A 124,496-nucleotide genomic window follows, 5' to 3' on the forward strand; every position below is an offset into this window, starting at 1 on the left:
CCAGTGAATGAAAGACTCGCTGCAATTCGATTAAAAGCAAAATTCTTCAACATCAGCTTTATTTGCGCTCATGCTCCCACTGAAGACAAGAACGAACAGACCAAAGATATATTTTAGAAGCGCCTAGAAGAAACTTACGAGGGCAACCCTGCCCATGACATTAAAATTATACTAAGCTATTTTAATGCCAAAATTGGAAAGGAGAATATCTTTGGCCCAACAGTCGGGAAATTCAGTCTCCACAGGGAAACATCTGACAGTCGTATGATGCTGATAGATTTTGCAGCTACAAAAAACATGGTGGTTAGCAGTACCAGATTGAAGCATCTCGATATTCATAAGGCCACCTGGCTGACGCCGGATCAAAGAACAAGAAATCAAATTGATCACGTTGTGATAGATGGAAGACATGCATCGAGCTTGTTGGATGTACGATCGTTTCGAGGTGCAAACATCGACTCGAACCACTACCTTGTTTCAGGAAAGATACGTACCAGATTAAACGTTGCAAACAAAGTGCGAACAGACACAACGCGGAAGTTGGACATACATAGGTAGGCTGCAAACACAACAGATAGCCACAGCATATTCCACTCAGCTGACCCAATTGCTTAATCAAAGCACTCCTCGTTCCGATCAGTACTTGAATACCAGAGATCTCCACCAAGGAATCCATGGTATGGCCAGGAGTGTCTGCTGCTACCGAAGAGAAAAATGCGGCATATGGGCTACTTTACAATCAGTAACAACGCGCAGCGCACGAGAGATATCGGGAGAGAAGGAGAGAGGAGATACGTCTCTTCCGCACAAAAGAGAGAGAGAGATGGAAAAGCGGGAGTGTGAACAAATCGAGATGTACAGGAGACAGAATGAAGTCCGAAAATTCTACCAAAGAGTGAAACATCAAACTGATGGCTTTGGAATTGGCACCTCCTCCTGTAGAGACCAGAATGGTAATTTGGTAACTGATACAGATAGTGTGTTAAGGATATGGAAATAGCATTTTTCCAAACTGTTGGTATACAATAGTGGCGAAGTCGACGAAGATACCACAGATCCAATCCTAGAAGATGGTATTGAATGTATACCGCCCAGCCAAGGTGAGGTAATGAAAGCAATAAACCGGCTGAAGAATAATAAAGCAGCAACTGTTTAAAACCGGAGGCGACACGCTGATAAGGTGTATGCATCTGCTAGTTAGCTCCATCTGGCAGGAAGAACGCGTACCCGACGATTGGAACCTGAGCGTCCTGTGTCCCGTCCATAAGAAAGAAGATAAGACTTTATGCTCCAACTATAGGGGCATAAGTCTTCTCCCTATCGCCTACAAGATAGTGTCAGGGATGTTGTGCGAACGACTAAAGCCCATGGTCAACGAAATAATTGGACCATCCAATGCGGCTTTAGACCTGGCAAGTCCACCATTGACCAGATATTTACCCTGCGGCAAATCCTGGAGAAGACCCAAGAGATGCAGATCGACACCTACCACCTTTTTGTCGATTTTAAAGCAGCATTCGACAGCCCGCTACGCAAAGCTCATTCGGCTTTGTAAGATGACTTTAACTGATATTAGGTCCTCAGTTAAAATTAGAAAGAACCTCTCCGAACAGTTCAGTACCAAAAGAGGTTTCAGACAAGGAGACATCCTTTCGTGTGACCTATTCAACATTTTACTGGAACAGGTAGTACGAGATGCAAATGTCAAAAGAAATGGCACAATTTACACCAATAGCATGTTACTTGCTTATGCTGAGGATATAGACATCATGGGACGATCAGTAAAAGAAGTAACCGATACCTTTATGAAAGACGAATAAGAATCTGCCAAAGTGAGTCTGGCGGTAAACGGCGAGAAGACCAAGCTGATGGTGTCGAAATGCGTCCATTGAGCTCGGACCAGCTGTTGATGTTGGTTTCTATAATTTTGAGGTAGTAAAAGACTTCGTATACCTCGGCACCGCCGTAAACACAACAAACGACATCATTCGTGAAATAAAAAGAAGAATTATATGGGCTAACAGATGCTACTTTGGCTTAAGTAAGCACTTTAAAAACAAAGTCACAACTCGTCAAACAAAAATAACGCTTTACAAAACACTGATACTACCCGTGCTGATGTTGGGTTTCGAAGCCTGTGTACTTGCGCAAGCAGATAAGGCAGTGCCTGGCGTGCTTGAGAGAAAAATTCTTCTTAAGATCTACGGACCAATCTGCGTTAACGGTGAATATCAACAAACCACGAGCTGTATCAGCTATACAACCACATGAATATAGTATCGAGATGCAGCGATTGCGTTGGCAAGGCCATATAAAAAGAATGAGCGATGATGAACCCGCTAAAAAGGCGTATAAATTCGAGCCACATTGCGGTGCACGCAGAATTGGCAGGCCAAAGAACAGATGGCGCAAACAAGTGGATGAAGAGATGACAAGGCGCGGTATTCCAGAAAGCGAAGCACTAAACAGAGAGAATTGGAGATCTTTTCTTAGTTAGACAGAATTGGAGATCTTTTCTTCTTTAGACAATTGTCGGCCATTCAGATCCTCGGCACAACTTATTCACCACCTTCATTTTGATCTTTAAAGTAGTCAAGATCACCCATATACATAGGTTCTCTTCTTCATGGTTTAGCAAAGGAAAGGCTCGCTCTGAGAGACTAATGCACAAAATATGTTGAGTGTGTCGCTTATCCCAAAGTTGTAATGTGGAATAGTCAGTCCACCTGATTTCCTCGGGACAAGACCCTCCCTCCTCTTTTCTCAACCGGGCTTGGGATCGTCTTTGGTGGGGTTGCTCAAAACATATACTACTGAAGTAAAATGAACCAGGAAAGTATCCTTCAAATATCCCATTGAAGACCTTATAACTAAATTATAAAATTTACCTCATTACGGTTGTTGCATGCATAAGTACATACATACGAATGTATGTAAACATGTATGTACTTCGTACACCAATCATTGTAGCTGTTCAAAAGTGCCAGTTAATGGTGGTGGTGGTAGAATGCAGTAGTAGTCTCAAAGTTAAGATAATGATCAGTTGTAATAAATACTTTAAGTATCTCATATATCAAGTGATTTCAAGGACGTATTGCCATCGGCAATTGGCAACCACGAACAACAACAGCCGCCCCGCATATCGACTGACCTGGCCAACTAAACATTATTATTATTAGCCGCTACAGTAAGTGCAACGTAACGAAATGTTTTGCCACGCCATACTACAACGACAACAAAAAGAAATACCCTGAATCCAACTCCAGAAGACAAACGAAAAAAAAACATGGTAATCAAGGTGGGGTAAAGAGGGAAACAAGATGATCCAATAACAAGAACAACAAAACGCTAATATATTGTGTATAAAGTAGTATTACATCTTTATAGATCCTTCTTCGTTTTTTTTTTTTTTTTTTGCTTCGCCTTTACACATTTTTACAACTTAATTATTACTAAACTACAAGGTGTAACGCCAACCGAATCACGGCAATCGCTGCAGCAACTGCTGGTGATTCAGCTAAATGCATTCACAATATTAAGATTATTGTACAGCAACAATATAAACGACATGCAATCACTGGAAGGAACCCGGTTGCCCAACTTGCGGTACGAACTTCCAAACTCTACAACCAACCAACAAACGAAGTTTGCCACATTCAATACCACCGCACCACCATTGTCATACTTAGATTGTAATGTTTTGATATGATCGAGCTTAAGCTACTGAAGCTGTCGTCATCATTATTATTGACATATCTTTGTATCGACAGATGGCGCTGCTGCCACAACCGTTGCCATGGGAAAATTAGCATAAAAACGCCATTTTTGAATATTAATAGCTGTGACACTCCAAGCCAAATCACACCATAACATTTTGTAACGCTTTTCGTTTTCTTCTGTTGTTGTTGCTTGCCATAGTTATTCATGCCAACTCACTTAGGTTAGGTAACCTGCTATTTTTTTCTATAAAGTTGAGTCTTAACGACTATTGGAATTCGGCTATTCTATGCAAAAATTGTTGTAAAACCGCGATAAGATTCTATGCCATTTATATAGTGGCAGCAAATGAATAACAATTTAGAGAAAAGGAAAGAGAGACAGTGGTAGGGGTGGCTTGAAAAGCCATGAAAAAAAATGCAATGAAAAATTCCTTGTCAATGGCAAACATTTAATGAAGAACTGTTGAGCCAACTCCGCCATAGACGTTTGCAAGCCCAGTTGATAAAGGAGGGGAGATTTTGTGGCGCGTCAAGGAAATGGTCTGACTTTTCCACAGCATACCTTTGGAATAAGCGACATATATACTTTTAAGACCAAGGTGACGAAGAACTTGTGTCGAGGATCTGCATGACAGACAAGTATCTAATGAAGTGTGGTCAGTAGCATACATCCCCCTTTAACGTCAGGCACGGGTCGTGGGCACTTATTGGTAGTCTAGTCTGTGCCAAACGTAACTGCATACACTGATCCATCCCCTTGCGGAACACTCGTGGGAACAACATATTGGGGAAAAATACAATTACCACATTCAAACCCCAAAAACAAGAGCCCCTCGGTTACAGTCTGTCAAATCTTCTAAGGATGACCTATTAGCTTCTAGGCTGGAGCTGGTGAGCAAAACACCAAACAAAATTGGACATATGTGGCCGTCCCAAAAGATGAAAGACCTACGAATGGCAACAAAAAAGGAAAACTCCGTGCGATGTTCGCAAAGACCTGTTCCAAAAGGCAAGGTTCATTCTCGCCATGATCACCAAAAATGCTGACAACGGCACACAATAAGGGGATGAGACGGACAAGCTCACATATACTAACTAAAATTATTGAGGATTATGAGAAAGACGAAATATCTCAAATCGACTATAGCCCATCTACCAGCGAGAACGTTCCCGGGTAGATCATGTAAGCACGCTACGAAGAAGAAACTAAAGCACAAAACCACGGCCTCTTCAATAATAAAAAACCCTTCAAGGAAGGCGTTAAGAACAACAAGATAGTTACTGTAGCCAATATCAAGTAGAGAAAGCCGTCCCCAATCACCACTGCGGAATGGGTTAAAGTAGAAACTACTTTGTCGGAACAAGTTATGGAACATATTTTTTAAAACGAAGATTCTCATGTGTACCATTTCGACTCGTTAAAGGGTCATCAAATGTATGGGCGAGTTGTCACTGGCACTCCTGGAAAGAGCATAGCTAAGCTGAGCGAAGCTTGGCACAACATCAGCCTGAGGTTAATCCCTGTCAAAGTTCATACTCGGCAACATTGCCGTGAATGCTGGTAACGGCACAGTGTAAGAACGAAATAAACGAACAAGCTCACATATACTAAAATTCTCGAAGATTATGAGAAAACCAAAATCTCCCAAATCTATGATTGTCCATCTACCTCTAAGCGAGAACTTCCCTGGACTGAGAATATAAAGTACGCTAAAAGCAAGAAGCTAAAGCATAATACCAGGACATTTTCAACAATAGAACGACCCTTCAAAGAAACCGTTAAGGATATTCTGATGGTTGCCATGACCAACGACAAGAAATAAAATCTGTTTCCGGAATGGGGTATAGTAGAAACTTAGTCATCCGAACATGTAACCAACGAAGATTATACTGTGTCCCGTTTCGGCTTTAACGTACATTGTCATCAAATGCATGTACAAGTTCTCAAAGATACCCCAGAAAAATATAGGTGAGCTGAGCCCAGGAAAGAGCGCGGCTGTCCAATGCTGCTGCCATGACCAACGCCAAGAAATAAAACGCCATGACCAACGACAAGAAATAAAATCTGTTTCCGGAATGAGGTAAAGTAGAAACTAAGTCATCCGAACAAGTTACCAACGAAGATTATACTGTGTCCTGTTTCGGCTTTAGCGTACATTGTCATCAAATGCATGTACGAGTTCTCAAAGATACCCCAGAAAAATATAAGTGAGCTGAGCCCAGGAAAGAGCGCGGCTGTCCAATGCTGCTGAAATGTCCGACGAAAATGTTTCATTGGACAAGGGGTCCGTAAGCGCCACTGAGCCATCCAACTACAGCATGAGTTTAGATAACTGAGGCTGGAGTGGTGGCAAAGAGGAGATTGGGAAACCAGCTGTTCTTTGGCATAAGGAAGGCCAAAGTCAAAACCCTACGCCCGCCTGGCCCGAATGAGGAAGACAAGGTAGATGACGTACCCAATGATGAAAAACTGCTGCTGGACAATATGCAGCACCCCAAAAAGTATGCTTAAGGTACTTACACACTTAGCTGGACCATTACAGAACATTTGTTCCATAGGCCGAACTAAGAAAAAATCTCCAATTCTCTCTATTTGTTGCTTCGCACTCTAGAATACAGCGCCTTTTCAAATCTTTATCCACATGTTTGCGCCATCTATTCCTTGCCTGCCAATTCTGCGTGCACCGCCAAGCGGTTCGTATTTATACGCCTTTTTAGCGGGTTCATCTTCGCCCATTCTTATGATATGGCCTAGCCAATGCAATCGCTGCATCTCGATGCGTTTAACTATATTAATGTCTCGTATAGCAGATACAGCTCGTGGTTCATGCGACGACGATATTCACCGTCAACGCAGATTGGTCCGTAGATCATTCGAAGAATTTTTTTCTCAAACACACCAAGCACTGTCATGTCTGCTTGCGCAAGTAACCAGGCTTCGGAGCCATGCATCACCACGGGTAGTATCAGTGTTTTGTAAAGCTTTATTTTTGTTTGACGAGATGTGGCCTTGTTTTTAAACTGCTTACTTAAACCAAAGTAGCATCTGTTGGTCAATACAATTATTCTTTTTATTTCACAACTGATGTCGTTTGTTGTGTTTACGGCGGTGCCGAGGTAGACGAAGTCTTTTACTACCTCAAAATTATAGGAACCAACTTCCACAGCTCAATGGACGCATTGCGCGTCGACACCATCAACTTGGTCTTCTCACCGTTTACCGAAAGACCCACTTTAGCAGATTCGCCTTCGACCTTCATAAAGGTATCAGTTACTTCTTTTACTGATCGTCCCATGATGTCTATATCATCAGCATAAGCAAGTAACATGTGGCTATTGGTGTAGATTGTGCCACTTCTTTTGACGTTTGCCTCTCGAATAACCTTTTCCAGCAGGATGTTCAAGAGATCACACGAGAGGCTGTCTCCTTGTCTGAAACCTCTTTTGGTACAAAACTCTTCGGAGAGGTTCTTTTCTATTTTAACTGAGGATCTCATGTCAGTTAAATCATTTTACAAAGCCGGATGAACTTTGCGGGGAAACCAAATTCAGACATGGCTTGGAATACGGGCTGTCGAAGGCTGTTTTATAATCGACAAAAAGTTGGTAGGTGTCTTCTCCAGGATTTGCCGCAGGGTAAATATCTGGTCAATGGTGGACATGCCAGGTCTAAAGCTGTATTGGTATGGTCCAATTATCTCGTCGACTATAGGCTTTAGTCGTTCACACAATATCCCTGACACGATCTTGTAGGCAATAGGGAGTAGACTTATGCCCATATAGTTAGAGCATACAGTCTTATCTCCCTTCTTGTGGACAGGGCACAGGATACTCAGGTTCCAATCACGGGTACTCGTTCTTCCTGGATTCCTTGGTGGAGGTCTCTGGTATCCAAGTATGGATTTTGCGGCTGTCTGCATGGAGTGCACAATACTTTGCCATTGCGCTGATATGTTATCGGGATGAGTAGTGCTTTGATTAAGCAATTGGGCTAGTTGAGTGGAATATGCTGTGGCTATCTGTTGTGATTGCAGCTTACCGATGCCTAACTTTCGTGTTGTGTCTATTCGTGCTTTGTTTGCTACGTTTAACCGGTTGCGTACATTTGCTGCAACAAGGTAGTGGCCCGAGTCTATGTTTGCTCCTTGGAACGATATGCGTTCGTACGTACGGGGATTGTCTACTGTCTATCACAACATGATCAATTTGATTTCTTGTTTTCTGATCTGGAGATCCAGGTGCCCCTATGGATGTCGAGGTGTTGAAATCTGGTGCTGCTAACTACCATGTTTCTTCCGCTGCGAAGTCTATCAGCCTCATACAATTGTCAAATGTTTCACTGTGGAGACTGAATTTTCCGACTGTTGGGCCAAAGATATTTTCCTTTCCAATTTTGGCATTAAAATCGCCTAGAATAATTATAATGTCATGGGTAGGACAACGGTCATGTTTCTTCTAAGCGCTCATAAAATATATCTTTGGTCAATTCGTCCTTGTCTTCAGTGGGAGCATGAGCGCAAATAAAGCTGATGTTGAAGAATGTTGCTTATATTCGAGCAGTAACAAGTCTTTCATTCACTGGTGTGAAGGTGGAGACCAAGTGTTTTAACCTCCGACCAGCTACAAATCCGCAACCATCATGCTTTATGTCATGGCAGCTATAATACAGTGCATCAGTTTTAGGTGTTGTTGTGACACCTTTCCCATTCCAACGTATTTTCTGTATGGCAGTAATGTCGGCCTTGTACTTTTCAAGTACATCTGCCAATGCGTAAACTGCACCTTCTCAATAAGATGCGATTCGCAGATCATGGTCCTTAAAACGTTTGCGGGGGTCGTCAACTTTTGAGGGATTTTTTTTCTTTTCTTTTGTTTTTTTCATAGTAGGCTGTTTTTTCTAGGGGAGGTTACTAACCCTGCGCCCAAACCCAAGCTTTTAACGTTATTATGGGTGAACGCGCGGCACATTTTAGCTCACTACCTTTAATGGGTGTTAAAGGCAGCTACCCCAGGTGACACCACGGGGAGGTCAGTGTCCACTTGAGATGAAAGAGGGATCAATATAAATCCTGGACTTTGCCATGTTAAAGCCAGTCAGGACCGTTCCTTGGTATCTTTCATCCATTACGTCACTAAGGTAGTGTATTTCAATATGAAACACTCTAAAGTCGCTTCAGATAACCTGAGGATTTTTCAAGCTGAGGAGGATTTAGGCCTAGGCATCATACAGGAATACTACGCTTACGTAAACGAAGTAAAGGGTTTTGATAACAGAAGGTAAACAATCGTATGCATGAGGGATAACGTGGGAAAAGTGGGGCTTGAAAAGGTAAGCAGTTCATTACGGCCTCTTGTTACATTCCCACTAAAGACTGGATCCCTCTCTTGAGTGGGAATGTAACAAGACGCCGTAATGAACTGCTTAACTTTTCAAACGAGATCTGAGGTTGTATGAGGTGGATTTTTTTATTCTTAACAAAAATCCAGCCCCAAAGCGACTTTGACGGTCCTTTGGAAAAATATTCGTAAACAAATCCACGACTAAGGCGGCTCTTATGGTCGTTGGAAAAATATTCTGTAAGAAATCCACACCTAAGGCTGCTCTTATGGTTGTTGGAAAAATATTCGTAAAGAAATCCTCACCATAGGTGTTTCTGATGGTTGGTAGAAAAATATTCGTAAAGATATCCACGCCTTTGGCGGATCTGATGGTCGTTGGAAAAAAATTCTTCGACAAATCCACGCCTAAGGCGGTTCTGATGGTCGTTGGAAAAATATTCGTAAAGATATCCACGCCTTTGGCGGATTTGATTGTCGTTAGAAAAGTATTCGTACAGAAATCCACGCCCAAGGCGGCTCTGATGGCCGTTAGAAAAATATTCGAAAAAATCAACGTCTAAGCTGGCTCTGATGGTCGTTGGAAAAATATTCGTAAAGAAATCCATCCCTAGGCGGCTCTGATAGCCGTTGGAAAAATATTCATAAAGAAATCCATCCCTAGGATGCTCTGATAGCCGTTGGAAATATATTCTTTAGGGAATCCCCGCCTATGGCGCCTCGAATGGTCGTTGGAAAAATATTCGTAAAGAAATCGACGCCTAAGACGGCTCTGATGGCCGTTGGAAAAATATTCGAAAAAAAATCCACGCCTAAGGAGGCTCTGATGGCCGTTGGAAAAATATTCGAAAAAAAATCCACGCCTAAGGAGGCTCTGATGGCCGTTGGGAATATATTCTTTAGGAAATCCACGCCTAAGGCGCCTCCAATGTTCGATGGAAAAACATTCGAAAGGAAATCCAAGCCTAAGGCGCCTCCTGATGGTCGTTGGAAAACAATATTCTTTAAATTATGCAAACGAGGTAGTATGTATCTCAACCATTGTATTTTCAATCTCGAAGAACTTCAGAGGTTAGCAGGAGGTCTAGTATCCAATACATGACAAACCGAAATAGATAATTGGGCAGTATCCGGTAAGAAGTCTTTCTCAGATCACAATTTGATACCATTCAACATATCTGAAAAAAACACGCCTCTTAAATGTTTTCGCAACCCTAAACGAGGTTTTGAAAGATAAACTTGCCAATATTCCACAAGATATACCTCTACAGCGGATATATAAAGGCTGTATCCTTTCTAGAGAAATCGTTAGATGAAGATTTCAAATTATCTACCATGGAGGACGTTCGAGCTCTCAAGGCTTCAAAACCAATCACGAAAAGCTTTCAACTTCAGCTACCAAAACGAATCCAGGCAGTCCACTATGGGCCCAATAACAGGTTTTGTGAGGCAATAAGTCACTGGAAGCTACTGGACCTTTCAAATTTCGTCCTGATGTTTATAGTGAGCATAAAAATATATCTGCAAAATTTGGAAGAAATCGGTTCAGATATAGATATAGCTTTCGTATATATGTTTTAACCGATTTTATATTTAAGCCGCACTAAGGCCACAATTTGCATCCGATGGCTTTAAAATTTGATATGGTACATCCTGATCAATTAAGAATCACGTCCAGAAAATTTGGTTCTGATCGGTTCAGGTATATATATCTACATATATATAGAAAATTATTCAGGTCTGCAATGTTGTTCGAAATATAAATCCTCCGAAATGGCTGGACCGAATTTGATAAAATTTTGACTGTAGATTCTTTAGGTCTTAGAATAGATCGTAAGGTAGTTTTTATACCGAAAAATGGAGGGGGCGGGGGACCTCCCCTACAACGGGTTTTAGCCAAACGCGAAATCTCAGAGATCATTTGACGTATTGGGATACAATACAATAGTAATTGGTACCTCCCTCATTAATTGATGATTTGGAAGTAGAATACCGCGATTGCGTTCAATTTTTGAATACTTTATTTCTGCTTAAAAGATCCAAAGGCTCATAGGCGTAAATATTCATTCACAAAGTGGTTAGGACCATTGAAGAGTCCTTAAAGCCCACATTATACACCTTAGCCGCCTTCCTGGATTCCTCAGCAATAGAACATACTCTAGATAACTCAGGCGTGGAACCATTCATCATTAGCTGGATAACCACCATGCACCACCATGCTGCAGAGTAGAGTCATAGAAATTAAATAATGGTATGTTGTCAAACCACATACATCGAGGAACTTTCCTCGTGACTTCCTCGGGGTGGGGTGACCTTCCCCCAAACTTACCCACATGGCGATTAAGGTGTTTGCTTATGCGGAAGATGTGGTAATGCTATTCTCTGGTTTGTGTCAGTCCGTGCCGAGTGACATCATGGAAGGAGTCCTGTAGTGCGATTCTCTAAACCATTTTTTTGAGTTACCGACAAAAATCGGTAAAATTTAAATGCTTATCATTTTGGTAATTAACGATATTATTCGGTAAGTTGGCGACCTATAAGTAGTAGTAGTCGTAAAGTTCTATCGATAGCAACAGTATTATCAACTTTTACTTGAACTTTTCATTCATAATTTTGCGTTTTAATGTTACCGGTTTTTGTCGGTAATTCAAAAAATGAGTAAGAGAATCGCACTACTGAGATGACTGCGTACTTGGGCCCCAAGTAGTGGCGTAGTGGTGAACCCAGGAAATCCTTAGATAGTGTTATTAACTAGTATTACGAGGGTAATAAATACCCCAATCAGATCACACCAAATAACCATAATACCACTGTTCAATTTAAATCTGGTAGCTATTCAAATTCCTCTCAACAAAAACAAAAACAACCTGAGAAAAAAACCGAAGCTATATCATGACTTTGGCAATTTGCAAAAATAGCTAAAAATGCTGCAAAAGAAATGGTCTTAAGCCCCAAATACTAAATATCTCTCCACCACTAGCTTCGAAGATGAAGTGGTCGACTGAAGTTCCGTAGAAAATTTGCGGCATCGTCATCGGCATCTCCAACAGCATTAGTTATTTTTAGTGCGTGCTAACGTCATTCATTTTCGTTTCTTTCGCACTGTCCGTCTGTTTTAGTGTCTCTCTAAATGTTTGCTTGCCTGTCGTATCTATTCGTTTCGTAATGGATGAATACGTAGTCTTCTAGGAGGATGTGAATGTGTTTGAGTAACGCGCAGTGCTTTGCTAAGAGATTATTTTATAGAGCTGTTTCACAATCAGATCCTTTCACAGTGATAACACCTTTATTTGCTTCATGTAAACCCAGCATATGCTTGCAATGTTGTGATTGTGTGTGAGTTATCAAAGCCTCAGGTGATGCTGGATAGTCTACTTGTGTCGGTAATGGGGCCTTTGACGTGGCCTTGTGATGGATTATTCTATGCATAAACTTTTTTTTTAATGTTTAGAGGTGCCTTCATGTGTCTCATTTATCATTATATTAAGGTCATCTGCCGGACAAGTCAGCATTGTCCTTGCCATTCCTTTATTGTTTCTTTTCCCACTTTTGGCCACTAAACTGCTCTATATGTAAGTATTGGTCTAAATATGCTGGTGTAACACCATTTTAGGTTTGAGGCCCCAAAGGCTCCCTAACATGTTGCGACATGAGTAGTATGTAACGGTTGCTTTATGAGCACAATGTTCCATATAACGATTCCAGGGTAATTTTGAGTCTTGGATTACACCTAATATTTGGCGTGACCTACTAGGGGTATTTCTTGACTTTGTTATCGTGCTACATTGGGGATTACACATTGCCATCGTCTGCATCAGCAAACACATTAATCCTCCTATAGACAAGGAGCCAAAACAATGGCGAGATCACCCCTCCCTGTGGAGTTCTCGATTTACGTGCTTCGGCAACATGCGATTTCCCAGTGTGCCATTAATGACTCTACTCTGCAGGATGGTGATTACACAGCTACTGGTGAATGGTTCCACGCCGAAATTTTATAGAGCTTGTTCTATTGCTGAGGTGCTAACGCTGTTGAACGCGCCTTCTATACCTAGAAAGGCAGCCATGGTGTATTGTTTGGGCTCTAAGAGCTTCTCAATAGTCTTAACGACTTCATGTAGGGTTGTATCTGTCGAGTGTCCTTTAAGACCATCGTATTCAATGGAAGATATGTTGTTGGAGTTTTCAATATGATCTCTAATATGCACGATAAAAGGCTTATGGGTCTAAAGCTTTGGGTATAAATACAACTTTTACCAGTCTGGAAATCGTTGCTAGTCTAGGAAAAGACATCCACTGTAGATGTGCACTAGCTAAGGATTACTTATGCTATCCGCGCTTTGCAGCATTTTTAGTATAATGCCATGTGTCCCAGGAGGTTCGTAAGAGAAGCTGTTAATAGCCCATGTGACTTTACTAGGAGTTATTAGCCGAGTTAAAAAAATGGGAAGTTTATATTTCAAAATCCCCTTGAACTTCTCCCAGTTCGATCTATTGGAACTGTGGAAACATTTAATGAGCGTATCTTTTTTCAAATTGTGACTTGAGAAAGACTTCTTATCGAATATTGTATGTAGTTCGATGAGCTAAACTGGAGACATACGAAAGCTTTTATGGTGTTTTTAAGAATTAAACGGGTAACGTAGGGGATGGAAGATACCAAGAAACGGTCCTGACCGGCTTTAACATGGCAAAGCACAGGATTTATCTTGGTCCATCTTTCATCTCAAGTGGGCACTGACCTCCCCGTGGTGTCACCTGAGGAACTGCCTTTAACACCCGTTAAAGGTAGTGAGCTAACATGTGCCGCGCGTTCACCCATAAGAACGTTAAAAACTTGGGTTTGGGCGTTGGGTTAGTAACCCTCCCCTAGAAAAAAACATCCTACTATGAAAAAACTAAAGAAAAGAAAAACAAACCCTTCTAAAGTTGACGAACCCCGCAAACGTTTTAAGGACCATGATCTGCGAATCTGCGCCTGGAATGTTCGCACGCTTTATAGAGAAGGTGCAGTTTACGCATTGGCAGATGTACTTGAAAAGTATGACATTACTGCCATACAGGAAATACGTTGGAACGGGAAAGGCGTTACAACAACACCTAAAGGTGACGCACTGTATTATAGCTGCCATGACATAAAGCATGAGTTTGGTTGCGGATTTGTAGTTGGTCGGAGGTTAAAACATCTGGTCTCCAGCTTCACCCCAGTGAATGAAAGACTCGCTGCATTTCGATTAAAAGCAAAATTCTTCAACGTCAGCTTTATTTGCGCTCATATTCCCACTAAAGACAAGGACGAACAGACCAAAGATATATTTTATCAGCGCTTAGACAAAACATATGACCGTTGTCCTGCCCATGACATTAAAATTATTCTAGGCGATTTTTATGACAAAATTGGAAAGGAAAATATCTTTGGCCCAACAGTCGGAAAATTCAGTCTCCACAGTGAAACATCTGACAATGGTTTGAGGCTGATAGACTTCGCAGCGGCAAAAAACATGGTAGTTAGCAGCACCATTTTCGACATCTCGACATCCATAAGGGCACCTGGCTGTCTCCAGATGAGAAAACAAGAAATCAAATTGATCATGTTGTGATATATGGAAGACACTCATCGAACGTGTTGGATGTGCGCTCGTTCCGAGGAGCAAACATAGACTCGGACCACTACCTTGTAGTATCTATCTACTTCACTTCGCAGTTCAAATGGCCCACATTTTTTCTTTGAACAAACTGCGTATACTTACTATCACACGTTATATTTCATGATGTTACTCATACGTTTTGGAACTAGTACAAGGAACTAGGAACTAGATTACCCAACTCTACCTTGTAGCAGCAAAGGTACGCACCCGGTTGAACGTAGCAAACAAAGTACGAACAGACACAACACGAAAGTTAGACATCGGTAAGCTGCAATCACAACAGATACTAGCCCAATTGCTTAATCAAAGCACTCCTCATCCCGATAACATATCAGGACAATGGCAAAACAGCCCAAAAGTACTTGGATACCATAGACCTCCACCAAAGAATACATGGTATGACCAGGAGTGCCGTGCTGCTACCGAAGAAAAAAATGGGGCATATAGGGCTACTTTACAATCAGTAGCAACGCGTAGCGCACGATAGAGGTATCGGGAGAAAAGGAGAGAGGAGAAACGTCTTTTCCGCAGGAAAAAGAGAGAGATGGAAAAGAGGGAGTGTGAACAAATAGAGATGTACAAGAGACAGAATGAAGTCCGAAAATTCTACCAAAGAGTGAAACATCAAACTGATGGCTTTGGAACTGGCACACCCTCCTGTAGAGACCAGCAAGGTAATCTGGTAACTGATACATATAGTGTGCTAAGGATATGGAAAGAACATTTTTCCAAACTATTGGTATCCAATAGTTGAGAAGTCGACGAAGATACCAAAGATCCAGTCCCAGAAGATGGTATTGAATGTATACCATCCGGCCAGCAATAAACCGGCTGAAGAATAATAAGGCAGCAGGAGCTGATGGCCTACCAGCCGAGCTGTTTAAAACCGGAGGTGACTCGCTGATAAGGTGTATGCATCAGCTAGTTAGCTCCATCTGGCAGGAAGAACGCGCACCCGACGATTGGAACCTGAGCATCCTGTTTCCCGTCCATAAGAAAGAAGATAAGACTCTATGCTCCAACTATCTTCTCCCTATCGCCTACAAGATAGTGTCAGGGATATTGTGCGAACGACTAAAGCCCATGGTCTACGAAATAATTGGACCATACCAATGCGGCTTTAGACCTGGCAAGTTCACCATTGACCAGTTATTTACCCCGGCAAATCCTGGAGAAGACCCAAGAGATGCAGATCGACACCTACGTTCAAAAGTATTCCAAGCTTTGTAAAATTACTCTGACACAAGATCTTCAGTTAAAATAGGAAAGAACCTCTCCGAAGAGTTTTGTACCAAAAGAGGTTTCAGACAAGGAGACAGCCTTTCGTGTGATCTTTTCAACATCCTGCTAGAAAAGGTTATACGAGAGGCAAACGTCAAAAAAAGTGGCACAATCTACACCAATAGCCACATGTTACTTGCTAATGCTGATGATATAGACATCATGGGACGATCAGTAAAAGAAGTAACCGATACCTTTATGAAGGTCGAAGAAGAAACTGCGAAAGTGGGTCTGGCGGTAAACGACGAGAAGACCAAGCTGATGGTGTCGACGCGCAATGCGTCCATTGAGATCGGACCAACTGTTGAAGTTGGTTCCTATAATTTTGAGGTAGTAAACGACTTCGTCTACAACGGCACCACCGTAAACACAACAAACGACATCAGTTGTGAAATAAAAAGAAGAATTGTATTGGCCAACAGATGGTACTTTGGCTTAAGTAAGCACTTCAAAAACAAAGCCACAACTCGTCAAACAAAAATAACGCTTTACAAAACACTGATACTACCCGTGATGATGTATGGTTCCGAAGCCTCGGTACTTGCGCAAGCAGATAAGGCAGTGCTTGGCGTGTTTGAGAGAAAAATTCTTCTTAAGATCTACGGACCAATCTGCGTTGACGGTGAATATCGACGTCGTATGAACCACGAGCTGTATCTGCTATACAACGACATCAATATTGTTAAACGTATCGAGATGCAGCGATTGCGTTGGCTAGGCCATATCATAAGAATGAGCGATGATGAACCCGCTAAAAAGGCGTATAAATTCGAGCCACATGGCGGTGCACGCAGAATTTGCAGGCCAAAGATAGATGGCGCAAACATGTGGATGAAGAGATGCCAAGGCGCGGTATTCCAGAAAGCGAAACACTAAACAGAGAGAATTGGAGATCTTTTCTTAGTTCGGTCTATGGAACAAATGTTCTGTAATGGGCTCAGAGTCTGAGGTCCGAGACACTCGTTCTGTAGCACGACATTCTGCCTTATTTTGAACCTTTTTCTTTCTTAACTTGACTCAGACCAAACTTTCATCAAAAAATCATCGCTGGTACCTGTTGCAGGTCGTAAAATATTAAGTTATGTACTAAATTTTATTTCACTACATTTGATGACGCTCATTTTGATTAGATATACTTATAATTGAGGGTTTGTATGTATGAATCCTGGGTTTCTAAGTCTTCGTCAAACTGTTCCTACTCACTGTTCGGTTATCGTAACATTTATGCCTACTTGATGCCAGTTAATTGGTTATTAGTTTAAAGGAATATGCCTTATTGTGAATTTATTGCTTCCTTTACTTGATTTTGTAGACATATGTGCTCCCTCTCCTCGCTCACTCTCTTAAAAATTGCTGCCTGTTTTACCACTTTTTGGGGTTAAGGAACGCTTTGCAGGTTAAAAATGGTAACAAATGGTAAAAATGGTAACCTCAGGTAAGTAAAGGAACACAGCTTAAGTCATTACTGTAAACTCGAGCCAAATTTTATTTGTGCTTAATAGAGTTCTATGGGATCTATTGTTCATTTTGATTGGATATACTTATGTCGGAAGCCTGCTTCCATATGTTTTCATCAATTATGCAAGCTTGAAACAGTCTTACTCAGTGTCCGGTTATCGTAGCTTTGAGGCTAGATTCCAGTTGATTGGTTAAAATTTTAGCAATACATTCCGCGTTATTGTGATCTTATTGCTTTCTTAACTTGATTTTGTAGTCAGACCAAACTTGTCGGTCCTAAAATGATAAGTTTCGAACTAATTTTTTTCACTTCTTTTTCGGATACATTTTCTTTAAACCATTGCCGCAACCTCTAGCCAAATATTCAGTTATCAAAGCCTTAATGGCTGCAGCATTTCAATTTTAGCTTAATACCATTCTCTGGGGTGTGTTGCTCACTTAGATTAGAGATACTTTTGATTGGTGTATAGGAAACCTGCTTTTACAAGTCTTCATCAATTGTAGAGTTGTGTCGTTCCGGAACGAACTAGTTCAAAGGAACTACTCCACAAAAGGAACGACCGGTACTATGTCCGACTAGTTCCTTTTGCTCCCTCGTTCGTTTTTCTCCCATTCCTTTTGCTTTTCTCTTTCAGTTAGTTCCATTAGTTCATTTAACATCAGTTGTCTCTCTCTTTTATTATTGAATAAGAAATGCGATAGGTTTGGTTTTAGGACGCGCAGCTACCATTGTTGGCAGCTACTCCACTCGGAGACCTTGAGGTCCATTGTGATCATCCTTAAAGAAGTTGTGTGTAGTGGTTGGTGTATTGCAGATTTTGTTGATGTGATGAAATGAAGACTTGTGAGAGGTGGCTGCTGGTTATGGATGTGAGTGTGTGGTTTCTGAGGCTGTGGTAAAGAGCTGCAGTTTTTTATATTCATATGGTGGTGTGTGGTGATTAGTCCATTGGTCTATTCTGAAGTGATGTGTTATGGATATGGGTGTGTGGCTGCAGAGGTTGTGATACAAAGATGCACTTTTTATCCTCCTGTGGGGAGAAGCAGAAGAAATTAATTAGATTTGTTTGCCAAGCCATGTTAGATTTTTGGCAAATTGGTATATGTAGATGGGATCTATGTGGGAAAAGAAAGTCAGAGTATTTATCTCATATCTACCGAAGAATCGATGTCTGAGTAGCGAGGGGCACCTACATAGTAGATTTTCGACCGTCTCTGTTTCTTCTGGGTCTTGACATAGCATACAGTAGTCTACACTACTGTTGTCTCATCTAGAAGTTAGGGATCTGACCATGCTATGACCGGTAATGAGTCCTACAGTGGCCTTTATCCCTAACTTATTTACTGAAAAAAGAGAATTGGTTCTGTATTGAGAGTAGCTAGACCAGATTGCCTTGGATACCTTGCAACCATCTTTGCCCTGCCTTCTCAAGAAAGAAGCCACGAAGTTTACGGATGTAGTAGCACTACGGTGGTCTGGTAGATGACTCTACTGGTAAGTCAATCGACAGAGAGCCACCCCGTGCTAGTTCATCCGCCTCTTCGTTCCCCTCTATACCACTGTGTCCTGGAACCCAGCAAAGACCAACGGTATCACGTACTTCAAGTAGAGCGTTTTTGCAGTCAAGGATAGCTTTTGAATTTATGGTCCACGACTTGAGGGCCTTTAGGGCCGCTTGACTATCGACAAATATAGTCACAGGTCCTTTAAGGCTGCTGCCAAGTTCTCTGACCATCTCCACTGCTTTCCTGATTGCAAAAAACTCTGCCTGAAAGACGCTACAATTATCATTGACTTTGAAGGATTGTTTAATTGGTGGGTTCTCGCAGTAGACCCCGGCTCCTGTGCTATCCTCAATCTTGGAGCCGTCTATGTAGATGGCCAGACCGCCAAGAGGAGGACTGCCACTAGACCAGGCATCCCTGCTGGGAATTGCCACATTTATTGGGTTGAAGTTGAGTGAAGTAGATAAATAATCACTAATGTGATTGAGTCCACTGAACTCAAGTAGATCGGTAAAAGGAGACAGGACCTTTGCATGTCCAAATCGTGAACACTGCCACACCCCTGTCTCTCTGAGCCTGAAAGCCGTCCTCGCCGCCTGAAAATAGTAGTAGTGATATCCAGTAGAGTTGTGTCGTTCCGGAACGAACTAGTTCAAAGGAACTACTCCACAAAAGGAACAACCGGTACTATGTCCGACTATGCGGTTCAGCTAGTTCCTTTTGCTCCCTCGTTCGTTTTTCTCCCATTCCTTTTGCTCTTCTCTTTCAGTTAGTTCAATCAGTTCATTTAACATCAGTTGTCTCTCTCTCTCTCTTTTATTATTGAATAAGAAATGTCATAGTGCCAATGTCATTTCGTTTCTCATTTCTTAAAATGTATAAACAGTCAGTAAAAAGCAATTGGATTGTTTTTAATTTGCAAAACGTGCCGTTTGTAAATCCGAAAACAGTTTATTTTTCCTTTGGGGGCCAACAATAAAACTTTTGTTTTGATGAAGCAGAAACACGACGATATGAACTAAGTGAACGAGTATGAGTGTCGGTATACATAGTCCCAATTTACATTAGGCGAGTTTACTTGCGGCAATTGTCAGTTTGATGGAGAGAGAGGTGAGGTATATGGTAACCCTTTGCCTCTCAACACCCTCTCTCACCCACAAACTGACAATTGCCGCAAGTATACTCGCCTAATGTAAATTGGGACATATAAAGGTTGGTACCATGGCAGAACTACCAGGTAGTGGTATCACACCAGCTGAACGAATATAAAAAGTAAAATCCCTTTATAAAAAATATTTTTGTTGTAATTTCCCCAACAACATAAAGAAAGTTTTGACATAACATATTCAAAATTTTACGATGCCACTACCTGGGTAATTGTGCCATGGTTGGTACTAAATGGAACTATGGAACTAACTGAACGACATAGTTCCTTTTGCGAAACGGAACGGAAAAGATTGAACCGCAGAAGGAACGAAATTGACCAACTCTAATATCCAGAGGTTGGAAATCAAGTATCACATTCAAAGCGGCTTAAGGTATGCTTATGATAGCACCAGAGATGAGCAGAGATGCGGCTCTTTGAACACTGGATAATTTGGAGAGAAGTGCACTATTCCCGAGAGCATGCCACCAGACAAGCCCGCCATCGGTAAGTATGGGAAGAACCAATGTATCATACAACCAGTGTATGACCTTTGGTCTGAGGCCCCAACTTTTACCAATGGAGTTCTTGCAGGAAAGAAATGTCATAGTGTTATTGCCATTTCGTTTCACATTTCTTACTAAACTGATCTTTGCCGAATACAAAACATTTATAAACAGTCAGTACAAAGCAATTGGATTATTTTTTAACAAGGCAAATTTATATAAGGTATTTGCATGAATTACAACAACTGAAAAATTTACAAAAACAACATTATTGTTATTGAAAATTAATTGTCAAAGAAAATATTGAATAATAGGGTTGTTCCAAAAATTTTCTTAGAAAAAACATAAATACATTTTGAAAATCCTCTAAAATAGAAAAAAAATTGAATAAAAATGTAAATATAAAGCATTCAGAACTGTCGCAGGTCATTTTTATTACACGTTTAGGATGAAAAACAGTATTTTATGGTAGCAAATTTCGAAATTTCAAATTTCATGAGTAGACCCTATTACATTTTGAAAACTAAATTTACAAAAAAAGTAAGAATACAGCTGATTGTCACTTCTACCTTATATGAATATGCCTTGTTTTTTTAATTTCCAAAACGTGCAGATTTGTTTCAAATAGTTCTAATCTACATCAAAAAAGCCGAAAACAATTTAGTTTTCCTTTAGGAGGGCAACAATAAAAGTTTTTTTTTTTTTTTGATGAAGAAGAAACACGAACGATATGAACTAAGTGAAGGAGTATGAGTGTGGGTCAAGGCATATAGAGAAGGTAGCCGATTCGGCGAATTGCTACAACAAAGCAACTTTTGCCGTAACATAATATGTCAACATTTGTAAAGAAAATCAATTCGCCTTGGCTCTTAAATTTGCAGCGAATTTGCTTCGACCAATCAGAACAAGATGTTTGTTTAAATTTCACAATTATAACAATTTGTTTTGACATTTCATGTTCAGTCAGCTGGTGTAAGTCGGCTACCTTATTCAATGTGCCTTGAGTGTGGGTATACATATAAAGGTTGGTACTAAATGGAAGTATGGAACTTACTGAACGACCTAGTTCATTTTGCGGAACGGAAAATATCGGACCGCAAAAGGAACGAGATTGCTTAACTATAATCAATTGTGCAAGCTTCAAGCTGTTCTTACTCAGTGTTTGGTTATCGTAGCAATGGGTCTGCTTTCCTGTTGGTTGATTACAAACTTAAATGACCCTTCAGCAGTAGCACGACATTCTGCCTTATTGTTGTGAACTTATTGCTTCCTTAACTTGTTTTTGTAGTCAGACCAAACTTTCATCAAATGACCATCACTGATGGTCCTAAAATGTTTAATTTCGTACTAATTTTATTTCACCCTAACCTCTAGCTAAATTTGGATTTTTCTGCAAAATCTGTCAAAATGCTTCTTGGTGTTGATTTTAGTTCTAAAACTTGTACAATATAATTAAATTTCTATAAATATATTATGATTATTCATAAACACAATCTATTTTATTAAATCCGTTTTATTGGTTACATTTTATTATTTTTTAATTTGGAAATCAACTCTTCATTCAGCCTGTATTTTGAAAAATGTCTAAAGGACCCCAAATATGTTGCTGCTCAGGCCCGTTCTGCTGCGCCACTGTGTTTTATTCACTCATGCCAACTTTTCAATACAGGTGTTATTATTGCTGCTGTTGTCCTCGTCGAATATTTTCTATTACCAAAGTATTTTTTGTGCTACTTTTTTAGCTACTGACTGGCATAGCCTTCTTCTGGTTTGCTGTCGTCAGCTACTGATGAAGGCGATGATATTGCCATTTATAGTGTTTAACACGCACTACAGATGCGTTTTCATTTCTTCTTTTAGCATTTTGTTTCCCATTGAATGTTGGCGAGTTGGCTTCTATTTTTTATAGTAGGTTTTTCTCTTTTTCATTTTTGTTGCTCGCAAAAAGCATATTTACAAAGAAACAGTTAATGAAAGAAAAGATTGTGTCCAAAAGATAACCTCATTTCTTTGTCGCAATTGTTCGGGGGGCAACAATTTCAAACTGTGAAAAAGGAGCACAAGGAATTAAATTGAAAAAGAAATTTTAAAACAAGTGTCGTTTTTTGTGTTGTTGTTATGAATTACGTAACACGAGTAGTTTATTAAGAACAAAATGTTATAACTATTAGCACCTATGTATAAAGAGCTTGGTGGTATATTGCCATTTTTCAATAAGCCGTCTATGCAATATCAAATGGTTTGGATCAAGAGAATAAAAACATACACAGATCTATTATCACCATTCACAATCAACCATTCATTGAGGGAATAATAACGTAGATGTTGATGATGATGCTGAGAACAAGGAGAATGCTTTCATTTTCGTTATTATTAACAACTTAAATGAGATCCTCAAGGAATTGAAATGAAATCTTTAATAAATTTTCCACTTGGTCGCACTTGGGGCTTTTACGACTTTTACTGTCAGCACCATTATAAAATGGGTAGTATATTCAATCTTTAAAATGAGGCGAAATAGTGGTACCAGACACAGCTAGTCATTAACTGATCTTTAGATAGTTATGGTGTTAAGCATAGTACACCATGGTGGATTAATAAGGTATAAGGACAAAAACAGCTGATCTTCATACCAGTTGTCAAAATGCGTTATTGTGAATAAAATTGCATACAAAATGTAAACAAGCAATTCACAGTAATACATTATTGTGAGCAAATTTGACGTTTGATATGATTTGATGGTACACACTGACCAACAAAACTGACAGTCATTGAAGTGTATTTCATTAATTTCAAAGTCAAGTTTAATATTTTTTTCCTAATCTGAAAATAATACTTTGCACATTGTATTCCAAAGATTTATAACTGAACAACTGTTTTTATTTGCCAGACAATTGTCGTAAAAGTACGTTGACTGTCAGTTTTGAATGATGGTGTGTACTCCTCTTTACATTAGAACATTTTATGAAACAATAATCTTCGTCGTATTATAAGTCCTCATGATAAGTCTACATATTCAAACACTAATACTTTTCTCGCATTTCAGTCCTATTATTTGGAAAGCGTTGTACATTCGTTCATCCACTTGTTTCATCTGTCGATAATTAGTAAAAGAACATTTTCAAGAACTTGCCTTGACCACACACATACTGTACACAAAACCCAAATTAAATACACATTTCCCCCTAATTGTTGAAATATCAAATACATGACTGTCGGCTGTTACATGCCTTTTCTTTTTGTTTTGAGCCAAATAATGGGTATAATTAATTTCGTCGCGACTACCTATATTCATTTCATCGATTACCGACGACGACATCAACATAAAACATTACCGAAATACATAACACACCGAGAGCACACAAAGAGCGAAGAGATTAATTGATAGATTATATGTTGACTGATGCTGCTACTCTATTGATGCTGTTGTTATGTTTTGCTCATGAATGGCATGAATGTAATGATTAATGAGTTGTGCTGTACGATTTGACATCTTCTCTAATGACATCTTTGATTGTAAACTTCAGGGAATACTCATGATGTCTCATGTCATCATGAGAGAATTGAGTGTGTTCGTGTGGAGGTACATATAACACAAATGAATCAAACACTGTACTAATGTTATCATTTCACTTAACTTAATGATATTATAATTGGAAAACGTAAGGCAACATCTGTATATTGATTTTAAGAAACAAATAAACAATAACCTATTTTGGAACCATTTTAGAGTTCATGAAATGACCTAAATTTTTATGAAAGTATCAAAGTGGAACTAAGTAACTAAAATATTTTATGTACACTTTACTTACTTAGCTGGCCCATTACAGAACATTTGTTCCATAGGCCGAACTAAGAAAAGATCTCCAATTCTCTCTATCGAGTCCGGTCAAAATAGACATGCGTATAAGGGGGAAATAGCAAAAATTCCCACAAAGCTGAATTTTGGTGGAGAGCTAGAAGCAACGTCCTTTTAGGACGATCGATCCCATGAGTGCAAAACAAGTTATTTGGGGTCAAAGGTCATTTTTGGAGGCATTATTCAGCTTTTTTTTAATTTTTCTCAAAAACTGTAAGACAGCAAAAGCCGGCTAAAGTAAGAGTTGTAGATTCAATAGTTGTCTACAAGAGTGGTCTTCATGATTTTTAAAAAAGACTTACCATTTTCGAGATATCGCGATCTAAAGGTCAAATAAAGAATTAGTCGCGTAAGTACATTATGACGCGAATCGGTTAAAGTAACGACACTATCTGTTAGATACTTCCGTAAGCTTTCAAACAATATCCACTTTCAGTAATCGGTTCAGTAGAACCGGGTCTAACTCGGTTTTTAAATTTGGCCTTTCGGGTCGAATAACCGGCGAACCGGATCCGCAACCGTTGAAAATTATACATTTCCGTAATCAGCGCAACAAACCCTACCTTCGGACAAAACTTGAAAAAAATCGGAGAGTTTTCGTTGGGGTCGTTCCCGTTGGGCTTTCGATTATACATGTGGGTTAAATGGGCTATTTTTGCATAAAATGACTCTAACATTGAATAACTCTACTAAACACGCTCCGATTTTGTTGGATTTTTTTTAGAAGATAATTTCGCCCTTCAAGAAAATATATATTTTTGGGGGGACAGACCCGATTACTTCGCATATTTTAGCCGTTTTGTCTGAATATGTGCATATTTCCCTTAGAAGTGCATAAAAATCATGTGTTTTTTAGAACAGCTATATCTCAAGAATGGTTCCTCCTAGGAAAAAAATTATAAAAGTCAAACTTGTAGATAATTTTTCTGTCTACAATATTTACTTTAGCCACTTTTAATTAGATCAACCGTTTTCAAAAAATAAATCCGAAAACCTAAAAAACCCTTAAAATTTGACCTTTGACCCCGAATAATTTATTTTGCACACATGGGTTCGATGGGGACTTTTAGGACGTTGCTTCTAATGGCAAACCCTAGCTCTCCACCAAAATTCAGCTCTGTGGGAATTTTTGCTATTTCAATGTCTATTTTGACCGGACTAATTTGTTGCTTCGCACTCTGCAATACCGCGCATTTTCATCCCTTCATCCACTTGTTTGCGCCATCTATTCCTTGGCCTGCCAATTCTGCGTGCACCGCCAAGCGGTTCGTATTTATACGCCTTTTTAGCGGGTTCATCATCGCTCATTCTTATGATATGGCCTAGCCAATGCAATCGCTGCATCTCGATACGTTTAACTATATTGATGTCGTTGTATAACAGATACAGCTCGTGGTTCATGCGACGTCGATATTCACCGTCAACGCAGATTGGTCCGTAGATCATTCGAAGAATTTTTCTCTCAAACACACCAAGCACTGCCATGTCTGCTTGCGCAAGTACCCAGGCTTCGGAGCCATACATCAGCACGTGTAGTATCAGTGTTTTGTAGAGCGTTATTTTTGTTTGACGAGATGTGGTCTTGTTTTTCAACTGCTTACTTAAACCAAAGTAGCATCTGTTGGCCAATACAATTCTTCTTTTTATTTCACAACTGATGTTGTTTGTTGTGTTTACGGAGGTGCCGAGGTAGACGAAGTCTTTTACTACCTCAAAATTATAGGAACCAACTTCCACAGTTGGTCCGAGCAGCGTGACCGCTGGAAAATTTCAAAAAGTGTCACAAAAAGTATCATTTCTGAAAAAAAGTCGCACATGCCTTTCGAAAAAGTGGCACAAAAAGTAGCACACTTTTTTATAATTAAAATCTGAAAACAATAGGTGTGTCTTTTTACGTGATAATTTGTAATAATTATTACGAAATGTTACTACATGCTTTACACAAAAGTTCAGTAAAAGAGAGCGAAGTGAGAGAACAATTTTGACAGTTGTTTGCTGAGAAATTGCTAAAAGTTGCTGAAAGATTTTTTCCCAGCAACATTTAGCAAGTTCGATCAGCTGTTTTTTAATCATCTGCTAATGGTCAGTTGCTCAATGTTTATCTTATTTTTGTGGGAAAAATACTATAAATATTACGACTCGGGTTTATTATTAAAGTTGTTATCGTAGTAAAATATAGTAGCTTCTTGCATGTTCTGGAACATAGCATTTAATTACCGAAATTATAAACATTTTAATCATGGTGTAAGAAAGAAGGTGATACAATAATAGCAACCTATGTCTTCATTTGCTGTCAAAACATATTTTTAATCAAAAATAAATAACAAATATTTCGCTTCTATAAAAAATATCTGTGTACAACATCTTTGTTTAAGCTTCGCGAATAATATTTAAACGTTTTCTTCTAACTTTTGTGGATATTTCGCGCAAAAAAAATTTTACAGCAAATGAAGACTACAACCTAACGTCAACTATTGGATCACCTTGTTAAATTCGCCTTGATTTTAATTTTACCGATTTTTGTCGGTAATTCAAAAATGAGTTACAGAATTTCAATACTGTTTTGAGTAAATTTAAAGTATATAGGCTATTTTTGGGTTGATATTGCCATATTTCCACATAATATTATTTGCTCTCTTCCATAACGTTCAAAAATCTTGAAGTTTTACAATTTTTTACTCGAAAGGCGTTCCCTTATTTCAGATACCATACAATTCATATGAGAGTTGTTCACAACTTTTGCTACTTTAACCATTTTTAAAAGTAAAGGGACAAACCAAATGTTAGATGGAAGATGTAATAACAAATCCTTGGTAATGCGAACTTTGTTCCGTACTTGTCTTAAAGTAAGGGATAACAAAAAGTGGACTATAAAGATACGATATAAATGTCCTAAATGCATTATCCGTAGAAATTCTCACAAAACTCTTCTACGGAAAGTTATGGCAGTCTAATGTAGATGCGATGACATTGCAAATATCTTCGCTTGATAAGAAAAAAATGTTGTGAAAAAAAGAGTCTTGAGTGTAGCCGTTATGCGGCTCAAACTGTCTGACTACCAAACATTTGGTCTGTTCCTTTACTTCTGAAAATGGTAAAACCGGCAAAAGTAGTAAAAGTTACAACTTTTACAACTGCTCCCATATGAATTGTGTTGCGTCTGAAGTAAAGGAACGCTTTTCGAGTAAAATGTAGTAAAACTTGAAGATTCTTGAACGTAAAGGAACAGAGCTATTTTCGTTCGTTCCTACAGATGCAAATATCCCCTAAAAACAACCTAATAGGAAAACGTGCCGCATGTTACTTCAACTCCCTAATTCAAAATCGTATAGTTGGACGATTTTTCTACTGCTCGTTGTGATTTAAGTAGAGAGTTTATATTACAATGTATTTAATTTAAAAATAGTGGCACAAAGTATGAAAAAGTGGCACATTTGGTATCAAAATAAAAAAGTGTCACAAAAGTATCAACGCCGAAAAAAAGTGTCAAAATTGATACTTTAGTGGCACAACGGTCACGCTGGGTCCGAGTTCAATGGACGCATTGCGCGTCGACACCATCAACTTGGTCTTCTCACCGTTTACCGCCAGACCCACTTTAGCAGATTCTCCTTCGGCCTTCATAAAGGTATCAGTTACTTCTTTTACTGATCGTCCTTTATATCTATATCATCAGCATAAGCAAGTAACATGTGGCTATTATTGTAGATTGTGTCACTTCTTTTGACGTTTGCCTCTCGTATAACATTTTCCAGCAGGGTGTTGAAGAGATCACACGAAAGGCTGTCTCTTTGTCTGAAACCTCTTTTGGTACAAAACTCTTCGGAGAGGTTCTTTCCTATATTAACTGAGGATCTCGTGTCATTTAAAGTCATTTTACAAAGCCGGATGAGCTTTGCGGGTATACCAAATTCAGACACGGCTTGGAATACCTTTGAACGCAGCGGGCTGTCGAAGACTGCTTTATAATCGACAAAAAGGTGGTAGCTGTCGATCTGCATCTCTTGGGTATTCTCCAGGATTTGTCGCAGGGTAAATATCTGGTCAATGGTGGACTTGCCAGGTTTAAAGCCGCATTGGTATGGTCCAATTATCTCGTTGACCATAGGCTTTAGGCGTTCGCACAATATCCCTGGTACGATCTTGTAGGCAATAGGGAGTAGACTTATGCCCCTATAGTTAGAGCATACAGTCTTATCTCCTTTCTTGTGGTCGGGACACAGGATACTCGGGTTCCAATCGTTGGGTACTCGTTCTTCCTGCCAGATGGTGCTAACTAGCTGATGAATACACCTTCTCAGCGTGTCGCCTCCGGTTTTGAAAAGCTCGGCTGGTAAGCCATCGGCTCCTGCTGCCTTATTATTCTTCAGCCGACTTATTGCCGTCTTTACCTCATCTTGGCTGGGCGGTATACATTCAATACCATCTTCTGGGATTTGATCTGTGGTATCTTCGTCGTTTTCGCTGCTATTGGATATCAACAGTTTTGAAAAATATTCTTTCCATATCCTGAGCACACTATCTGTATCAGTTACCAAATTACCTTGCTGCTCTCTACAGGAGGATGTGCCTGTACCAAAGCCATCAGTTTGATGCTTTACTCTTTGGTAGAATTTTCGGACTTCATTGTGGTTCCTGTACATCTTGATTTTTTCACACTCCCGCTTTTCCATCTCCCTCTTTTTCCTGCGAAAAAGACGTTTCTCCTCTCTCCTTTTCTCCCGATATCTCGTGCGCTACGCGTTGCTACGGATTGTAAAGTAGCCCTATATGCCACATTTTTCTCTTCGATAGCAGCACGACACTCCTGATCATACTATGGATTCCTTGGCGAAGGTCTCTGGTATCCAAGTATGGATTTTGCGGCTGTTTGCATGGAGGGGGCAATACTTTGCCATTGCGCTGATATGTTATCGGGATGAGGAGTGCTTTGATTAAGCAATTGGGCTAGTTGAGTGGAATATGCTGTGGCTATCTGTTGTGATTGCAGCTTACTGATGTCTAACTTTAGTGTTGTGTCTGTTGGTACTTTGTTAGATACGTTTAACCGGGTGCGTGCCTTTGCTGCAACAAGGTAGTGGTCCGAGTCTATGTTTGCTCCTCGGAACGAACGCACATCCAACACGCTCGATGGATGTCTTCCATCTATCACAACGTGATCAATTTGATTTCTTGTTCTTTGATCTGGCGACAGCCAGGTGCCCTTATGAATATCGAGATGCTTAAATCTGGTACTGCTAACTACCATGTTTTTTGCAGCTGCAAAGTCTATCAGCCTCATACCATTGTCAGATCTTTCACTGTGGAGACTGAATTTTCCGACTGTTGGGCCGAAGATATTTTCCTTTCCAATTTTGGCATTAAAATCGCCAAGAATAATTTTAATGTCATGGGCAGGACAACGGGCATATGTTTCTTCTAAGCGCTCATAAAATATATCTTTGGTCAGTTCGTCCTTGTCTTCAGTAGGAGCATGAGCGCAAATAAAGCTGTTGTTGAAGAATTTTGCTTTTATTCGAATTGTAGCAAGTCGTTCATTCACTGGTGTGGAGCTGGAGACCAGGTGTTTTAACCCCCGACCAACTACAAATCCTCAACCAAACTCATACTTTATGTCATGGCAGCTATAATACAGTGCGTCACCTTTAGATGTTATTGTGACGTCTTTCCCATTCCATCGTATTTCCTGTATGGCAGTAATGTCGGCCTTGTACTTTTCCAGTACATCTGCCAATGCGAAAACTGCACCTTCTCTATAAAGAGTGCGAATATTCCAGGTACAGGTTCGCAGATCATATTGGCGGGGGTTGTCAACTATTGAAGGATTTGTTTTTTTCTTTTGATTTTTCATAGTAGGCTGCTTTTTCTAGGGTAGGGTTACTAACCCTGCGCCCAAACCCAAGCTTATAACTTTTTTATGGGTGAACGAGCCGCACATTTTAGCTCACTACCTTTAATGGATGTTAAAGGCAGCTACCCCAGGTGACACCACGGGGAGGTCAGTGTCCACTTGAGATGAAAGAGGGATCAAGATAAATCCTGGACTTTGCCAGATTGTCCTCACAACTGCATAAAGGAAGACGTTGCTGTAGTGGAATTCTGCAAAAAATTGTAAATAGAACATAATAAATATAAATAAATATCATTATTAATACTTTTTGTTAACAGTTTAATTCTTACACATGTTGATTACTAAAATAAAATAAAAAAGTTGATAAATTTCACTAAAAATTTTCTTACAATTAACAAAAAGGAGAACGACTCACTAGTTGTACTGCTAACTAAAGAAAAAAATTCACAACTTTTCAGTCTTTCACGGTATTTTTCGAAAAGTTGGTTCTAATATTTCGTATGACCATGGACATCAATAACAGCTTGTAAACTTCTCTGCAATTAATAAATAAGTTTGGGAATGTCATATTCCAATGGTATTTTTTGCCATTCTTCTTTAATGCATTTTATTTAGTCCCACCTGTTAGTCCCTCCCGAATATTTTTCTTCAGGTGCACCCATGAATTGTCCATGGGGTTAATATCTAGACTTTGGACTGGGGTGTCAATGACGTTGGTGCAGTTATATAACAACCAAGTCCTATATAAATAATAGGTCATTTAGATATGACATTAGCACATTATCAGGTTTTATTTACAAAATCCGGCTATAATCTACCACATTTACCATACAAAAATAAATCCTCGTATTGAGTGGATTTATTTTAAATCCGGCATAAATCCTCGTATACAACTCTGTTTTTTGCAACATGTTGCTAGAAAATACAAAAAGTTGCATGTTGGTACAAGAAACAAGGTACATAGATGCATCGGTGAAGTGCTACAACAAAAATCATTTAAAATGCCAAAATATGTAAACAAGTTGATTTTAATCAACCAAGACTAATATTTACGATGTCTAAACGAATAAATAATTCATTATTTGCTAATTAGTTAGTATTAGTAAGTAGCATAGTGTGCTACATTTTCAATATGTATGTTTTTTTGAAACGAATTCAATTCATAGCAACTTAATTTGACCCTTTTAAATCAATAAGACGGGCTGGTGCATCTACCTTGGTAATTTTACTATGAACAAAAATCAGCTGACTGTCATTTATATCCCCCAAAGGTGTATCTAAATGCAATGAGATGGATTTATTAAATCCAGTTGAGGATTTATGGCTAGTCTAAATGAGCTATAAGATTTATTCTTAGGGTCGTTGTCTTGGAAGTACTTATATTGCAATTTGAATTTTCAGGGTCAACAGACCCAAACTACAGAGGTAGTTTGTTTCCCCCAAAATCTGGATGCTACCAACGTCATTGCTTGATACACAACCTCATACCATAACTGACAGTTTTCCAAACTTTACGGTATGTATTAATTTTTTGTTTTTCATGGCTGTAAAGGGTTTTCGAAATACTTTTTGATGTCCATCGTCGCCATTTTAAAGGAGTTTTTAAAAGAGACCTTTTTTGATGAACCGCCTATGGGTTAAAATTGCCCACATCCTCCTCTGTAAAGTTGCCAAAGACACTTTATACCATAAATTCAAGGATTCCATAATTTGCCCCGCCTACTTTGGTTACTTTCCGATGCAAACTATAAAAACGCCGATACACGTGTCTCATATTTTTAGCTCTACTTTCATAATCTAAACAGGTTTTCCCATCATTTAAAAAATTAATTTTGTTGCACAGTGTTACCGGTAACTCGAAAAATGAGTTATAATACGGTTACACTAGAGTTTTTTGCCGGGTTAACCCACTTCAAGAGGATTTATTTGACGTTTGTGCTATGGAATTGACATTTGAAACCCCGTTGATTTATTAAATCCGGTTAAGTGCAAACTGGGTAAAATTTTTCACTAGTCCGTCGGCTTTATTACTACTTGGTACGATATCCTTTGTTGTCCTTTATAGCCTCTAGCCATTTGGAATATGTAGATTTAACTAGGTTGAATTTTCCCCATTCTTCTTTCAAGGCATTTTTCAGGGTTCTTCCTATGCTTAACATGTTATGACTTCTTATATTTGTCTCCAAAATACTCCATAAACTCTCTATAGGATTCAAATTCGCGGATTAGGGAGGTGTTTAAATCACTTTTGGACAATTGTATAGCATCCATTCTCAAACAATGTGTTGAGCGTGGGTAATTAAATTACATTGACATTTTGTCCCCAATCCCATTTTTTTCAGCGCTACATTTCAAATTATCCCTCAGAATGTTTAAATAACACATCTTATCCATAATTCCTTTGATATAGACAAGATTCACTACACCGGAAGCACTTATACCAGACCCGTGCTTTAAGGTCGGAATTGTGCGTTTAGGATCAAAGGCCGTATTTGCCATACGCTATACCGACCGAAACAGGTTAAATTTGATTTCATCGACAAAAATTGCAGTCTTCCAAAACTCAAAATCGGTGTCCTTGAATGAACTCCAATCCGTATGTGCCGCGGCCTTTATGCGGAAAGTTATTTACAACTTGTTGTTATTGTGGAGTAATGATTTCACAACATCCGTCGATGCAGTCCATACCGAGTTATGTAAAATTCACTCCGTTGGATACAATTTATAAGCAGTTGCTTTAGAGACCCCTACAAAAAAAGAAAAACAAAAACGATTTATCCCAACCCACACCTGGCGAATTCATTTATTCTAAAAATAAGAGAGAGTGTATAAATTTCTAAGAATTTCTTATAAAATAAAGAGATAAAAACTTAAGCTGCGAACATTTTTGAGGCAGTTCCCATCTAGTGATGGGAAGGCATTATAAAAAACCTTTAGGATGATGAAGCAAAATCAGATACGCTTGGATTAATTGGAGAACGGAGAAAGTAAACTCAAACTTTTTTAACTTTGGCCTGTTCCCGTACTTTATAAAGTGGTAAAAGTCGTAAACGATTTTCATATAAATTTTGTGTACGGGAACGCAAAATGAGTAATAGTGGTAAAAATTGTAAAAACTTTTTAATTCTGGAACAGAGCTTTTGTGTTTATATAATAAAGATCTTTGTATTACTATTTTACATAAATAATAAATGCATTTTATTTATTCTGGGATATTTCGCAATGGCTTGCATTTTTATTGCATCTTTAGACTGACCAAAAATGCAATCCGAAGAGTGCCTTTAAATTCAATCCAAACAAATACATCAAAAGCTGTGATTTGAATCGTAAACGGAGTGCATCCTAGCTGTGTGCTGTGGAAGCAAAATAGAATGTATCCTACCTGCGCGCTCTCTTGTAAAATTCCTAAGTGAATTCATAGGAAAAGATGTACTCCAACGGCAAATGTACTGTACACTTGTAGTGATTCAAATGCCTCCGCGGATGCAAACTTTTTGCTGGGTATGCTTGTAATTTCAACATAAGAATAACTAGAATAACTGTTAATAACTATAAAATTGTAAGTATTACCAGTTATATATACTGTTCACTGTGAGGTCATTACCTAATTAATTACATGTTGAAATACATGTACATATGTATTTTGTTTTTTGAACGCATAAGGTATTAATTACCCAGCAAAAAGTTTGCATCCGCTGATGCAGTGGAATCACTACAAGTGTACGGTACATTTGCCGTTGGAGTCCCATCAAAAAGTTTGCATATGCAGATGCAGTTGCATTACTACAACTGTACGGTACATTTGCCGTTGGAGTACATCTTTTCTATGGCACAGCACACAGCTAGGATGCACTCCATTTTCGATCCAAATCACGGCTTAAGATGCAGTGCTTTGGATTGAATTTATATACATTCTTCGGATTGCATTTTTAATCAGTCTAATAGTTCATTTATACCCCGGTTACACTTAACCGGATTAACCCAGTGGGTTTGGATTTAAAATGTCAATTCCATAGCGCAAACGTAATAAATCCTCTCGAAGTGGGTTAACCCGGCAAAAAACTGTAGTGTAACCGTACTATTAGACTAGCCATAAATCCTCGACTGGATTTAATAAATCCAGTACATATCTCCTCGCATTTAGATATACATTTTGGAGGATTTAAATGGCAGTCAGCTGATTTTTGTTCATAGCACTATTACCAAGGTAGAGGCATCAGACCATTTGATCGAAATTGAAACATCAAAAGAATTTTTGTAAATTGAACTCGTCTCAAAAAACATACGTCAAATTACAAATTTAAGGCGCGTTGAGCGTTGCGTTACAACAACCACATGAAAACTTTAAGCACCAACTTGGCATCATTTACACATTTTTCAAATAAAACCTGATAATGGGCTAAATCCGGCTAATGGTTATATCTAAATGGTATATAAAGATGCAACTAAAATGCAAGCCATTGCGAAATATCCGAAAACAAATAAAATGATTTTATTATTTGTGTAAAACAAGAACACAAAGAACTTTATTATATAAACACAAATAAAAAAACTTTCCATTAATTTCAATCACATTTTATGTTGCCTTCCCATTACTGGTCCAGCTTTCGAAATGGACTCCAATTCCACTCCATTAAAAATTTCCCTTTTGTCTGTTCTGTTCCGACAAGTTTTGTTTTCAGAACAATGAAAATAATGTCAAATACGAAAAATATAAAATGAATTGCCTGAGAATTGCCGGTACGAGCAATTTGTCCCAATTTACATTGGGCGAGTTTACTTGCGGCAAGTGTCATTTTGTTGGAGAGAAAGGTGAGGCATATGGTAACCCTTTGCCTCTCAGCACCCTCTCTCACCTACAAACTGACAATTGCCGCAAGTAAACTCGCCTAATGTAAATTGGGACTTTTTTTCCATTTCCATTCCCCTTGCGTGTCTATTCTACAAACTGGGACTTGCAAGTAACCGCGCCTAATGTGATTTGGGACTATCGAACGGAGTTCATTTTTCATAACTCTGTTGGAGTACATCGAAAGATGTTGTGAAATCATAACTCCAATTGCACAACTTCCAAAATTTTTTGCTGGGTAGGTAAAGACCTGAGGTACACATTTTTTAACAATCATTAACGTCAAAAAAAAGTTCTGGTGAGAACGCCGGTTTTTTATACCCTATACCACAATGTGGAAAAGGGTATTATTATACCCTATACCACAATGTGGAAAAGGGTATTATAAGTTTGTTTTGGTAAAAATTCATGTAACACCGCGAAATATTCGTCGGAGACCCCCAATGTGGTATACCAATCTTCATATCTCGACGAGATAAAGCGATTTTGAGATGTGTGTCTGTCCGTCCGTCCGTCTGTCCATTATAAATTGTAAACACTCTCCAGGCCGCAATTATGGACCTATCGAAATTTTGTATGGAGGTTGGGTTCAGATCAGAATAGATCCCTATTCTTATTGGTGATGATCGAGAAATATTAAGAGGGTGAAATGGACCAAAAACAAAATTTTTATCCGATTTTGTAGCGACTCTGTATGTCGCAATTATAGTCCGATCGCCTCGAAATTTTAAATAATGTAAGATTATATGACAAAGAAGAAGTTTGCAATTTGAGATGGTGATCGGATGATGTTTAGAGGGTTAAATGGAGCACAACTTTTGTGTGAAAATTGTGAAAATTTTTAATATACCGGTAATATTTTTATTCCTTGACCACACATTCCGCCCACATAAATAGTATTTGGAAGGACAACTCTTGCCCTTTCAATTAATGCCAATTATGTTGATTTATGTGGTCAGATAACAGAGTTACAGCCTAATATATCGAGTGTTTTGCTTGTAATGTAATCAAAAGCATACTAGAGGTCGCAATTATAGATCAATAGTTCCGAAATTTTGCACGAGGTAGGGGTTTAGGTCGAAGAAGATGCCTACAATTTTTGATGATGATGTGATATTATTTAGCGGGTGCAATGGACCATTACTTTTGTATGCTAAATAAAAACATTTTATTTTTGGTCCATATTTAAATCCCTGGAGGCCATATACCGGCAAAGTCGCCTATATATGAAAAATTAACTACCGATCTTTCCTCTGATGAAAATTGCAATAATATGTGTGCTTGGTAACGGACCTACTACCTAAGATATAATGAGTTTTGTGAAGAGAACCACATCTTCCTCCCATGCTACAAATTTTCTCTATCATGACAGACAAATTCCCAGTTCTTACAACTTGCTTTGAACCCTATCATATTACCTGTCCAATTGTTCAAAATTTAAAGATGTAGCAGAAATTGCTAAACAACGCCAATTTTTAAATTTAAGAATATTTCTTAAAATGTACTGTATATAATTCTTCCACAAACATCCCAGTAGGGACAAGCGAGCCTTCTCTCATATCAATGAGAGCACCCCGATTAATATCAGCTCAATGATATTTAGACAGCGGAATTTTATGCAACACCTATTTTTGTAAAATTTGCATATACCAAATTTTAGCCAATTCGGAGAGATATTGAGACCATAACCTTCAAAGTACAGAAAATCGGTAGGTTCTGGTTATGGGAGCTATATGAAGACGTGGACATATAACGACATATTTCAGGTGGAAAGTTTTTTTTACCTCCATTTCAGTTTGATATTGAGGCCACAACCATCAAAATACAGGGTATCGGGAGGTACGGTTCTATGGGAGCTATATGAAGACCTGGACCTATACCGATAAATTTCAGGTCGAAAATTGTGATGAACGAATACTTAATACAAACTTTCAGCCAATTCGATGCGATATTTAGGGCACAAAGTCTTGCATATGATTTAGCAAATATGTTAAAATATGCAAAAAATTAGGTCCAGACTAAATGTCCGTTCTAAAATTACTTATTGGTGCCACCATGGTACAATTGTTTGCACATCCGCCTTGCACGCTGAAGGTCGGGCGTTCGATTCCCGGCCAGCAAACATCAAATTTCCAACGATGGCAAAATACCCCTGAGTAAAGTTGGCGACATTTTCTGAGTATTTCAACCATGTACAACTTTACAGGTGGTGTTTTAAGACATGCACTTCGGACTCGGCGATAAACAGTAGACCCCATACTATTGCTGTAATATGAATCGTGGTGCACGCCCTGTCCCTTCTGTGATGTTTGTGGAACAATTATTATATTGTTATTTAAACTTAATGTGATAAGGTTGCAGACTCCAAAAATTTATTTCTTACAATGAGCTTATTTGTCCAAAAGAAACTTTGATTTGCTGAAAGCTAACTCGCAGGGTAGTGGTGTAGGGTATCGTATGGTCGGCCCTGCCCGACTATAGCCTTTGCTTACTTGTTTTTTATCTAAATTTACCAGAATATTGCTGATTTTATTTTATTAATTTTAAGTTATGACACTAATGTAAAAATATAAAAAACACAACATCATTATCTGTAGTGGTCACTGTATCTGTAGTGGTATTCTCTAACTCATTTTTTTAATCTACCGACAAAAATCGGTAAAATTAAAACGCAAAATTTTTAATGATTTTTGTCGGTAACTCAAAAAGTGTCTATCCCTCCCCAACTGGTTGGAGCCAGGTATAGTTAGTCTTCATACTCAAAACAGGAAACGCTAAAGGTGCTCGTTAGGTCGTTAGGACTACTGAGTTCTTGCAAGTATTTGCAACTACTTCTCATTTCTCTTTTACCGGACAAGTTTCTTATCGAACAGCATTTTGTAAAAGTTTGTACCATGTATCTTTTGGGTTATCGAACAGACCTATTGTTAGTACCTCAACAATAGAACAAGCTCTAGACACAAATCATAACGCGAATAACCGCTACAGCAAGCAGTTGTGATTGTACTGTATTACCATTGAAATACTGCTTTATCGATGTACCTTACATTATTATTTGCCCATAGATGGTGCTTTATAATGTTTTTAGACAATCACCGAGCTCGCTATATTTTGCTACGCTATTCGACCGCAGATGTCAGCGATGAATATATTAAATACAAAATTACAGCCACATTTACATCAGACGAAATTCAGTAGAATGCGTCAAATAAGTTGGTGATTCAACTGACAAATTCATTTTATTTCTAAGTCCCGGTCCACACTAGAGTGATTTCATTAAAAAGGTCATAAAATTATGCGTTTCTAGATCGAGTTCCATAGGAGAGTAAAATCATAAAATTGTTGTAGTGGTGAATTCGATCTATAATAATTGTTCCACAAACTTCCCATAAGGGACAAGGGAGACTTCTCTCATATCAACGAGTGCACCCTGATTCATATTAGTTCAATGATATGGGAACTACAGTTTATCGCCGAGTCCGAACGGCGTGTCTAATATGCTGTTTATATTAGAGCTTTTTGCAGGGTTAACCTTATTTATGAGGATTTGTTTGAAATATAAGCAATGGAATTGACATTTAAAACCCAGTCGGTTTGTTAAATCCGGTTATATATAAACGGGGTATAAGACACCACTTTTGCAGAGAAGTTTTACGTGACTGAAATACTCAGGAAATGTCGCCAACATTACTGAGGGGTATTTTGCCACCGTTGAAAAGGGTTCTGGTGTTGACTGGCAAGGGAATCGAATCCACGACCTTATGTGTGCAAGGCGGGTGTGCATACCATTGCACCACGGTGGAAAAACCCCAATTTCATGAAATTTTTTAATGAAATTCGCTCTAGTGTGGATCGGGATTAAATAATCTCATCTCTCAAAAATACAAAATACATGTATTTCAATTTGATAAAGAAACAAAAGAGAATTTGCGAGTACTGGGGCCTAATTATGGAATTCGATATCGAGTTGTTTCGAACCGAGTACTGAAAGTTGGAATGACAGCATTCGTTATCGAATGAAATTGTCGAGTTATTGAACATAAATTTGCTAGTATTTGCTCGCATCTACCTACATTACCTATCGCAAAAAACAAATGGCCTGTTTCCGTACTTTATAAAGTGGTAAAAGTCGTAAACGATTTTCACATAAATTTTGTGTACAAGAACGCAAAATGTGTAAATGTGGTAAAAATTGTAAAAACTTGTTAGTTCTGGAACAGAGCTAATATGCTGTTTATATTATACCCCGTTTATATATAACCGGATTTAACAAACCGACTGGGTTTCAAATGTCAAATGTCTAATATATAAAGCATATTAGAGCTTTTTGCAGGGTTAACCTTCTTTATGAGCATTTGTTTGAAATATAAGTAAAGGAATTGACATTTAAAACCCAGTCGGTTTGTTAAATCCGGTTATATATAAACGGGGTATAAATTGCTTGTTCCCGTACTTTATAAAATGGTAAAAGTTGTAAAAGTCGTAAACGATTTTCATATAAATTTTGTGTACGGGAACGCAAAATGTGTAAAAGTGGTAAAAATTGTAATTTTAGTTCTGGAACACAGATCTAATGTTATATTACGATATGGTGATATAACATTTTTTTCTTTTATACATTTTTACGTATTTAACCGAATTTATCGATCCAATTGACATAGAATTATTCTAATAGATCCTTGAATACAGATAGATCCTTGAATACATACATTTCGTTTCTGATACCATTACATGAAATGTTCCTCCTTGGTTGCGATTTTGAATTAACTGCAACCTGCTAAGGGTAATGTTTCTATACAAAGTTTCGTAAACATTTTTTTGTTGCATGCATTTTGTCTAGTCTTACTCTTATGTTACACGCTAAAACTTTCATACGAAACTTTCCCATTATTTTGGCGTTCATAGATCGAGTTCCATACAAAAGTAATTTTATGAAATTACTGTAATGGGGAACTCGACCTAAGAACGCCAAAATAATGGGAAAGTTTCGTATGAAAGTTTTAGCGTGTAACATAAGAGTTAGTTGTATTTATGTCTTTGTGTATACCATGGTACAAATACACAAGTAGCCGCATCGGCAATTGTTGGCAACATAAGATGTCAAAATTTGACATCAATTCAATGCAATTGACACATTAGCTTTTTTCCTTTACTTACCTGAGGTTACCATTTTTACCATTTGCTACCATTTTTAACCTGCAAAGCGTTCCTTAACCCCAAAAAGTGGTAAAGCTGGCAGCAATTTTTAAGAGAGTGAAAGAGGAGAGAGAGCACATATGCCTGTCTCTTCTACCACAGGCTACCAGACAAATTTCTGCAGGTAAAAATGGCAGAACTGATTTTTCGACTTTTGTTTGACGATTATTTCACAATGAAGAAAAAATGGACGAAAACAGAAGAAAAAGTCGAACGCTGACCAAGCTAAATTAAAAACTGTGAAATAAAAGACGAAAATTGATTTTTTATGTTTCTTTTTGACAAAGGAACAAAGCTATTATGTTACCATCAGCTGGCATGAAAATGCTACCTGTACTATTGTACCATGATAATAAGAAAAAAATTGTAATCAGCTGTTAGCTCTGGCCTACCTTATAATTATTCTACCATGACTTATACATGTTATGAAATCAGCTGTTTATTGTCATTCATGGACCGTTATTACATTACCCTACATACGGACCCGCTAGTGTCAGAAACATTTCACAACAATCGGTGAATTCCAATCAGAGATTTTTTTACAAATTATAAATTAATTACTAAAAAGTAAGTACTATCACGGGATCTCTAAACATTTTGCTATTATTCGTCTTGACTTTAGAATTCATTTTCATAAAATATTTGTGAAGAAAAACGAAATCAGAACTGGGCGGCGTGAACAATATTACTGTTGCAAAAAGTTAAATAACACCTCTACTACGAAAACGACGGCACAACTGGACGAAGAATGGCACATCGTTTGCTGAGCTCAGCAAGTGTAATGGAACGTGAAGTGAATTTTATACTTTACTCTACTTTGGTACTTTTAACATAAACAGTGAAGTTATAAATTCCATATGTTTTGTAAAACGGACTAATAGTACGGTTACACTACAGTTTTTTGCCGGGTTAACCCACTTCGAGAAGATTTATTTGACGTTTGCGCTATGGAATTGACATTTTAAATCCAAACCCACTGGGTTAATCCGGTTAAGTGTAACCGGGGTATAACTATGCCGATACATCTACCCATGGTAGAATAAAGTAAAGGTAGGCCACAGCTAACTGCTGATTACAATTTTTTTTTATGGCCTAATCTGTCAAAAGCCGTGTTGATATTTTGTACTGTTTTTGAAAACAAGGACAAAAAATGTGTCAGCAAAACTTACGAATGAACGTTCTGTCAAATATTGATATTAATATAAAATTGTTCCAAATGTACGGGAATGTAAAAATTATAAAAATTCTGCTGACATTTATCTGCAAATCGGATGCCAGCAATCACGATGTCAGATTAGCCAAACTTGTCAAGAAGAAAATAAGTGAATGAAATTATTCACTGTCATAAGTTTTGGGACAACTTTTGCTATTTTTGGAACACTTTTCCAACAAGAATATTCTGGAGCCTAGCTAAAGAAATTTTTTACTCTATTTGGCACTTTTAACATATAAAAAGTGAAGCTCTAAGTTCCATATGTTTCTGTAAAACGGGATAGCTATGCAGATACATCTACCATTATTATTGTACCATGCTATTTGACGTTTTAAGCCATGGCTGCAGGGTAGCATTTTTCAGTGATTGTACCATGCATCTACCTTTATTCTTGCACCATGTCATTTGACGTTTTAAGCCATGGCTGCAGGGTTGTATTTTTCAGCGATTTTCAATCCTGGCCTACCTCTTCTACCTACCTCTAGTGAAGCAGCAAAATTAAGCTAAGAGCTGACTGTGTTCTCACGTTAAATGCAATGAGATTTGTACTGGATTTATTAAACCCAGTTGGTGATTTATGGCTAGTCTAAATGAGCTATTACTTTTAAAAATGGTAAATGTAGTGAAAGGTGTGAACTGGAGCTCAATTCTGTTTCTAGAAAAATGTGAAATGAAAACTTTTATAATGGAGCTAAGGAATAATTTTTCATTTCCAAACAAGAATCCAGCCTCTGCTCTCACATCAATTGTAAGTTTACATTAGGTAAAGGAACACATTTCGAGTAAAAAGTGGTAAAACTTGAAGATTCTTGTACGTAAAGGAAGATAGCTTATAGCTCTGTTCCTTTACGTGCAAGAATCTCCAAGTTTTATAGCTTTTTACTCAAAAAGTGTTTTTTACTTCAGGCACCATACAATTGAATGCATGGCAGAATAAGAAGGTAATCTCATTTGAAAAATCCGTCCTTGAGCTGTCAAATACAACCATGCATGAAACTATATGAAAGTTGTTTTTGTTATTGTATGTGAATGACAACAATAACAAATAGTCTTTGTTTACTTTTTCAAGAAATTGATTTCTGATTTCAATTTTATTGAAGCAGAATAAAATATTCGTTATTTTGAGAAAAGGACAAGAAAAACGGCAAGTAAAAATTAAGCAGACAACGCGGTCTATGTGGATATATGGAAATTCAGTGAAAACCGCAAAATAACTGTGAAAAGGCAGAGATAAATTTTGATTGATATAACTTCAATGTTTTTTATTGTTATTCGTGTTATTGCAGAGTTTAGCCAACGCAAGACCACTGGAAAATAATGGCAAATCATGAATGATGGTCAGCAAGCAGTGTTAAGGGCACCCATTCGCCCTGATGACAAAATATCTACCAATTGAAGCGTTGTAATAAGCGTGGTACCACTAGGCCAGTAAGTCATTGGGTTGCAGCGAAAATGAATGAGTTTATATTCAGAATGTGTGCCTTTTGTTACAGGCCCGGATATATGGATGGATTCTGCAAATGTTATGCGTGTGTATTGTTGTTTGTAAATAGTATATGATTACTATTGTTTGTTTTGGATATGAGTGAGTGTGATTGTTAATAATGATGCTGTTTTGTTTTTCTTTTAGTATGAGGAAAAAGATGGTTTGATGAAATTGTTTATGGATCTAAAACAAGTTCTCAATCGCATTGAAGATTTGAGATTAATAGATCCAAATGTGTTCCTGGCACCATTTTTGGAGGTTATACGTACCGAAGAGACCACGGGAGCTGTGACCAGTTTGGCATTGTCAGCCATAAACAAATTTTTTATCTTATGGTTTGATAGGTAATCATAGAAAAATACCTCTTCTTCAAACAACTTAAATACCAATAAACATTCTTGCAGATCCCACCTGTCCAAATTTGGCTGTGAACATCGAAAATATTGCCGATGCTGTTACTCACGCCCGTTTCATTGGCAGTGACCAATCTTCAGATGTTGTTACCTTGTTTCGTGTTGAAGAAGTCTTACATACCTTAATGCGCAGCCCCGAGGGTTCCATGCTCATCAATGAGTCGGTGTGTGAAGTAATGTTGAGTTGTTTTAAAGTATACTTCGAACCTCGCCTCAATGAATTACTGCGCCGTTCCGCCGAACAGGCATTAAAAGATATGGTGCTTTTGTTGTTTATGCGTTTGCTACAGTTTGCAGATGATCGCACTGAATCGGGCATGCAACGAAAACGCTCTTCCAAGATGGCGGTTAGTCAAGAAAATTTAGTACGCAGCCAAAGTTATAAAGGATCCGATTTATCCAATATCGGTGTGGAAGAACAAAGGAAAATTTCCACACAATCAGCTCTAGGTTAACAGGTGCAGCAACAAAATTCAGCAACACCGGGCCACTTGCATCAATTGAAAGCACCACCACTGGCTACAACTCCGGCCACACCAGCTGGTAATATTGTTGATTTGCAGGGTAAAATAACACAAACCCCAACACGGCAAGTGTTGTGGATAGCGAGGTCCAGGAAACCACTCCAACAACGAACGCAGAGACAAATGCTCCTTCGATATCGGTGGAACCAGCTTCACCACCCACAAACACCACTCAAGATGAAAATCCAGACAACATACCCCAATCTCCGCTTTCTCATGGTGGTAGTAGTGAATACATTAATTCTGTGGGTGTACGTTTTACCTAACAAAATTCCGTTGACGTGTCCGAAGGTATGGCACCATTGGTACCATACGGTTTGCCCTACATTCAAGAACTGTTTCGTTTCTTGATATTGCTTTGCAATCCCTTGGACAAACAAAACACCGATACCATGACGCATATGGGTTTGAGTCTGCTAACCGTTGCCTTTCAAGTGGTAGCCGACAAATGCTGAAATATGACTCATTATTGCAATTAGTCAAGTATGATTTATGTCGCAACCTATTTGCGGTAGGTTTATAGCTTGTCAGTTACAATTTTCTTTATTAATGTGACATTTTTCTTTGCAGTTCATGAACTCGGAACGTTTGACCATATTTGCAGCTGATTTACAAGTCTATTTCCTCATGTTTGAATCAATGAGAGGCCATTTAAAATTCCAAGGAGAATTACAATGTGGAAAATATATCCAGGTTAACCGTTTAACCGAAAAAGCAATTGCAAATTCAATGCAAAAAGCTATGAGTGTTAACAAGATTAGTGTGTGGAAATTGACCCCTGGTGCCTATGATGGCGTTTCCTCATCTGGGCCGAATCTGCATTCGCCTTCTTAAATCTGAAGAAAACAGCGCGTTGCTGTGTGACCCACGCAAGAAGCTCTTCTGTCGAATCCATTGTCCAATGTTTGTCAACTCATCACGTTGAATTCTGATATTTTTGTAGCAGTGTAGGTTTGTTGGTGCGTTAGCAGCTGCTGGGCGAAACTCTTTTCTCGCTGCCGTGGGATTTGTTGATTCCTAATGCTGAGGTTCTCTGACGACGTGCTGCTGACAAGCGTACCATTGCCAAGCTATCGTCAAGAAAAACAACGTTGAATTGGGTAACCTACCAAAGCTACTGCCTATAATGCTACAAAAGGCCTTTGAAGCCAGAATGAAGAATACCACAGCTGCCCCCAGAAGATGTCAACTTTTGAAATCCTTTTAACTTTGTGAGAACATTGTGTCCTTTTACATTTATAAAATGTATGTTTTATTATAATATAAAATAATATATAAACTTAAGTTTTGCAGCCGTATCGCTTACAGTATATATATCATGGGGAAAAATACATATAAAATGTTGTAGTCATGATTGTGTAGTCCTCGTAATCATGACTATCTAATTTGGGGGAGACATTTCGACAGTTGTCCTGCCAAACAAACATTTTAGTTTGTCTCCGTTGCATTTTTTGAGATTTGGGTCATTTTGTCGGGAATCGAGGACTTGCCCATGTTTGAAAGGAATATTCCAATGTGCAAAAGTTGGACCAATGTCTCTCACTCTTTCAATTATTGTGACCACCAGCCATTTATAATGGGCACTGTAATATCTTTAAAGCTTTTGGACAAATATGTCTGGAAGCTTGCAATTGATCACGAAACACATAATTTCACGGTATAGCCCAGCTGCCAAGGAATTTAAAAACGATTCCCTAACAGTCCTTAAACGAAATTTTTGTGTGGAGGCACTCGAAGGACTGGATCTACATATGTTTGGAAAAAAAACGAATATTTTTTAGACAAAGTCAGTAACTCCTCTCGTGAGTTATCATACGCACCATTTTAGCGAAAATCTGTGAACTTTTATGGGGCAGGTATCGGAAGAAGTGGACCCCCTCTTTCTCCAAATTGATTAAATTTTTGAAAAATATGACGGGGACCAATTTTTGAACTACATCAGTTGATCCGTTCGAGAGTTATCCTTTAGACGGACAGTGCAAAATCGACTCCAAATTGTCTGAAAATTTTAAGTTTAAAAAATTTGAAATTAAATTTGTTTGGAATTGGAAATATAAATAAACCTGACATTTGTGTGTTTTAACATATACATACAAAGTTTGTCAAAATCATTTTGCCAATGAAGGGACGGCAAAGCGAATACAACTCTGTGAGCTGTGACCGTGAGGTTACCTTGTATCATTGTATCATGAATTGAATGGTAGCAGATTACAAATTTTACTACTTTCTCCATTTTCAAAATAAAGGAACAGACCGTATATGACAACATACCAATCCTTGTATAGTCCGTGTCATGGTACAATAATACAGGTAGCATTATCAAGCCAGCTGATGGTAACATAATGTGTCAATTGCATTGAATTGATGTCAAATTTTGACATCTTATGTTACCAACAATTGCCGATGCGGCTACCTGTGTATTTGTACCATGGTCCGTGTTTAGACACACGGGAAAGTAAATTCAGTTTTTAGGCAATAGGGGGTAGGAAAGAGTATTGAGGAGCTCTTTCCTCTCCGCTCTCTCCCAAAAACTCAATTTACTCTCCCGAGAAATTTGTGTGTCTAAACACAGACATATGTGTGTATACCATGGTACAATAATACAGGTAGCATTATAAAAAAATCTCTGATTGGAATTCACCGATTGTTGTGAAATGTTTCTGACACTAGCGGGTCCGTATGTAGGGTAATGTAATAACGGTCCATGAATGACAATAAACAGCTGATTTCATAACATGTATAAGTCATGGTAGAATAATTATATGGTAGGCCAGAGGTAACAGCTGATTACAATTGGTCTGTTCCTTTATAGCTATATTACATTACGTGTATTTCATGTGTATTTTTTGCATTTTTTACATCTACATGTTGTACACGTAGTGTGATCCATATAAAAAATTTCATCTATCAAAATGATGTGTGAACCCATGTGCAACTTTTTGGTTTTAGAGCCCTTCCTATTTTTGTATGTACAATAAATAGAAAACAGCTGATTTGTTTGTTTTGATGAAAGCAGAAATTTGCAAAATTTGCTGAAAAAAATAATTTCTTAAAGAAACATAAATAAATCGATTTGATAAAGGATTTGTTTATATATATATAGGTTGTCACACAAAAAAACATATACTGGTGTAATAGCAAAAATTATAAATCATATGTAAAATGTCATTTTTCGCACACGAGGACAAACAAATTCAAAACATACACATGAAATACACGTAATGTAATCATGGTAGAACAAATACAAGGTAAAGTTAATACTACAACAAATACAACTCGAACAACAACCACAAGGAATTTGTTTTTGTTTGTAAACCTTAGTGTCAACGTAAATGTAAACAAAACAAGGAAATGTCTATAAATTATTGGAATTTAAAAAACTAATATTTTTTCACATTTGATTGAATATTTTGGAAAACATGAATGAAAACTCGTTAGATTTTCAATTCGAATGTTTCCATATCATTCCACTAAATGCATAATTTCTCGCAGAAAGTAGAATACTTGCAAAAATGTTTCGGGTCGCTGGTAATTCATTGAAAAAAGAGAAGATGTTTCAATCATTTGCTTTTGAAAACAAAAAAGCACATGTTTATTAGGGCTTTATTATTTTCAAGTTTAACAAAATACCACACATATTAACAAATATTGTACCGCCTCTATAAGCGATGTTTCAGTGTGCGGCATGTCGTTCGGACCTGGAGGAGGTTACATGTCAATGATATGAAGCCGTCTTTATGGGAAATAGTTTTTTTTTTCTGATGAATAAATTTGTTCTTCAAAAATATATATCCCTAATATACATCGAACATAGAAATAAATACATAAAATGTCGAATGGAATTTGACACTAACACTACAACCCAGTTCAGTCAGCTGGGTATTGCTGCTACCTTTTCTTGTTCTACCATGTAATGTAATATAGCTATTACTTTTAAAAATGGTAACAGTGGCAAAAAATGGTAAAAGTGGTGAACTGTTCTCATATAAACTGTATGCTTTCAAAAGTAAGGGAACACTTTGCGGGTAAAATGTCGTAAAAACTGGTAACCTCAGGCACGTAAAGGAACACGACTAATTTTTTTCTTATTATCATGGTACAATATTACAGGTAGCATTATCATGCCAGCTGATGGTAACATATGGTCTGTTCCTTTACTTTTGAAAATGGTAAAACCGGCAAAAGTAGCAAAAGTTGTGAACTGCTCTCATATGAATTGTGTGGTGTCAGAAGTAAAGGAACGCTTTTCGAGTAAAAAGTGGTAAAACTTGAAGATTCTTGCACGTAAAGGAACAGGGCTATAATGTGTCAATTGCATTGAATTGATGTACAATTTTGACATCTTATGTTGCCAACAATTGCCGATGCGGCTACCTGTGTATTTGTACCATGGTATACACAAAGACATATGGCCTGTTCCCGTACTTTATAAAGTGGTAAAAGTTGTAAAAGTCGTAAACGACTTTCATATAAATTTTGTGTACGGGAACGCAAAATGTGTAAAGGTGGCAAAAATTGTAAAAACTTTTTAGTTCTGGAACAGAGCAATAAATACAACTAAGACTAGACAAAATGCATGCAACAAAAAAATGTTTACGAAACTTTGTATAGAAACATTACCCTTAACAGGTTGCAGTTAATTCAAAATCGCAACCAAGGAGGAACATTTCATGTAATGGTATCAGAAACGAAATGTATGTATTCAAGGATCTATTCAAGAATAATTCTATGACAATTGGATCGATAAATTCGGTTAAATACGTAAAAATGTATAAAAGAAAAAATGTTATATCACCATATCGTAATATAACATTATAGCTGTGTTCCAGAACTAAAAAGTTTTTACAATTTTTACGACTTTTACACATTTTACTCGAAAACCCGTTCCCGTACACAAAAAGTTGTAAAATGTTCACTTCTCTTTAAACAAAAATGGCGCTGAATGACGCTCTCTTTAAAAACTTTTTACACGACAAATTTGGGCGAGTAAAAAAATAGTAACATGGTTGCCGGCGTCTGATTGGCTGATACGCCGACTTTGACATTTGTTCCAGTTTTTTTGACGTATTTTCCATTTTTCCGTTCCCGAACTATTTCAAAAAACTTGTGTGTGAGAACAAATTTTTTGCAGTTCTCTATTTTACGAGTTTTACTATTAAAAAGTACGGGAACGAAGCTTATGTTAAATTGAAAGACCATTCACTGAAGAATGATAGCAAAAAAAATGTCTTATCTTGTTGTATTTACCCCCAGTTTTTATAACTATTTTTTGTTCGTTCGTCTATATTCGTAATAATTTAGCCATCTATAGCTGTGCCCCCAGATGATATACAGACCTAATTTTTTGTAGACGCGTTCTTTATTTAGTAAAGGATTCCTCATATAAAAATCAGGGCTCTACATTTGCGCTTAGGCGAGTAAATCGATCTACAAAATTTGACAATTCGTGTAAGAATAAATTTTTTTTTACAAAAACTGGGGGTTAAAGCCTTGTTCCTTTACTTTTTAAATGGTAAGAGTGGTAAAATTGCTCAAAATTGCTCTCTCATGAACATTTTTACCAGAAAAGTAAAGGAACGGAAAAATGGTAGGTCTGGCAGCAATGTCGAAAAGAAACATAAAAAATCAATTTTCGTCTTTTATTTCACAGTTTTTAATTTAGTTTTATCAGCGTTCGACTCTTTCTTCTGTTTTGCGTCCATTTTCTTTTTCATTGTGAAATAATCATCAAACAAAAATCAGTTCTGCCATTTTTTACGTGCATTTTTGCTCTCCCTCCCCTCTCACTCTCTTAAAAATTGCTTCAAGTTTTACCACTTTTCGGGGTTAGGGAACGCTTTGCAGGTTAAAAATGGTAACAAATGGTGAAAATGGTAACCTCAGGTAAGTAAAGGAACACAGCTTATGTCTTTGGTATACACCATGGTACAAATACACAGGTAGCCGCATCGGCAATTGTTGGCAACATAAGATGTCAAAATTTGACATAAATTCAATGCAATTGACACATTATGTTACCATCAGCTGGCATGATAATGCTACCTGTATTATTGTACCATGGTATACACCATCAAAGATGTCAATATTATAAGATAGGAAAAGTCAATTGTTAAAAATTAACTGTAGGTGGATATCTGTTGCTACGATATCATAGCAACATTCTGTTCAACGAAAACTGTTACTCATTGAAATATTGACAAGAAAAATTTTAAAACTCAAATTTTGCGGCGTTGACTTTTGTTTTTTTATTAAATAAAAAATAAGAAATAGTGAAGAAATAAATTTTAGCCACAAAACACGACGTTAATGTTTTCTGCCGCGAGAAATGGGAATCAAAAACGATAGGCATTGCTGTTATCAATTCCAGTGAGTTGTGTAGCCATCTGTAACCAAAATGTGGAACTATTAGCATATGTTTTTGGAAAATGAATTTGTTCGAGTCTTTATTGCTATACGTCTTTGACACCATGGTACAAATACACAGGTAGCCGCATCGGCAATTGTTGGCAACATAAGATGTCAAAATTTGACATCAATTCAATGCAATTGACACATTATATTACCATCAGCTGGCATGATAATGCTACCTGTAATATTGTACCATGATAATAAGAAAAAAATTAGTCGTGTTCCTTTACGTGCCTGAGGTTACCAGTTTTTACGACATTTTACCCGCAAAGTGTTCCCTTACTTTTGAAAGCATACAGTTTAGTCCCAATTTACATTGGGCGAGTTTACTTGCGGCAATTGTCATTTTGAAGGAGAGAGAGGTGGGGCATATGGTAACCCTTTGCCTCTCAGCACCCTCTCTCACCTACAAACTGACAATTGCCGCAAGTAAAATCGCCTAATGTAAATTGGGACTTATATGAGAACAGTTCACCACTTTTACCATTTTTTGCCACTGTTACCATTTTTAAAAGTAATAGCTATATTACATTACATGGTAGAACAAGAAAAGGTAGCAGCAATACCCAGCTGACTGAACTGGGTTGTAGTGTTAGTGTCAAATTCCATTCGACATTTTATGTATTTATTTCTATGTTCGATGTATATTAGGGATATATATTTTTGAAGAACAAATTTATTCATCAGAAAAAAAAAACTATTTCCCATAAAGACGGCTTCATATCATTGACATGTAACCTCCTCCAGGTCCGAACGACATGCCGCACACTGAAACATCGCTTATAGAGGCGGTACAATATTTGTTAATATGTGTGGTATTTTGTTAAACTTGAAAATAATAAAGCCCTAATAAACATGTGCTTTTTTGTTTTCAAAAGCAAATGATTGAAACATCTTCTCTTTTTTCAATGAATTACCAGCGACCCGAAACATTTTTGCAAGTATTCTACTTTCTGCGAGAAATTATGCATTTAGTGGAATGATATGGAAACATTCGAATTGAAAATCTAACGAGTTTTCATTCATGTTTTCCAAAATATTCAATCAAATGTGAAAAAATATTAGTTTTTTAAATTCCAATAATTTATAGACATTTCCTTGTTTTGTTTACATTTACGTTGACACTAAGGTTTACAAACAAAAACAAATTCCTTGTGGTTGTTGTTCGAGTTGTATTTGTTGTAGTATTAACTTTACCTTGTATTTGTTCTACCATGATTACATTACGTGTATTTCATGTGTATGTTTTGAATTTGTTTGTCCTCGTGTGCGAAAAATGACATTTTACATATGATTTATAATTTTTGCTATTACACCAGTATATGTTTTTTTGTGTGACAACCTATATACAGTGGCACAGGAAAGTATACATACACCCTACAAAAATGCAGTTTAGGCTAAATCGTTGGGTTTTTTACAGCAACAACTGCACTGTGTGGCTCCTTGGTGACAAAATAACCATAATTACAGAAATATATTTTAATCTAATACGTATATTTAATACAATTAAAGAAATTCAATTTTCACAACACAGAAAAGTATACATACACCCCAAGGAAATACGAGTATTATCGTAAAATTTATGGAATTAGTAGCAAAATTTATACATTTTTTAGTTTTGGCGAATGTCTCTGGGTGTGTGAGATATATTTTAGAGAAAAGACAATAATTTTTGGGGGTCAAATGCCGTTACTTAGGGTCAAATTTCATATATGCCTCGTTAAAGCTGACCCTTGCTTAATTTTTTGCGTTTTTAGGTATTGTACTTTATAAAAAACACAAAATTAGTTTCAGATTGCAAATCTTGAGACCCAAGAAAGCTTTGGAGTTGTTATTGAGCAAAATATTCCATCCTGGACGTCGATTAATGCACGTTTTTCCTCAAATTTCTCAGGAAGTTAATCTATTCCGCGGAATTCCTGGCACAAATTACATACAAAATGCATTGAATTGCTTTGCAATATGGTCTGATACAATCCTTGGGCATTAATTGAATCAGAAATGTGACATATTTTGTTACAAACCTGTTCCCAAAGCTTCTAAAGCAACAAAATATAAGCACTACCAAAAAACCATGAAATTTGTACTGTGAACAACGTTGTTTTCGTATTATGATCATTACCGTTACTATAGGCGCGAAACGTTTCGTATAATTGTACATTTCTGAGTCAATTGATGCCCAAGCATTGTATCCGACAATATTACAAGGCAATTCAAGGCCTTCTATATGTAATTTGCACCGAGAATTCCGCGGAATCTATTCACTTCCCGAGAAATCTGAGGGAAAACGTGCATTTATCGGCGTTCAGGAAGGTATATTATGCACAAAAACAACTTCAAAGCTTTCTAGGGTATCAATATTTGCCATCTGATACGAATTTTGTGCTTTTTATAAAGTACAATACCTAAAAACGCACAAAATTAAGCAAGGGTCAGCTTTAACGAGGTATATTAGGAAATTTGACCCTAAGTAACGGCATTTGGCCCCCAAAAATGATTGTCTTTTCTCTAAAATATATCTCAGGCACCCAGAGACATTCGCCAAAACTAAAAAATGTATTAATTTTGCTACTAATTCCATAAATTTTACGATAATACTCGTATTTCCTTGGGGTGTATGTATACTTTTCTGTGTTGTGAAAATTGAATTTCTTTAATTGTATTAAATATACGTATTAGATTAAAATAAATTTGTGTAGTTATGGTTATTTCGTCACCAAGGAGCCACACAGTGCAGTTGTTACTGTAAAAACCCCAACGATTTAGCCTAAACTGCATTTTTGTAGGGTGTATGTATACTTTCCTGTGCCACTGTATATATAAACAAATCCTTTATCAAATCGATTTATTTATGTTTCTTTAAGAAATTATTTTTTTCAGCAAATTTTGCAAATTTCTGCTTTCATCAAAACAAACAAATCAGCTGTTTTCTATTTATTGTACATACAAAAATAGGAAGGGCTCTAAAACCAAAAAGTTGCACATGGGTTCACACATCATTTTGATAGATGAAATTTTTTATATGGATCACACTACGTGTACAACATGTAGATGTAAAAAATGCAAAAAATACACATGAAATACACGTAATGTAATATAGCTATAAAGGAACAGACCAATTGTAATCAGCTGTTACCTCTGGCCTACCATATAATTATTCTACCATGACTTATACATGTTATGAAATCAGCTGTTTATTGTCATTCATGGACCGTTATTACATTACCCTACATACGGACCCGCTAGTGTCAGAAACATTTCACAACAATCGGTGAATTCCAATCAGAGATTTTTTATAATGCTACCTGTATTATTGTACCATGGTATACACACATATGTCTGTGTTTAGACACACAAATTTCTCGGGAGAGTAAATTGAGTTTTTGGGAGAGAGCGGAGAGGAAAGAGCTCCTCAATACTCTTTCCTACCCCCTATTGCCTAAAAACTGAATTTACTTTCCCGTGTGTCTAAACACGGACCATGGTACAAATACACAGGTAGCCGCATCGGCAATTGTTGGTAACATAAGATGTCAAAATTTGACATCAATTCAATGCAATTGACACATTAGCTTTTTTCCTTTACTTACCTGAGGTTACCATTTTTACCATTTGCTACCATTTTTAACCTGCAAAGCGTTCCTTAACCCCAAAAAGTGGTAAAGCTGGCAGCAATTTTTAAGAGAGTGAAAGAGGAGAGAGAGCACATATGCCTGTCTCTTCTACCACAGGCTACCAGACAAATTTCTGCAGGTAAAAATGGCAGAACTGATTTTTCGACTTTTGTTTGACGATTATTTCACAATGAAGAAAAAATGGACGAAAACAGAAGAAAAAGTCGAACGCTGACCAAGCTAAATTAAAAACTGTGAAATAAAAGACGAAAATTGATTTTTTATGTTTCTTTTTGACAAAGGAACAAAGCTATTATGTTACCATCAGCTGGCATGAAAATGCTACCTGTACTATTGTACCATGATAATAAGAAAAAAATTGTAATCAGCTGTTAGCTCTGGCCTACCTTATAATTATTCTACCATGACTTATACATGTTATGAAATCAGCTGTTTATTGTCATTCATGGACCGTTATTACATTACCCTACATACGGACCCGCTAGTGTCAGAAACATTTCACAACAATCGGTGAATTCCAATCAGAGATTTTTTTACAAATTATAAATTAATTACTAAAAAGTAAGTACTATCACGGGATCTCTAAACATTTTGCTATTATTCGTCTTGACTTTAGAATTCATTTTCATAAAATATTTGTGAAGAAAAACGAAATCAGAACTGGGCGGCGTGAACAATATTACTGTTGCAAAAAGTTAAATAACACCTCTACTACGAAAACGACGGCACAACTGGACGAAGAATGGCACACCGATTGCTGAGCTCAGCGAAGGCAATGGAACGTTGTATGCGACGTTCCTATATGAGCCATAATGCCTCACCGGCAACAGAAAAAGTAAGCTTTCGTAGTAAACTAAACATACGGGTTGGAAGTAACGATTATTAAACCCTTTCTTTATTGACAGATACAACGTGGAGCGGTGGCATTGGAACAGGTGCCTTTAATACGTTATTTAGTGGAACAAATTAGATACTTTTGCAAGAAACCACCCAAGGGCTTTGAAAAATACTTTGAAGAAGGCAAAGCAGCCAAGCCGGCGTCCAGTGAGGCTGCTGCCGCTTCGGGTAAAACAGCAAAGCCTGCAGAGCCCGCTGCAGCAGCTCCAAAGACATCTCAGCCAAAGAGTAATGAGTGGAGCTTTGGCATGTTCAACAATACCGCCAAGCCACAGTCAAGTGGTGGTGGTGGAAAGGGCGGCCAGGGCAGACCTATTGGTGATGGAGGTGATGGTAATAAAGAGAAAATGATGATCTTCGGCGCCCTTGCTGCTGTGGGTGTTATTGCCACATTGGCCTTCTTTGAAATGAGCTATAAGGAAATTTCTTGGAAGGAGTTTGTTACAAGGTAATTATTTTTCTTCCTCAACGATTACCTCGAAAATCTTTGTTGTCATAATTTCCCTCTTTTAGTTATCTTAACCGTGGTATTGTGGAAAAACTTGAAGTCGTCAACAAAAAATGGGTACGTGTCCGCTTATTACCAGGTAATGCCCAAGATGCCAGCAGTGTTTTGTGGTTCAATATTGGCAGTGTAGATTCCTTTGAACGTAACTTGGAAAATGCTCAAGTCGAACAGGGTGTGGAGCCAGTTAATTTTGTTCCTGTCATTTATCGCACTGAAGTTGAGGCTTCCAGTTTGACTGGTCTACTTCCGACTTTGTTGATTATTGGTTTTCTAGTCTACATGATGCGTCGCTCTGCCGATATGATGGGTGGTAAGGGACGTAAGGGCGGTGGCCTGTTTGGTGGTGTCATGCAATCGACAGCCAAGTTAATTAATTCTAATGAAATCGGTGTTAGATTCAAGTAAGTTGAAAGCATATATGGATATTAATTGGAATTTAATGTGATTCTCCTCCCCCTATACCAGGGATGTTGCTGGTTGTGAAGAAGCCAAAATCGAAATCATGGAATTTGTCAACTTCCTAAAGAATCCTCAAAAGTACATCGATCTTGGTGCTAAAATACCCAAAGGTGCCATGTTGACAGGTCCTCCCGGTACGGGTAAAACAATGTTGGCCAAGGCCACTGCCGGCGAAGCCAATGTGCCTTTCATCACTGTCTCTGGTTCAGAGTTTTTGGAGATGTTCGTAGGCGTAGGTCCCTCTCGTGTCCGTGACATGTTTGCCATGGCCCGTAAGAATGCTCCATGCATTCTATTTATTGATGAAATTGATGCTGTTGGTCGTAAACGTGGTGGCAAATCATTTGGTGGCCATTCGGAGCAGGAGAATACTTTGAATCAACTGCTTGTCGAAATGGATGGTTTCAACACCACCACAAATGTTGTAGTGCTGGCCGCTACAAATCGTGTTGATATTTTGGACAAGGCCCTGTTACGTCCAGGACGTTTCGATAGGCAAATATTTGTGCCAGCACCCGATATTAAGGGTAGAGCCAGTATATTCAAGGTCCATTTAGGACCACTTAAAACAGATTTGGATAAAACAGAATTGGCGCGTAAAATGGCAGCTCTAACACCAGGTTTTACTGGTGCCGATATTGCCAATGTATGTAATGAAGCCGCCTTGATTGCAGCCCGTGACTCCAACGATTCCATTGTGCAGAAACATTTTGAACAGGCCATTGAACGTGTTATTGCCGGTATGGAAAAGAAAACCAATGTTTTGGCTCCTGAGGAGAAAAACACAGTGGCCCATCATGAAGCCGGTCATGCAGTAGCTGGTTGGTTCTTAGAACATGCTGATCCCCTGCTCAAGGTGTCCATTATACCAAGAGGCAAGGGTTTGGGTTATGCCCAGTACTTACCAAAAGATCAATATTTACTCTCCAAGGAACAGCTATTTGATCGCATGTGTATGACATTAGGTGGTCGTGTGGCTGAGGAGCTATTCTTCCAACGCATCACAACTGGAGCCCAAGACGATTTGAAGAAAATCACCGATAGTGCTTATGCCCAAATTGTACGATTCGGTATGAACGAAAAAGTGGGACAAGTTAGTTTTGATGCCCAACAAGGCGAAATGAGTTTCTCCAAACCCTACTCCGAAGAAACAGCCCAGTTAATTGATCGCGAAGTCAGATCTTTAATTAAGGAGGCCCATGACCGTACAACCGCTTTGCTAACTAAACACAAAGAAGATGTACGTAAAGTAGCCCAACGTTTGCTGAAGAATGAGGTACTAAGCCGTGATGACATGATTGAACTTTTGGGCAAACGTCCATTCAAAGAGAAGTCAACCTATGAAGAATTCGTCGAAGGCACAGGTTCATTTGAAGAAGATACCACACTGCCGAAGGGCCTGCAAGATTGGAATAAAGAACAAAATCCACCATCATCGGAAACACCTTCAAAGCCAGCACCAACAGCTACATAAACCATCATGTTTGATCCCATTTCCGAGCTATAGTGTGACGATAGCTCAGTGCAACAGAAATAACTACAAAAACAATTTAACTTTGTTTATCGATGTGTTTTATTTTAGTTTTGGATTAAAATTTATTGTTTTCTTTTTTTAATTACTCATACCCCCATTATTATAAGTCTTCTTTTGTTATAGTTTGGATTTACCGAACAGATTTATAGCGTTCCGGTTAACTTAAAGTTAAAAGTGATGATGGAATTTCAGGGAGGAGCTTTTTGTCATTAACTTTCAATGTGAAAATAATATTTTTAATGCCTCCAAGTTAGTTTATTTTGAATTTTCAAATCCATCAGATAGTAAAAGAACACATGTAATAATGGCCCTTAAGCTTTGTATTATTAGCTCCATTGAACATTTTGTCTATGCAAACAAACATATTTATAAAATATTAAAACCGATTGTATGTCATAGCATTGTTATAATATGTATTTAAACTTAAGAAGTTTTCCCCTAATCGCTAAACACCACCAATCAAACATCAGTGAATTCACCTGTCATCATTTAATCGCCATCATAAATGATAAATAAAGATCGGTGAGAAGAAAATGAAATAAAGTTAATATGAAACTTATTTGGTGATATTTATAATTGTCGACTAACTTTTAGGATACCTAATGAAATTCCAAGCATATCTTTGGCAATTTCAATAAAAATAATATGCACAAATGGAAAATGCTAGTGTAAGAAATGACTTCCAAAAAATATCCAATCAATATTGTTTATGCTTTGTGAAAGTATATAAATGCTCACGATTGCAAAATCTAACTAATGCATCAGTAACTAACGTTATGGAAGTCAGTCAAAATAAAAGAAAATTTTAAGCCTGACCAGGAAGTTGTGGGGGTAAAGGGCGATAAGACCCTGGCTAAGATATGCAATTTTGGCCTTAGCAAACAGTTCAAAAAGCTACCTCTCCAAATGATGGAGATGCTTTCTGGCCGCGGGAAACCCTAAATGCCAAACTTAAGCCAATTTGTAAAAATGTATGTATGGGACCTATTGGTACGGCGCACAGTGCGTGGGTACATTTCACTTAGGCGGGTGAGGTGAATGCCAAAACTATTGGACCCGTTCTATATACATATATAGAAGTGATCGCTTACTACTCAAACAAATATATGTATGCACATTAATATAATATTTTAGTAAAACATTTTCTTTGAACATTTTGCCTTTTCAGGCGAAGATCATTTTTAGTATTAATTTTTAATTAATTGTAAAAAGTTTGAATTTCAAAGCAGAAATAAAAATTTCTCATTAAATATATTAAATGTGTTGTCGGCAACGCAACTGGATTTGGGTTGCTATCCATAGTCGACCCCTAAATATTGTTCACATATAAAAAAGGCTATTAATATTAATTTTTTAGGCGGAAAAGCTTACTTTTTATACCCTACACCACTATGTGGTAAGGAAGCGAGATAGACCCATAGTTCCTTCTAAGGATATACATAGAATCACTTTCTGAGTCGATTTATACATGTCCGTCCGTCCGTTCGCAACATACAGGTCGCATTTGTTGACCGATTTCGCTGAAAATTGGGGAATACCATTTTTTTAGCCGTCGGAAGATCAAGTTCGAAGATGGGCTATATCGGTCCAAGTTTTGGTATAGACCCCATATATATTTTCGGCCGATTTCACGTATTTTCTGTAACACACGCGCTATATATGTCCGATTTCGATGAAATTTGGAATGTGTGACTGAATTTTGTCTAAAAATAAATGTGCCAAATTATATCGAAATCGGTTCAGATTTGGATATAGCTCCCATATATACAGTATCGGCCAAAACTAAAGCACCCCCTCAGTAAATTTTTTTGAAATGATAATTTTTTTATGAAAACTAAATTATAATTTTATTTTTTATTTTTCTTTTTATTTATTTATATCTTTATAATTGGATAATACAAAAACAAGGAATTCAGAATTAAATAAACAAAAGTTAACATTAAAAAAATATTTTAGGTCGCAAATATAAGTGGACAAAACTAAAGCACCCCCCCATTTGAGGTACAGCAAAAACTATTGAAATCAATATTTCGTTGCTTATCCTCTATTCTGGATGACACATTCACATCTTTTAAGCATATAGGATACTAAATTATTAATTATTGCAGGCGAAATAATCGGTTTTCGGAAAATTTAGCTTAAACCCTCAAAATACTGAAAATCGGAAGTTACCGTTATATGGGGGCTACACCCAAACGTGAACCCAGGTCCACGATTTTTGGTGGATATGTTTTGTGACCACTAAGAACCCTAAGTACCAAATTACAGCTAATTTAGTAGGAAAATGTGGCTTAAATATCCGAAATACCGAAGATCGGAAGGTACCGCTATAAGTGGGCTATACCAAAACATTAGCCGATATTGTTGATATTCATCCAAAAATGATGCTACAGCATCCACTAGTCAAATACAATACCCTAACGTTTAAAAATTAGGAAAAGAACGAATTGCAGAAGAACGATAGACGCCGGCTTATTCAGTCGACGATCAGCAAAAAAACCCTTCATATCGACTAAGAATGAAGAAGCCAGACTGGCATTCGCCAAGACCCATTTGAACTGTTTTCCGATGAATCTATGTTTAGTTTAAATTATTCAGATGGTTGGACTAAATGGGCAACCGTTTAATCCTAAATATTGCAAAGACGCTGTAAAACATGGAGGGGGAGGTTTTTTGCTGGTCGTCGACTGAATAAGCCGGCGTCTACCGTTCTTTTGCAATTCGTTCTTTTGCTAATTTTTAAACCTAAGGGATTTAGTATTTGACCAGAGAATGCTGTAGCATCATTTTTGGATGAATATGAACAATATCGGCTAATGTTTTGGTATAGCCCCTTATAGCGATACCTTCCGATCTTCGGTATTTCGGATATTTAAGCCACATTTTCCTACTAAATTAGCTGTAATTTGGTACTTAGCGTTCTTAGTGGTCACAAAACATATCCAACAAAAATCGTGGACCTGGGTTTACGTTTGGGTGTAGCCCCCATATAACGGTAACTTCCGATTTTCAGTATTTTGAGGATTTAAGCTAAATTTTCCGAAAATCGATTATTTCGCCTGCAATAATTAATAATTTAGTATCCTTTATGCCTAAAAGATGTGATTGTGTCATCCAGAATAGAGGATAAGCAGCGAAATATTGATTTCAATAGTTTTTGCTGTACCTCAAATGGGGGGTGCTTTAGTTTTGTCCACTTATATTTGCGACCTAAAATGTTTTTTGAATTTTAAGTTTTGTTTATTAAATTCTGATCTCCTTATTTTTGTATTTTTCAATTATAAAGATATAAATAAATAAAAAGAAAAATAAAAAATAAATTTATAATTTAGTTTTCATAAAAAAATTATTATTTCAAAAAAATTTACTGAGGGGGTGCTTTAGTTTTGGCCGATACTGTATGTTCGCCCGATTTCACGTATGCGAAGTACCAATCACGTTATATACGTCCGATTTTAATGAAATTTGGAATGTTTGACTGAATTTGGTATAGAAATAAGTGTGCCAAATTATATAGAAATCGGTTCAGATTTGGATATAGCTCCCATATATATTTTCGGCCGATTTCACGTATTTTCTGTACCAAACACGCTATATATTTCCGATTTCGATGATATTTGGAACGTGTGACTGAATTCAGTCTAGAAATAAATGTGCCAAATTATATCGAAATCGGTTCAGATTTGGATATAGCACCCATATATACCGCCCAATCATGAACATCATCTCACCGTGAGTTTTCTCACTCTCGCCTCCTCCCTTATTATAAACATCATAAGGGAGAACAAAACTCACGTTCGTGAGAAAAGTAGCTATCATAAATGTCAAAAAAGTGAGAATGTGAGGCAATTTTCTCTCACCCCAGAAATCAAGGTGAGTTGAACAAAAAAATGTAACTATGGACATTTTTTATAGAAAAAATCGACAAGAAACGAATCTTTTGCAATGATAATCAATTGAATTTATTTGTGTTTTACGTTAAAGGTAACAAATAAAAAACAATTAGAAATTCTTTTGGCAATTATACATGTTCATCCGTGTATCAATGAAGCAAGGAAGACCTCAATCGAGTTTGGCGTAATTTGGAGGTGGAGTTGTAGTTGGCCAAAATTTTTCAGATATGGGAAGCGGTTCAGAATCATATGATGAAAACAGGAATGGAAGAGGACCCAATCAGGAACAACACCTTTCTACAATTTTTTTTTTGTAGGTACTTCCAAACTTTGCGGCCACTCAAGATGATAAGTGACATATCTTAAGTGCCTTTGTATTGTTCTTTGTTCGCTAAGTCCAGGTCCACACTTGAGTGGTTTCATTGAAAAAATTGCATGAAATTATGCGTCTCTAGATCGACCTCCATGGTAGAGTAAAATCATAAAATTGCTGTAGTGGGGAATTCGGATTTAAGAACGCCTAATTTCATGAAATGTTTTAATGAAATTCACGCTAGTGTGGACCGGGACTAAGGTTCCCAGCAAAATATTCGATGTCAAAGATTCTATTCAAGCATGAGTGCAAGTTATATGTCACCTTTTTACCACCTTCGCCCATTCATTTACAATACTGTGACCCCTAAAAGATCCAAATCATTTTGGATGGCATCTTCAATAACCCAGTGGAATGGTATCTTAACCACCACCTTGGCATGGCATATTCCACGAACAAGCCACAATAGGAAGGATTAAATTCATAAAAAAGGGCATGTTTATATTATAGCCTTTTGCAGGGTTAACCTTCTTGAAAATTGAGAAATTGTATTTAAAATCCATGAAATTGGTTCAAATGTTGAATAGGATCCGAATTTCACGAATTGTACTTAGCGTTCATATAATTGGTCCTATTGCTGGAGAAAAGATCGGATGTTTCACGTATTGTATTTATTTACAATTCTTGAAATTCCTTCCAAATACTGAAAATGGGATCTTTCACAACTTAATTTGAACTAATACAAAAATCCAGTGAGATATTGGCATCGCATGGAACGACTTCCACAAAATTTTGCTTGGTTTTCTTTGTATTCCTCAGCGTTTGTCGTTTCGCACATCATTCAAAATGCAATATTAAACATTTTCATTTCTTTTTGCCATGTAATGACCTTTAAACGGTTTTTGTTCACTTTTTTGCAAATTGCAGAAATTCTTCGGGCGTAAATAAACAATTTTTACATACATATGTATGTATGTATCTGTCAAAACAAAAAAAAAAACAGCTGTTACAGATGTTGCCACATATCAAACATTTAATATTTTTTATCAATTACCAAGTATTTTTAAAGTGGATTATTTAAAAAAATTTATTTTTGTTTTAGAAATATTAATTTAATTTAAAATAAAGTAATGTTTTATAAAAAAATTACGAATTTAGTTATTGCAAAATTATTTGTAAATAAAATAACGATATGGCAACGCAAATTATATTTTCAAGGGTTCACAAAATGCGGCACTATTTTCAATTTTCAAACTTGAGAACCCCTCTTCACTTTTTTCGCTCCTCCCTTGTCATTTGTGATAGGTCGAGACGTGAGAAGTGAGCTGCAACTCACCCGTGAGAAGCTCCCTACGTGAGTATTCATGATCGCTATGATATTTTCGGCCGATTTCGCGTATTTGCTGCTCCAAACACGCTATATAAGTCGGATTTCAATGATATTTGGAATGTGTGACTGAATTCGGTCTGGAAATAAATGTGCCAAATTATATCAAAATCGGCTTAGATCTGGATATAGCTGCGATTTATATTTTACATATTCAAAGTTTGAAATACGCGTTCTAAAAGATGTGATGCAAAATACCGCCGAAACAACATATAGTAAGCAGTTTAGAGTTTCGGAATGTTCTAAAGAATTGTTGAGAATTTTTTTTGGAAGATTTTTGCAAAAGGTTACTTGGTTCAACTCCCAATAGCTTAGCCGATACTGACCAAAATTTCAGCAATTATGTAAAATGTTCTATATTTTATAGATTTTGATGCCATAGGTGGAGTTTTTCTTATGTTGTTTCTTCAAAAGATAAATTCTACTAGTTTAGGGCTACAACATTGTTAACGACAGCAAGGCCAAATTTCTATTCGTTTCTGAGATAAAGGCCTGATAAATGCAAAAAAGTGTAGATTTAGCCCGGTTTAGATGAGGTCATAAAATCCGAACTGGATCTGACAGGACAAAACCCTACTAGGGTTTTTGTAGTGTAGATATGTACTTTCAAAAATTGCATACTGGAAGTTGTTTGCATTTTCAGGGTTGCATAGTGTAATTTTGCACAATTGACTTTTCCCATCTTGTTTATTTACATCTTTGTTTAAAGGAGCAGTTATGAGATATTTTTATCATGTTAAAATGATGTGGGAAAAATATTTCAGGGGTATCATGGCAAGTTAGAATATTTATTGCTGCATTTCACATCTAAACCGCCTGTGATTTATAAATAAAACACACTTCCTTTTACATTATTTTAAATATATGTATGTATTTATTATGTTTGCAACAAAAATGTTTTTTTTACTCTTCAAATGTGATTTGTTTTCTTTCTAAATAAAAACAAAAGAGGAAAAAATAAATTGCACTAGAATCTATAATCTTATATATATAAAAATATCATATTGGAATTACATATTACAAAAAAGTGAATTGTTGTGTACTTAAAGTAATTACAATGTAAATGCAGAGTATTCGAAAATAAAGAGATTCATTTTGTTCTTTATATATGTAAATATCAACAATTTCTTAGAAGAAACTTAAAAAAGAATGACTAGATTTTGTAAAACAAAGGCCTAAGAACCTTAGACAATAACAATGAAGATGTAAAGAAAAAAACTTATATCCAAGGATGACTAGGAAAATTAGGAGGCGGCGTTATTAAAAAGTCATTAAATTGGATTTGTAAATCTCAGAAAATTCTCGATGGACTGCGGCTGTTACGTGAAGGCGAACGTGAACGGGAATGTCGTGGTGAACTTTCGCGACTACAACAGCTGGAACAATAACAACTGGAGACATCTGATGGTGTTTTACGATGATATGGTATCGGTCGTTTGCGGGCACTAATGTAGGAAGAAAAAAAAATGGAAATATGAGATTATTAATTGCGCTTTAAAAAGGAATGTTCGAGATAGTGTGCTGTTCGAAAATGAAATTCGAAATAAAGGTACTGATAAAACTTACCAAATCAAAGAAACAAAATCACAAAAATAAAACTTCTAAAACATTTTTTTTATCAAATACTGAAAATAAAATAATATTAAACAAGAAAAAATCAATATTGTGGTCGGTTGTTGTTCCGACCAATTTATTATCCCTCACCCTTTTTCCGATAATATTGTATCCTATATGCAGGGTTTTGTGTGGAATTCTCGATATTTTGGCTACGATATTTTCCCGGAAAACCAAATCATATATCCCGGGAAATCGGGAAGTATGTATTTATATTTATCATAACAGATATTGAATGAATGAATAAACTAATAAGTTAAGAATCTATGATAAGGAACATATGCTCCATATGCCCGTCTCCTTTATACCATGGAATCAGAATCCGATTATGATTTTACAGAATCAGTAGATGACAAAAGATTTGGAAATATGTTAAATACACAAACGTTGTTTTTTTTTTCAACTAAATAAGATCCGCACAAAAATTTGAACTATAAAAACGAATTTTTGTCCTGCTTCATGTAAGAATATTTTTTATTTGATGCTTGTAAAGAAGTGTAGGGCACCAACACAGGAACAGACTTAAAAAGCAGACAAAAAAATCGATGTAACGCTCAGCTGCTTGCGGACATAGCCAACTATATAAGTACTGTCTAAAGACATTGGACGAGTAAAGGTCACTGTTATATATCTTCATATTACATTATAATTTAAAGCCCTTAGGAACAATATTAAAATATTTAAAGAAATCGGAAAAGGGATTTTTTCCCTGGGTGAATGGATAATAGAAATAAAAAGTAATTCAAGCTACCAAATAATATTACCAAATAATCACCGAAAAAATTATCTTTCTACATATGATATCCAGATGTATATACTGCATTTAATGTCCATTCATTTTATTTGAAGAATATGTATGAGGAGGGGAAACTGACGATTTTTTAGAATGAATGGGGGAGGGATATACAACAAATAGGAGGTAAGGTAAGCATAATGAACCGAAAAAAATTTTGAACTGAAAAAAGAAAGATTGTGGCACACAAAATTAAGTGTTTGCTTACAACTAAAATAAAAATGAAAAGATAAAAGAAAGAAAAACAAATTAAACGAAATTTAAATTAAATCAATATCTTCTGCGTTCACGATGATGTGAAGGAGGTGAAGAACGACGGCTACAAAAAAATAAAAATAAAAAATTATATTAAAACAAATAGGAATTAATAAATAAATTAAAAATGAAATAAATTTTTGGTTATCGTTGCAGAGCTGGAAATGACATTTACCTAGTTATGCGTCGACGATCTAGGAAACTAGGTGAACCTCTTCGACGTGGTATTGATGGTGAACGGGTGCCCGAACGTGATGATCCAGAGCTACTGCTGCTGCTGCAAGGTGAAAAATGGGAAATGGATGTTTAATTAAAGAATCTTCTAGGGGAATTGGTAATCAAAATAATTTTTAAGGATTTGATACTGATGAAATGTTAACGGAAAAGGAAGATGGCTAAAAATCGATAACTTGTCATATGAAGTATGGAAAATTTAATAACAAACAAGTACGAACGACTTTAAGTTCAGCCGGCCCGAACTTGTTATACCCTCCAATGGAACAATTAGTTTCCTTTTGTTTATGAAAAAGACTTAATACCTAATTTCAGCAATTTCGATAAAACAATTTTGCTAACCTTCAAAATACGGAAATTCGGGAGGTACCGTTCTATGGGGGCTATTTCAAAACGTCGATATATACCTATAAATTTCTGGCGTAAAGTTTTTAGACTCAAAGAAGACTAAATACCAAATTTACGATATTTCAGTAGGATAATGTAGTTGGATAATACCGTAAATCACGAGGTACGCTTCTATGTGGGATATAGGATGACGTGGACCTATACTGATAATTCTTTTCTGGAACATTTTATAACCCCACGAAAACTAAATAAAAATTTTCAGTTATTTCGGTGGGATATTAACGTTACATCCTTCACAATTATGAAAATCGGGAGGTATCGTTCTATGGGGGCTATATCGAATCGTGGACCTAAACCGACGAAATTCAGTCGGAAAGGGCTTTACTTCCAACGTAGAGTACCAAATCCCAGCCATTTCTGTTTGTTGTTGTGGCCACAACCCTCAAAAAACACACAACCTTCAAAATACCGGAAATCGGGAGGTACCGTCCTTTGGGGCTCACGGTGCTCTTGAATCAAATTTAAATGGAAGGTGCTTACACTTGGAAAGTTTTTGAGGATTCTGAAACTACAATGTTCATAGATGAGAAAAATCAAAAAACAAAAAAACCGCCGGAGCGCTTTTTAAATAAATCGCCATTCAAATTGAAATTTTTAGGGGTTGTTTAGGTTTTACCATTTTTGAGATATTGAAGTTCAAATTGGGACAATGCACTGACTGTATCGCCCCCTAATAAAACAATGTCATGAAGGGTGCGCCTTAACTAACTTTTAATGAAAACCGCTTACACAAGGGGAGGTTTTTATGAATTCTCAAACAGCAATGTTCATAGATGAGAAAAATCCAAAAACAAAAAAATCGCTGTAGGGATTTTTAAATAAATCGCGGTCAAAATTCACATGTTTAGGTGTTTTTTTTAGGTTTTCCCGATTTTGTTTGGAAACCGCAAGTCCAATCGAAATGGAGCTGAAGAAAATGTTGTAGCTGTGAAAATTCTGTATAGAATTAATGTTTATGATTTTTTCTCAGGCTGTACCATTTTTGAGATAAAGAAGCTCAGTTTACATTTTAAGGTTTTTTTTGTTAGGTTTTCGCGATGTTGCTTGAATCCGGCAAGTGTTATCGGCATGAGACCTGAGAAAATCTTATAGCTGTGAAAATTCTCTACGAGACTGGCTTATGTAATTTTTCCTAGGTTGTACCATTTTTTTAGATATATAAGTTTTATATTCCCAACTAAGGCTAAGTACCAAATTTCAGCCATTTCGGTGTGATAACGAAGCTAAAACCTTCAAACTACTGAAAATCGGGTAGTACTGTTCTATGGGGGCTGTATTAAGGCGTGGACATGTACGAACAAATTTCGGTGGGAAAGTTTTATTACCCGAACGAAGACTGAATACCAAATTTCAGCCACTTTGGATGAATATTGAGGTCACAACCTTCAAAATACCGAAAATCGGGAGGTACCGTTCTAAGGTGGCTATATGGAGGCGTGGACCTATACCGACAAATTTAGAGTGGAAATTTAAATATCCCTAACGAAGACTAAATACCAAATTTCAGCCATTTCAATGGATTATTGTGGCCATAATCTTCAAAATACCGAAAATCAGGTACTGTTGTTCTATGGGGGCTATCTGAAGGCGTGGACCTGTACCAACAAATGTCTGGGGGAAAGTTTCGTACCCCCTACGAAGAATAAATACCAAATTTCAGCCATTTCGGAGTAATATTGAGACCACAACCTTCAAAATACTGAAAATCGGGAGATACCGTTCTATGGGGAAATGAAATGCCTTAAGATCGGTGGCGACATACTGATAAAGAAGTATGTATCTGCGAATTAGACCAATTTGGCCAGAAGAACGCATTCCCATAGATTGTAATTTCAACTTACTATGTCCCATACATTTTATGAACGACTTAAGCAAGGAAATATTCAGATTTTATAGCTGCCAAAACCACAATAATTTGTTCTGTTCTGCTGTTACACGACATGTCTGAGTTTGGTCTTTCTTCAACAATGATATAACTATGCAGAAACAGTTTATTAAGTATGAAATGACGCATTTAATTGAGTTTCCAATTTGGCTGGAACTTTATACATCGTTCATTTTGTCTAAACGTAAAACAAGTTACCCCCTCACAAGAGCTCAAAATTTTCGCTTAAGAGCAGTTCGTGAGCTATTCGGGGAGCGTTTTCAATATTTTACCGAAGGTATTCCTATTTACTGCAATATAATGTTTATCGTAGGCAAGTCCATGTTACCTTACAAAATGGTCCATAACGTCGAAAAAAATCCTATTGTGACCAAATAAAATGGCTGACATGTTCCAATATGAACTATTTCAGTCCATTCCTTCAACTACCTTCATAAAAATGTAATACTTCTCCGCTTTAATCCAGTTTAAGACCACTTCTCGGATCGAGTGTTGAAATTGTAATATGGGTACATAAATGTGCCAATATCTCTGGTGCGTCCATGTTTTGATTATTCGAATTATTCGAGAATTTGTTTACTTTGGGACTATAGCTGTGCTCTGGCTTTCAGTCAATGCTTTTTGACCTGTGAATCTAGGGGTGTTCCAAACAACATAAGTTCAAATATCCGGGTATGTTCTGAGACACGCTTCACCTCTCACTTCACGCCTCAAGCATTTTCTTCACCCCATTTACACCTATTTTTGCGAATTTCTTGGGGCTAAGATTCAATTGGGTATTTAAAAAGGATAGCAATATTTGGAACGACCTGAATCCTATTTTCCAAATAAATAAAACATCGGTTCAGAGTATTACTATAACATAATCATACTTGTTAAAAACTATCCTTTGGACACCAAAAAAAAAAAAAAAAAAAAAAAAACAAAAATGTTAATCATCTCCTAAACTTACCTAGATGAACTCCTTGATGAACTGCGGGACGATGAACTAGAGTGAGAGGAATGAGAACGTGAGCGTGAGCTACGACGACTGTGGCTACGACTACGACTGCGACTTGACGAAGATCTACAAATACAAATAGAAAAAGAAGGAAGAAAGCAATGGATAAAATAAAAAACGGGATCTTTATAATTTAAACTAAAAGCAAACAAATCAAAGGACAACAACTTACGATGATCTTGAATGGGATGACTTTGAACGACCACGTCCACTGCCACCTGTTGTATCACGTTCTGCACGATCGGCATTACCTCCACCGTTACCATCATCCTTACGTGTACGACTGCGACTGCGTCGTGAACGACTACGACTTCGACGTGCAGCACTCTCAGCCGCTGCCACTGTGGCCGTTGACACTTTCGACACAATCGCATCTACCAACGATGAATCCGCCAGTCCAACCAAAGGCTGTGAATCATTAATTTTAAAAGGTTTTATTACAATTTTAGGTTTCGCATTTGATTGCTGTTGCAAGAGATTTAAACTGTTCGACGTCGTACTGTTCAGTCCTAAACTGTGACGTTGTGCCGCAGCTATAGAAGCGGCCATTAGAATACGATCGGTAATTTGTGAAGAACTATTATTCGAATTGCTATGATGATGATGGTGGTGGTGGTGATGATGCGGGTGGTGTTGATGCGGAAAACCATGTAGCTGATGATGATGATGCGTAGCAGCATTACTGCTATTGAGATTAGCTTTGGTTAATAACAAATTCGTATTGGAGTAGTTAGTACATGGTGTAGCACTTAGACCCAATGTTAAAGCGGTACGATGATCACGACGATTGACTAGAATACTATTCGATTGCTTACTAAGCATTTGGTTATTGAATTGGGTGGCTGTTATAAGGGGGGTGTTGTTAATACGACTAGGACGATTGAAAGAAAGATTAAGAGAGTTGTTGTTGTTATTAGAGTTAAGAGGGTGGTTAGCATTTGAGTGGTTAGCAAAGGGGGAATTCGGATTGTTATGGTGATTATTTAGGTGATGATTGTGATGGTGATGATGATGTTGACCACCAGCCGCTCCCATGCCACCCATGTTGCCATTCATACGCTGTTGTCGGTGATTGTGATTGTGTGGTGGATGCATATTGAGATTATTGGGCCGTCGTGGGCCACCTGCTCCTCCTCCACCACCACCACCATAGGCTGAAGGCGATTGCCTTTGACGACGCTCATTGAAACGATCTTTGTTCGGGTTAAGAGTGTCTCGTGGTTTAAGGTCCCTACTATCTTTGGCGTCACGCTCACGATGATAATGATATTGATCACGTTTACGTTCCCTGTCCACACCACTGCAATAAAGCGGTGGCGGTGGTCTGGTATTTACTTTTGGACTTGTGTTCGCATGACCATTTGCAGCCGTGGGAGGCTTTTTGCAATCAGCCTGCGTTTCAGTGTCCGTTCTTCGTTCCGTCGACGATGCCGTCGTCTGAACTTCTTCGCGTTCACTAACTTTGGTCTGAGTTTGGGATTTCTGTTCTTTGGTTATTTCTTCTAAGGTCTGTGGATAAATGGCTCCAGCAGGTGAGTGGGTCGTTACATTTTGTGTGGACGTCGCTACTACAGCTGGCGCTTTATTATTTGCAGCCAAAAAGTCATTTAGAGAGTTGCGTATACCTCTTTTAGAGGCAGCATACGTTTGATCACTTACATCTCCCCCAGCTGATGTGGAGGCTGTCGATGAGTTTGCCATTTTTTCAATGGTTTTTATTTTTTCCTTAGCTTTGGCTGCAATGCCCGTCTTTAGCTGTTCCAACATTTTCAAATCCTTCAATTCACGTCCACGTTTTGATTCTTGGAATTCTTCGAGAATTTTTTCGCTATTGCGCTCAGCAGCGGTGTCGCTGTTTTCATCTTCACTTTGAGACTGTAGGTGTACTCGGGGTTTTAGTGAATGATTTTTGTCACGCTTGGTGGTGGAGTCAGGACCACCATCTCTGCGTTTTTGTTCCTTGTTATCTGTCGATTCGTCATGTTGACGTTTCGAAGATGATGACGACGATTTCTTTTGATCTTTGCGCAAATCGTCTGTTTCTTTGCGTTGCTTCTCGGGTTTCTGTTTATTGGCGCTTTCTAATATATCGCGATAACGTTCAGGATTGCGTCGAGCTGGAGAATAGCTAAGTTCAGATGAATCTCTAGACGATCTTGGAGAACAGTTCTTTTTCTCCACTCTAGGTGGTGTGGTATCGCGTCGATTATTACGATTTTCAACAGAAGTTTCGCGTGTATCAGTCGCGTTTGTAGGTGATCCTCTAGCTGGTCGTGCAGGTGAACGCAAGTACTTTAACCTTTCAGGATTTCCTGATGTGGTGGCTGTGTTTGGACTAGTTGATCGGGATTTACGTTGTGATTTTTTATCATTTGTTTTATTGTTTTGCACAGATGGTTTCTTTTCCTTTTGCGGAGATCGGCTTCGAGAACGAGAACTTTCACTTGCCGATGTCGAAGAACCCGAATCTGAAGATGTAGATGAACTAGAATGTGATCGTGCATTTCTTTCAAGAACTTTGCTATTTGTGCTCTTCGAATTATCCACTTTGGAGGGCTTAGAGGAACTTGATTTTTTACTTTCCTCAGATGGATCGCGTTTGCTTCGCCTATCATTAGACGGTTCACGTTTTTTGCGCTCAGATTTATTGCGGTTTTCATCGGATCTATTACGCTTTGGGGGCTCAAATGATTCAGCCTTTGAAATGGGCGAGCGAGAACGTCGTCTACCCCTTGCAGCGAGAGGAGATTTAGATTTTTCCTTGATAATGGGATGAGACTTTGATCTACTTCGTCTCCGTCTCTCGGTAATGGGAGATTTAGATTTCTTTCTGTCTCTTGTTAAAGGCGATCTAGACCTTTTTCTGTCTCTCACCACTGAAGACTTAGATGCTGATCTATGTCTTGATTCTTTTGTGACCGGAGACTTTGATCTATGTCTTTGTCTTGGGACAGGTGACTTGGAACGACGTCTTTCACTAGCAACTGGCGATTTAGATCTGTGCCTTTCTTGTGTTAATACCGGAGACCTAGATCTACGCTTTTCCTTCAAAGCGGGCGTTTTAGATTTACCACTTTTTTGTGGCGTGTTAGATCGCCTCCTTTCCCTAGAAACTGAAGTTCTACGCCTTTCCCTTTGAACGGGTGATTTCGATGTTGATTTTTCTTTACGAGATTTTTGAACGCGTTCCAGACTTCTGCGTCGTGGTGTTCTAGAACGAGATCTTGATGTGCTAGTAGCTCTTTTTGGTGAAATATGTTTTGCTTTGGAGGATTTGTCGTCACGATGTGGTGGTGATCGCGATCTTGAATATTTCTGTCTCTTTTCAACACTGTGACTTTCACGTCGTCTTGAACGATCTTCGGAATATTTACGTTTACGTTCCTGCAAACGTTCAGGTGTGGTAACATCACGTCTAGACCTGGAAGGTGGTGGTGAACGTCGACGAGAATCTCTATTGTGATCTCGACGATCGCCATCACCACGGCTATAGCTTCGATGATCTGGTGAAGCACGTCTGTGACGTGAATCTCGACTATCATTGTTGGTACGTTTGCGATCATTCCCAGCATTTCTGTCTTGGCGACTACGGCTACGTCTATGACGTGTTTCTTGTGATGAATCATAATGACGCTTAACACTTTCTCTAGCCTTGGAATTTTGTCGTTCCTTAGATCGACTGCGGAAAGGATTTGGTTTTTTCACAACAGTGGTATTCTTTTTGGATTCTGTTGCTTTGTTGACAGGAGAACTGGAAGAAGTAAAGAAAAATTATATGATATTGATATTTTAATTTTTATAAACCAAAAAAAAGGATTAAATTGTGGGAGAATTTAGGGATTGGGGGATGTGTAAGGAGTCATTTAGATTTATATATTTAAAAGAACTTACATTGATCTAGATTTTTCCGAAGATGTTGATCTATCTCGCCGTTTCAATTTTTTCTCACGCTTTTTCTATATATGTAAAAAAAGGAATGAGATAATTTGTATTATTAAGAGCTGAAGAATAGTTTTGCTAAATATCTGTTTTATACTATAATTAGTAATTATATTTGTGTAAAACAAATAATATAGTTTTTTTATTTTCAAACAATGCATTTATTGTTGGATGCAATTTTTGTTGGGTTTTGAAAATATCACTAAATTTCATTCATTAATTTTTTTCAGACTATTTTAAATTACAATTATTTAGTTTTTTCTTCTTATGAACTCAAAATAAGAGTTTTTAACGGAAACCAAAAAATATCTATGAGAAATAAAATGAAAAAGAAACCAAGAATATAAATCTAAATGAAAGTACTTACAAAACTACTAGAGAGCCTTTCGAAAGCTATCCTATTGAATGAAGCGCCAGGGATTTGATTTTATTTAAATATATTGTAGTATATACACATTTTAAAAATTTGTTGTAAATAAAGTATTTCAATTTTTTTTTTAAGAATAAAAAAATAATTTTGTATTGCTTCGATATAAAGTTTCTAGCATTTAACACCCTTTCAGCCTGGAGATATTTTTTGTGGTCTGAAATTTATACCAAATTTTTGAAAATGTTTGCGCTTTGAAAAACTTTTTTTAAATGACGTCGTATTCGACATGCAGGTTATAAACCGATAGGTCGGTCTGTGATAAGCACAATCAATGCGAAACTGAAGTGCAGCATATAGAACGAGTTTTCAGATCTCTCCAAATTCCAACTTGAAAATGCAATAATGTTCCCTCATGGTGGTTGTTGGTTATCTATATGAGTTGACAAAGATTTTTCCCGTATGACAGCAGAACAAAGTGATTTTATTTCAGTACTTGCTTAGTTCTTACCGTTGGAGTCGTCATAACCATTGCATGCATGATAGATAGGAAGCACATACCGAAGCGTGTCAAGACGGATCTTCATGAACCAACTTTACAATATATAACCTCTGGATCAACAAGACTATCTGTCATGCAGCAATAATGACACAATAATCCATTAGTTGTGAGTATCCTTAGGGATAGAGTTGTGTAGTTCCGGAACGAACTACACCATTTTCACATGTAATTCGAAGAATTTCAGTTGTAATTTGATTATTTCATTTGAAATTCGAAACATTTCACTTGTAATTTGAGAATTCCAATTGAATTTCGAATTATTTCATTTGTAATTTGAGAATTCCAATTGAAATTCGAATTATTTCATTTGTAATTTGAGAATTCCAATTGAAATTCGAATTATTTCATTTGTAATTCGAATTTTTCCATTTGTAATTCGAATTATTCCATTTGTAATTTGAATTTTTTCATTTGAAATTCGTATTATTACATTTGAAATTCGAATTATTACATTTGTAATTTGAATTTTTCCATTTGAAATTCGAATTATTACATTTGAAAATCGAATTATTTTATTTGTAATAAAAACAAAAATACTCTCATTTCTTCTTTATACTAAGGTGAAGATAATCCAACCATAACGCTTAAATCAATAAAGGATTGTATTCATCTTAACTTAAAATTTTTTATGAAAATTATATTTTTGAGACTTTTTAAGCATTTTGTAATAAAAAGAATGTCGAAAGATTCGTTGAATTTTATCGGCCTGGGAACTATTTGGAAAGAAGGAAATGGAAAGAACGATAAAAGGGAAAGATTCGTTGAACTTTATCGCTCTCGGAACTATTTGGAACTATGGAACTATATTAAGGAACTAGTTCCTTTTGGGAAAAGGAACTAGAAAGATCGATCCGCTCCAGGAACTAGATTGCCCAATTCTACTTAGGGATAATGCAATCGTCTAAATTCAATTTGGACACGCAAGGCCGGAAAAGTACAGATGATCTGTTTGGCATGCGCTTCAAAAATATATAGTTAACCGTCTAACCCAAACTACTCAGCTAAATCCAGAATCAATATGTGGGTAACCAATTACCATTCCTGCATATTGACACACACACACACTGCAGTTAGAACAAATACACAACTAGTTCGTTACCCACTCCCGCAGCCTATGGGTATATCCTATCTCATTTACTTCCCTTGGTAAGCCACCAACAGTAAACAGGTAAATTCCAGGAACAAAGTTGATCATCAGCACAGGGTGACGACAACAGACAACATAATGGACAGTCGCTGCTGGCATGCTATCAGCCGACTCAACCTAATCATCACATTGTGATTGAAGATCCACCACCTAGATGCGTCCTTAAATACTTTAGGTGGTATAGTGAGGACATCCAAGACGTCATTCTACTTTACATCAACCGATTGTCGATAGCGAACTCTCTGAACACCGAGTGTTAACAGGCAGTATCAGTAGTGAGGTCCTGTTACCGTAGCATTCTCAATTCCTACAGAACACGCATTGTTCCCAGCCCTCACGACACCATCCAATTAGTCGAGGACTCAACTAGAAAAAGCCGGGCGATATGACAGTGTTTGTGGCGCTAGACTTATCAAAAGCCTCCAGGGTGCTTGAGGACATCGATCAGACTACCCACAGGCTCAATGAAACGTTAGATAATTATTTGTGTAGACGGCTGTCGTGAAATACGTATTCCACCTCCTACAACCGGCATTAAAATCGTTGCGTATGCGGATGATTATGCGACCTTGGCGTCGGGTACATTCCCTCATGTCATTTGCTCGATCCTACCAACCTTTTCCACGCGATGAATATGCAAATATCGGCCACCAAATCTACGGCCACTCAGTTTGCCACAAGGACTGCGGAGATGAGCAGAGAGTTAAATGTTCTGGTCGATGATAGCAGAATTTCGACTAGGAGCAACATTCGATAGCATGTTCACGTTGTCCGTGCATGCCACAACTGTCTGCGACAAGCTGAGATGTTGGTGACAAGGTACTCAGGTCCCTAGCCGGCAGCACTTTCAGTACAGAAACCCTGTTGACCACATATAACGCAATAAATCGGTTAGAGCTAAGCTATGTGGCGTCAGTGCGGACCATTTGCATGAAGAGTCGAAGATTATCCCAGTTCGACATGTATACATGTAGGTGACTATTCCAAATTTCGTCGATATCAGAAGTATATAGCGAGTCCGAACGGCGTGTCTTAAGACACCACTTTGTAGAGAAGTTTTACATGGCTGAAATACTCAGGAAATGTCCCAACATTACTGAGGGGTATTTTGCACCCTCTGAAAAATTTTTGATGTTGCCTGGCCGGGGAATCGAACCGACGACCTTCAGTGTGCAAGGCGGGCGTGCATACCATTGCACCACGGTGGCACCCAAAAAATGATATTCCCCAATATTCAGCTGAATCGGACAATAAATGCGACCCAATCCCACGGCAGCTTGACCCGAAACTACACAACATCATAGTTCCGGCCAGCGGCTGCAGCATATCCCGGGACCGATATATTTGTGCTCGGTTTGTCACATCCGCATCTTCACCCACATCCAGCCTTCGGCGGGATGCAATAGATGTCAGGAGTGGGTGCATCTAAGGGGTTGCTCGGGACTTGTCCAAGTGAGGGACTACGACAGGGACTATGTTGCTGCATGCTGTGTGAATACAGTCCCCAGTGGGTAGTCATCGGATTACGAAACTCCCTCGTCGTCTGATTATGAGACTCCCAAGCAGTCCCCTCGACAACAACCGCACATTCAGCCTTTAACACCAGCCGTTGTTGTCCCAATCCCGGAAAATGCATCCTTTTGGCAATTTAATTGCAATGGACTCCGAGATAGGATCGAAGAAATAGTAGATTTCATGAGTCGAAGGAATATTGAGGTCGCTGCGGTGCGGAGTTGTATGCTACACTCCCGAGATAGAGTTGCTGAACGTATACATCCCGCCGAGATAACGCCCTCAGATAACGTGCCTAACATTAGCCCGCTTTTGGAAGGTCATAATCGTCTGGTCCTGGGGGACTTTAATGCGCATCATCAGATGTGGCATTCGGCCCTCGGAAACGACCAGAGGTACAGCGCTGGCTGAGCAGATTGACAGCTCTACGTTTTGCACGGTCAATGAGGACGCCCATACCAGGATTAGAGGAGAGTGTCACAGCTCATCAGACGTAACCATCGTGTCACCTGGTCTGACAAATGACGTTACCTGGCAACCCTTCATTTCCCTTGGATCAGACCATCTCCCCATAATTAGCAGACCACCCGATTTCATTACCTCTGAACGCCGCACATTCGTCAATCATGAGAAAGCTGATTGGCCAAGTTTCAGAGATTCACCAATCATCGCTTCAGAGAACTGTCCAATCCTTCTAATGTTCTGGTAGCGGAAAGGACGTTCCGAAACATCATCCCTGCTGGTCGAATACCCGAAGTAAGACCAAACTTCCCAGCAGAGGCGACGGGATTAGCAAATGAGCGCGATGAGCTTCGCCGAAGCAGCCCAGAGTCAGGAAGCTGACACATTAAGTTAACAGGCTGGTCGGCGAGTTCACCGGTATAGGTGAATTGTGGGCAACGCATAAGTCACTCTCGAACCTTGGAAGAAGAAAAGATAGGACCTCAGTCACGTTTGGCGACGTTACGTTGACTGACCCGAAGAGGTGCGCAAGTTATTTCAATCGACAGTTTGTCGAGTACCCCGAGAGTGACCGGTCGAAAAGAAGAGTATTATAGATCTCTTCCTGCCGAAGAGGAACCACCACAGTTTACAATGGATGATGTTGCCAATGCCATCAGGAACGCTAAATCATCCAAAGCGTTGGGCCCTGATGGAATCTCCATGGTAATGCTGAAGCGACTGGATGAGCCGGGAGTGGAGTATCTCACTAAAGTTCTCAACTTGTCGCTATCCACCCTCATTATTCCCGAAGTCTGGAAAATAGGCTGTGTGGTCCCACTACGGAAGCCCGGCAAGGATGCCAGTAAAAGTGAATCGTACAGGCCGATTTCGCTTTTGTCGCCCGTAGCAAAACCCTTGAGGACTTAGTCCTCCCCAGTATCAGAAATAGCTATCGAGTTGCCGATCATCAGCATGGATTCTGTAAGCAGCACAGCACGACAACTGCGCTGCCATTACCACACATATTTGTCAAGGACTCAATCAGAGACGACCGTGCGATAGAACAGTGATGTGAGAGACTGAACAACTACCCAGCAAAAAGTTTGTCTCCAAAGCGGCAGTTAAATGATATGTACAAGTGATTTGGAAGTGCATCAAATTATGCATTTTCACTCATGATTTTTACAAGGGAGTGACCCCGGAAAGAGGCACTCCATTGCACCGCATTTTAACTGACCCTTTGGCATTGCATTTTAACTGAACCTTTGGCACTGCATTTTAACTGACCCTTTGGCATTGCATTTTAACTGACCCTTTGGCATTGCATTTTAACTGAACCTTTGGCACTGCATTTTAACTGACCCTTTGGCATTGCAATTTAACTGACCCTTTGGGGTCACGTGTTTTAAATAACAAAATAAAATGCATTTATTATTTGTGTAAAACAAAAATATTAATACCTTTATTAAATTAACACAAATTATGAAAATTCTCTATTGAATTCAATCGCAAACATGTGTGTTTCCTCTTCTCTTCATTTAATCCAAGCTTAAGTGCTTTTGCTTCATCTGCTAAATGGGTTTGATATTGTCTTCCCATCACCAGTTAAGATTTCGACATGTACTCCAACAGCACTCCATTGGGAAATTTTCTTCTCGTGTGTTACCGGAAAAATGTTCACAAATTAAATAATATTTAGTTTGTATTAACAAATGTTTGGAAATGTTAACACGATTATCTCTTTTTGGAAATGTACTCCGCTGTCTGTAGAGATGTACAAACTGATTTATGTACATGTAGGGATCTCTAACAACTCTTAATAAAATGTAGCGAACGGAGTGCCTTTTTCACGACTCCGTTTGCACTGCATCCGGATGCTGTTAAATTGTGAGGAATTGGAGTGCCTTTTTCACGACTCCGTTGAACTGCCTCCGGATGTTGTTAAAATGTGACAAATGGATGTGATTCTTTAGATTGCATCCAAATGCGGTTAAAATGTGAGGAATGGATTGCCTTTTTCACGACTCCTTTGAACTGCATAAAAACATGCCGTGAAAGAACTAGTCTACATTGCACTATTTCCAATTTATTTTGCTGGGTATTTAACCGATCTTACCACCTTTTTCCATTCGAGGAATATGCAGATTTCCGCAACAAAATCAACAGCCACTCTGTTCACCACATGGACAGCGCTGTTTGGAAGAAAATTGAATGTCGTAGTCGACGGTAGCAGAATTCCGACCACAAACTGCCCCAACATTTTTGGGGTCACATTCGACACTACTTTCACGTCGTGCGCGCACGCCACAGCTATCTGCGACAAACTGAAAAGTAGAAACAAGGTCCTCAAGTCCCTAGCCGGTAGCACTTAGGGTGCAGATAAACCTTGTTGACCACATATAACGCGATAGGTCGGTCTGCGGTAAGCTATGCGGCGCCAGTCTGGTCCCCGAGATATTTGGGGTCACATTCGACACTACTTTCACGTCGTGCGCGCACGCCACAGCTATCTGCGACAAACTGAAAAGTAGGAACAAGGTTCTCAAGTCCCTAGCCGGTAGCACTTAGGGAGCAGATAAACCTTGTTGACCACATATAACGCGATAGGTCGGTCTGTGGTAAGCTACGCGGCGCCAGTCTGGTCCCCGAGATTATGTGATACGAATTGGAAAAAGATTTAAACTTGCCAGAATGCCGCACTGAGAACAGCAACAGGGTGCCTTCTGAAATCTTCAGTGGACCATCTACATGAGGAGGCAAAGATTCTCCCAGTAAAGCAACACAATGAGATGCTTTCGTTGCAGTACCTGCTCGGATGTTACCGTGTGAGCCATCCCAGTCACCATCTTGTGGGTAGGCAGATCAGGAAGTATATCCATGCTCTAGAGGGAGAGGTCCAACGATACAGGAGAGAACCCCTAGATCAACAAGCATATCAAGCAGGTTTAAATAGTATTCACACGGATGCAGTTGCCAAGGCCTTAAGCAATTATAGTGTGAATAAAGTCCTCGAAATACATCCCTCATCTATTGCAGCTGAGGAGCGTTAGCTGCCACGACAAACTAGAGTAGTTTTGGCTCAACTACGCTCGGGATATTGCAGTCGCCTAAATTCTTATTTATTTATGTAATTTATCTTATATAAATATAAGATAAATTTGGAGAAAAACATTAGCAGCTTAGGCCATTAGCTATCCAAATTTAGTTACAGAGTATTTTTTGGTATAATGATTATAGTACCTATTAAATGTGTATTTTACAATAAATTCTTATTGGGACATGCATACACCGACTCGTTTCCTTTTGTATGTTACATACAAATGTACAAAGACATAATACCCCTTACCACAATGTGGTGTAGAGTATAAATATGGTTCCTTTTTTGTTTCTCTTCGAGTTGTCACTCAGACATGTTTTATGGCTGAACAGTACTTAGAGAATTTTATCAAAACAAAGTTTGATTCTTTTGACCCCAACACCTAACCCAAGTATTCTGCACCACTATTAACGTTGATAAGGGTGTTAAATGCAATTTCAACTCTTTATATGTATTTACAAAAAAAAAAATATATATTTACAAAAAAATATATCAAATAAAATGATTACCTTTGATTTAGATTTTAGAAGAAAAACAACGAGGTGTTTATATTTTGATTTAGAGATATTTTTTGTTTAGAACAAAATTGGAATAGAAATATTCATTGAAATTTGAGGAATAAAAAACAAGAAAAAGTAAAACAAACATATCAAGCAAGAAGAAGTAATGATGATCATTAAATGTTGATAAATGTTTACTTTTGAATTTTGGGTTATGATAAATGTGAATTTTGTTATTTTTGGTTTTTAATTTTTGTTATCCATTTAGTAATAGTAAGTAAGAAGGTAATAGATTTGGAAGAGATTATATTAAAAAAATGTCTTAAATAAACAAACAGTGCATGATTTTGAATATATATTTATCTCATAATTTATCAACTCTATTAAAGATATCTTCAGTATCTGCTCTGCTCTTTTTATTCATTTTACTCTCACTCACCTTATCCTTTTTGGATTTTTTGCGACTTTTCTTCACTTCACCTTCGGAATCCGAGGAATCATTTTCATCGCCTGAATCTTTGCGATTATCTCCATCGTCACTATCCGATTCACTGGATTTACGTTTACGTGATTTCTTCTTCTTCGATTTACTGCAAATAAACGGGGGATTTTATAAAATGTTATTATTGTTTGTAGAAATTATTTCTTTTTTTTTTAATTATACAAAACAAATGCAATAGCAATTTGAGAAAATTTTTAAAATTGAACCACAAAAAACATCTTGCTTTTTTAATTTACTTGTTACATATACTTTTCAAGTATATTTCTTAGATACGATGTTACGTTGTTAGTATTCAAATCTAATTAATTATTTAATACTTTTATCTTCGCTAAAATATAGAAGATTATACATTTTACAATTTTTTTTTATATTATTCACATAAAAAGTTCGTGAAACTTATTTTTTTTTGCACGTTTCCTAAAGTTTTCTAATATTGAAAGCAAATTATTTTGATTGATTTACGATAGTCTCCGGAGTGGTTATGGCCAAATATAAAAAATACAAGGCTTTTAAATAAAAAAATATATATTCCAACAACATCTTCTAAAATAAAGTACTGCAATGAAAGTGTATTCAAAAATTAAGTGGATTTCCATTTACACAATTGCATGAGTTAAGGAGGAAATGTATCGAATTTTGCAATAGGAAAATGTTGACATATAAAAAACATCTGGAAACCAACAAAAAGATTTGTTGAGTGTTGGTAAAATTGACAATATCTGGATTATGTAGGAAATACGGTCAAATCTTAGGCCATTTTGTTTCACCTAAGGCAATGCAATAAGATAGTCAGTGGCATTTTATACATATATGTATTAGCATTACACAGTTTAAAAATATTTAAAGCTGCACCTGACAGGTCATGACAAAGGCATTTTGAATTTACTATATTCTGGAATTAAGTTGTAAGAAGCAAATTCCTGCAAAGACATATAAAGAATCGTATTTTAATAGTGCTATATGTGTTCATCTCTGTTATAGAGGTTGCCTGGTCCTATGTCGACATTATTTGTAGGAGAGTTTGTCTGTTCATAGAACAACTCTAAATAGAAAATATCTATATATATATATAATAATATATTTTTTTGGAAGAGAGTTAAATATGTATATATAAAAACATTAAAATGCAAAAAATCAATGATCCAAGACAGGACATGATACAAGCGGGCTGGATTCAAGAGAAAATTTGTATATGCTTGTATGCAAAGAATTTAAAACAATAGGCCTAATTATACCGCTAAAATGTCCAACACACCAATAAAATTTTATGTCCATTATTTATCAACAAGTATAAACTTACTCGAGAGTAAAAGTATGTCTTTGTTTTCCCAGGAAAATAAAATTGAACCAATTCCTGGCGTAGTAGTACTTAAACTGCCTCTTTCGAAATAGTCCACAGAGAATTATGACAGATAGAATATGTTCTTAGTCTTTTCCTCTGATTTACATTCATATCATGAAATTTATTGTGTACTTTTGTACTCAATTCCATAGATGCATGTAAAATTACTGCATCCTTCGGGGAAGAGTAGAGATCTTGAAAAGAAAGAAATCATTGTAATCAGGACAACACGAATTACCCAGCTGTTAAAATTTTAACACGACCCGAGAAGTGGTTTAATATGGATTTAAGAACAAAAATACTGAATTTTTATGGGAGATGTACCCAAAGGATGGGACCTATATTGCCAATCTACGATCATGATCTAAGATACCATGTACAAAGATTGGACCAATGCACAATGGATCCACCCATTGGCCAAAAATAAAAAAATGAATGTCAAAATTTTGGTACAACATCTGTCAACTCTGACAGCTATGACATGGGCCATTTTAAAACAAGTAAGAACAGACTATAGTCGGACGGGGCCGACCATGTGATACCCTATACCACTAAACGCGTCTTCTTGGGATAAAGTTATAAGATGTGCATTAGAAATTTTACCAATTTTCACACAAAAGTTTTGATCAATTTAACCCGCTAAATATTATCCGATCATACCGTTGACTTGCACGCTACTTCTTCATCTCAAACCAAAACTACGTTTAAAATTTCGCGCCGATCGGACTATTATTGCGACCTACAGAGCGGCTACAAAATCGAGCAAAAATTTTGTTTTTGGTCCATTTCATCCCTTTAACATTTCACGATCATCGCCAAAAACTAATCAGTTCTATTCTGGTCCAAACCCGACCTCCATACTAAATTTCGTGACAATCGGTCCATAATTGCGGCCTCTAGCTTGATTACAATTTTTAATGGACGGACAGACGGACGGACGGACGGACACACATCGCTAAATCGCTTTATCTCGTCGAGATATGAAGTTTGGTATACCACATGAGGGGTCTACGACGAATATTTCGCGGCGTTACATGAATTTTTGGGAAAACAAACTTATTATACCCTTTTCCACATTGTGGTATAGGGTATAAATATATTAGTTTTTGTTTCATTCGAACGCGATCTTCTTAAGATTAGCTTCAAAAGTCGGAACATTTGACTAATATTTTTTGTTGTGAGTACAACCTATGTTTTAAGTGCAATTAAATATATTCAAAATATCGCCAATCTAATACGTATAGCAAAATATTATAGTGGATTTTGAAGGAGGAGGTAATAGCTTAATTTTCATTAAAAATAGTGTTTTCGCGTGTTGTGGAATTCTAGTTAGCTACATATTTTCTTAGTGTATTTTGTAATGCTAATTCGATCATATACTTAAATTTGGCCTAAGGTTTTAGTCATGATGCCCACCAGTGCCCACCTCGGGAATAATTTCCAAAGGAGGTCATGGGTTTAAGATTATTCAGTATTAAAATCAGCTGCCATCTATTGTCAGACTATAAATGGTGGGTCGCTTACTAAAGCTGCCCTAGAATAGGGTTTCTATGGATATATATGCGTATAACTCTGTTATCTGACCACGTACATTAACATAATTGGCATCAGTGGCAAGATGAAGAAATCTTCTTCCAAATTAGTCTTACGTTGGCGGTATGTGCCTTCCAGGAAGAACGCTATACGATCTATATTTAAAATTTTACCAATTTTCAGACAAAAATATTAATTTTTGTTTAATCCGCTAAATTGGTTGGATTTTATGTTGCTTTGGGGATTGTTTTGTTTCCCCAAGCCTATTTTTGCATCATAAGATAATCAGGACCTTTGTTCATGTCATTGTATTAACAGCATAAAACAATTCTTACCGTATACCCCCTCCAGAGGGGTAAAGGGGGGGGGGGGGGGGGGGGGGAGAATGTCACGCTCGTGGTTTTTAAAAACACTCTTCGCAGCAGCACAAAGCTGTAATCGTCGCATTGGCTTGATTTTTACACTCTAAATATTTTTGGCCACTTTCTCCATACAAGTGGATCCACTGTGCAATGTTAATCATTCCTTTCGATAGTTGTCGTTCGCAGTATGAATTTTTAGAGCTTTTGGTTTATAGCTAATCGATAAGCATAATCTTAGAACTTTATCTGAGATTCGCAAAAATATTAATAATGGAGCAAGGCCGTATCCGGTTCGCGAGTTGTCGTGAGTACCAGCAGCAGTTACACAGCTTTCGGTTCAGAAGGTTCGGAAGAAGTGGACGATATAGTCCATATTCGATCCTAATCTATTATGTCTGGTAGAAATAGTACGATGTGTAAAATATGGACCAAATTGGTTAAATTGTGAATGGCACATCTTCGAACATGATCTACGTTTGGACCAAATTTTGAATCGATTCGGTTGACCCGTTCGAGAATTATTGGTCCAGCGGGTCACTTTCCCGGGAAGTATGGACTTGCCCTAAAAAACTTGTAGCGTCGTAATAGTGGCCCCGAGAACAACCTGTTGCAAAAAATAAATACGATTCCAAAGCAGGTATCAAACTAAACTTCCCCGTAATGTTGCGTTAAAATGTCTCAACTCGGACAATACCTTTATATGGGAGCTATCCATAACCTGGATCTCATATTATTGGGGACTATAAGAAAATACCTAGAATCGGGAGTTACCATTAAATTGGGACAATGCCAAAACTGGTTGTATGCTGGTCATTTTTTTGCAAAGAGATATTTTCTTCACTCAGTAGCCAAAATGCCGTTAAAAAAAGAGTAAGAACGTCGTTAACCCACTTAGCGCCGAGAATTTTTTGCGAGAAAACTTCAAACTTTATATGAAAATCATATTTTTGAGACATTCTACACTTTAAAACTTATAGTCCCTTGGCTTTTGATTGAGAAAATACTCTTACTACATTCCTAACAAATCCCTGACTTTAGATGAATGTAACTTTATGATTAAATTTTGATCGCATATTTAAATATTTCCTCAAAAGTCGAAAGTTACAAAAAATAGATTTTTAATTGCCTTCGTTTGAGGCCAATTGCGTGGAAATACATAGACCACATAAAGCTTTATAAGCATTGAATGATAGATAACAGACAATACTATAACAAAATGCAAAAAAGGCCACAAAAATTTGGGAAAATGTCAGAGTTTTACGTCAAATTTTGCAACCATTTTGGGTGGCGTTTAAACAAACGGCCAGTGGCTTTATGTGGGTTAAGTTCGGCCGGGCCGAATTTGTTATACCTTCCACCACGAGTTGTATTGAAGTAAAATGGACCAACTAGTTTCCTTTCGTTTATGATGAAGACTAAATACCAACATTCACCAATTTTGGTAAAACAATGTGGTTAACCTCTAAAATACCGAAATTCGGGAGGTACCGTTCTATGGGGGCTATATGAAGGCGTGGACCAATACAGATAAAATTCTGGGTGAAAATTGTATGCCCCCAACGAAGACTAAGTACCAAATTTCAACCATTTCGGTGAGATAATGAAGCTAAAACCTTCAAAATACCGAAAATGGGAAGGTACCGTTCTATGGGGGCTATATCAAAACGTGTACCAAATGGACTATTTGCAATTCCAAACATCCTAGAAGTAATGGAAACTTCTATACCAAATCACAAAGCTCTATCTTAAAACGCTTAGACGGACATGATTATATCGACTTAGAATCTTACCCTGATCAAGTATATATATCGTCACCATAAATACCCGAAGTAGTATCTCCAAAAAAGTCAAAATTAGTTTTTTGATTGAACTAATATATAACGCTAATATACACACTCTTGTAAAATTTCAAGCATCTACGTTAAAAAATAACGATCCTATTCATGAAATGGCATTTCGGAAAAATGGGGTAACATTGCAGATTTTGTTGTAATGACGGATCATTTTATAACGTTTTGCTGCATCTCCTGTAAAATTATTATTTTGTTAGTTACGACTTTTGGCATTTATGGTGCCGACTTTTGGTATTTATGGTGACTTTATAAGGTCTCCGATGAATATTTCGATGTGTTACCAATGGAATGACAAATTTAATTATACCCTCCATATTCTGGTGTAAATTTAGGCCAATAGTTTGATAAGAAATGCTTTTGTCGCACCTTCCCATACAAGTTTTTGTCCTGTCGACAAACATATTTAACAATACAAAAATATTGTTTAAGATATCACTAGTATCAGTAAGAAACAATCCTAAATCACTCAGAGAAAAGAGGAGATCCCTTATTATTGGGCTAAAACTGCAACCATTGATTTTAGACAAAATATTTTTTATACCCTATACCACAATGTGGAAAAGGGTATTATAAGTTTGTTTTGGTAAAAATTCATGTAACACCGCGAAATATTCGTCGGAGACCCCCCATGTGGTATACCAATATTCATATCTCGACGAGATAAAGCGATTTTGAGATGTGTGTCTGTCCGTCCGTCCGTCCGTCTGTCCATTATAAATTGTAAACACGCTCCAGGCCGCAAATATGGACCGATCGTCACGAAATTTTGTATAGAGGTCAGGTTCAGATCAGAATAGATCCCTATTCTTATTGGTGATGATCGAGAAATATTAAGCGGGTGAAATGGACCAAAAACAAAATTTTTATCTGATTTTGTAGCGGCTCTGTATGTCGCAATTATAGTCAGATCGCCTCGAAATTTTAAATAATGTAAGATTATATGACAAAGAAGAAGCTTGCAATTTGAGATGGTGATCGGAAGATGTTTAGAGGGTTAAATGGACCACAACTTTTGTGTGAAAATTGTGAAAATTTTTAATATACCGGTAATATCTTTATTCCTGGACCACACATTCCGTCCACATAAATAATATTTGGAAGGGCAACTCTTGCCCTTTCAATTAATGCCAATTACGTTGATTTATGTGGTCAGATAACAGAGTTACAGCCCAATATATCGAGTGTTTTGCTTGTAATGTAATCAAAAGCATACTAGAGGTCGCAATTATAAATCAATAGTGACGAAATTTTGCACGAGGTAGGGGTTTAGGTCGAAGAAGATGCCTACAATTTTTGTTGATGATCTGATATTATTTAGCGGGTGCAATGGACCATTACTTTTGTATGCTAAATAAAAACATTTTATTTTTGGTCCATATTTGAATCCCTGGAGGCCGTATACCGGCAAAGTCGCCTATATATGAAAAATTAACTACCGATCTTTCCTCTGATGAAAATTGCAATAATATGTGTGCTTGGTAACGGACCTACTACCTAAGATATAATGAGTTTTGTGAAGAGAACCACATCTTCCTCCCATGCTACAAATTTTCTCTATCATGACAGACAAATTCCCAGTTCTTACAAATTGCGTGGCACCCTATCATATTACCTGTCCAATTGTCCAAAATTTAAAGATGTAGCAGAAATTGCTATATAATTGTTCCACAAACATCCCAGTAGGGACAAGGGCGCCTTCTCTCATATCAATGAGGGCACCCCGATTAATATCAGCTCAATAATATGTAGACAGCGGATCTTTATGCAACACCTATTTTTGTAAAATTTGCATATTTTTGGCTTCTAATTAAATTCCAATCGAAATATATCACATAAGCAAAAATATGCGAAATGTATAAATTATGCATATGCAAATATTATTTTTGCATATGGAAAATTTCTGTATTTCATATATTTTCGTATGCTACATATATTTCAATCATATCTTCTAAAATGTTTATGTGTACATTTTTCTGTTCGAAATTCACTTCAGACAAGTCAATAAAATAGAGAAATCTGTAACCAGAGCCACGATCTTCAAAATGTCGAAAATGGGTAGCTTTCGTTGTATGGGAGCTATATGAAAGCCTAGACCTATACCGACAAATTTCAGATGGAAAGTTTAATACCCCCAATGAAGACTTAGTAGCCAATTCAGATTGATATTGAGACCATAACCTTCAGAGTACAGAAAATCCGTAGGTTCTGGTTATGGGAGCTATGTATATGAAGACGTGGACATATAACGACAAATTTCAGGTGGAAAGTTTTTTTACCTCCAACGATGACTGAATACAAAATGTCAGCCACTTCAGTTTGATATTGAGGCCACAACCTTCAAAATACCGGATATCGGGAGGTACGGTTCTATGGGAGCTATATGAAGACCTGGACCTATACCGATAAATTTCAGGTCGAAAATTTTGATGAACGAATACTTAATACAAACTTTCAGTCAATTCGATGGGTAGGGCACAAAGTGTTGCATATGGTTTAGAAAATATGTCAAAATATGCAAAAAATTAGGTCCAGACTAAGTGTCCGTTCTAAAATTACCATTGTTTGCACACCCGCCTTACACGCTGAATTTCGGGTGTTCGATTCCCGGCCAGCAAACATCAAATTTCCAACGATGGCAAAATACCCCTCAGTAAAGTTGGCGACATTTTCTGAGTATTTCAACCATGTACTCAACTACAGGTGGTGTTTTAAGACATGCATTTCGGACTCGGTGATAAACAGTAGGCCCCATACTATTGCTGTAATATGAATCGTGGTACACGCCCTGTCCCTTCTGTGATGTTTGTGGAACAATTATTATATTGTTATTTTAACTTACCCCCATTATTATAAGTCTTCTTTTGTTATAGTTTGGATTTACCGAACAGATTTATCGCTTTCCAGTTAACATAAAGTTAAAAATGATGATTGAATTTCAAGGAGGAGCTTCTTGGCAATAGCTTTCAATGTAAAATTATATTTTTAATGCCTCTAAATTGGTTTATTTTGCGTTTTCAAATCCATCAGATAGTAAAAGAACACATATAATAATGGCCCTTAAAGTGATAAGGTTGCAGACTCCAAAAATTTATTTCTTACAATGAGCTTATTTATAGTAAAATGCTTGACAAACTTACATATTATAATTTGTTAGGTCAAGTTATGAGAATTCCTACCCCACAAAGGCTTCCTTTATGTTTGCCATTTAAGGCGAAGATCATATAATTTAATTTCTATTGTTTTTCTCTTTTTTCAAATGAAGGTTCACGTAGAAAGAGAAGACTAAGCGAATCATCCAATCTTAAAATGGGATGATAGTCGATTCTAAATTTGCTAAATTTGTATTATGGAAAAACGTTTTTTCTGGGCCAGTAATTAAGTGAAGTATAGCTAGAAGCATCCCAATTAAATAAGCTATGAACAATAAACAGAATGCCGGCGTTGCACAGTGGAAAAAATACCGATCTAGCGCGCCAAAAGTGAAAAAAATCACATACGCCAATTTAAAAATTATTAGTGCAGTATTGATCTAAGGTGTCCACTGAATCTAACGGAAGTTAAAATAATTTGTTTTCCATCAGTCAGAGCGGAATAACGGTTCATTTTTCGTTAAAAATTTATGAACTGGTTTTCATAATATATTTTAGTAGTAAATTGGCGATCGTCTCTTGCAGTCTTCCTACAAAGTAATTTTAAAGCTTTATTGTATGAAATATTTCTTGAAGACAGGTTTATTAAAATATATTGAATATAAGATGTTATTTATTTTAACATGGATTTTACACTTAAAAAATTTTTTTCAACTTGAGTACTTTGTTAAAGCGATAACTAGTGATTGTCGCAGGATGGCGCCTAGATTTTTTATTTTATTTTTAGGACACATAATTCTTAACAAATTTGCAAAATTTTAGCTGCAACAAACTGCAACAACTTTTTTTAAAATCATTTTTAGAAAAAATGTCAATTATGCCATTATTTTGTATATTTCGCACCATATCTCCAAAACTTACATTTTTTTTTGACTTTCCTTTAAAAATATATCCGCTTTACTGTAATTCATAACTCTTCAGAACATTCCATTCTTGTAAAATGCCTATATCACACAGTTTTTGGCACATTTTTCAAAGACAATTTGATAAATATATCAACAATGCATTGATATCCCAAATATGAAAATAAACAGCCTGTGAACATTGCTTGAAATATGTTCTGCATAAACTATGATATGAAATATGATATGAACATGAAATAAATATTTCAGAGTTTCAGAATGTTTTAAAGAATTGCTGAGCACATTATTTTAAAAAATTTTGCTAAAGGTTACTTGTTTGAAGTCCCAATAGTTTATCTGCCACTGATCATAATTTCAGAAATAAGATAAACTTTCGTATATTTTATCTATTATATTATAAAAAATGCCATTGCCATTGAACTAAAATTATCCAAATCATGGATAAACATACAATAAAATATTGATTTTTATTTTTGGCGCCCTAAATCGGTACTTTTTTTCCACTGTGCGTTGTTGTTTCGTTTGTTTGCGACTGAAGAATGTTTTCTACTAAATTGACTTGTAGTACCTTGGAAGCAATTAAAAAGTAAAAAAAGTAGCTATGAAATTTTCAGAAAAAAACTCTACGCTGTAGGTAGTATTATCAATTCGTACAAGTTCCAATTACACCACACATATTTTTTTCAGTAAATTAAAAACATTATTTGTTACTTGTTTTTCTAAACATCTTTTGTTATCCTAAAATTTTCATTTGTATTTTTATTTTTGGAAATTTTTGTAACACACGTTTTTATTTTTGTTGTTGTTGTTGATTGTTTACCTTAATGAAAATACTTCTTTACTGGTTAGTCTTTACGAAAATTAATAAAAAAGAAAGATGAGAAAATAATTGTATTGTTTTAAAATGTTCAACCAACGTTGTTGTTGAAGGGTTATAGTTATAAATTCAACTAAAGTTCTGTGTTATTGAATTTCTTATTAAAAACGTCAACAAGGCAACAAACAGACTTTGGTTTTAATTTATGTAAGAAAACATGTCTTAATCTTGAAATAGAAGAGGGGGAAGGGAAGTACAACAAATAAAAAATAAGCGCTATTTTAGTTCATAATAGTGAAGTTAACTAAAAATCAAATTGAAGTGGCAAAATGTCTAAGGAAATTAAAATATATACAATAATATTGAAGCTCGATTAGGGACATGATTTTCGATTTCTATAAATTAATATCAACATCGTCTAAAATATCTTTCATATAATCGAGTTTCAATAGGCTAATACAAATGCAATTGTATGAATGTATGCAAAGGTAGGTAGGTGTGTGTGTGTGAGAGAAACATAAAAATTATGACTTCGAAATGGAATGAAATGCAAAACAAAATGTTGATTTACTTACCCGTTGTCGTTATAGGATTTTTTGTTTTGTTTTTTAATGGTTAAAGCCGAGTAAATTTTGTTTTGGTATTTTTAAAAATTGATAAATATTGTAAAAAAAATATTTCAAAATAAAATACAATGTATATCAGATAATAAAGATAAGATGGATTAATAATTGTTTTGTTGTTGATATTTTGATTTTTTTTAAAGGGAGAGATAGAAAAGTATTAATGACGTTCTTGTGGTTGGTTGTTTGACAAATAATCACAACTTGGTTGAATTTCGTTTACGCTTTACTAATAATATTTGTTGTTTGTTGTTGGGTTTTTAAATATAGAAAATTTGTTGTTAATTGTTTTTCTTCTCATTTTGTTTTTCGTCAAGTTAAAAACTGTTTTTTTTTGTACATTAAATTTTTGTTGATTTGTTACTCTATTCGTTTTATTGTTTTAAATGGCAATTTGTCAATGCTTGTTTTTTTGGTTTTTGTATAAATATCTTATATAGAAAACAAATATATACCAGGGAAAACAAATTTATTAATCTTTTCGTTTCTTTTTTCTTTCTTTTTCATAAGAAGAATTCCTGCTTCGTATCGGTGGTGGGGTGTTATTTTTGGTTTTAAATATTTTGAATAATGGTTTTGAAAGGTTGTTATTTTATATTTGTATATTAATCAAAAAAATGCAGAGAAAGTAGAGAATAAAAAATATATGAAGCAATTGATAAAGAAGAAAGAATTCATTTAAAATTGATTTTTTTGTTGTTGGTTGGTTTTTTGAATTATTTGATAGATTTAAGTTTAAAGTTTAACTAAAAATACGATGATGTATATTTCAAAATAATTTGGAAACCAAAAAAGGAAAATCTTCTACAGAATATTGGAAAAATTAAACTAAAAAATAAACAAAAATGTTGGGTCTACAACTTAAAAAAAGATACTTAAGGTAACTAAAAAAGTTTTGAATTTCTTTACTTTTAGAAATACATGACCTAGAAAATCTAGTACACAATAATATACAACAACACAAAATATGATTTTTTTCTCATTTTAATTAATTTGTGTAAACATACCTCTCTTTTTTGTGTTTTTTAGATTTTTTCTTTTTATCTTTTTTACGTTCAGGACTATTGGAGCTGTAAATATGAAAAAATAGGGAATCATTAAAAACGTTTTATTTTTTTTTTATTTTTTATTTATTTATTCATATTTGTATAACATAAAGCCTTAAAGGCCAAATAATTTGTATACATGACAAAGACTACCTGAGTTTATATATTATATAATTCAAAACTTATATCAAACAATAAATTGTCTAAACAATTCTTTCAATTTACACGAAATACTCTCGTAATCTTGGCTCCCCAGCCAAAAAAAATTCTTAGAACAAGATAAATTTTGTCCAATGAGCTATAACTCGATTTATGTAATATAATAATAAATACAAAATTAGTTTTGAGATAGGGAATGGAAATGCCTCAAAATTTTTAAGCGGAATGCATTATTGCTGTGAGAGAAAATTCGCAGTTCTAGCGGTAAAAAATTCCAGCAACGTGCTACTCTGACGATAAATGATTTTGCAAAAATATTCTTCCAAATCATAGGAATGAATATTTGAGGATTTCTAGAAGAATGTGTAAAGACGAAGGTTCTTCTTAATGCTGGAGGTTTTTCACTTTTTATTATTTTGTAAAACGAAAAAAGGCAACGGAATTTTATGAACATATCAAAAGAACAACCAATGAAGTTTATTACGTAGGAAGAAACATGACTATCACGACTTAAATTGTATATGAAGCGCGTGATAGTATTTACGATACGCTTCAATCTAATAATATTCATGGCAGTAGACCCCGAGTAAACGTTTAAATAGGGATCTAAAGATTTAATTAAAAGTATGCAGAATAATATTTTGAGAATTCATTAAATATACTAAAAATGTTAAAAGATCTAAAATATTAATCGCAAATATTAAGCACTAAGTGATCTGAACCGATTAACAAAGTAGCAAATATTCCTGAAGGTCTTAATGAGCAAAATTAAAGCATTATGCATTGTTTATGCCTGACAAACCACACATGCATAACTGCGCCCATTAATCTTAACAGTTCCTTACATCTTCCTCTTCAATCTTACAATCCCAAAAACTTCACTACACATAAACCAAGTAAGACAAACATTAATATCCACTTCTCCATCTTTCTGGACTTCAGAGATTTTGTGGCAAAAACTTCAAAAACTTCTTTTCAAAATATATCCTACCACTACGAAATCTGAGGTACCGGATTGACCCAAAACCAACCGACTTCGAACAGGGGCCTAATTCTCGCATACGTGATCGAGTTATTTCGATCGATGTTTTCAGTATTTGGATTACGGCATCCGTTAACGAATACACTTTATAGTGGAATCTTTCAAGTTTTTGCCCGCCACACATTTGCTGTCGAAATGAATATTTTTGTGGTATAAAACGAACTTTAATGGCATATTTTGCAATAAAACTAATCAAAATCACATACTAATGACTTTTTCCAATAAAATGAGTAAAAATAGACAAAAAGAGTCAGATTATTAAAAATTAGAAATATATTTTCCAATGCCAGGATGCGATATAATTTTTTTCGGGTCACTATTACTTTTAATTTTTCACAATTTTCTATTATTTTACACAATTTTCATGTTTTAAGTTAACGAGAAACTTGCCGCACAACAACTTGTTTGTAATATTTTGTGTTTACAATTGGTCTGTTCCAGAACTGCAAGAATCTAAAATGTTATCGTAGTAAAAATAGTAGCTTCTTGTAGGATCGTATAAGGGAATCCAAAAATTTCGAACGTTGGTAATTTTTCTTCGAACAAAAATTTTGCAACTATGTACGACACTTTTACAGAAGTTTTTCATGTCATGAAAATTACTTCGAGAATAAAAGTGAAAATTAATATCACAAGTAAAAAAGTATCAGTCGGCTTTGCCGACAGAGATATACCATCAGCCTGTGTGGATTGAAACACTTTTTTTAGGGGGGTTTTCAAATGTTGATAGAATTAAAGTTGAAAAATTTGCGGGGATATCGATAGATAGAGCTTTTTTATCACAGTAGCCTACGAAAAAAATATAATATCGTTGTAAACAGGGCCACTAGAAAAACCTTTGGTAAAAATGTTCAAAGGATCCTCGAACATACCCTTAACCACACAAGGATTGGACAGATAGGGCCCAAATTTTAACATAAACTAAGTTTCGACAATATTTAGAGATCCAAAGTTTGGAACAAATCGGTTGCTACGTCTATGAGAAATCGCTCGTACCATTTTATTCAATTTATTTTCATAAATGGGAACCTAGCCCATAGGGCCAAGAGCGGTTCCAAAAGCTACAAAACATACACTACTCCAAAAGCTTAAATCTAACAATAAATTTAATTTGATAGTCTTAAAATTCATTAACAGGATGTAATTAAAGAAAATATGAAGATCTGTTTAGTAATCAGCTAAGCAATATTAGAAATAAGGAACATAAACAATCATAACAAAAATTTGTACTAGTCGAAAAATTATTAATCTTCAAAATCACTCCGATTAAAATGTTCAAATAACTTCATTTTATAACGGATTAAGGAGCCACTGAATGTCTTAAGATCTTGCGGTAAAGCATTGAACACACGGGCAACCCGTACCAAAAAGGATTTTTCCAAAAAAGGCGTCAAACGCGGTATATGAATTTTAGCGAATATTTTCGAACTTTTGTGGGGGAGGTACCGGAAGGAGAGGACCTATAAGCACCACCTTTGAATTTCATCTAATATTCGAAGAAATATTACAATATCCAAAGTGTGGACGAACACAGTATTCGGTTCGAGCTCTCCAGCCACTACATATGGTGCCATAGGGTTTTTTTTACAACTTTCGGGCTTTTTTCTCAAGAAGTATGCACTTGCCACTGAAAAAACTTTTACTGCGTTAATTGAGGAAGCGAATACCATTTGCTTAAACAAAAATCAAAGTGATTCGAGAGCAGATCTGAAAGTGAATTTATCCAAAATTTTGTATGGGAGGTACCCGAAGGAGTGGACAAATATAGTCCATATTCGAACCTGATCTATATCTGGTAGATATATTAGGATGTGTAAAGTATGGACCAAATCGATCACTCCCATCAACACACAGCGCACAATTTTTCCGAACATTTTTGAACTTTTGTGGGGGAGGTACCTGAAGGAGTAGACCGATATGGCTTATCTTCGAACTTAAACTAAGTTTGCATAAAATATCACGAAGGCCACATTTTGGACCGAATCGGCAGATCCGTTCTATAGTTATCTTGCGTTTCAAGCACTACACACGGTATCATACATAGGGGCTTTTTGTACCTTTCAGGCTATTTTCTTAGGAAGTATGAACTTGCACCTGATGAAACTTATACCGTCGTATGGGAGGCGGTGAATGCAAGTTGCTACAACAAAAATCAAAGCGATTCGAGAGCAGGACCTAAACTGAACTTTTCCGAAATATTGGGTGGGAGGTACCCCAACGAGTGGACCGATAGAGTGCATATTGGACCATCATCTATGTCTGGTAGAAATTTCACGATGTGCAAAGTATGGACCAAATCGGTTAATTACTTCAAGAGTTGTCGTGCGAACAAATTTTCCGAACATTTCCGAACTTTTGTGGGGGAGGTACCGGAAGGAGTGGACCGATATAACCCATCTTCGAACTAAAACTAAGTTTGGACAAAATATTACGAAAGCCAAATTGTGGACCGAATCTGTTGATTCGTTCGAGATTTATCATTCGCTCCAGCCAGACAGACAGACAGACGGACGGACATGCCTAAATCAACTCCAAATTGTCTAAAACACATTTCGTCGAAACATACTTGGGGTCTAAAACCATTATTTCGATGAGGCACATTTTGCCCGTATGAAAGTGTATATACCCTCGTTAGCATAAATGCTGAGGGTATAAAAATGTAACCTAAAAGTACTGGTTCTGCGATACCGGATTGACCCATCAAAAACAGCAACATTCTTTTGGTCGTAAAAGTGTCTACAGCAACCAGGATGGAACCAAAATTGGAATGGACAGTTGAGAAAGAGCATAGTAATGGTAACAGTTTGCGTAGGAATGAATTTGGAGGAGGGTGATAGGCAATCTGAAGAGGGTGTTATAGGTTCACGCTTTGTCGAGAACAGTGACGAAATCTGTTTCACTTTATTTGGAGTCGATTTAGCCACGTCCTTCCATGTCTTTCTGAAAAGTGCGCACGATAACACTCGAACGGATCATCCGATTTGTTTCAAAATATTGGCTCTCGTTATGTTTTATGCAAAGTTAGATTAAGTTCGAAGATGGGAAATATCGGTCCACTCCATCGGATACCTTCCCCACAAAAGTTACAACATTTTTAGCAAAAATAATGCGCACGATAACTCTCGGAGGGACTAACCGATTAGTTACCGACTTTGCACATCGTAATATTTCTACCAGGCATAGATCAAGTTCGAATATGGATTATTATATCGGTCCACTCTTCGGGTGCCTTCACACAAAATGTCGGAAAAATGCAGTTAAAGACAGGTAGTGCGATTCTCTAACTCATTTTCAGAGTTACCGACAATTGTCGGTAAAATTAAAATGCTTATAATTCTGGTAAATAACGATATTATTTGGTAAGTTAGCGACCAATAAAAAGTAATCGTAAAGTTCTACCGATAGCAAGAGTGTTGACAAATTTTATTTGATTCAAAAAATGTGTTGGAGAATCGCATTACTGGGGCCTAATTACGACATTCGATTCGATCGAGTATTTGCTCGTGAATGAAAAAATAGAACTATGAATACCTATTCGCGCCACCAACCGTACATTTACTAAAGGAGATGCATTAGCAATTTATTACAACAATGTCAAAAAGTTTACAAACATAAATCATTTCGTAAATTTTTCTAGCACAACTTCATTCCAAAAGTATTATTCAACGATTTCAACAAATAATTACATTTCTTCATTAATAATTTTGTTTTTTTTTTTTAGTTTTTGCTATAAAGTAAACACATTTTTGCCACCTCCTTAATGTTCTTTGAACAACACATAGGTTTTCATAGTTCAATTTTTGCATTTACCAGCAAATATTCGATCGAATCGATGGCGTAATTAGGCCCCAGCTTTTTTTTCATCAGGTTGTTACATAGGCCCCTTTTACAATTTTTTCAAGGGCATTCTCCCCGAAAAAAATGGCATGAAAGCGTAAAAACGTCCTACGGCTACCATACGTAGTGCCTGGTGCGCAGAACAACATTAGACATAGATCCATACTTCCAGAGATATGGGCCTTTGAAATTCACCTGTTTATAACTTCGTAATTCATGAACATAAAATTACAATATGGGTACGATTGTAAAGCTTACGGAATACACAGGATACTGTGTTGGTCCGAACATGGCTATCGTAATATTTCTTGCGACCAACTGAAATGACTGGACGGCGTGTTATATATATATCGAAAAGATTGTCTACCAAAATAAAATCCACTACCAAAATGGACTACGTCGGTACATGTCTTCAAGTACCTCCTCCGCAATACTTTCCAGCTTTAATCCAAATCCATATTTTTGTCGACAAGTTCGTATATCGAAAAAGGGCTACAACATTCTGGAAACTCCCCAAACACAACATTTTTGTGAAAAGGCTTTTTTGTGTAGCCGGTATTCGATCTGCCTATAGATTAAAGTTTCAATTCACACAGACTACGTTTATATCTCTGTCAGCAAAGCCGACTGTTACTTTTTTACTTATTGTATATAAGAAAGATCTCAATATTCCAACCTATATTTTTAATTTTAAAAATTGTAACAAAATAACAACTTACCTCTCGCGTGTTCTTTTCTTTTTCTTCTTTTTAATGGAATGCTCATCATTATCTCCATTTCCACCTATAATACCAACTCCATCGCCGCCACCACCAGATGATGGAACATCACGTTCTCTTGATGGTGTCCGTACTAAAGCATAACGTTTTTCTTTTTCTTTAGCTGCTGCAGCAGATGCTGCTGCGGCGGCTTGTTCACGTTGAGCGTCCAGTTCTTTTTGTAAGGCTAAACTTTTAGCTAAATCTTCTTTAGCTTTACGATCCGAATCAAAACTGGAACCTTCAACAAAATATTCCGAGATGTTGAAGGCTTCACGTAGTTTGGCGTTTTTCTCTTGTTGAGCTTCAGCAATTTGATGGGTATCACGGACACTGTAATGAAAAGGAAAAGGGAATACATTAATATGATTAATTATCCTTTGGAAAAATATTAAGAGTACGTTTATACTAAAGCTTATTATCATGAATTATTTCATTTTATACATCAAATGATATCATGACAATAAGATCTGGTGAAAATATGGGTTTAAATAGGAATTTTTAAGAAATCTTAAGAAATGAAGTTACCTTTGCCCTTTAGTCTTTTTAGTTTCTAACATTTGGGCATTATTCATGAGAGTTTCCAAAAGCAAAGTAGGTGTTGAATTTTGTAAAATACCCAACAATTTCGGCAATGTTGTGGTATCATTGAAATTAAAACAACTTAAATAATTATTATTGGAGGTGGTGGTGGTAGTATTACTGGTGGAAGAATTGGAGTTTTTCCTGCAGCATAACGAGGACTTGTGGTTTATCAAACCAGCTGTTTCTGTTACATTGCCACTGAGGCCTGCACAGGAGCACAAACAGTGCTGCTGTCCCATGGATGGCTGTAAGAGAGCATGAGCCGGTGTTTGTTGAATTTGTTTTTGTTGTTTTCTTGCCACTGCAACCACCAACCCTTGTTTATTTTGTTTTCTCTGAGAGTATAACTGCTGCTGCTTTTGCTTCTTTTGCTTTTGTAAAAATTTTGATTTTTGTTTTGCTAACCAATTTTGTTTTGTTACGGGTTTTAGGGGTTTAAACTTTTTTGCCACCTCGGCATACAGCAATTCACTCTCGCTAATATATTTGCTGAAAACACTGGCTGTTGTGTTCTGCTGCTGGTGCTGTTGGTGGTGGTGATGATGATGGTGTATGGTGGTAATGTTATTGGTATGTTCATGTGACACCAATCGATTATCATGTTGAAAATATTGTTTTGTTGTATTTTTAGTACTTTTTGTTGTATTAATTGTTTTGTGGTGTTGCATTAATTTTTGAGATTTTTTAATGTTTTTGGCACTGGAGGTCGTTGTGTTATTGTTGTTGTTGTTTATTCCAAATTGTGGCTTCTTGCGGCGTTTTCGACGTTTCTTGGCTTTTAATGTTGTTGTTGCTGCTGCGGATGCTACTGCTGCTGTTGATGTTGTGGCATTGGCGGCAAGCAATGTTTGAATTTGTGTATGATGTTGTTGTTGCATGGAAGAGGACAACATTTTGGTAGATAATGTTTAGATTTTTTTTATAAAATTTTATTATTCTTTTTTTATTTTGTAGAGAAAGGACATTTAAAAATTGCTATAAAACTATGGCTGACAATGGATTTGTTTTAATATTTTTTTTCATGTAATATACTTACAATATAATTTATTTTTGTATATTTACTTACAATATATTTTTTTGTGTAGTTTTAATAATATGTATTTGCTTTTATGACTTTAATACTCTTTTTTTCAATTTCATTTACTGTATAGGAAGACTGTGGATTTCAATTATTTTCATTTATGATATCGATATTAATGTTTTTGTGGCTTTTGGTGATAAAATAGTATTCGATTTTTATCTCCTTTTACCAAAGAAGATAGGAAGACAATGTACTTAATACTTAAAACTAATATTGATCAAAATCCTTCTAAACTTTTGTGACTTTGCTTGAAAATTTTGCCAGTTAGGACGAAGATTGTTTTAATATTAATTTTAATTAATTTCTCGTTTGAGTTCGAGTTTTAAAAAAATTATCAAGGATCCTTACACCCAAATAGGGTCTTGTCTTATCGCTTTTTGACGTTTTAACTATTAATCAATAATTTTAAATTAATCAATAATTTTACTTATTTCTCCTAATAAGGGATCTATGTCTATATTCGACAGTAAATATACTTGGATATTTTTTTAAATAGTTTTTAATCGAGTAATGCATAAGAAGATCTAAAAGTTCAACTTTTTATATATTTTTGGGTAATATTTTGTTGTATATTGGAAGACAATGGACCTTCCTTCTACGACCTTCCATCAATATTAAGAAATGTTCTAATGGTTTTTGGCGATAAAATATTATATGATTTGTATCTCTTTTTACCAAAGGAGATTGGAAGACAGTGGATTTTAAATTGTGTATTAAATAGATTCCGGTCTTAAATATTTTTTATTATTTTTTTTTTCTTTTAAATAGAAAATTGACACTACTTATTATTTCACAAAAAAATTAAGATCCGTTTTATGTTAAGATGTATCTAATATACATTATAAATCTTCCCTTTACTTGCAATGAATTGTCAAACTAAATTTGCGACACGATCCTACTTTTGCAATAGTTTTCCACAATATTTTTTTATATATTTTTTCAATTTTATAAAAAAGATTCAATCAACAGAACTCGTTATTGTAATATTTCATTCAATAATTTTTTTCTCTTTAAATTTATGTATCAAAGATTCAAAATTACTTTGACCATATTTACCTTAACCTATGGCTGACTATGGATTATTATTCTAAATACAAAGGGCTATTTTTGGAGAATAACCTGTAATTTTTGTTTGATTTTGGCTATCTTTGGTGATATATTTGCAATTAAGACGATTTATATCTCCTTTTACCAAAGAAGATGGGAAGACATTAGAGTTTTCTTCAATGAAATAATATTTGTTCATAAAATATTTTTTGTAGATTACAATTTTTTTTAATATTATATTGATTGTAATGATTATTCTTCAAATAATCGAGATTTTTATTTGATTTTCGCTATCTTTGTTCATAAGACGATTTGTATCTCCTTTTACCAAAGGAGATGGGAAGACATTAGAATTTACTTAAATGAAAAAAATATTTTTTTTAATATTTTCTTTTCTTATTAGCTATTACTAATGATTATTCTCAAAATAATGGATATTTTCTGTTTGATTGTGGCTATCTTTGGTGATTTCTTTGTAGTTAAGACGATTTATATCTCCTTTTACCAAAGAAGATAGGAAGACATCGGAGTTTCAATTATAATTAAGATGTTAATAAAAAAATATTTTTATGTTTTATATCCTTGGGATAATGGAAGACTTGGTTACTTATATAAAAATATTTGTTTATATTACATTACATTATTTAGTTGGTATTTCTGGTTTGTTTACATAAATTTTTGGTTGTTATATAATATATTTGAATCTAATTATTTACATTATCGTTTGTTTTTGTTTGATAATAAATATTTATTTATCATATATTGTATCAATAAAAGTTTACAATTCATTTTAATAATATCATAGTATGAATTATTAAAAAAATGCCAATAAAAATGTATTGTTATTTCTGCTTGTATAATTTAGTTTTTCCGATGTTGACCGTGACCAAATAATATTAATATTTATTTTTTAATTTGTATATATTGAATATTTATTATATTATGTTTTTTAATTATTTTTTAAGTATTATATAAGTTTATGTTTTTAATAATTACAATTTTATATTAACATTTCTATTTTTAATTATTTTTGTTTAATTTTTTATATAATTTCTTCATTATATTAAACGCTATTGAATTTATTTTCTGATTTATTAATTTGCTGTCTGCGATGAAGGTGGACCAATATATTTTTAAAATTTTTGTGTAATTTTTTTTTATTAAATTTTTTTAATTATTTATTAAGTATTATATAGTTTTTATATTATATTAATATTTTTATTATTATAATTTTACATTTGTATTAAATTTATTGTTATTTATGCATTTATAATTTAGTTTTTGTAATGTTGACGGTGACCAAATAATATTAATATTTATTTTTTTAATTTTTTTTTAGTATATACTGAATGATATTTATTATATTATGTTCTTTTTTAATTATTTTTTAAGTATTATTTTTATGTTATTTATTATTACAATTTTGTGTTATTTATAATTACAATTTTATTTTATATAATTTCTTCGTTATATTAAACGATATTGAATTTTATTATTATTTTCTTATTTATTTATTTGCTGTCTGTAAAGGTGACGGTGACCAATATATATTTTAAATTTTTGTGTTATTTTTTATTTATTACATATTTTTTTAAATATTATATAGTTTTTATATTATATTATTATTTTTATTATTTTAATTTTACATTTGTATTAAAATGTTTTTAAATTTGTTAATATTAAATTAAATTTTTATATTAATTGTGTTTAATTGTTTTTAATTTATTACATTAAGTTTATTGTATTATTTATTAATTATAATATTATTTTTATTATTTCTTTATTATTATTTTTACATTTATATTTATTTATATATTAATTATAATTTATTTATATTTTATTGTTAAAATTTCGTTTTGTTGCCGAATTGATTTTAGTAGTTTCATTGATTCAATATATAATTTTTTTAAAATATATTTTTCTTTATTTGTTTATTGTTGAAAAATAATTTTTGTTTAGTATATAAAAATAAATGTATATCAAACTTTAATTTTTACCCCACAAAAATTATTTAATTTTTTGAGATGGTAACGGTGATAGGTTTAATTTATTTTTTACATTATATTACTTTGTATTAAAATTTTATTGTTATACATTTTTAATTATAAAAATTATGAAATTATAATATTTAATATATTAATGTTATATAAATATTTAAATATTATTTAATTTTATTATTATAATTTTGTTTGTATTGCTACTAAATTGATTTTTAGTAGAATTTATGCATAGAATTTTAAAGGAATGATTCATTTATGATTTTTAAATAAATACATTAACAAAATTTTTTGGAATGGTTACCAAAATGTGATTTCCTTTTATTTTATAAATTTTTATTTTATAGCTTATTATGAATTTATTTTTTATTATTATAAATTTAAAATTATTGTTATGATTTTATTGTATTAATTATTACTTATTATATTATTATAATGCTATTATTTTTCATTAGCACTAAATTGATGTTTTAAGTAGTTATATTGGTTTAATAGATTTATTTATTTTTATTTATAATTTTTTATTTTTATATTATTATGTGTTTAGTTTTTTATTACTAAAAAGTTTAAATAATTTTTGTAATTGAGCTAAATATTATTTATTATATTAACAATTTTATTATTCCATAATTATATTATTATTGGTATTAAATTAATATTTAGTTGTTATATAAATTTAATATTATTTTTATTTATGAGTTAATAAATAAAATTTCATCCGAAAATATTATTAAAAATAATATTTACTATAAATTTTATTTTTTTTTTTATTTATTTGTTTTGTAATTGAAGCCAAATTATTAGTTTGTGACCAATATATTATATTATTAGTATTAATTTTGGTATAATTTAAATTTTATTATTATTATACATTTTAAATTATTATATTTATTAATAATTTATGAATAGCTGTTATTTTTTTTTATTTTGTTTATGTATGTACAATTTCATAGAGATTGAAAATTATTATATTTTAGTTTCATTTATATTTTTATTTTTTTATATAATTTTTATTAAAATGTTCACTATTTCTATATTTTTTTTTTAATTTTTATAAAACTATTAAATTAAAATATATTACATATTTATTTTTATACCCAAATATATACAATTTTTATTGGTTTTAATTCTATTATTTTGTAATTTATTTTTGCACTTTCATAAGTTATTTGTTTATTTAATTTTTTATATTTTTTTATTTTTAATTTTATATATTATTTAATTTTTTTTATATTATTTAATTTTTTTTATAATTTATGTTTTTTATTTTTAATTTTTTATATTATTTAATTTTTTTATATTTTTTAATTTTAATTTTTTATATTATTTAATTTTTTTTTTATATTTTCATCGATTTGTTTGTTAAAAATTTATTTTTTTATTTTATTATTTACGTTAAAAATGTAAATCTTATTAATATAAATTGTATATTTTTTTAAATAAATTTGTATATATTTTTGGTTTTTGATATTTTTAATAATATTTTCTGGGCAACTTTAGCTATTTGATTTCATTTTTTACATATATCGAAATTTCTCTATACCTTTGGAACAAGACGAGGTATCATCAATTAATTCGAAACAATTTTCATCACTAGTAAAGTCCCCTTAAAAGATAACATTGCATATTGGAATTGGCTATGGCATACTGATAGAAGGACTGTGTAGTTCTTTAGTTCTATGCTTAAATCCGTAATATAAGGCTTTCTTGTTGTAATATGACTTTGATCCTACAATATTGCCTTAGCGGGATGTCAGTCATTGGCTATGTATATCTCGCTTAGTTTAGGATCTTATTCGGTGGTGCCTTCTAATTGAGAGACCATGTTAAGTTATATATATACGGCTAAAATGAGATGTCAGTCCTTGTTTGTGTAAAACTCGAGAAGTATCGGAACGAGCATTTGACTGTCAAGGAAAAGTTGATCCGCTTAAGTTACCAAAGCGATTGTAAAACTTGTAGAAAAAAGTATATTCTAGAGTATTTTGAATCAATTCTAGTTTTTTGGAACTGTCTCACTTTTTACAACGGTTGGCGGTTTCGGAAAATTTGCATTTGTTAAATTCTTCTTCTTTTAAATTTCCTTGAAATTCTTCCAATTAGGCATTCATACAGTAAACTAAATAGAAATGTATGCTAAACCCTTTTTGACGGTGATTTTGATGCAATTAGATAGAATATGAATATCATTGAAATATTAATCGCAACATTGAAGTAAAGATTTTTCGTTTCAAATTCTAAAAATCCTAAGAAATTTATTTGAATAAGTTCCGCATCCACTTCTATTGGGTTTAAAAGGCGTTTTCATCAATTTTTTTCTTTTAAAATGTTGGGATACTTTGCATATTTTTTGGAAAAAGCTTTTCGATTATGAATGTTCGTTCCTCTTGTTCCAAAAACTGTCTTTTAAATTGTAAATATCCTTTCTACAGACTTTTTTTTCAAATTTTCAATACAACTTTCTATTTCCATAAACGTTTTTGAAGATTAGTATATTTTTTATTAATTTTTAACTTCCACTTTGGTTTTCAAATTTTACATTTAATGTTTTAAAACATTTGTCCGTTACAATTCCAACTAGCTTCGTTTAGCTGTTTAATCGATTTATTACTGAAGAACTTATCTTTCATTTAAATTGGCAAAGTTCGATGGTACATAAAACAAAGCCAATGGAAGACTTAATTAGCGATTTGTTGTTTACATTTAAAATGAATTAAAATTCCATTTTATTTTTCCAGTTAATGTATCAGTTTTTTTTTTTTTGTCAAGTAAGCATTACACAATTCCAACAACACAAAATAATCCACTTAACATTGCTGCCTGCCTGTCTGCCGGGTAACATCAACAATTCTCCGTCGTAGGGGGTTGGTTGGATAGATTCGTTGATTAAAAGCCAAGTTAAAACACCAAAAAGAATAGCGTGTGTATATTAAGGAACGACTGCAGCGCCATGTTGAAATAGGTGGTGAGATGAGGTGGTGGTATGAATACCAGGAAGATTTGATTAAAAACCTTTCGTTCTAAAAGACAAATTTTTGCTATTTGTCTTTAAATGTTAATTTTTTCTTCTTTAAAAATCTTTGTTTATTTTAAATTATATAATATTGCCAAATATTTCTCATATTCTCGTTTTCAAAGTGTCAACACTTCTTTCTTTGCTTCACTGAGAAAAATATTTTTTTTGTGATTTTTTCCTTTTAACTTTTCAAAGAATTTTCGATTTTTCCATTGGCAATATTTTGTCTAACTTTTGTTTTATGTTTATTGTTGTTTGCATTTTTTAAATATTTTTTAAAACTTTATATTTTTATTTGTTGTTTTGTTGTAAAACATTAGCTTTTCTGTTTAAATATTTCAGCCCATTGTATAAATATATATATTTTTAGTATATTTTATATAATTTTTTTCTTTTGTATCCTTTCGAACATCCTTTGCTTTTGGAAGACACTTGATAACTGAGTAGAATTTTCTTAAATGGCAAATTTCTCTATATATACCCTGCAGCAAAAAAAGGGATTACAAAAATTGGCTTACAGACAATTTTGCTCTCATTTTCCAACCCCAACACCACCCACAAAATGAAAAAATACAGCCACCAAGTTTGGTGGTAAAGTTTACCTCATTAGTTATGGCTACCGAATGCTGGGAGATTTCCTTGCAATTGTTACACAATTCTCTTCAGGACACAGTTTGCAATAAATCTACGTTTATACATACATCCATATTAACTGCCAGTGCTCTCTGAGAGTTTTAGAAGAGGATTGTGTGTTTTGAACACTAAGGACTTGTTTAACATTATGAAAATTTTGGGTAAGCGGACATACATATAATTTGCAAAAGGAAACTAAAAAATTATGCTTTGGGAAACTATTTAGCATATTCAAACAATAACAGTGGGGAATATTGTCCTTACACATTTTTCCTATACAAAAAATGCTTGAATTACCATGGAATGTATGAGAACAGCTTATAGTTTACATCCCGCCCATTAATAGTTGTAATCCAGGATATAAGCTCAACATTAGCCTGCTTTTGGAAGGCGCATGATTTGTATGCATTCGGTCCTCGGCAATGACCATATAGCACTGGCTGATCGGATTGATGGCTCTACGTTTTGCATGGTCGAATAACCGAAATTTCGAATACCCATAAATTTGAGCTTTGCTGAGCCAACCTAACTCTAGGAAGTTAATGACACTGGAAGTTAATAGGTTGGCCGATTTTCACAAGCGGAACAAGGGCTAGGTCATCTGAAGAGTTGCAACATTGGAGAAGGAATTAGTGAATTGCGGGCAACGCTCTAGAACCCTTTAAAGAAGGAAGATTCGAAGAGATGAAGTTATTTTAATCCACAATTTTCGAGCACCCTGGGATAGACAGGGCGAAGAGGAGAGTAGATCTAGAGGAGAGCATTAGATGCTCTGCAACAGAATGCAAATGTCATTGGGAACGTGAAATTGTCCAATGCGTTGGACCCTAATGGAATCTCCATGGCAATGCTTAACAGCTGGATGAATCTGAAGTCGAGTATCTCACGAAAAATCTTAACATGTCGCTAGCAACAACGTTTGTGGCCGAAGTTTAAATATGGGCAGGATAGTTCCGCTACTGAAGCCAAGCAAGGATGTCAGCAAAGGTGAATCGTTCAGACTGATTTTTCTTTATTTCTCCCCAAAATCAGAAATATTCACATATTGAACGAAGACTCGGCCAGAAAAACCGTTGCGATAGGATAGTGTTGGTGGCGCTAGCCTTTGATACTGTCAAACACTCCCGCTGCTTGAGGACATTGAGCAGACATTGTGATCGTTACGCATGCGGGTAATTGTATGATCTTGGCGTTAGCTTTTTAATCGATCTTACTAGATATTTCCCAATGTTCTAGTCGTTAGTAACAGAATTTCGAACACTATCTACTACAAAACCCTACTACAAACTGAGATAAGGACCTCAGGTTCCCAGCCGGTAGCACTTGGGGTGCAGACAGACAAAGAGTCGTACATTCTTCCAGTATGGCAGCACAATGGTGTTACCGTAAGAGTCATCTTAATAACCGTATCTAATCACCCCACCAAGGCATGTCAATAGGTATATTCATGATCTAGAGAGAGAGAGGTCCAACGATATAACATTGAACCCCATTGGGAAAAGTTGGGGCCTAAACCCATCGATTATACACTGGTTGTATAACACCGTGGTTAGACCCATTTTATCCTATGGTTCTCTTGTTTAGTGGCACTCACTGCGCCAAAAATCGACATCCGGTAGGCTTGACAAGGTACAAAGAGCTGCCTCGATTATCAAAACTGGAACCACCAGGAGCACACCACAGGCTGCTCTGAACGCAATGCTGAACTTAAAACCACTGAGTCTCAGCATTAAGTGTCAGGCAACTCGCAGTGCCCTACGGCTGCATGAACAGGATCTCTGACGCGGTTGTACCTATGGGCATGGTTGTATCCTGAACGAATCAGGCATAAATGTGAACCAAACTGAGCGACTATATATCACCAGTCCTGAGATTTGACGATATAGACTTCGTTATACCTAGTAGAGATGACTGGAACCGCAGTAACCCCCCTCTGGACGGTCTGGCTTTCTATACAGACGGTTCCAAGATGGAGGAAGGTACCGGGACTGGTGTCTACTGTGAAATACTATCTCTTGAGTACACCTAAAGGCTAGACAGCAACTGTAGTGTTTTCCAGGCTGAAATCTTCGCGATTTGGAAGGCAGCGGAATTGATAAAAAGTTTGGATGCAGAAATCTTTGAACCGGTGACTATCTTTGTGGATAGCCAAGCGGCTCTTAAAGCCATCAAATCCTGCAACATCAAATCCGATGTCGTCCTTAAGTGTAGATCAGCCTTGGGAACGCTAACTAACGGCTTCCGGCTATGCTGGGTACCAGGACACTGCGACTATCTGGGTAATGAAAGAGCAGACGAATTAGCTAGGCGAGGATCGCAGTCCACAGACCTAGCTATCGCTGACTCGATCAAACCACCCATTTGTCATTTCTTCAAAATATTGAAACGTTCTCTGACGAAAGAGCCAGTGAATTGTGGCATAATGAACCTAGGTGCATTGTGGCAAGATCCATATGGCCGTCTCTGTCAGTCAAAAGAACGAACTCTCTGCTGAACCTGAGTAAAGCTGAAGTTAGAGTAACGACGGGAGTCATTACTGGACACTGCTACATCAGGGCCCATACCATCAAATGGGATGAGGATGTTACTGACTACTGCAGACTCTGTGAGGACGAGGAGGAGTTAGAGACGATCGAGCACATCCAGTGTTGTTGTCCAGCAATGGCTCCTAGACGGCATAGGTTAGTAGGTGTTCACTTTCCACTGTGTCTAACTTTCTACTCAACTGCGGAACCTGCAGTGATCTACAACATAATCAAAAATCTGAAGTGGCTGGGACAGCGCAACCTGAACGCGTAAATTAATTCAACTATTTTGCCTACCATTAAAAAATAAATCTTTTCTCCTACTCTAAAACTATTACTCCACTCTTAAACTTTCTTGTAATTTATTCGTTCTTCACTTTGCTAACAACTTCCTCTTTTTATTTTTTCCCCCCTATCCTCTCTTTTTCCATCTCCTCTTTTCCTGCAGCTTTTTTCTACTGGATGATCACAATGGACCGGAAGGTCTCCGAGTGACGCAGTCACAAGTTAGTGGCTGCACATCCCCTAACCTAACCCCTAGAACAGAAAACCCATCAAGCATTCACACAGATGCATTCGAAGTTGTCATAAACAACTATCATATGAATGTGGTCCTTGGAGTACATCTCTCATCTAGCGCAGTTTAAGAACATCAGCTGCCACGACAAACCAGGAGCTAGTTTCATGGCGCAGTTCCCAACACGGACGAACTGGAATCCTACGTCGACCAACGGCCTCGGGGAACATTAGTGACTATATGTCACCACAAATGCCGTTCGAGGCAACGAAGGTGCATATATGATTGGACACTTAGCACCTCTAGACGGTATAGAGATTTATACCGACGGCTCTAAGATGGAAACAGGCACAGGAGCAGGTGTCTATAGCAATTCCCTGGATCTACGTATTTCATACAAGCTGAACGAATATTGTAGTGTCTTCCAATACGACAAGCACCACCTCTACACTGTAGCATCGTCAATCGCATCCCAGCTACATCTCACCCATATTCATCACCTCAATCCTAACAATCTTCACAACACATATCTATATCTAACCAACATCATCACTACAACTATAGTCTCAACAACCTCTTCTTGCCTTTACAGACGAGCCGCTAATTGCTTGTCATCCGCAGGCATCACCTTCACACCACATCACTACACCTATGGTCTCATCTACCACACCCATAGTTTACATCTTCAACTTCTCTCTAACCTGGAACGTTCATCTATATACACATCTAAATCGCATCCATAACCATCAGTCCATCAATAATCAGCACCACTAACTAAGATGCCGAACAGTCGCACACACACACCAGCCCAGAACCTCCAGAAGCTACATCCACAACCACATCGCCTACAATCTTCATCTATTCATAACTACCGTCACACATATGCATCTTCATCATACCATCACATCTTCAACCAGTTTCAATATCCAGGATGAACACAATGGACCTCAAGGTCTCCGAGTGGAGTGGCTGCCAATACAGCAGCTGCGCATCCTATAACCTAACGACAAACCAGAGTACAATCCCACGGCTACGAGTGTTTTTTGTGCCGGATTGACCTGAACCAAAAGGGCTTCGGCCAGCGGCTGCCAACCCATCATCAAACCTATGCTGCTACAACAACACGTGCAGGAGTCTAAATTTTTATAGGTCAAGGATTGATGACACCATCCAAAATTTCTACCCTCCATGCTGTACAGGTCCGCACAACAATCTACACCTTAATTAACTCCAGTAGCTTGTGGTAAGCTACATTCCAAAATCTGGAAGTGGGATTTACTCACAGTACTTAAATATTTCGAGAGTTCTCGATATGTAACGAACTCTTGGAAAGTCATGTCTGTGGACCCAGATTCACCATTAAATGCAAGTGAAAACAAGTAAAAAGGTATCAGTCGGCTTTGCCGACAGAGATATACCCTCAGCCTGTGTGGATTGAAATACTTTTTTTCCCAAAAAAAAAAAAAAAAAACTTATGTATTTAGGGGGGTTTTCAAAAGTATGGATAGAATTAAAACTCAAAAATTTGCGGGGATATCGATAGATAGGGCTTTTTATCACACTAGCCTGCGAAAAACATAATATAGCTATATTCGATAATATATTCGGTTCGAGCCCTCCAGCCACTACATATGGTGCTATAGGGCTGTTTTCTTAAGAAGTATGGACTTGCCCCTCAAAAAACATTTACTGCCGTAATTGAGTCAGCGAATGCAAGTCGCTTCAACAAAAATCAAAGTGATTCGAGAGCAGGTCTTAAAATGAATTTATCCAAAATTGTGTGTGGGACGTACCCGAAGGAGTGGACCGATTGAGTCCATATTGGAACCTTATCTAAGTCTGGTAGGAAGTTAACCATGTACAAAGTATGGACCAAATCGGTTGCTCCCTTTAGGAGTTATCGTGCACACAACATTCCCGAACATTTTCGAACTTTTGTGGTAGAGATACCTCAAGGAGTGGACCGATATGGCTTATCTTCGAACTTAAACTAAGTTTGCACAAAATATTACAAAGACCAAATTGTGGACCGAATCGGCAGATCGGTTCGAGAGTTATCTTGCGCTCCAACCACTACACACGGTGTCACAGGGCTTTTTTGTACCTTTCAGGCTATTTTCTCAGGAAGTATGGCCCCTGATGAAGCTTATACCGTTATATGGGGGGCAATGAATGCAATTGCTACAACAAAAATCAAAGCAATTCGTGAAAAGGTCCTAAACTGAACGAAATTTTGTGTGGGAGGTACCTCATCTAAGTCTGGCAGAAATTTCACGATGTGCAAAGTATGGACCACATCGGTTACTTCCTTCAAGACTTATCGTGCGCACAAATTTTCCGAACATTTCCGAACTTTTTTGGGGAGGTACCGGAAGGAGTGGACAAAATATTGCGAAAGCCAAATTTTGGACCAAATCGGTTCATCCGTTCGAGAGTTATCGTGCTCACCAGTCAGACAGACAGACGGACGGACATTGCTAAATCGACTCCCAATTGTCTGAAACACTTTTCTTCCAAACATACTTGGGGTCTAAAACCATTATTTCGATGAGGCACATTTTGCCCTATGAAAGTGTATATACCCTCGTTAGCATAAATGCTGAGGGTATAAATATCGGGAGAAAAGAATGAGTATGAAAAGGTAAGCGTTAGAAACTTTAGAAGGTGAAACGCCAAACGGATATTTATGTTGCAGACACACTTTACTACAAAGATGATACCGGGAACCGATGTAGATAATTTGTTATAAACGACTTAATCAAATGGACACGAAATAATAAGTTTTATGTTTGGCAAGTCCACCATACACCAGACCTTCATTTTACGCTGAATACTCAAAGACGGCTATAAGACTTCTTCGCCAGACCTTTGACATCAAATCAAGTTCAAGGCATCAACGTGCAATATGTTCAAAACCCTGATTCTTATTTTTAGCTCAACTATATGGGACTAGCTTCTAGCTAGCCGAGTCCGAAAAAATGTCCAACCTAATATGACACCAAGTTATAGAGAAGTTTGAAGGCCAAAAAAACTCATTTTTCATGATTTTTTTTTCAAAGATACTACCAATATTTTTAGTTAGATTTTTTGTACCTGGAAGAGCACATCTTGAACTACTTCTGGAATTTTTGCTGTTGAAAAACACTGCTTAGTCCTGTGGGAAATGGCTACCTGCGAAACCCTTTTTTATAAAAGCGTTTTACGGTGCCAACTCAAAACGGATGGGCCAAGCTTCGTATAATTTTATGGGCGATTTAAGAACCTAATAATCTTGTCTTTGAGCGAAACAGAGCTTTAAAAAATCGATTAAAAAATGTGAGGTGTCAAAGTCAAAATTTCTGATTATAACGAAAATTTTGACAGATTTTCGTCAAAAATTCGGGCAAAAACTTAAAAAAATCTATCTCGCTTAAAGACAAGCTTTTTATGTATATAATCAGCTCACCAAACTATATGGAGATCGGTCGATTCGTTTTCGAGCTATCGTTGGCACCGACTTCAAAAATGCCACTTAGCGAAACACGAGTTTCAAGTTTCCACGCTACATACAAACCACAATAAATTGTTCCCTTCCAATGCTCATATCTCAGGCAATTTTGCTCCGATCGTGTTGATTTTTTTGCAGCATACTCTAAACAACCTGTGCTTCAAAATAAGCCAATAATATTTTTTTTTCGATTTTTTGAAAGTGACAAGTAGAGGTAACCCTTCAATGGCTGAAATACTCAAAAACTGCAAGTCAATATTTTGCATCGCATCACGATTCACTGTTTTGAAAAAGGAGGAAGAATAATGACTCCCTGAGTTGTTTAAGAGAAAAATTCTTCGAAAGATCTATTGACCAATCTGGGTTGACAAAGAATATCCACCCACGTAGTATAAATTACGAGGTATAACACGTCAGGCCCTAGCTGGGATGTCAGTACGAAAGATCCAAGATTCCGATGGAAAAAACAAAATCAAAGAGCATATCTCAAAGCATGGTATACAGATTTGACGAGACAATGTAAAAGATCGGTATGGTTAGAAATAATTCTTAGTTGGACACTCATCTAAGTAATACGGATGTTCTAATGAATGTAATAAGATTCTCTCATTACAGCAGTAAATGACCACTGAAGACGTCTTAAGACAACTGTTATTACTTTGCTTTCTACATTTTCAAACTGCCACATCTTTCACAACAAAACACTTTCTCACAACAACGTTAAACAAGTCCTAAGTGTAGTTTCATTTAGTTTGCAATGTGGAAAGAGACGACGAAGAACATCCACATTACATTATTGATTATTCCAATTTAATGGAAACAAATCACACAAAAAAAAATTTTGCAACACACCATGTCAAATTTTGTAAGTATATGAGGAAGAAAAGTGCATACAATGTAATGACATTGCGTGAATTTTGGCCGTTAACTCTATTGACTTTCTTCTTAAACATTACATAATCAAAACATGTTCATTATTGGGTGGCACACGAAGTGAACAGATTTCACATACGACGACGAAAGAAAATATTGAAAAATATAAAAAGGCAAATACTTACGCTACTCTACCAAATTCATCTTTTGGTATATCTGTCTTTCCTGTTCCCAATAATTTTTGTCTATATGAATCAACTTTGGCCTTGATTTCTTCAGGTGAAAGTCTGCAATGGGAAAAAGTGGAAATAAAAAGTAATTTAATTTTAGGCAATTAAAACGAAATACAATAGGAAAATTGTGTATAAGCTGCGAAATATTTTAACATACCATTAATTTGTTCTTATTTTTAATTTTGTTGGGTATAATTTTCGTTCGGATTTTCGTTCAAAAGAAAATATTTTACAGACTAAACATTTAAAACTTTTAATTCATTTAAAATATATACTTTTTCTTATAATATTTTTTATCCTCGAATAATTAATTATAGTGATATACTATTTAATAATATATGTATGTTGTGGTGTTGTACGTTTGACGTTTTCCTCAGTAGTGAGGTGTGTTGACAATTCTATGTACAATAAGTGATTTTTCTTTATATTCTTGTGATTTCGGAGTATCCGTAAACTGCTGTTGTTCACAAGGAGAGTTGAGTTGAAAATACACATAGAAATTGCACTATATCCGACCATCCACCCTTTGCAACTCAACAAAAACACTGCTATTGCAGGTTTCCTCTTTTTGTTTTGCTCGTCGTATTGGACGGATGGTTTGAGGGTTGAAAAACAATAGCTAGGAAAATCAAAATGTTAACGAACGGCCGGAAGAGTATAATGTTGTTTACTACTAACTTAAAATGAGAGAGAACGAAGAGCTTATTTGGTGGTTATTGACAGCAGCAGCAGTTCAAGTGGGAGAGTCACAATAAGTGCACAAATAACAGAGAGAATCAGGGTTAACCTTACCACCCATATATTTTGGGGTTGGGGGTAGTAAATATAGTAAGTTCTTCTTCTTAAATTACAAGATATGTTACTAAGTAATATTTGGAAAGAAGTCATACAACAACATAGAGCCACACACATGCATTCATTTGACATTGGTGTAGGTATTATTGGGAACAACAACATTTTGAGAGTGATGACATTTTTAGTGTGTAATTATAGTAATTATGGTATATATCATGGCGCATATGTAGAGCTTTGGTTGCAAATTAAGGATGTGATTTAATTGCATTCAAATGATACCACTACCCATGTAAATGGTTCATGCTTTTTGGGTGTTTATCATAAAAATTTATGTGATTGAAGATTTTTGTGGGTCACATAGGAATTTAATGAGGATAACTTGAAAAGTACATGTATGTTTGGAAAACTATAGCTATTTTTTTTTTTTGTTCATATGAATATCCCCGAATTGGAAATATTTGCGTGTGGCGTTTAAAACATTTCTAGAGAATTAATTCTGGGAAAGGACTTTTAAATTAATAAATTTAATGGCGAAATATTAGACTTTTAAGAAAAGGGTGCCAGGAGGATTGGTATCGGGAGACCGTAAACTGGGTTAAAAAACATATTAATTTTATTTTAAAGGCGAAACTGAAAACTACTCTGACATCTGAAATCACATCTACGTTTTTAGAACTGATAAGAATTAAAAGGGGTAATATTTCATACAGGACCCACCATTATTTGCTCCAAAATATTCAAAATATTTGCTCTGTTCCAGAACCTGCAAAAAGCTACTTCTTTTGCCATAAGTTGAATATAAGGACTGGAACCGGATCGATAATAAAAGAAATTTCGATTTAAAGGAATTTTGTTCGCGTTAGCCGAGATTTGTTCCTGTCCATAGGAGAAAGACTTAAATCACCGGCCGAAGTCCGGCTATATATGAAAAATTTCGATTTAAACTAAACTTATCGTCAAAACCAAGGCTTTTTTGAACTTTCGGAGCCTATATCTCGGGAAGTATCGACTTCCTGCACATGATATATATTGGCACTACAAGCCCTACCTGTGGTAAAAATTTCAGATTGATCGGTATCCAGTCCAAACATTCAACCTGCTCCCTACTTTTTACTACGATAAGATTTTTTCCTTTATGGTATCGAAAAAAAAATAGTAAAAGTTAGTAGATTTTTGCAGTTCTGGAACAGACCAATTCTTTTTTCGAATATTCTTAATTCTCTTTAAAATTACAAATATTGTTGATATCTACGATATGTTCAAGGTCCTTTTAGGGTATTCCTTTGCTTCCGTGCCTATATGACGTTAAAGTCTGTTCCGGAATCTAAATTTTAATTATCGTTGGAACACTCTCTCTATAACATGAATATACATCCTGATATGCCGTTACAGTTCTCAGGGCGTCTTTCTGATAGGTTTATATATTGGTCCAACGCGTTGCACTTATGTTCCCGGACCACACTGACACCGCATAGCTTACCACAGGCCGACCTATATACAGTGTTGGTCACACATTTAGCACACCCCACTACCAACATTTATTTTGCCTAAAAAGACCTTCAAAAGTAGTTGTATTTAATAAAGTATTTGTACTAATATATTCTCAGTAGTATCCTTAAAGAATACAACGCAATACAGAATCTGAAACATAATTATCAATTTGAATAACCTCCAAAATGTAAAAAATGTCCTAAAGTCACTGGACACGTAATTAGCACACCTTAAAAGAATCACTAGTATTGTGAATAGTTTCAATATTTTCGTCCATAGTCAGTTTTAAATCCCTTTCGTTTGGGTATAAGTTCCAGTCTGCTAGTTATACTCTCCTGCAGTCTCGGAAATTTTAGTGTCAGAAGGGAATTATATGGGGTACACCTTGGGTCCCAAGGACTGATGGAAATGTTAATTTTTTTTTTAGTGTTTTTTATCGATTTGTTCACATGTAACAAACGCATTGAGGCAAGTAGTTCATAGAAACATCAAATAAAACATCATATTCTTGTTAATCTTTGTAAGTTTGCGAATATTGGGATGTACCCACCGGCAGTGTGCATCTGTAAAGTCCGCTTGACACAAAAATTTTCATTGAAAAACTGTAATATTGAGCTATTTCAGTCCATCTGGACTGAATTTTACCGATATGTCGTGATGTATGTCACGATAAACCTATGTTCATCTCTATGGGACCTACACAAATTTCAATAATTTTCTAAACATAAGGCAAATGGGAGATAGTCTAGTGAGAACGCAAGGTAATATGTTTCCCGGAGCTTAAAACGATTAAATTTGAAATCAATAATCCAGAAAACATTTATCTTCAATAGTATATGCCTACTTTTATGGATTTTAACCAATTTCGGCAAGCCTCAAAATCCCTTATGGTCAGAAAGGGGTTATACCTTTAAACATACCCATGTGCCACGTGTTCATCTAGTGCTTAATTGACATTTTTGTAATGATAGGTCCTTGGTGTTATTCAGACGTGTAATTTTCAATTACAAATGGTGTTATAAATTGATTTTTCTTCACATAAGGGTGCATTTTATTGATCTTCTTTCTATAAACCCCTTCCAAATCGAAAATTTTCTTGAATGAATCATCGACCTTAAACACTTTTGGAAAAGTTTTTGCACGTTATATTTAAATTTCGGTAATCGGTTAACAATTCCAATAATTTCCGATCCAATTGTACATTTGTTTTTAAAGTTTGGCGACTTTCTGACGTTTAAGTGTACATTACAAAAAATGGTCCGCTATTGGGATATATTTTGAGATTCCGGGGTGATGAATTATTTTTTTCTTTCAAAAAATGATTTGTTCAATACGTTTTGAATACGAATTAACATCAATATAAATTAATTTTTGTATATTAACTGAATTAAATTAAAAAATCTTATGGTGTGCTAATTAAATGTCCCCTTGATAATTTGGGCGTCTTCACAAAACTTTTATTTTCAAAAAACCACTGATAATACTATTCACTTATATTATTAAATCTGTTAAATACATTAAAGAAAAGAATTTTGTTTACGAAAATATTTCAATTTGTCCTATCAAAACTCTTAGCTGACTGAAATCATTTTGCACCAAATGGGTGTGCTAATTCTGTGACCAACACTGTAGTAATATGTTGTCATAAAGGTTTCTTTGTCTGCACCCCAAGTGTTGCCGGCTAGGAACTTGAGAATCTTGTTCCTCCTTCTCAGCTTCTCGCAAATAGCTGTGACATGAGCGAACCATGTGAACATGCAGTTAAGAGACTCTCTCTGTGAGAGACTGAATGTCGTGGTCGACGGTAGCTGAATTCCGACCACAAATTGCCCCAAAATTTTAGGGGTCGCATTCGACACTACTTTCACGTCGTGTGCGCACGTCACAGCTATCTGCGACAAACTGAAAAGTAGAAACAAGGTCCTCAAGTCCCTAGCCGGCAGCACTCCGTGCAAGACATCTGCCCAGTATGTGGCATGGGCCCGCACGACACGAAACACTTTTTCAACTGCCCGGCCAAACCTACTCATCTAACTCCAATGGATCTGTGGTTACATCCCATCGAATCAGCCACTTTCCTGGAACTGGAGATAGACCCAGAGCCAGATTGAACAACAACAACAACTACCCCTTAAATCTTAGGGTAGTTAGTGGTCGGAATTCAGCAACCATCGATCAGGATATTCAACTCTTTGGTCAACTCCATAGTCCATTCTGTTTACCACAGAGTGTCCTTAGCTTTTTTTGCGGATATTTGTATATTCCTCGCGCGAAAAAACATGTTATGATCGATCAAATAGTTGTTTAGCCTTTCACAAATGACATCAGGGAAGGTACCTGACGCCAATATCACACAATTAATCAGTTGTCCGCATACGTAACGATCTCAATGCTGTCTGCAGGAAATGAAATATGTACAGGATAGGGGAACTTCCTGTTTCACTCTGCGGGCTTGGACTTCTTGTTCCTGAATTCCACGTACGACTGGTGTCCACACAAATTATTGATTACATTTCAAACCTGGCCAGATGGTATCCTGCTTGTAGTCCTCAAACAGCGTGACAGTACAAAGTATTATGTATTAAATGCTTTTGATAAGTTGAACGCCGCCAACACTGTCCAGTAGCGCGGCTTGTTCTGGTTGAGTCCTCGACAAATAAGTATGAAGATGGCATGCAATGCTGTTGTAGTGTATATGATTACTGAACCCATGCTGATTATCGGCAATTGCATAGCAATTTCTAATGCTTGGGAGGAGTACAGCTTCAAGAGTCTTTGCTACGGACGACAAGAGAGAAGTCGGTCATTGATATGAGAGGAGTTTTCCCTGTCCCTTCTGGGATGTTTGTGGGAACGTATTTATGTATGGAAGATGTCTTGTGACTTCGTTTCGTTTCAGTAATTTTAATTGGTGTCCGTAGGGGTTTTAAAGCTTTTGGGAGATCATAAACTGGATCAAAATGCTAATTATTGAATTTCTGTGTGAAAGGACACTTTCTGATCCCGATTTTCGAATAAAATCTTATTTCCGTGCAAAGTATGGACCAACATCGGTTATTCCCTTTAACAGTTATAGTGCGCATCATTTTGAACTTTTGCGGGGGAGGTTCCAGAGGTTAATAACCGATATATTGACTTTGATAGTCGATCTTTCTTTTAAAATGCATATTTTTAAAAATCGATAGATTAATGACAAAATTATTAGGTAATTAATAAGACCACAATATATAATGATCTGTCCATTCTTTATAGAGACAGACCCCAAAATGATCTTCTAAAACACTCCTTAGTATGCGGCCATTTTTCATTATAACTATGTTATATATGTCAACAAAAAATTACCAAAAGTAGCACCTCTCGATAGTGGCACCTCTCGGATCGGTCCGAAATGTTTACCATACGTAGCCCTTGGGACCCTGATTCCAACGGGGAAGTCCATACTTCCCTATGCCCTTGACACACTAAACACAACGATATATAGCTTTCCGCTAGGAAGTCCGTACTTCCAGAGATATGGGTCTTGACTTTTTTAAGACTTTCTCCTATGGACAGAGACAAAAGTGGGCTACGCGATCAAAACTTTCTTTTAAATTGAAAGTGTTTTTAAGTAGACGGCCGGGGATTTAAGACTTTCTCCTATGGACAGGGACAAAAGTGGGCTACGCTATCAAAACTTTCTTTTAAATTTAAAGTTTACGAAGTTGCCGGCTTTGACCAGGAATTTAATAAACAGGTGTAAAAGTAGGTCGCGTGTATAAAAGTACTCTCCATAGGCTTTAAAACGATGCCCATATTGCTCACGTTAGAATTGTAAAATGTCAAGACCCATATCTCGGGAAGTATGGAAGTCCCCGGAAATTATATATCGTTGTATGCAGGATGCCAAGGGCTATCTACTGTAAAAAATTTCAGCCCGATCTGATAGGTGCCCCTAAACGACATTTAAGCCCAGTCTACCAAGGTGTGAAAAGACCTTATAAAAGAAACGGAATGATAGTATTCTGCAAGAGCCCCCCTTGTAAAACGGAATATGTCAAGCACAAGTATAAATGTGTACCAACGCAAACTATATCTACGTCGCAACTGTGTCTATGATAAGATTGATTTGTTTAAATGTCCTAATTTATGTTATTTCTATGCACTTACCCTTGATTTTCCAAAATCTCCTCGAACTCCAAACATTTCACTTCAATTTTACGTTTACGGTCGTGATCTAAAATCTCCTTGTTTGGTGGTCGATTAAGTGTAGCATCCAATTTTTTAATATCCTCTTCGGAACGATAATTGGAATTGTCTTTTTTACCAGGTCGAACAAAAGCCCAGTTGCGTTGGACATGTCCATTAGTGCCAGAACCACGAGGAGTGGTTAAACCAATTCCATTATACATGATGTGTGTGTATTTATGTTGTTTATACGTTTATTCTCTGAAAGATTAATGCCACTTTCCGCACACAAACAACCACACACAATTCAAGAGCTGTATAAGAAAAAGACAATTCAGTGTTAAAATGTTTTGAATAAACTATTATTTCTACACAAAAAAACGTACAATTGAATTTGTTGGTGTTTGGTTGGTTATTTTGTTAACGAATTTAACTAAAATTCTTGTATTTTAGCCATAAAAACACACACGCAAAACAAACTTTTGCAATTTCACGAGAAAAATAGTGTGTTAGACTTAGAGATGACAAAGAAACGATTACCTTTGTACCTCGATATCGATAAATACCGATTTATTTCTTGTGTATTGTACATGGTTGCATTTTAATATGGGTGACTGTTGGTCTGTTGCAGAACTAGCTCTGTTCCTTTACGTTCAAGAATCTTCATGTTTTACCACTTTTTACTCGAAAAGCGTTCCTTTACTTCAGACACAATACAATTCTTATGGGAGCAGTTTTCAACATTTACTACTTTTGCCGGTTTTACCATTTTCACAAGTAAAGGAACAGACCAACTGCAAGAATCTTTTAATTTTTACATTTTTTACTTTTTCGGTATCATAAAAGAAAATATATTATCGTAGTAAAAAATAGTAGCTTCTTGCATGTTCTGGAACAGAGCATAAGTTGGTCTGTTCCAGTACTGCAAGCATCTACTAATTTTTACTTATTTGCGGTATCATCATGGTAGAACAAGAAAAGGTAGCAGCAATACCCAGCTGACTAAACTGGGTTGTAGTGTTAATGTCAAATTTCATATGACATTTTATACATTCATTTCTATTTCGATGTACATTAGGGACATATATTTTTTGAGAAAAAAATATATCATTCGGAAAAAACCATTTCCCAGAAAGACTTCTTCATATCAATGATATGTAACCTCCTCCAAGTTCGAACGATAAGCCGCGCAGTAAATCACCGCTTGCAGAGGCGATACAACGTTTCGTATTTGGTATTTGGTTAAAATATAAAAAAATAAAGCCCTAATAAACATGTGCTTCTTTGATTTCTTAAACAAAACATTGAAACAGCTTCTCCTTTTTCTATGAATTTCCAGCGACCCCAAACTTTTCTGCAAGAATTCTACTTTCTGCGATAATTTATGCATTTAGTGGAATGATGTGGAAACATAAAAATTGAAAATGTAACGAATTTTCATTCATGTTTTCCAAAATATTCAACCAAATGTGAAAAATTATTAGTTTTTTAAATTCCAATAATTTATAGACATTTCCTTGTTTTGTTTACAAATACAACTGGCAGTAACGTTACAAACAAAAACAAATTCCTTTGTGGTTGTTGTTCGAGTTGTATTTGTTGTAGTATTAACTTTACCTTGTATTTGTTCTACCATGCGGTACATGGTTTTTTTTTAGAAAAGGCCAAGATTTAAGATGGGTACACATTGACAGTTTTTAATGACAGCTTTGCTGAATTAATCGGTTGCTTGCTAGACCCAGCAAAAAGTTTACATCCGTGGATTCAGTTTAATCAATACAAGTGCCCTTGGAGTACATTTCTCCATGAATTCACTTATGAATTTTACAAGGGAGCGAGCAGCTATGATGCACTCCATTTTGCTTCCACAGCACACAGCTAGGATGCACATTTTCGATCCAAATCACAGCTTTTGATGTAGTGTTTTGGATTGAATTTAAATGTACTCTTCGGATTGCATTTTTAATCACTCCAAAGATGCAATTAAAATGCAAGCCATTGCGAAATATCGCAAAATAAATAAAATGCATTTATTATTTTTGGAAAACAAGAACACAAAGAACTTTATTATATAAACACAAATTAAAAAAAGTTTCCATTAAATTCAATCACATTTAAGCTTACTTCCTCCGTTCTCGATTTAATTCAAGCGCATCTGATTTTCTTTCATCATCCTAAAGTTGTTTTATGTTGCCTTCCCATCACTAGTTTAGCTTTCGACATGGACTCCAACTCCACTCCATAAAAAATTTCCGTCTCGTGAATTACCGCAAAACTGTTCGCAACTTAAGTTGTTATTTCTTTATTTTATAACAAATGGCCTGTTCCCGTACTTTATAAAGTGGTAAAAGTCGTAAACGATTTTCATATAAATTTTGTGTACGGGAACGCAAAATGTGTAAAAGTGGTAAAAATTGTAAAAACTTTTTAGTTCTGGAACAGACCTAAATTCTTCGAAATGTATACACTCTAGTTTATCTTTTGAAGAAATGTGTAGGGATCAAACAACTGTTTTTTTTCTGTAGGGATATCTACAGCAACTGCTTATAAAATTTATCGAACGGAGTGCATTTTTCATAACTACTATGTTGGACTACATCAAAAGATGTTGTGAAATCATAACTCCAATTGCACAACTTTCAAAATTTGTTGCTGGGAATTGTAGCAAGTCTTTCAATTACTAGGCGTTTACACCAGACAGTTTGCCTTCAAATACAACTCTGATTTACTAACACATACATACATTTGTCGTTTGTCTCCCAGCTGTCCATCATTTTTTCACAGACAGTTTTTTTGGAATTTTTGTAAAAATAGGTGAAATAATAATTGAAATGTGTTGAAAACAAAAGAACATGGACATAAACAAAATATGTGAACGGAAAATAAAAAGAAATCGACGATTTTCATTCAGAATATTAAAACACAGGCAAGTTGTGGGATTTTGACAATCAATACATGAACTCAACTGTCCTGTCATTTGTAAACGCAGGGTTACTGGTCGCATACCAGACGCTTTTACCTCCGACCAACAACAAATCTGCAACCAAACTCAGGCTTTATTTTAATGGTAGCTGTAATACAAGCTTTGTTCCTTTACTTTTTTAATGGTAAGAGTGGTAAAAGAGAAAAGTGTCAAAATTGTTCAAAATTGCTCTCTCATGAACATTTTTACCAGAAAAGTAAAAGTCGAAAAATCAGTTCTGCCATTTTCTACCTGCAGAAATTTTGCTGGTAGTCTGTGGTAGAGGAGAAAGCCATTTTCGCTCTCTCTCCCCTCTCACTCTCTTAAAAATTGCTGCCAGTTTTGCCACTTTTCGGGGTTAAGGAACGCTTTGCAGGTTAAAAATGGTAACAAATGGTTAAAATGGTAACCTCAGGTAAGTAA

The 124,496-nt window shown here is 36.2% G+C and overlaps 3 protein-coding genes across 17 annotated transcripts; 2 read left to right on the forward strand and 1 right to left on the reverse strand.

Annotated features, from left to right (window-relative positions):
* The first annotated feature begins 42,252 nt into the window (after positions 1–42,252).
* On the forward strand, positions 42,253–45,288 carry LOC141402012 (Golgi-specific brefeldin A-resistance guanine nucleotide exchange factor 1-like). Its single transcript, XM_073982620.1, has 4 exons — positions 42,253–42,315; positions 43,198–43,348; positions 43,458–44,501; positions 44,561–45,288. Exons 1-3 carry the CDS (start codon positions 42,253–42,255, stop codon positions 43,919–43,921), a joined length of 678 nt encoding a protein of 225 aa, XP_073838721.1. The 3' UTR covers positions 43,922–44,501; positions 44,561–45,288.
* Positions 45,289–54,464: 9,176 nt separating this feature from the next.
* On the forward strand, positions 54,465–57,990 carry Afg3l2 (AFG3 like matrix AAA peptidase subunit 2). 2 transcript variants are annotated; one of them, XM_073982933.1, is made up of 5 exons: positions 54,465–54,594; positions 54,650–54,868; positions 54,939–55,378; positions 55,444–55,839; positions 55,904–57,990. In XM_073982933.1, the coding sequence occupies exons 2-5, from the start codon at positions 54,776–54,778 to the stop codon at positions 57,369–57,371; spliced, it is 2,397 nt and encodes a 798-aa protein (XP_073839034.1). In that variant the 5' UTR covers positions 54,465–54,594; positions 54,650–54,775; the 3' UTR covers positions 57,372–57,990. The 2 variants fall into 2 exon arrangements, with proteins under 2 accessions (XP_073839034.1, XP_073839035.1); XM_073982934.1 differs by having other exon boundaries at positions 54,469–54,594; positions 54,678–54,868.
* Positions 57,991–63,868: 5,878 nt separating this feature from the next.
* Positions 63,869–121,660, reverse strand: Srrm234 (Serine-arginine repetitive matrix 2/3/4). 14 transcript variants are annotated; one of them, XM_073982940.1, is made up of 12 exons: positions 121,498–121,660; positions 121,094–121,425; positions 114,614–114,715; positions 98,629–99,000; positions 92,833–92,895; positions 81,221–81,371; positions 73,105–73,169; positions 70,873–72,964; positions 69,386–69,621; positions 69,166–69,279; positions 65,862–65,960; positions 63,869–64,469 (listed from the first exon to the last, which is right to left on the reverse strand). In XM_073982940.1, exons 2-12 carry the CDS (start codon positions 121,333–121,335, stop codon positions 64,316–64,318), a joined length of 3,690 nt encoding a protein of 1,229 aa, XP_073839041.1. In that variant the 5' UTR covers positions 121,336–121,425; positions 121,498–121,660; the 3' UTR covers positions 63,869–64,315. The 14 variants fall into 14 exon arrangements, 12 of the variants coding, with proteins under 12 accessions (XP_073839041.1, XP_073839043.1, XP_073839040.1 ...); XM_073982942.1 differs by having other exon boundaries at positions 63,869–65,750; XM_073982939.1 differs by having other exon boundaries at positions 65,862–65,963.
* Between the last annotated feature and the right edge of the window lie 2,836 nt (positions 121,661–124,496).

This window comes from Musca autumnalis, unplaced genomic scaffold (assembly GCF_047663935.1).
Source record: "Musca autumnalis isolate F117 unplaced genomic scaffold, ASM4766393v1 scaffold_4, whole genome shotgun sequence".
NCBI lineage: Eukaryota > Metazoa > Arthropoda > Insecta > Diptera > Muscidae > Musca > Musca autumnalis.

Coding starts and splice junctions, on each gene's coding strand:
- LOC141402012 (XM_073982620.1), top strand. CDS start 42,253: ATGGAGCTAAGGAATAATTTTTCATTTCCAAACAAGAATCCAGCCTCT. Junction 42,316..43,197: donor CCTCTGCTCTCACATCAATT/GTAAGTTTACAT, acceptor TTTTTCTTTTAG/TATGAGGAAAAAGATGGTTT. Junction 43,349..43,457: donor GACCACGGGAGCTGTGACCA/GTTTGGCATTGT, acceptor ACATTCTTGCAG/ATCCCACCTGTCCAAATTTG.
- Srrm234 (XM_073982935.1), bottom strand. CDS start 121,335: ATGTATAATGGAATTGGTTTAACCACTCCTCGTGGTTCTGGCACTAAT. Junction 69,280..69,385: donor TCATCCCATTCAAGATCATC/GTAAGTTGTTGT, acceptor TTGTATTTGTAG/ATCTTCGTCAAGTCGCAGTC. Junction 64,470..65,861: donor GATCGTCGACGCATAACTAG/GTAAATGTCATT, acceptor TTCCTACATTAG/TGCCCGCAAACGACCGATAC.
- Afg3l2 (XM_073982933.1), top strand. CDS start 54,776: ATGGCACACCGATTGCTGAGCTCAGCGAAGGCAATGGAACGTTGTATG. Junction 54,869..54,938: donor CCTCACCGGCAACAGAAAAA/GTAAGCTTTCGT, acceptor CTTTATTGACAG/ATACAACGTGGAGCGGTGGC. Junction 55,379..55,443: donor TGGAAGGAGTTTGTTACAAG/GTAATTATTTTT, acceptor TCCCTCTTTTAG/TTATCTTAACCGTGGTATTG.